Raw genomic sequence first — 144179 nt, 5'->3', positions numbered from 1 at the left:
TCGTGTGCACGTCAAAAATCCAGTGCTTGAGTGGCTCCGATAAGCTAGTGTCGCTAATGTGTACATAATATGTACGACACATGATTACCTGTGACAGTGATTACCAATAATTGTTAACACTTATCAACACATTGAAGAAAGATCGCATCATCATCGCATGCGGACATGCCAGAACGACACCGCAACAATGGCGCAGTCAAATCGTAAGCTCACTTTAAAATGATACCTTTGTCAAATAATTCCAATCTAGATGATATTATATTTCATGTGTGAAATTGGCCCTAAATTATGCCAAAGCCCCGTAGTTTAAATTTCTAGTTGCCAAACACAGAAACTAACACTTACCCAAAACTGATCCAGCCTTTACAAAATAGGTTATAATTATGAAAATAGTTAAGTAAACAGAAAAATAGTATTTGACAAAAAAATGAATAGTTGAATTAGGTTTCCAATATTTCCCATGGCAGCTTCATGCTCGTCGTTCCAACTTATCTCCCTTCTGCAATAGGAAATGAACGGGCAGACCGGACACACCGACAGGCAGACACACTCTCCTAGTGCTGCTGATCCAGAATATATATACTTTATAGGGTCGGAAATGCCTACTTTGCTGTGTTGCAAACTTCAGACTGCAATTATAATACCCTTTGCAAGGGTATAACAAGAAGAATGCTTTAGTAGAGTGCATTGACGTTTAGATACCCATTACTCTGGTACCTATTTTCAAAATAAGTATGACCTCCGGGGTCATAATAATGTTATAATAATATATCGATTTTAAAGATTTTATCGATTTGTGGGCGTTAAAGTGGCAGTGGACACATTTCGAAATAAAGTTTCGCTGTGTAGGCATAACTAGAATCTATATGTTAAGTCCCAAATCTCAAACTTTTATAGTTTCCGAGATCTCTACGTTATTACGTCGTTCAGACGGACATACTGTCATGGGCAGATCCACTCGGCTATTGATCCTGGCTAGCAATATATATATATATTTTAATGGAAACATACTTTTTAACGAATACAATACATCCTTTTACTCTACGAGTATCAAGTTTAAAAAGTATAATTTTTCTCACCTTCAAAACACCAATATACAAAAAAACCGAAACTTTAAAATAAGCGTCTTGAAAATGAACTACAGGCAGTATTAAAAGTATAAGTACTAATAACATAAGGTCTATGCTATGTGGTTTTGTTTCTATAGCGAAGAGTCAAAAATACAAACAATACATTATTAATTGTATACAACATATTATGAGGCCTATACTCTGTAGTTTAAAATCTTCTACTGTAAAACCAGGATAATTCGGAATCAAAACGCGTTACCACAAGCAAAGTTAAAATAGTAAAAAAAATAAAAAAAAAACAAAAAAGGATCAATAAAATTGTGTCCTCGATGGTAATGCACGACATAAATATACTTTTTTGGGAGTGATATCGCGAAATGTAATTGGGGTATGACGCTACATTGTTGGCCTCATTCATTAACGGATTCATTCAAGCTCAGAAAGAGACAACTATAATGTATGGATATTGCTTGAGACTTTTAATAAGTCCACGGACACACTTGCTTTTAAACGTTAAGTTCCAGCTTTAAGCCTAGTACTCAGACTGACGAACAGTTTGGCCAGCGAAAAACTTTGTTCTTTCTAGTGAGACCTAAGTTTTCAGAGTTTACCCCAGATCGTGCGCTTCGGTCGGCGATAAATTTGGTATTGGAATGGTGGCAGATTCGCGTCTTTTTCGAGTTTTTGTCGTTTTTCCCTCCATTTCGCTTGCAAGTTCAGATCCAACAACGCCAAAGATTTAAGTTTTAATTCTTTTCGCCAGAGCTGACAAACATTCATCGAGAGTTCATCCCAGACGTCTGGCAACGCTCTGCACATTTCTAGTATTTTTTCCGTCGATCTGAGTACCGACGTGCAAAAATTTGCCTCTCGCTCTCTCTCAACGGCGGCGAACGGTTGTCGTCGATCTGAGTACTAGGCCTTGTTGTAAAAGTAAGTTATCCCGGTTATTTTAACGTATAAAGGTTTGCTTTTCTTCTAACTTTTATTTGCTAAAAATCATTACACTTTTCGGTTACGAACTCAGCAGTCTTTTTATTTTGAATTTGCAATTTTCCGTCTTTTTATCATATCCGGCAATGATTTTTTTTGAAAGTATTGTATTTTCCAGCTACTACGAACAGGTTTTCATTTATTTACAAAAGAAAAATTAGCGTGACAAATACGCTGCCTAGGCGAACAACTATTTATGTTTTTGCTTTCCTTGGTTCTCTTTTAAAGAGAACTAACAGTTTTGTAATTCTCTCTCCCTCTCTCTCTGTCTCTCATCTGAACAACAGTCGATCAGTGGCTGAGCAGCGGCAGAGGGCGGCAGAGGCGCCATAACTTCTAGGATAACAGATAACAGCTCGATTAAAAAAAATGTTTGTGTCTGCCGATAGATATGGCCGAAACTCGCACTCAGAACCAACCCCTACGTTCTAACATGTCTCAGGAAGACAGTACATACTTTCTCGATTTGTGGGCGTTACAGTGGGCGTGCCTCCGTTTTGAAATAAACTTGCACTGCTCAGGAACTACTAGAATCTGCATGCCAAGTCCCAAATCTCTAGCTTATATAGTTTCCGAGATCTCGACATTCACACAGACGGACAGACGGACATGGCTAGATCGACTCGGCTATTGATCCTGATCAAGAATGTATGTACTTTATAGGGTCGGAAACGCTTCCTTCTACCTGTTACAAACCTTGTAACGAATACAATATACCCATTCACTCTACGAGTAACGGGTATAAAAATTTCGAACAAAACAACGCCCTGTTCTTTTGCTGATAAATCGAAAAGTGGCGAAATTGTCGGTGACCGTTAGTTATTTTATCATTTGAAAACATTAAATTGTACTAAAAATTAACTTTCAGGATATTTAATTGGATTTTATACTATAGTACAACTTATTTTCTCCAATTTTAAAAAGTCAAGGCCACCTTTACCATGTCTTGTATTATAAATTGAAACTGACTTATACTTTAAATTCTTTGATTTTTTAAGTAGAAATTACCCGGCATTACAAATTTATAGTCTTTTGTAGTTTTTAAAATAAATAGCTATAGGAAATCCGTTTAAATATCCATATGAAATACTGTTTAATCCGATATTAAGAAACACAGAAGACTGTAGATTCTAGAGCCCTGCATGATGGAGTCATGGGCCCCATGAAAAAAGGGTTGACTCATATTTTAAAACATAGGTTCTAGTAAATCAAATCAAAAATATTTAAGGTTCGAATGGCTCAGGTCATGTAAAGTTGACATGATCGTTTGTATCTGATCCAAAACGAAAAAGCTCATGGGGCTCATGACTCCCATGGCTCATGACTCCAGTAACTCACAGAACAGATCAGCATTATCAAAATTCAGAGGCACAATGAACACGCTGCTCAAAAAAGTAGTGCCCAAAATGTCCGGTTGCGATTATAGACTTCTCCGTTAAGTCGGAGCACAAACCGCGAATTCTTTGGAGCAGGAGGACCATTTTATTTCGCGCCAACAGAGTTTTCGAGCCCCTTGCCCAAAAACTCTAAAGTTTTTTTGTTCAACAAGTTGATTATAATCATAATTCGTCTGTGCTCTTAATATTATTATGTAAATAGATCATTTTTTTGATCTCTTTGATATAATAGCGGCCATTTTCTCTCAAATCAAATTTCCTGCTTGGGAAAATGTTCTTTCCAATGAGGCGCTGCTTGCTGGTAAGTTTGTTTAATTGGTGTTCCACTACTTGAGGCGATCAAAGTCTTCTGTGTATTGATATATTCGGACAAGAACAGAACTTATATGCTCAAATAATTTTTATATACAAAAATTAAACAAAACAAAGGTTTTTCCTAAATAAAATATTCAAAATATTTTTTCGATTCGTTCGTTTATTGGAGCTCAAAGAAGGGAATGCTGGATCAAAACTCTTTTATTTTGACACGAGTCACTTCACGAGCTACATGAGCTGTACTTATGAATCAAGTAGATCATAGATCATGTTATGAGCTATGACTCATAGGAGTCATGAGCCCCATGAGCTATGACTTAGAAAACATGGGGGATCGAATGGCTCAGGAAAAAAGGGAACTATGACTCCAATCATTCAGGGCTTTAGTAGTTTCCAAGAGAAATTAAAATTGCTTGAAGATATTTTTTTAGACGCACTTTAGGCTTGCTATTCAGGCTATCAAAATTGATCCCAAAACAAAAAACTTCATATAAAACATGAAAGGCAGCAAGCTTCGGCAAGCCGAAGTTTATATACCCTTTCAGCTAACAGAAATTAAGTAATCTTGATTTTCAGCTAAATTATTCGATCGTTTCCATGGAACAGATTTTCCGATTTGAATAAAATGAAATGCGTAAATCTGAACTATAAAAATATAACTATGTCCAAAAGAAATTTAAAAATAAATTCTCAAAAAAAGAAATTACCTTTTTTTTATTATTTTGATGGTTCTAATGGGAGTTACATGATGTAGTCCTTTGATTTAAATGAAATTTAAACTACATCTCGAAGAACTAAAAACCACATCATAGAAAAGGACGGACAGACGGACGGACGGACAGACGCACATGGCTAAATCGCCTCTCCTAGTGATGCTGATCAAGAATATATATACTTTATAGGGTCGGAAATTGCTCATTTACTGCGTTGCAAACTTCTCACTGAAACTTGTATACCCTCTGCAAAGGTATAATAACGACAAAAAAAACCAAAACTATAGTTAAACAAATTTTATTTTGGAACTTGCGATGACAAGGATTTGAACTCTTGGCCTCCAGCTGAAAAAAACTTATAAAAATAGAACAATTTCTTGTTAATATAATTTTCTAAAATAAAATGCGGATTCGCCCTTTATTAATAAAAAAGAAATCGTCATAATTTTAAGAAAACTACCCACTGCCAGGGTGGTGAAATTAAAAAAAAACAAGAAAGAAAGCAAACTTCGGCAAGCCGAAGTTCATATACCCTTGCAGCTATTGCATGAATTAAACATTTTTGAAAACATTTAAATTATGATTTACTTGAGTATATGCTGAAAAACATTGAAACTATGATGATTTGCAGCTCAATTGTTTGATAGTTATTTTATATATTTTTATTATTTCTATGGGAGCTATATGCTATTGACGTCCGATTTTGATAAAATTTAAACCATAATTCTGAAATAAATAAACATTGCTATATGTCGAAGAACTAAACAAAAAATTAAAAAACAGAAAAGTTACATTTTTTTTCAATTATTTTTCCGATTGTTCCTATGGGAGCTATATGCTATAGTCATCCGATCCGGCTCGTTCAGACTTATATACTACCTGCAATAGAAAGACAACTTTTGGGAAAGTTTCATGCAGATAGCTTTAAAACTGAGAGACTAGTTTGCATATAAACGGACGGACAGACGGACAGACGGACAGACGGACAGACGGACGGACAGACGGACATGGCTAGATCGACTCTACTAGTGATGCTGATCAAGAATATATATACTTTATAGGGTCGGAAACGTCTCCTTCACTGCGTTGCAAACTTCTGACTGAAATTATAAACCCTCTGCAAGGGTATAAAAATTGTCTTTAGTCATAGAAAAAACATGCTTCTTCTTCTTTAATATCTCCATTTTGACTTTTAATTCTATTGCGATTTCGAATCATGAGCGATTTTATGAGTGCTTACAAAAAATTCACAATAATTTCATACTAAATAGTATAAGACCTATGTTTAGCAGTTCAATACTATAGTATTGAAGCACATGTGCTTTAAAAATAACATCGTACTACAATTTTGGGCTATTCGGTAAATACATTAATTTAGAAAGTAAACTCCTTATATTATTTACTATTGAACTAATACTTATGCTTTAGTTAAAGTTTATTTAGTTTATTTTTAAAACGTAGGTACTTATTATTTTTAACTTTCGGTTTTTTAGAGTTTGGCGACTTCAAAAATACAAATTTTGATCGAGTCGAGTCGAATTATCTATAACTGCTCAGTTTGATATTACTTTACCGTGTTTTTAAGATTAAGCCTAGCCTAAGTTTTGACTTGCAATCTATAACAATAATATGTGAGCCGCACCTTATCATTTGCCTTCTCATTTTTACACATATATACTGATCGTCGTAGATATTGATTTACTTAAAGCCTGAAGAGTACTCTTGGTATATCATTCAAAACAAACAAAAACTCTTCATCACTTCGAAAGTGGCGTCAAGAGGAGTACTCATTAACATAAATGCCTAAGATCAACATTGAATTGAGCATTGGCCATTCCGTAGACCGCACAGTAAGATGAAAAATCACGAAAAGGGCTTCTTGTGGTGAAAAACCATTTTAAACTGTGGGGATCTGATACATATGTATGTATGTCGGCTATTATATTAACCACTTTCTTACACAACAAGAAAGGAAGCAAATTTCGGCAATCCGAAGTTCATACGCCCTTGCAGCTATTAAATTAAATTAAATTAAATATTCCTGAAAAGATTAAAATCATGATTTACTTGCGTATATGTTTAAAAAAATTTAAGCTATGATGAATGCAGCTCTATTATTCGACTGTTCCTTTGGATAATAAAATTAAAAGCGTAATTTTGAACTGTCAAATAATTAAATAATCAAAAAGAATTAAAAAAGAAAAATTACAACATAGAAAAGTTACATTTAAAAAAAAACTTTTATATTCTTATTGTTTCCATGGGAGCTATATGATATATTCGTCCAATTTTAATGAAATTTAAACCGTAAATCGAAAATATTTAACCATTACTAAATGTCGAAGAACTAAACAAAAAATTAAAAAACAGCAAAGTTATAATATCTTTTATTTATTTTTCCGATTGTTCCTATGGGAGCTATGTGCTATAGTCGTCCGATCCGGCTCGTTCCGATTATGTAATACCTGCAATAGAAACACAACTTTTGGGAAAGTTTTGTGCAGACAGCTAATTTATTAAATGTAGCTAAAAAAAAGTTGTTTCCAGAGACTGGGCTCGAGTTAAAGTTTAAGGTTATTTATTGCGTTGCGCTAATGAAATCGTTTCAACAAGTATCAAAGAATTAACATTTAACATTAGGCTTTAAAAAAATTGTAAACACAATAAAACAAAAAGAAACATACGACTTTCCGAGGGATCGAACCCACGCCTCTCAGCTTCCCAACATTTTTAAGGGCAGCGTATTAGAGCGCTGAGCTACCAATTTTATAGGGCGATTTTTATGGATTCCATAGAATTTTTTATGACTTTTTGTTCTACAATTAGGGAGAGTTCGCCCTTTAATTATTGGAAACAAGAAAGGAAGCAAACTTCGGCAAGCCGAAGTTTATATACCCTTGCAGCTATTGCAAGAATTAAATATTTTTGAAAACATTAAAATTATGATTTACTAAAAAAACATTGAAGCAATGATGATTTGCAGCTCAATTATTAGATAGTTATTTTATATAATTTTATTATTTCTATGGGAGCTATATGATATAGTCGTCCGATTTTGATGAAATTTAAACCGTAATTCTGAAATATTTAACCATTACTATATCTCGAAGAACTAAAAAAAATTAAACAAGAAAGGAAGCAAACTTCGGCAAGCCGAAGCTTATATACCCTTGCAGCTATTGCAAAATTAAATATTTTTGAAAACATTAAAATTATGATTTACTTGCGTATATATCTAAAACCATTGAAGCAATGATGATTTATTAGATAGTTATTTTATATAATTTTATTATTTCTATGGGAGCTATATGATATAGTCGTCCGATTTTGAAATTTAATCCGTTATTCTGAAATATTAAACCATTACTATATGCCGAAGAACTAAAAAAAAAATTAAAAAACAGCAAAGTTATAATTTCTTTTATTTATTTTTCCGGTTGTTCCTATGGGAGCTATATGCTATAGTCGACCGATTTTGATGAAATTTAAACCATAATTCTGAAATAAATAAACATTGCTATATGTCGAAGAACTAAACAAAAAATTAAAAAACAGCAAAGTTATAATTTTTTTTCAATTATTTTTCCGATTGTTCCTATGGGAGCTATATGCTATAGTCGTCCGATCCGGCTCGTTCCGACTTATATACTACCTGCAATAGAAAGACAACTTTTGGGAAAGTTTCATGCAGATAGCTTTAAAACTGAGAGACTAGTTTGACGGACATTGCTAGATCGATTCTCCTAGTGATACTGATCAGGAATATATATACTTTATAGGGTTGGAAATGTCTCCTTCACTGCGTTGCAAACTTCTGACTGAAATTATAATACCCTCTGCAAGGGTATAAAAATGTGGGCATATGCTTGGATGAAATCGCCCCAGATTTAAAAAAAAATTCTTAAAAAAAAAATTCGACCTTAAACTACCGGCGATTTGTTATTTGGGCGATTCTTTAGTATTTAGAAAAATATTTCTATGAGTGCAGCTACAATATTTTAAAACATATACGCATGTAAATCGAAATTTACCTGCTTTAAAGACCAAGTAATGGTTGCACTAGCTGCAAGGGTATATAAACTTCGGCTTGTTTTAATACAAAATTCTGCATTAAAATGTGGTTAACACAGGGGTGTCCAAACTTTATCCATTTCTATATCGGTTGTTATCTGAGATTTTAAATTGACCAATGGAATACATTTCTGATGTCAATTGATAATAATGAAAATGAATTGTTTTTGTCTAACGTGTAAATCTAGTACTTGTTAAAAGAGGAGTTTCACGAATTTATTTTTTATTGTCATATCAACACACAACCTAAGCATTTGATCGTTACTAAGAATGTCTTTTGTTTGCTTTGGACAGGTTCGATTTGGTGATCTTCGCGGATGGAAACAAAAAAACGCTGTAGTCTGGATGTAAGCAAGGCAAATGGCTCACTCTGACTTGGCTGCTTCGCAGGCGACCACATCCGATCGGGATCATGTGAACACGTCGAGCAACGAGAATGTGCCCAAGCAGCCAACGTTGTCTAGTATCTATCCTCTTGGAACGCAGAGAAACTCCCACTCGCAGTCGCATTCGCACTCGCAAGCCACGACAATGGCTTTGGAACAGTACCGCCTGCAGTTGTACAACTACGCTTTGAGCATCGAACGCTTCCGCTGTCCGCAGTATGGCGCAGGAGGAGGTGGAGGAGTTGGAGGAGTTGGAGGAGTTGGAGGAGGTGGAGGAGCGGGTGCCCCGTGGCTGCACCTGAGCCCCTACGGACACCAGGGGTCGGGCAGCATTGCGGGAGCGAACCGCATGGCCGCCCTGTCGACCATTTCGCTGTTCCCGCAGACGCAGCGCATTTTCCAGCCAGAGGAGCCCAAGCCGCAGCACAGCTACATTGGGCTGATAGCCATGGCCATTCTGAGCTCGGCCGAACTGAAGTTGGTCCTCTCAGACATTTACCAGTACATTTTGGATAACTATCCGTATTTTAGAAGCCGCGGCCCGGGCTGGAGGAACTCCATCAGGCACAACCTCTCGCTAAACGACTGCTTTATCAAGTCCGGCCGCAGTGCCAATGGCAAGGGGCACTACTGGGCCATCCACCCGGCCAACATGGATGACTTCCGCAAGGGCGACTTCCGACGCCGCAAGGCCCAGCGCAAGGTGCGCAAGCACATGGGTCTGTCGGTGGACGACGCCAGCACCGACTCGCCCAGCCCGCCCCCCCTGGACCTCACCACCCCGCCTCCGCCCGGCGCGCAGTCCGCCCTTCCACTGTCGACTCTGGGATACCCGTACCCGCACCAGCAGTACATCGGCCAGTTCCTCAACCGGAGCTCGGCACCAGCCATCTCGTCCCACTATCCCGCCGATCCGCCCGTGCTCGTGCCGCGACTCCAGCCCACCCAGCTCGACCAGCTTCAGCTCCAGCTCCAGCAGCCGCATCAGCATCAGCACCAGCACCAGCATCAGCACATCGCCTACATCAACTCCACCACGACGACGACCATTGCGAACATGTTCTCGCAGACTCGCAAGCGGCAGTTCGACGTGGCCTCGCTGCTGGCACCCGACGTCCAGATCGTCGACATTGTGTCCGAGGACCAGGAGTCCGCGGTGAGACCAGCTGCCACCGCGAGGACGACGACCCAGACCCACACGGTCATCACGAAGCAGACCATACACCGCGAGGTTGTCCTGGGACTGGAGCAACCCGTGACCGACGCCGACATCGACATCGACACCGATGTCGATGTGGAGGTCAACGTCGATGTGGTAGACGAAGGCATCAATTCCCACCCCGACCCCGATCCCTATCCAGATGCGGATGCGGATGCGGATGCGGATGCGGATCCGGATGGGCAGGAAAAGAGCGGAGTGAAGCTGTTTGCCTCTGTTGAGGACAACAACTCGTACCTAAGCGATGGCAGACTGTCCGATCCAGATCCAGATCCAGATCCAGATCCTGATCCTGATCCTGATCCGGAAGATCTCGAGCAGCACCCTTACTCCGTGTCCAGCTCGGCGGCGAGGTCCTTGGGCAGCAGCAGCAGCCAGCACGAGGAGTCCAGTTCCCTGGAGGAGTGTCCCCCGCCCGCTGCGAGGCCTTCACCTCTCGGAGTGGCCATTCCCAACGCGTACATCGAACTCAACCAAGTCGATCCGCACATGCTGAGCAGGTACTACGGCACGTACATGGCCGCAGCTGCTCGACGAGCCACTATGGAGGCGTCCAAGACTGGACGGACGTCCTCGATAACGCCACCTCCGAAGACGGAAATAGTCTCACAGAAGCAGTAGATCAGATCAGACCGCCCACATTTCCCACACTGGTTAAATGTGACAGGGTCAATAGATATACTGCATATACTAGTTCATTTGAAGCCGACGACCCACCCTGCAATACAAACACATACATACCTAAATCGATACTTGATAAATAGGGTTCTTCAGTGTAGTTTTATATGTTTTAACGAGCGTAAATAAATGTTAAACTATTGTTAAACCTCGTAGGTTGCTAAATAAGTTAGTGACTTGATAAAACTCTGTACTGTAAATCTATCTCACTCATCCCGATAATCACAATTAATAAAGTCCAATTTTTAGTATGGTCCTAATCCTGGTCATTCCAAGTGTATTTTTGGGACACTCTTAAGTGGTTTGAGATTGTTTATTAACTATTCCAATGTAATGGTAAGACCATTTTAATAAATTAGTTTAAAATGTCCTACGTGGTGACGAAAACACTTGCGCATTTAGAACGCTATTGTCCGCAAATCGGACAACGGTTAGTTGAGACGTAGGGTATTATAATTTCAGTCAGAAGTTTGATCCTTAAAGTCTATATACTCTTGATCAGCATTGTCCATTTGTCCGTCTGTCAGTCTGCGCAAACTAGTCTTTTAGCTTAAAAGCTATTCTGCTAAAACTTTCCCAAAATTTTTCCATTTGTTGCAGGAACGAGCCGCCGGATCGGGCGACTGTAACATCCCATGAAAACCATTGGAATATTAAAAATATATTTTTTTAATATGTTTAGACTAGAAATGGTTTAATAACTCATAGGATGCCATCGAATCGATCGAATAATTGGGGTGGAAGTCATCATAGCTTCAATGGGTTTAAATGGGTATTATTATAATTCGAAATTTAGCTGTTTTATTTTTGCAAGCGTATGCGAACTTCGGCTTTCCGAAGTTTGCTTCCATTCTTGTTGTACCCTTGCAGAGGGTATTATAATTACAGTCAGAAGTTAACAACGCAGTGAAGGAGACCCTATAAAGTATATATATTCTTGATCAGCATCACTAGGAAAGTCGATCCGTCTGTCCGTTTCTGCACAAACTAGTCTCTCAGATTTTGAACTATTTGTACATTGCAAGTAGTAGTAATTCGGAACGAGCCGAATCAGACGACAATAAGATGTAGCTGCCCTAGGAACAATCGGGCAAAAGAACGATTTTTAACTTTTTTTTTAGTTCTTTAAGATTTATTATATTTTTTTATAAGCATTACGGATTAAATTTAGCCTACATTTTCTAACAATCCTGCAGAAGGTTCTGCTGTCAACGCCGAAATAGCAAAGTTTTAAATATTTTTGTTTAACATGTCACAAATCTTAAGTTAAAATTTTTGATTCATTTATTTTTTATAGAATTACGATTGTTCCTATGGGAACTATATGATAAAGTCGTCCGAAGTGAAAACTGTATTTTTGACAGGCTTTTTTTCAAAAAGGCGTTTTGACAAAATTGCGCTGCATAAGAATTACGACACCAAGGAAAAAGATTTTCCTAAAATTGGAATTGGTATTTTATAGCCTAATGGGTAATTAAAAAACAGGTCATATTACCTAAAAACGATGTTTTAGGATTAAATATTTTAGGAACCTGATGCCGTCGTACATTAGAGAATTATCAACCTATGTTTGCGTTTCAACTTTCTAGGTAATTTGTAGGCAACATTTGTAGGCAACTATTTCCTTAAATTTAGTTTATTACAATCGTATATAAACTAAATATAAATATTATTTGGGTAAAGGCTTAAGTAAACTATATATATTTGACCTCAATCATTTAGTTATGAAAATAATTTCAGTTCTCCTTATCTAACAAAATGCCTATTATTTATTGCAGGATATTATGTGAAATAGTAGTATACAGACTAGAAAATCAATTGGAAAATCTATGTCGGCTTAGCCATAATGTATATAGAGTTACCATACCAACAAATAGTCTGGGAAAGACTTACGCTAAGGGAGTAATGCCGTGCAGACCACTAGCTCACAGCCTTGTTTACAAAATATATTTTAATAATTTTAATATTGGAAATCTGCAAACAAAAAACATTCTTAAAAAACAACATGGCAATCAAAAGGCATTGCCTTAGTGAGAGGTTAAGCATACTAATATTGGCATTATTAAAAGTTTATAAATCATCGTTTCTCAGCACGAGCGGAAGCTTAACAACGATATCAGGCATATTTTCGTATTAATAATTAAACAATTTCAGCAGTTGAACCGTTTTATACATGTTCACAAAGACTTTGCGGGAAAATCTTAAAACTGAAACTAGAGATGGGACTTTAAGAACATGGCCGACTACGATTGTTACTTTCAGCTAAAAAAACGATTATTTAGCTTTTAATTGATTGGGTTATTTTTGGGCTTATAACAATTTATAACTGTATTCTTATCCAAGTTTAAGTCCAGTTATCCAAGTTTATATCCAGTAGCACCACCAAAATGGTTCGAAACGAAATAACATTTAAATAAATATAATATATTTTAGTACCAGAATTATGTATAAGAAAAGAATGAAATATCAACATGTGGACAAAAGCTGAATTTTTTAGAACTATTTTTTGTTTTGTTTGCGACTAAAATTCAGGGCAGTTTTAACCGCCTAAGAGAGAGATTTAGGCATTTTATTGCTTAAAACTTTACTATTTACCAGTGGTTTTTAAAGCTACCTAAATTACCAATATATAACGTGTATATAAAATAACTAACACAACTTTGCCCCACATAAAAAAAAACAGGAAAGAAAGAAACCCAGCTAACACATATTCGCCCGCAAAACAATCGGAGTTCAGTTGGCGCCATCTGTCGAACACTACAAGCAACTGGTATCGTGAGTGCAGGCACATTGCGTTTTTATAAAATTTGAGCGAGCAAAGTTAAATTAGTTAGTTGGATGGGTTAATATGCACTTAACGACATATGTAAATATATTATTTTGGGTATATGTATCGTAAAGATTTTGTTCGTATTTACATTTTGCAGATATCATTTCCGAAAATTTGCATAAAAACGGTAATATATGTCTATGTCAGTTTTCTTTATTACGTAAGAATAATATTAATCAATTTGAAAATTTATTTTAATGTATGGAATTTGTAGTAAAGGCATGAGCATACAAAAATATAATAAAGAAAAACTTAAATTCAGAGGATTTTTTATGGGAGCAATTTTTATACTATGGAAATTCGAAACATGGTGTGTAATTTATACTAGGGAGTATGAAATGAAGGCAGGAGTCTCGGTGTAACATACCAAGTGAGTTTAAATTTGTTACCCGTGAGTATTTATTTATTATTAATTTAATACTCATCTTATTCAGAAACTTGTTACACTCAATGAAGTCTGTGTTTGTTAACAACTTAAATTCTTGAATTGCTTAGTATAAGACTTAATGTTAACCGGTTCAAAAATAATGGCGTTCAAGTAGCGCCTTCTGTTGAGGTTATATCCCAACAGATGGCGCTAGTTAGAATTTGTACGTAAAACAATAAATAGGTAGCGCCATCTAGCTATGAGCCTTTTTTACTTTAAATTTAGCCCAATCCTATTACAGTTTTCCAGCACTTAAATTTAGTTAGCCAAGTTAAAAACCATTTAGTTTACATTTTGGTAATGTAAGGTACCTTGCATTGCGCTTTCTACATCGTTAGCTATTAAAGAAATCTTCTGCTGAGATTTGAACAACGGAAATTTAAAATAAAACTGTGAGAAACAATCAAAACATAAGAAACCAATTACTCAGCTAATAAATTTTAAATAAAAATTCCCTTCAGATAAACTAGTTTTATGTGGCGCCGTCTGCCAAACTGCAAAAATGTGTAAATACATTTCAAAGTAAATTATAATAAAAACAAAGTGTAAAATGTAAAAATGATGTAATGTAAGACTTGACGTTGGATAAAAAGTCAAGTGCTGGAAAAACTATTACTGAGTAATGTGATTATCTCAAACAAATCCACTAATAACAAGAAACATTGGCTATTAATTCAATTTTGCAAGGTGTTTTTTTTTTAAGTTATTAATGGCCAAAAACGTGGAGTGACATTAAAAATATTGGGAAATGGGTGGGTTTCCCCTGGGCCTGCAGTTTTCAAATGTCCCGCGATTTTCCTAAAAGTCTCCACATTAGTAACGCTGTTGATCAAACAAATAACAAAATATATAAGCTATTAGACAATTAAATCTATACATTAAAAAGAATGCATCTCAATCGGAAATAGCTGGTTTATTTGAAGATAAGGGAAGGCCGTTATTTTCTCTTTGCAGAATTGGCTTAATGAATCCTAAAACCACATTTTTTGATTTAACAACTTTCCTAATATGGGCTCCATAGTACAGCGGCTTATATTAAACTGTTCTTCGAACCGAGCTCTGCCGGTGCTTTGCCTATGATCTGATTAAATAAAGCCGCTTTTAGCGGGGGGTGGGGAAGCTGTTCGCTCTTAGCTTTAAGCTACCATAGGAACAATCGGGAAAATAAATGAAAAAATTAAAAGTTTGCTGCATTTTATTTTTTTGTTTAGTTCTTCGACATATAGTAATGGTGAAATATTTTAGAATTACGCTTCAAATGTCATCAAAATCGGGCGACTATAACTTATAGCTCCCGTGGGAACAATATATTAAAAAAAAATTGTTTTTAAATGTAACTTTTCTATTTTGTAATTTGTTTTAAGTTATTTTTGCCTTATTAATAATTTGAGATAATAAAGCTGCCATATTAATTATCAAATAATTGAGTGGCAAATCATCATAGCTACAATATTTTAAACGTACACGCAAGCAAACCATAATTTTAGTGTTTTCAAAAATATTTAATTTTTGGAACAGTTGCAATGGTATATGAACTTCGGCTTGCAGAAGTTTGCTTTCTTTCTTGTTTATTTTTTTCTCAGTTTCTCGAGATATAGTAATTTTTGTTGTTGTTGAATATGGTTGAAATTTGATTAAAATCGGACGAACAATCGGACCAATACGATAGAATAATTCTGCAAAACACTCCACTTCCATAAATTTTTAAATGTTTTACGTTTGTTTTAATATCAAAGAATATTTCGTAAACAGTTTTGTTTTCTTGAGTGTTTGCAAGTGTTCGGCTCTTCAAATAAGCAGTAGCTTTAATAATTTCAGGCCAGTAACATCTATTTACCTTAGCTTCTCGCATGAGACATCTACCCATGTCCATGGCCAATCTATTATATCTTTCCGCTACTTCGTTTAATTCAGGTACATGTGGGGGCAAGTTTACATTTCGATTCATTTATCTCGAATAAACTCTTTAATTTCTCGATTTAAATATTCTTTGCCATTGTCGCAGTGCAATTTTTACCTTTTATTAATTGTATGTTCTACAAAGTGAATTTATTCCTTAAAGCAACTTATTTACTTACAGTATAACCTATCACACTTGCTGTAATCATAAATAAACGTTAAAAGGTAGTTTTCATTGCCGTAATCTAAAAATGTGTGCCGTTTAAATCTGAGTGCACCAGTTCTAATATTTCCTTAGTTTTTTTTCTTTTATTCTCAAATTGTATATTTGACATTTTTCTTTGTATACCGTTAGTGCACTTTATTACTGTATTTTACACTTAACTAATTTATTCAGATACTAAAAATGAATATGACCTAATGTCGCATAGGACATTTTTCTTTATCAGTTAGCTTTACTGTGTTTGTGTAGATTTCTCAAATGTTTTTTAATTCAACTACATAGCTTGTCATAAAAAATAACGTATTGACTTTTCTTGCTTCTGCAATTAAATCTCCAAAATTGAAAAATCATAACCGTTAACAGGTTTTTAAAATAGAAATAAAATTGTACTTTTTCAAAGCATTGGGAAGTTTCCAAAAGCACTTTCCACAGACTTACAGCTTACGCTCATGTGTAATTGTGTATAAGCAAAGCCAACCAATTCTCCAAAATAAGTTATAAAACTTTAAATAGTAACAGGCTTTAAAAAGCTGGCCAAGAGTTGAGCCATTCAAATCAAACATTTTTCCCACATGATTTACTTGAACCTATGTTTTAAAACCAGCGCTTTAATGTATATAAATAGATATTCAAGTTGGTCAGAATCACAATTTAAGTCAAGGATGTTGTGCATACTCTAGGAAGTAGAATGGTTATAATTCTCGCGCTGGGCACTTAACGAGAGTGCTTACGATCATGTCAGTTTGCCCTTCAAGTGAGTAGACACAGTGCACTGCGAGAAAAGCCCCCAGTAGTCCGGACTGGGTGCTAAACAAAATGGAAAGGTCTGTGCCCATGACGCCATGACATCAGTGGCTGCAAAACTGTGTGTGCGCGCGAATGCCAAACCTTAGTCGGGGCGTGGGCGGCCCGAAAACTGTGCAGCGATTGGATAACCCGGCACCAAATCATTGGCTGCCGCTTCTGCTTCTCTGCTCTGCTGCTCTGCTGCTCTGGGCGCGGGAGAAGAGAGCAGAGCTCCGGGCGGCGAAGAGAAACCCGTAAGAGCATGGGCTGCTTGCCCTCTCTCTTTGTTCGAAATGCAGTGGAAGTGGACTTGGAAGTGGACTCGGAGTCAGTGACTATTGAACATCGCTACGCAGTGGTGGTGGTGCTTCATCCGCGTCGTTGTGCCGTCTCATTTGCTGGTGGACTTGCGGGTGGTTTGGGTAACATTCCACGTGCGCGTGCCGAACTTAAAGAGTCCTATGCCAACCGAATGCCGCATTGCTTCACACGGCACGGGCTAGAATGAGTTTTTGCCAAGAAGCCGCCAAGTGCCGATTGCGGGGATTGCAATGCACTCCCACAACATGCAACTGACGAAGACGCAATCACATGTGTGCAATGCGCCTTTTACACTATGCTGCGTATATAAGTTTTAGTGTGTTTGAGTTAACCAAAATGATTCGTGTGCCCCTGTCTATTGAGCCTAGTGATGACACCAAGTGGGGCAAGAACCTTTTACATCTTTAAAAGAGCTCTACCATGTTGGTCAATGGTCATCAGTAGGTCTCACAGAGGCTGATATCAGTTTAGGTTAGCAAACGCTTAACAAAATTGGTAAACTCAATACTCAATGCAGTGTAAAAATCACATTTGATTGTGGCTTCGCTCGGCGCGATCAGACGGAAAATTGCATTGTTGCGCACAAAAAAGACACCGGACTTTGCGTGCATCGATGCTCACTCGTAATCCGGCAGCACTTGAAAAAGCGAGCAGTCACAATGGAAATGAAAATGGAAATGGAAATGGAAATGGAAATGGAAATGTCTCGTAAATCCGAACTTTAAATGCAAATTCGTAGTGCCCAGGTCGTCTCGGAGGAACTGTTCCTGTTCCCTGGGAGCCAATTGTAGATGTGACTAAGCTCACATGGATATCCGAACTTTTGTCATGATCAAAACAAACTATTTTGATGTGTCGTGAAGCAGATAAACGGGAAATCCTCGATCCGCACAATGGGACCTAATTAGATGTGACGGGGTGTAATATTGTGAATTTTCGAAAGTGCCATAAGATGATATAAGTGGGTGCGCATACATAATGATTTATATATATTCGTTCTATTACTATATATGTATATAACATGCAATCGGCCTATGAAACAGTCCTTGTTGCACCTAGTCAAAGGAGTACAACTGAGAGATGTGTAATCTCGAGCGGACTCTGTAAGGAAATGTGAGTATACTAGCAACGCAGCGGCAACCCACCGAATGCAATATACAAATTCCCCCAATGATAGTCATAAAATGTTTGCTTTTTGCCACGTCGCCTGGCATTGTTTTTCCCAATGCTCAAGATCTGAGGTCCGTGGCTCGTACTCGGGCTCGGGTTCGGTTCAGGCCAGTTTGCCTGATTCATCGTAGTCTGGAGTGCTGCATACAAGCATTGGTCGCGACAGGTGCACTTGCCACGCGAGAATATCGCTGGTTGGGGGGCTTAGGGGGGCGGTGGTTAGGTGCTGCTGAGGCAGAAATCGGAACTGGACTCGAAATTCAAGCTGGTCGAAGTGGATAGGGGACAAAGCGGAGGCTGGGGGGGGGAGTATCTCATCAGTAGCTGGCTCAAAGGAGCTGAAGATCGTGTATGAGATGGCTCGGACTGGACTGGTTTTTTGAGTACTCATGTGTTTGTATGTCCGTGCATGTATATATGTGGACATTAACGCAGTCGCGACAACGTTGCAGTACTTGCCAAAGTCTTGCACTACGATCGAAATGCGAAATCCTTCGGAGGCTGCTCTACACTTACATTCGAGTTCTTACATTTCTCTCGCATGAAATATAGACTTCAATTTGAGCGCAATTCGCGCAATTCGCGGCTCACGCTTTCTAGTTGCTAGTTCGTTTCGGCCTAATGATATCGGTACAAACTTGTGTCGAGTTATTGTTTTTGTTGCCGTTTTTCGATTCGATTGTCTGTCGGGTTTCTTTACTTGTTCTCCGTGGTGTCACTGTGGAACGCCATAAATTGTGGAGACTGTTAAGACAGGAAAGGTGCCGTGTCGCATCCTCAGCGCTTATAATAGGGGCACGGTTACATCAAAGAGACAATCAAAGGCAAAACAATGCAGCCTTCCTTCCCCATGAAACTAATGGCGCAAGCGAAAAAGGAATTGGCGCACATCTAACAAAAAACAACCATGTCGCTTGCCGAACCATAACCTCCAGTGCCTAGACGCCCAAAGAGTGCAGCCAAAATGGATTAGATACTAGGGCGTGGCATTGATGTGAATCAAGCTTGGTCGTAATTTGCCATATTTTTCGCTGATTGAATTGCTTGATTCTAGTTTGTAATGCATTCCAGCTTTTCTATTAGTTCCTGTTAGTTGCTTTTCCAACAACAACAACAGCTCTACGCCCATAAGTTGTTCTATTAGAGACCTTTTTAGATGGTATAAAAGAAGAGTATTGCATATGCAGAGGTTGCTTAAAAGTGGATATTAATAGATATCTTTAAATTGTATTAGGGATCAAATGCCTCTTTCATTTCCTTTGATTTGAAAAGTTGACTTGTTCATTGTGCGGTTCCTGTCCAGAGTTTGTAGTACCGTACGCGGTGAGCTATATGTTATCAACAGTGCCAGTGTATGCAATAGTCATTTATTCGCAGAAATACAGCATGCACTTTTAAAAGATCCACAGCGCTTACCCATTTGCACGCACGATCATTAAGTTCAACTTGAGGAGTACGAACGGGGGGCCGCATGACAGGTTGTTTATCCAGTTCTGCCTGAGAGATCTGGCAAAACTGGCCCACAGAAAAAATTAGCAGCAACAAACTAAACAAGAAAGAAAGGCTGGCTTTTGGGACCGAAGCTTTGAATACCCTCGCAGAACTATTACAAAATATTTTAGTGTGTAATAACATCTTATTGAGATAGTAAGAAACACCAATATACTAAGATTAATAATTATTTTTGCACAATCGATCTTGAAGAGTTTGTGTGATATAGTTGCCCGAGTTTGACCTAACCAAGAAAGTCACGGAACAAGTTAAAACGGTATCAAATATTGGAAAAGAAAGCTAGATATTTAAATAGTTCTTATTCAGGGTTTCTCACATGTTTAACAACACTAACAACCTTTTCTATGTCCGATATGGCAGAGTGCCATTAAATAAGGTTAAAACATATACTACCATACAAAATGTCGGTATCGAAATACTATATCACATAGTAAATATGAGGGTTATATTGGCTGTGTTGCTGATAAGCAATATATTCCCCTAATATTATTACAACTTATTGGATACAGTGGCAGGAGCCGATAGAACATAATTACAAAAGTAAATTAGTCAAAGCTCTAAACTAATGTCTATCCTTAGGTGCATACCTTTACGCAAGAGCACAACTCTTGCAAGTCTCTGTCTATTAAGAAAATGCAGCGAAAAACATGTTTTGGGTTATATAGATAAAGTCCGAATCCACATAGCCATGCCGCAAATAGCGTCGATCCGCCGGGACGACATAAGACGACAGTCGACGGGAATGCAGCACGGAAAACTAGTTGTATTGTCGACGCTAATGCTGTTGCTTTTTTTGCGTCGATGCAACAAAATAAGCAACAACACACTCGAAATAACAACAGGTGAATGCGAATCCAAGATATCAATAAAAGTAAAACAAGCGAGGTTTGTTAGGCTGCTCAGTAAGACGAAGGAGGTCTGCAACGCAAAAGAAATATTTCCAGTTTTAGTAGTTAGAATTTTATTGTTTCGAAGAAGCCCAACCACAAATCTACCCCCGATATATTTTTTTATTGCATCGGATCCGCAGCGTACCATCTTTCAGGCATCTACTTTCAGGCATCTACTGATATGAATAAATGATTACAATTATTATAACCGTTACTCGCAGAGGATAAAGGTAAATTGTACTATCTCTACTAGGGTCAATAGCCGAGTCGAATTCGGAAAATAAAACAGTTAGAGATTTCGGATTCGACAAAGCAGATTCTAGTAATCCTTACGCAAAGCAAGATAGTTTCAGACCGTGGCCCCAATCTAACGCCCACTCTGAAACAAGTTCAACAGTGTTAGTTATAGTTATGGGACTAAGTGTAGACAATAAATTTATAAATATCGAGCTAATGTTTTAAAAGTTTTTTAATTCATAAGTCCTCAGCCGCTTCTCTACCGCCAAAACATTATCAGTTTTTCGCGGTAATCGCTTTTCTAGATTGACAGAACGAATAAAGAACGGGGAGTGCTGCACGCTTTTAGCTTCCAGTATTGGCAATGTAGTTCGACAGATGGCGCCACCTAGACCACGTTTGTTTTGTGGGGGAATTTGGGGAGTTTGAAATTTGAGTAACGGGTATCTAATGGCTAATGGCACTGGCTTACAACCCTAAACCGATGAAATCCTCCAGAGATCAAACCTTGATTTTCCGGTGGCACTCCAAATTTGTTGTCTGGTAAACCGATTTTATATGGATTTTACTGTCTCCTAAATACGGGTATTTTTGTGTTGTGCTTGTTAACATCTGCAAATAGCACTTAACATGTGCTTTACGGCCACTAACTGCCTAAAAATCACCGTTTTGCAAGATTTGAAAATCTGTATAAAATAAAATAGATTTACAGGCGTATTCTTGAGGTTAATAACTTGTTAGATTCGTGAATGTTCCATCCTCAAGATAAACTGAAAAATTTATTTTCGGTTTTCAGTCTGTCGGAACTTTAGTTTTAGCAATTTGTTCAAACTTTGTCTATCAACTTTATAAGAAAGCCTTTCCCAATAATATATATGGGAAAGTTTAAGAATTAATTAATTAATTAATAAGCCATCGATGACCGAAATCGGTTTAGCAGAACTGGAGATAAAAAATATCATGAAAACAAGTGTAAAACGTTATTTACACTTTAAAAAAATGGTACCATACAACAAAATGTAAGTGCAAATTTTTGAATCAGGGAGTCCATCTGCACCGAAAAATCTAGGTTTGAATCTGTAGGATTTCATCGATTTTAATTTGTAAGCCAGTGTAGTCGGGGATCTCGACTATAGCGTTCTTTCTCGTTTACATAAATTATGATTATACACGTTGTTCGTAGAGTGAAAGAGGATATTGTATTCGTTGAAAAGTATGTGACAGGTAGAAGGTAGCGTTTCCGACCATATAAAGTGTATATATTCTTGATCAGGATCAATAGCCGAGTCCGTCTGTATGAACGTCGAGACCTATAAAAGCTATAGATTTGGGACTTGGCATGCAGATTCTAATAGTTCCTAAGCAGTACAAGTTTATTTCAATACAGAGCCATGCCCACTCCAACGCCCACAAATCGTGGAAGTATTTAGTGTCACTGTGAGCCATGGCATAACGTAGGGGTTGGTTCTGTGTGTGCGTTTCGGTCATATCTATCGGTAGACTCAAAAATGTTTAAATTCGAGCTATTATTTTAGAAGTTATGGTGCTCTGCCGCTGCTCAGCCACTGATCGGCCACTGTTCTGCCGCTGCTAGCAGATGAGAGAGAGCTATAGAACTGTTAGCTTCTAGTGTTGGCTGTGCATTTCGACAAATTGATTTTCGATTGTTCTCCTGTTTTATCTTGAAAATATTTTCTTAAAGGAGAACAAAATTAAATTAGGCAAAGAGAATATTTAAAAGAAGCTATTTGATTGGCTAGGGCTTAAATATGCTTTGTTGGGTGTGCAGGTACTGATGTATTCAACTTTATATTTTGTTTTATAATAATATAATAATAATAATAATAATAATAATAATAATAATAATAATAATAATAATAATAATAATAATAATAATAATAATAATAATAATAATAATAATAATAATAATAATAATAATAATAATAATATTAATAATAATAATAATAATAATAATAATAATAATAATAATAATAATAATAAAATAATAATAAATAATAATAATAATAATAATAATAATAATTATAATAATAATAATAATAATTATTATCACTTTGGATGGCAGTACAAGTAGAGACGATGCGCACCAAGAGCGTGTGCATAGGAGACTAGTAAAAACTGAAATATGCTGTGATGATCCGATCGTATTGCGTATTGCGAAGAGAAAGCTAGTTAAGAGGTGTTTTTCTTTATTACTTGAAATTGAAATTGACTATCCCTCGAATATCCATGCGAAATGCAGCACACATGTTGTTTTAACCTATATATACACACATTCTTTCCTGCACTTAGACAATTCGCGAACAATAGTATCAAGCTTAAGACGCTTACGCAATCAATTACTGAATGAAACAAGGTCAATGCTTGCAAAAATGTTGACTGCTGCTTATCTCAGAACAAGTTCTAAGTTACAAAAAGATTTCCGTCGGCAAATTAAGTTATGACAATAAAGGAAGCCAACTTCGGCAAGCCGAAGTTTATATACCCTTGCCAATTTTGTCAAAATTAAATATTCTTCTATCTGTCCTTCTATCCGTCTGTCCGTCCGTCTGTCCGTTCGTCTGTCCGTCCGCCCGTCCGTCCGTTACTACGCATGCTAGTCTCTCAGGACCCATGGGAACAATAACAATATTAAAAGCAATTATTTTTTTTTTAAACGTAACATTTGCGCCTTATTAATAATTTGCCAGTTCAGAATTACGCTTTTAATTTTATTGAAATCAGAAAACGATATCATATAGCTGCCTTAGGAACTATCGAATAATTGAGCTGCAAATCATCATAGCGTCAATGTTCCTAGACATATACGCAAGTAAATAATAATTTTAATGTTTTCGATAATATTTAATTTTTGTAACAGCTGCAAGGGTATATGACCTTCGGTTTGCCGAAGCTTGCTTCCTTTCCTGTTTTGAAAGAAACTTGTCCTGGTGTAGGTATAACTTAAATCGGAATGTTAAATGCCAAAACTCTAGCTTTTGCAGTTTCCGAGATCTTGACGTTCAAAGGGACAAAAGGACGGACAGACGGATAGACAGATGGTCACAGATAAAGGAATCTATACACTTATAGTGTATAGTAATCGGAAACGCTTTATTCTACCTGTTACAAGCTTTTCAACAAATACAATATACCCTTATACTCTACGAACAACGAGTATAATTATTATTTAAACAATTTTAAATAGGTGCTACGTAAGAGAAACATTTGTGTGGTGGTTTATAGCCGTCAATAATGTATAAAATACACTGCTCCAACAATGCCAGTACAATTACTTTAAAAGTTGATATATTGAAACAACAACAAATAGTTCTGTGTGGTGTTTGAACTGTTCCAGATGAAATCAACCGTAAAATCTTTGAGTCAGTAAGAAGAGTAAGACCAACATTAGAATGGAAAACAAAAGCTGTTTTGTTCGTCCCACTGGACGAAATGCAATCCTCCTTCCATTCAGATTTTAATAAACAGACGATGCGTTTGTTTTCGTTTCTCTCGAGTGCAATAACATTGCGGCGGCTATATGACATCGTTTTCCGATTTTAATAAAACAAAACCGTTATTCTAAAATAAACCATTACAATGTTTCGAAGTATATAAAAGGCAAAGTTAAGGCAGGAGCTATATAATAAGTGCTCCGATTTTAATGATACTAAAAACAGGGAAGTTTTATTTTTTTCAGCTATTTTTATATTATATCCCATTGTTTTAATGGGAAGTTATGTGATATAGTCGATTTTCACAGAATATTTACTTCAAGAATATTAAAAAATAATTTAGATTAGCAAAACAGTAAGGTTATAATTTGTATACCCTTGCAGAGGGTTTTGCAACTCAGTGAAGGAGGCACTTGCGACCCTATATGGTATATTTAAATTTGTTCTATTCTTTAATGAGTATCAATCTTCTGACTGAAATTATAATACCAATAGCAAGTTTATAAAAATATCATAGCAAGGTAAGGAAGTCGTGACATTTCCAATATCAAATTTTCTGACGAAATCAACATTTTATATAACCTAAGACTAAGAAAATTGTATAAAATGTTGTGTATACTCTGTTTTTTCCTTGCTCAAAGCAATAAAGGCAAAATAAACAAACTATTAAGATGACTGCGCCTTGCCAACGAGAGATACAAAGAGAACAAAACAAAAGGCAGCTCGATTTCAAGTCAACGACTCTGCGATGTTGCTGATTTCGCGGCTGCCACTGAGTCTTTGCCCAACGCAAAATGATGCATTGCCAGTGTTCCATCGACTCGCAGAATCGGTGGGGACCAAACCACTTTGCGCTGCAGTCCCAGTCTCAGTCTCAGTCTCAGTTGCAGCCTCAATCCTTGACTCAATCTAGTTGCTGGTCGTCACACGCTTCGCTTTCTTTCTTCAGCACACTTGCACTTGTATTCTCGTACAGCAATCAGCAGAAACAACACATTGTACGCAGATTTGCATACCCTTTCGAGAGCCAGTGTCGCTTTGCACAGAAAGCTTGTTCAACGAGAACTCTTCTCCCTTGGAAATGTTTTTGCAAATGCTTAACTCTTTTAATTAAGTTACTAATTTTATATAATTTATTTATAAGCCATAGGATAAATCGAAATATCTTCGCTTATAAATATACGCCTAAAAATCTAATCTAAATGTTATTGAAATCATTAAAATTGTGATTGACTTGCGTATATGTTTAAAAAAATTGAAGCTATGATGATTTGCAGCTCAAATATTTGATAGTTCCTATGGCAGCTACGTACATATATGATATCGTTATCCGATTTTTAAAAAATTAAAAGCGTAATTCTGAACTATCAAATTATTAATTAATCAAAAAGAATTTCTAAAAAACAAATTATAACTTTGCTGTTTTTTAATTGCAAGGGTATAAGAACGTAAGACATTCTTGAAATACATTTTTATACCCTTGAAGAGGGTATTATAATTTCAGTCAGAAGTTTTAATTTTTAATGTTTTATTGTCTCAGAATTAAATTAAAACATTAAAACATAAAATTCTGAATATTGTTGTTTTAAAAAATATTTACTTTTTTGAATAGCTGCAAGGGTATATAAACGTCGGTTTGCCAGAGTTTGCTTCCTTTCATGTTAGTGCTTTAAAAAATTAGTACTGCGATATAGCTAAATAGTATTTTTTTTAAATCATGATTATAATATTTGAGTACCATGCCTATATTTCAAACAAAAACTTCTAATATAACAAAAAAAAAATGTTGTGACACTAAATAAATAAATACTCTTTTTAAAAGTTCTTATTCGGCACGCTGAGATAGAAAATGCCTGTGTAGGCAAAATAGCTGGATGAAGCGGTCCTAATGGAAACATTTAAAATAAATTAACAAAAATTATAATTTGGCTGTTTTTAAGTGTTGTTTAGTTCTTCAAGGTTTTAATTTTATCAAAATCGGACGACTATATCATATAGTCATACAATAAAAAACAAACAAAAATATGTAACTTCTCTCTTTTTAACTTTCTAAAAATCATTCTTTTTGACATAATTTTATTTAATTGAACTTTTAAATATATAGAATAAATCAAAATATAAATTCAAGTATATTTCATTTCTGCAATATCTGCAAGGGTATATGAACTTCGGCTTGCCGAAGGTTGCTTCCTTTTATTTTTTAATACATTATATTTCAATTTAACTGTTTTGTGAGCATTATGCTAACTCCCATCGTAGAAGCTTAAAATGTATGTAACTATAGTTTTACTTCTGTGATCATTTTATTTCGGTGTATATGTGTATAAGCCTGCATATGCAGAGCAGATGTGTCTCAGATGTGGTTTATAAGCAGCATTACCTCATTGTCAATCGTATACAAACTTCTGGTCTTTGTTAAAGAATGAAAATGAGTTCTCGTCTATTTATTTTTATCGCGATTGCTTATATATAAGCCCTTACATATGGTATTTAAATATATATAATTGAAACCCATCAAAAGGTAATCCCAAAAACAAATTAAATTGTGTTTCACTTAAAATTGTTTAATTATTTTTGTATACGCTTGCAGAAATTGCAAACTTCTGACTGAAATTATAATACCCTCTGCAAGGGTATACAAATGTATTTCACTGACTGGCCTCGGGTTAAAGTTGAAGTTTATTATTTGCGTTCAGCTTACAAGCCGTTCCAACATAGAGTAATATAAGTAACACCTAACATTAGGTTAATAGATGAGCTTTTAAAAAAGATTTTAAAAACACTTTAACAAGGGAAAACCATATGACATTCAGAGGGGTCGAACCCATGCCTCTCAATTCCCAACGTTTTAAAGGGCAGCGCACTAGACCGCTGAGCTACAATTTGTTGTTGTTGTTGTGAGCCCAAAAAGCCAAAGAGTTTCATGAAAATCTGTCATTTTAGATTGGCAGACTTTCACTCAGAGCAAAAGAGTAGTTTGAAATTTGTATATAATAGTCGACGAATGCGTTTCTTATTGTTTTACCTTCTCAGTATCATGATCTCATAATAGTTACATTCAAATAAACTTCAACTTCAACTTGCAATACCTATCCTTCCTCATATATTTTTTGTTTTCTAATAATGTCTGAGTATTCCTAAACCACTTTTCCTCTCGATGTAATTTTGTCGAACACACCATATGTCTGAGTATTCCTAAACCACTTTTCCTCTCGATGTAATTTTGTCGAACACACCATATGGTGTGTGTAGAAAAAACAGAACTGGAAGTCCTTTTTTTATTGGTCTTGAATTACAAAAAATGTGACCACTCGGACATTCAATAAATTTGATATGCATGGTTTCATTTCAAAATCTCTTTAGAACAGCAGCGACCAAGAAAGCGCCTTTATGGTCCCAATGCGGCGCCGTTTTTACAAAAAAACGAGGACTGTAGCTAACTTCGGCAATCCGAAGCTCATATACCCTTGCAGCTATTGTAATTATGATTAACTTGCGTATATGTTTAAAGACATTGAAGCTATGATGATTTGCAGCTCAATAATGCGATAGTTCCTATTACACCAATATGATATCGTTTTCCGATTTGGTTTTCGTTTCAGAGACGACCTTAAAAAATGGCTCAGTAGACGATTAGGCTCTTAGAAATATGCCTTCACTATGATTGCGAAGCGATAATAGAATTGGGTAAGTAGATTGAAAAGCCTTCTGTATCAAAAATCACCTCTTAGCGATCGTCACGATTTTTTAGCGAGCTAAGCGACGTTTACAAATTTCGATTTTCGATTTACAACAGTAAGGCAATGATGATTTTCAGATAAATTATTCCATCTTTTCATTGGTAGTTATATGATACCATTGCCCAAAATAATTGAAATTAAAACAGGAGTATCCCATATCCATATATCGACAAGCCAAAGTTTATATACCCTTGCAGCTATATCAAAAATTAGATATTCTTTAAAACACATAAATTTCGAAATATATTCGTATTTGTTTAAAAACCTTGAGGCTATCATGATGTTTAGCTCTATTATTCGATCATTCCTATGGCAGCTTTCATATATTTCGATTTGAATAAAATTAAAAGCGTTATTGTAAACTATTAAACCATTACTATGTGGAAAAAAAACTAAAAAAAAATTTTAAATTAGAGAAGTTACAATTTTGTTTATTCAAGTTTTTAATACTCCAGTTGTTCCCATGGGAGCTATATGATACAGTCGTTCGATTTTAATGAAATTTAAATCGTGATTCTAGAACAATAGGTCATTACTACATATCGAAAAAAACAGCAAAGATATATGTTTTTTAACATTTTTCCCGGTTGTTTCTATGGGAGCTATATGAGTCCGATCCGGCTCGTTCAGACTTAAATACAACGTGACAACTTTAAAACTGAAAGACTAGTTTGCATTGAAACGGACGGACAAACAGACGGACGTGCAGACGGACATGGCTAGATCAATGCTGATCAAGAATATATACACTTTATAGGGTCGGAAATGTCTCCTTCAATGTGATATTGTCGTTCGATGCGAATTGTTCCGACTTATAAATGTATATTTTTTGAAGTGAACATTTTTTTTCTTAACTTAAAAAAAAATTGTTTATAACATTTTCCCAACCAAATTTGTGCTGCATACTTTTTGGAAAAAAAAATCATAACAAGGCAGCCGAACTGAGAAAAGTTTACTTTTTTGTTGATTAATTATTTCGAAAACGACTTTTTAGGTCAATTGCTATACATTAAAAGTTGAGTCCACTTTTAAAAAATTTGCAAAAACACTAAAAATAAAAAAAAAGTTTTCTTTTAATTTCAAAACCTATTCTTAAACTGTTTTAATTGTCTACCTCAACATCAGTTTTTGCAACTATCTGGAAAGATTCTTTAATTATTCCACTCCAAAAAAAGGGATGAAATTCGGATGTTCAACATTATTGAGGTATTTTTAACTGGTCTGCAATTATTACTCTTCATGGTTTTGTTACGCGAAGGTCAACTACCACGAACCTACGTGAATTGACATCCCTTGTAGTTAAAGGACTTTATAACAAAATGCAGGCAGATGTTATGAATACATATTTTAGTAAGTATATATTTGGTCAACGAATTAGGAGTTCTTCTTGACCTAAAACTAAAATTCGACTGTCACATAATGTGTACTGTTAACGATGGTCGAATGAATCAAACGATCCTTCCACAAATAACATATTATTTACTTCCCTTCCCTTCTCCGTCCTAAATTAGAGGGCTAAAAGGCTGTACAAGGTATGGGCGTATTTAAAATTTGTTTTATTTTATTTGATATATGTTTTTGCACGGCTTTAATGTGTATAATGTATTTTAAGATCTGTAAGAGCTACGTTGGCTAAGTGCTGGTGCTAATTAAAGTGTGCTAAGAAATGCAACAAAAAATCCGGTACGCAATTGAAGGCAGAATCTGGCCCCAAACAAATTCGAACTAATTTAGTTGAACAACATTCTTGGGGTCAAGCCGGTGTCGGGTCATGTAGTGGCCATCAAGTCCGTCAGCGATTATTACACTTGTCGCACCCCATTGGGCTTATTGTATTGACTCACCCTGCGGATTACTGGGCTTCGAGAAGCATCAGAGCTCTGGCTCATCATCATCTGCGCTGTACTTATTATTACTTATTTCCTTGGCTTTCACGTAGATGCAATGAAATTTTGTGGCGTATTATTCTGTCTGGTTTCTTACCGCATTCTCACATTGATGACAAGAGCTGCTGAAAGGGGATGAAGTTTTCCTAATACCATACTGATTTGCAGTCATCTAAGCGACATCTCTTACGGATCACAGGCTCGCACGTATTTCGATTGTGTTCCTATACTACACACAGAATAAATTGTATGAAATACCATTCATTTTAATAGAGGGCCATGTAAAGTTTACACTAACAAAAACTAAAAGTTAAGTTTTATTAAATGTGTCTTGACAATAAACTACAGAGAACATTTTTATATTTCATGTAACAATAGTTTAGTTTCTGTGTGTTTTTTTGGGGTGTAGCCGACTGTTGGAATCGGATACTTTCTTCTTTCTTACGCAAATGACTGGCTTGAAAACCGATTTTTAAAGTAAAGACGAGTTAGTTGTCGGAACACACAAACAGAACGACCTAAATCGACTCTCTTGGTATAATAAATTCTTCAGCTTACGTACATGCGCACTTTTGCAAGAATATACTTTACTCTCTTTACTGTGTATTTAAATATTAACAAACAAATTCAACAGGAAAAGAGCAAACCCGGAAAGCCGATGTTTATATACCCTTGCAACTATTGCATAATAAAATATTTTATAAAACGACTATATTTCGATATGTATGAGTATATGTCTAAAAAAAGTGAAACAATATTAATTTTTCGATAAATAGTTTGATCGTTCCTCTGGTAGCTATATGATATCGTTTTCTGGTTTTTGAAACAGTAAACTATTACTATATCGATTTTTCGATGAATATTTTGAACGTTTCTCTGGTAGCTATATGATATCGTTTATTTGTTTTTTATACCCTTGCAGAGGGTATTATAATTTCAGTCAGAAGTTTGCAACGCAGTGAAGGAGACGTTTTCGACCCTATAAAGTATATATATTCTTGATCAGCATCACTAGTAGAGTCGATCTAGCCATGTCCGTCTGTCCGTCCGTCTGTCCGTCCGTCTGTCCGTCCGTCTGTCCGTCTGTCCGTCCGTTTATATGCAAACTAGTCTCTCAGTTTTAAAGCTATCTGCATGAAACTTTCCCAAAAGTTGTCTTTCTATTGCAGGTAGTATATAAGTCGGAACGAGCCGGATCGGACGACTATAGCATATAGCTCCCATAGGAACAATCGGAAAAATAATTGAAAAAAAATTAGAACTTTGCTGTTTTTTAATTTTTTGTTTAGTTCTTCGACATATAGCAATGGTTAAATAATTCAGAATTATGGTTTAAATTTCATTAAAATCGGACGACTATAGCATATAGCTCCCATAGGAACAATCGGAAAAATAATTGAAAAAAAATTATAACTTTGCTGTTTTTTAATTTTTTGTTTAGTTCTTCGACAGATAGCAATGGTTAAATATTTCAGAATTATGGTTTAAATCTCATCAAAATCGGACGACTATATCATATAGCTCCCATACAAATAATAAAAATATATAAAAGAACAATCAAATAATTAAGCTGCAAATCGTCATAGCTTCAATGTTTTTAAACATATACGCAAGTAAATCATAATTTTAATGTTTTCAAAAATATTTAATTCTTGCGATAGCTGCAAAGGTATATGAACTTCGGCTTGCCGAAGTTTGCTTTCTTTCTTGTTTTTAAATAAAATTGTAATTTTTATATATTAAACTACACTGGTTTACGTATTTAAATCAATGAAAGCTCTTAGAGATCAAACCTTGGTTTTCCAGTGCAGACGGACGGTGTTGTGTATGGTACCATTTTTTTTAAAGTTCAAATATCGTTTTAACCTGCTTAGCCGATTTGATAAAATTATTTTCGGTTTATTTTGTTTTATTTTGAACGAATTAATTTATGTTGTCGGAACATCAGATTTTTTTTTAAACTTTAAACTTTTAATTTACACTTAAAAAAAAATGGTTAAATACAAAAAACCAGGGAGCTCAGTGCCCAGTGGTTATTCGTTTAAATGTAATTTTTTTATTTTTTCGGATTGTTCCTATTGGAGCTATATAAAATAGCCTTCCGACTTTACTAAAATTAAAAGCGTATTTCTGAAATAGTAATAAATTACTATGTCTTTATTCAAATAAATTAAAAAAAAACAGAAAAGTAATAATTCGATCATTTTATTTTCAATTGTTTTAATGGGAGTTATATGATTTAGGCGTCCAATCAGGCGGCTTCCGAAAAGTTTTATAATAATTTTCCATTCCTTCCGGCTTCAGCAGTATAATAAAATCATCGGATTTTCATAAAATTAAAAATGTATTTTTGACATGGTGAAACAACTATTTCACTTAATTTATTTATTGTGATATTATGTGATAAAATTACAATACCACTGCAAGGGTCTTAAAATGGATTCTAATCTTGATTTGATTCAATGTTACAAGGTGACAGGAATAAGTTTCATTTTGGGAAAAACAAAATAATAGAAATAATTATTTCTGCTAATATTATATTATATTGTAACGAGTATGGTATTTACTTAATTTTGAATATATTTTACCCAAGTTTTATTTTCCCATTCTAACCTTTTTATTTGTGTGTGTATATAATCCGCTTAGTCTTACGTGCAGACAGGTTTTATTTTATTAAAGTAAGACCGCAGTGTATTTACCCTTGAGTTTGGCAAAAAACAAGAAGGAGAGTATTGAGTATCAAATACTCTAAACAAAAAAACATTTAGCAGAAAGCGCGGTTTGCAACTCTATTAGCGCGGTAGGAATATTTAATATTTTTGTAAAATTTAATTATTTCTTAAATAAATATTTAGTTTGCAAAATTGAGATTCAAAAACTTTTATCCGCCATGTCTAAACAATTTTTTCCAGTAACTCGTAGAGTGAAAGGGTATATTTAGCGGGTACAAGAAAGTGTTTCTTATAGGTATAAAATATGTTCTTGATCAGGATCGATAGTCGAGTCGATTTAACCATGTCCGTCTGTCTGTCGGTCCGTATGAAAGTCAAGATCTTGAAACTATAAAATTTGCCTACGCATCGCAAGTTTATTTAAAAATTTGGTCTCCCATTCCAACGACCACAAATTGCGAAAGTCTGTCATGTCACTTTGCGATCTGATAGAAGCGAGTTGTTTATTTGGTTCATATCTTTCGACTCATTCAGAAATTTGTCAATTCGAACCATATTTAAGCCTAGTTACGGGTATCTCATGTTGACTGTAACATCCCCTCTTATTATAAAGCCAGCTTAATAAAAAATTAAAATTAACATGAAAACAGAAAATTAAAAAAATGAGTTGTTTACCCAATGTTTGACATTCCAATACATTTACCACCCAGGCCATCACTTAAGAATATTTTTGTCTAGAGCTTAGTTGTGTTTCTTTTTTATACTAAACATTTTGTTTGAAAAAATAATTTTTTTCTGTATGCATTTTGAGAATGCATTTTCCTTTATATTAGCAGTGAAGAAGACATTGCCGACCCTATAAAGTATATATACTCTTGATCAGATTGCCATGTCCGTCCAATATATCCACTACATTCTGCATTACAAAATTTTAGGGAAAAGCCCCAATCAGCGGCTGAGTCGCACTGATCAGCATCTAATTTTTCTAGTTGGTGGCAGCTCAAACCAAACGGTAATAGACAGAACTGGATATAGTCAAGTGTATGTGAATGGAAATGTGCGAGCTTTTCTTGGGGTTGGCTGGTGCTAGATAGAAATGCACAAACATAAGCAGGCATAAATAATACATAAGCCTGGCAGCGGATGGAAGTCTGGACGGCCGGATAAACGGAGCAGAAAATGTAGTCCTTTGTGGACTGTGGGCTGTGCGCGGTCCAGTCAGCCTTTTGTTTGCGGCTTTTTGACCAAACAAGTGCACCATCAACAAACAAACAGAACACACACAATGCGCATTCAGTAACAAAACAGTCATCCACACAAAGGCAACCTCTCTTTGAACTGCGATTTGTAAGAGCCCCTTGATCCGTTCATAGCCCTAGGCAGACAGAAAGGATCTGAAAGCTCTGCCTTACTTTCGAGCCAAATACGTAACATATATTCAAATTTAAATTTGGCCTTACGACAATTAATAATAATAACAACAAGCAAGCTTCGGCAAGCAGAAGTTCATATACCCTTGCAGCTATATATATATTCTTGAAATCTTGTGAGTCTAAAAACTTTGAGGCTATGAAGATTTGCAGCTCAATTGTTCGATAGTTCGTATGGCAGCTATATGATATCGTTTTCCGATTTAAATAAAATTAAAAGCGTAATTCTGAATTATTTAATCATTACTATATGTCGTCCGATCCGGCTCGTTCTTCTTTATTTAAATATTTTTTTTAATTCTGTTGGATATAGTAATGGTTTAAGAATCTGCGAATCTGCTGAAGATCAATCATAGCTTTAATGATTTTGAGCATGTACTCATGTATAGTAAATCAAAGTTTCGAAGTATTAAGGAATATTAATTTTTGCAATAGCTGCAGTGTTAGCCTGCTTCTTATCTTGTTGTGATGATTATTATGGAAATATACCATATATATTGATGCGGACTCAACAGATCCTTGCAAGCATTAAAGCTTCTAGCGAATTAGACTAGAAGCCCCAAAAAGAATCCTTAGCGGGATCCAAATAGCTTTCTTTGCATTAATGAATGAAGAGGTTCAATTCAAAATAAAACAAGGAAGTGTAGCTTGTCACGATGAAATCTGCATAATGTATCCATAATTTATATTTAGTATCTTACGCACGGAAGACCCGCACAAGTTCTGTCCCATGCACTAGATTCCGAATTGCCATGCCCTTCACTCCAAGTACAAATGATTGTTTTCCCGATTCGCTTTGAACTGAACATTTTATTTATAATGATGACTTCCGCTCTCTGCGACTCCATCCGCACGGGGTATAGTGCTTTTTCTCCGTATCTCCGTATCCCTTCATACATAGAGGCACATAGAGGCACATAGAGGCTTACAAATAAACCCGTCTATGTGGATGTTCTCACACAGTTGTAGACGCAAATATTGACTTGTACACTTACAAATAGCTTCCGCAAATTCACTTCAATACACTTCTCCTTTGGCTCTTTCCCTCTCCTATATTAAAATACCAATATTTATAGCCTCCTATACACCGTAAACGAGTGTAACTTAAAAAAATTACATCCTGTATGGTTAAGGTAAGTTCTTGTTTCCGAAATCGAAATACTTGTAGTCAAGCGACTGAGAGGGTCGGCGAGTGAAACCCAAAATACAAAACAAATAAATATCAAATTAGTTACGGAAAGTGCGTAAGTATACAAACAAAGAGGACAAAAGGAGTTATTGGAAAATGTACGCTCATATATCAATATGTAAAAACCTAGCGACTATGTGGCAATATACACTTTTCAGAAAAACTTAAATTGGAAACCTCTTAAAATTAAAGATTATTTTAGGGAAGGGTAATTCGTACCTATGACTTAATTTACTTATTTAAATCTTATTTATAATAAAGTAAAGTATAATATTAACGGATTAGCTTACGACCCCATCATTAGTTATGTATTATGTGGTTGGTCCGATCATTCTGGTATTCCATATGTTAGAACACACACCTATATCTGCAAAATGTTCATTGCTAAAATTTTAAGTAAATCGATTTTGTATTTTTTTGCTGTTACTCATCCCTTTGGCGAGTGTGTCCGATTTCACTAAGTAGGCACGTGGTTGATTGGCGTGTTTTTCGTAAGGTGCATACAATAAATATTGTTTCCCCCCCTTTGAAGCGCCACAAAAAACACCCAAAACACATAAAAAACGTCCTGGTGCAATAATGAATTTTCAATTGAGGTCCTAGCCTTCCCTTGACATGTGGTCTCTTCTATTGATTGTGGCCAGGCCAGCATTGTTTACGAGCAGTGGTAGTAGCCCTAATGCGGTGGCTCAAACACGTGCTGCCATTAAAAATGAATACGGACCAAAGGGAGCAGTCCACGAAGAGGCCTTTGCTGGCATCCTGCAGACTTTTGAAAAACAGCTTTCCACTTTGTAAATTGAACCACCACGCGAAATAAGATCGTATCACTTTGCTCTTCAGAATATCGGCCATGAACTAAGGTAATTTTGATTCCATTTTCGTGTATATATATGATATCGTCCGTGTAATACCCTTGCAGAAAGTATTATAATTTCTTGATTAGCATCACTAGGAGAGTCGTCTGTCCGTCTGTCCGATTGTCTTTCTGTCCGTCCGTTTCTATGCATCTATCTGCATGAAACTTTCCCTAAAGTTGTCTTTCTATTGCAGGTAGTACATAAGTCGGAACGGGTCGGATCGGATGACTATAGCATATAGCTCCCATAGGAACAATCGGGAAATTAAATAAAAAAATTATAACTTTGGTGTTTTTAAATTTTTTTTGTAGTTCTTCGACATGTAGAAATGATTAAGAATTAAGGTTTAATTTTCATTAAAATAAGACTACTATATCATATAGCTCCAATAAAAACAATAAAAATATTAAAAACAATTTTTTTTTAATGCAACTTTTCTATTTTGTAATTTTTTTTTAAATTCTTTTCGACTTACTAATAATTTGACAGTTCAGATTTACGCTTTTAATTCTATTAAAATCTTAAAATATAAGAACTATCGAACTATCATAGCTCAATGCTTTCAAACATATAAGCAAGTAAATCATAATTTTTATGTTTTCAAGAATATTTAATTTTTGGAAAAGCTTCAAGGGTATATGAACTTCGGCTTGCCGCAGTTTGCTTTCTTTCTTGTTTGACATTAGTTTCAATTCATTAATCTGCTCCAACAGCGAGGTATGGTTTTTAAGCTTGCTTAAAAAATTATGATTTAAATTTGAATGTATGTATACTGCTCCGTCAGTAAATGACAAGTGGAGGATAAGAATAAATTGCCTTAGCAACCAGCACCAAGCTGTTCTGAACTACATTTCTGTTGTTTCGGTGTGCAGGTCTAATATAATTAGGTTGCCAATTTTCCAAAAAAGGAAGTTTTCCCAAATTGGCAATCTTTACCGGAAAACTTTCAGCATTGTGGATTGCCACACAACAGGAAGGTCTAAATTAGAAATGCAATTTCGATTTAGACCCGCCTCCGTCGAAATGTATCGGAAGCTGTTAGTTGACAATTATCTTCGCTCTTCACCGTTCACTATCAAAATGTAAACTTTATATAAAGCTTGCTTTATACAATTAGAGTATTCTTTGATGTTAATGTGTTTGCTTTCGTAATAACGATATATAATAATAATATAATTAATAATAATTATAATAATTAATCGACATAAACAACATTTTTGGGTATACTTGTACATATATACAAACGTACATATCATACAATTTAGATTTGGATTAAATGCAGTGGTCGGCACACATACTAACATGCTCGCACTTCTTTGTGTGAGTAATTTGCACGGCGAAACTTGTCAGTGTGTGCGAATTTATACTGTTTGTGTCGGCCTCCGCCGCCGTGCTGCTGCTGCTCTGCCGTGTTGGCCCTAGCCTAAATAGGTCTTTCCGACCACTGATACAATGAAACGTTTAAAAAAACACCACACAGTTTTTACTATTTAATTCCAAAAAACTTAAAATTGTCCTTACAGGGACCGCCGAAATGCCGATATGCCGCCTCCTGAAGAAGATCAAACGAATGAGAAGGAACACTCTGACTTGGAGATGATTAAACAACTTCAACTAATAAGAAATAGATTACTTAGTCAGGTGAGTCCCTTAGCCTACACTTTAATGAGTTGAGAATAAAGAAAACCAAAAAATGTTTTCTTTTCAAAAGGATAATTTTTTTTGATATTTTCCAAAATTGTATATATTATATACCGCGCCATATTTACTTTTGTTTCAAATCTTCGAATGAAAAGGGACGATAAAGGAGCGGACGGAAAAATACCAAATACATACGAAACAAAATACTACATACTATAATAATAGATAGATGATGTGATAGAGTTTATTATAGTCACTACATAGTACTCTAAAAGGTTCATGCATATCATAGTTTGATCGACAATGGTAATAAGAGGAATATAGTTCCTCGTAGTTCTGTTAGGCACAGAGAAATGTAGGCGACTCAGTAACTCGGGACTCTCCACTTCTTCGTGAATAAGTTTACACATAAAAGTAATACCAGGCATCGTTATACGATAAGCTAATTGAATATATCCTCAGCTTTAGTATTTTTTCCTAAAATGAGTACAAATATTCATATGTGAGTTCTTGGGCAAAATCTGTACTCGAAATGAGTATATCCTCAATTTAAGAATACAATTTCTCAATTTCTGAACGTTGGAATTTTCTCTGGGTATAAATTTGGTTTGTAGGATCTCATTCTTTTTGGGTCCGGTCGGACCTGATGCGCACAAACTAATGTTAAACGTACGTAAGAGGACGTAAGAGCCTTTGCCAAAGCGATTTTCTAAAATACGAGTGAAAAGTAGCAGGACCATGGTTATGGATTCAGCTTTGTGGGGAGGCCGTCGTGAGGGAGGGCCAAGGGAAGTCAAGAAAGAAAGTACAAGCCAGCGGAAAGAAAAGCGTATTGTTTGGGCCCTGAATGGAGAGAACAATACAAAGGCTATTCAAACCTGCGCAAATGATGAAAGAAGCACTAAATAGGACTTTCACACAAAGCGGCACAGTGGAGTATAAAAGAATAATAATAAAAGCTTATACCACCGGCTTTGGGGAAATTCAAATAAAAGGAAATGTAATGTAAAAACATTACAAACATAACATGTATTGTAATAGATAGAATGTTCGTTAGGTACACATTATAAAAATATATATTATAAAAACAAAAAATTTGTACAAAAGTTCGATTGTATTCAAGAAAATTCTGAATGCTTCATTGAAAACGTTGAATTCTTTCCGAACTACGTGACTACTTACTTCAATTTGGACATGGTAATTCTTCAAAAGGTACCTTAGATGTATTACGTGACCTTCTTGCTGTTCCTGGCAGTGCTGCCCATAATCTCTAGTTTTGGAAAAAAAGGCTAAAAATGGCTAAAAAATATGTAATTCAGGGAATGGAAGCAAACGGCCAGGCGAAGTTTATATACCCTTGCAGCTATTCCAAATACTTAAAATTCTTTAATACAGCCGTATTCCGAATTTAATGATTTATGTTTAACAAAAGTAAAGCTATGATGATTTATTCGATAGTTCCTATGGCAGCTATACATCATCATAGTCCGATTTCAACGTTCATGCGGAGAGATGGACTTGGCTAGATCGTCTTGTCTATTGATCCTGATCAAGAATATATATATAATGTGTATAGGAAAAAACTTTATTTTGCCTCTTACATAGTTTTCAACGATTACAATATTGCTATTTATTCTATGAGTAAAGTATAAAAATATAAGTCCGCTTTCCGCCCCTTTCAACATACAAAATGAACAAGCATCCGACTAAATAAATATGTTTTATGTTTTTAAAGGCTCTTTATCAATTAGTGACCATTTTTATTCCATTATCTCTTAAGAGTTTAATTATAACATTTTCTTCGCTAACTTTGTGATACATGCTTTAGAGACATGTGCTACATATCAAAAGTAAAGACTATATATACAAAAGTTCAAAAGAAACCGTATAATAAAATAACATAATATATAACTTTTTCTTATAGTTTTAAAACTATTGTTTTAAGACCATTTATATTAAGGTAGCATTCGCCTCCGTCTCTTTGTGGTCGTTGATGCACTATGGTCAGTACAAACAAGTGGCCCTTACGACACCAGGCAATGCTTGTTACGCCCCGAGGGGCATTCAAAACGAGATCGCGAGGGGTAAAGTGATCTATGACAGCCCCAGAAAAGGGACGCCGTGACCTTTCCAACCCCTTGAGCATCCCTTGCCGCTCCGGAGCACCCCTGCCGGCTTTAGTCCCTTGCCGAGGACCCATTTTGCTCCTAAGATGCCGGTCGGAGAAAACTCTATGTAACTGCAACCTTTGGATGATCGAAGAAGCTTCCGTTCTCGATATAGATTTCAAAATCACAGCCTTATACATACTTTAATTTAATGGTAAAAGCTAACTTAAATGTGTTGTTTATTCCCTAACAATATACAACAATTACAAAACAATCAGTTTGCGAAAAAATTAAAGAACTAACTTATTTTCCAAGCGATGAATTATATTACATTTTTCAATAGAGCGTTCAATGCTATTGTATGTGTTTTTGTTTGCTCTGCTATAAGGGCTTTTTCTGTGTTTTGACCACCAAATATATTCGGGCCTATTTTGCTTATGATTTTTACCACCACCCAGTTTGAGTGTACTTATTACTCACCGGGGAATTATTCAAAGCACGGAGTAACGGTGAGGTAGCAGATTTTTGGCCGTAGCTGTCAATGAATAAGCAACTTCGGCGGAGTTCAGATTCAGACTCCGGCTTAACTAGGCTAATCGGCTTGGAATCACACTAATGTGATGTTTATCTGTCCAATACTTTGCCTAAAAGAAGGGGATGATTGACGATGATGATGGGCTGATTGTTGTTGTCAATGCGCAAAAGATCTAATGAAATCTGAATTTTCCGGTTTGAGTTTGCTTCCTAGGGTAGTTGTCAACAGTGTATGCTTAAAAAAAGACAATCACATCGCCGCCGCAATATATAGTCCCATCGAAAGATACCATCTCTTGGCTTGGAAGTTCAAAAGGTTCTCATTAAAAGCATATTTTCACACATAGGATTAAGCCTTGAAACTGTTGAGTACGCATATTATGCTAATTACCTGCTCTGAAGCACTTAAAAGTACATTAAAAGCTGTCCGAATGAAAAAAATTGTTTCTAAACGGACGTTTATTAAAATCATAGAAAGATGGGTTCAATTAATTGAAAACGAAGTTGTGTAGTCACGCCAAACTCGATGGTCTGTTTTGTTGGAACAGATGGGATTTTAGGACTAACAAGTATGTACATCTACAAAGATATCCAAAAATAATAATACTCCATTTCAAGTTCATAAATATGGCCAAAAGTTTGACACTATTTGCAGTTCTATTGCCATGGAAAACACATGTCACACATGATAGAGGTCAGTAATTAGGCTGTATTTGTTTATTCGGTCAATATCTATCGGCTCGTATAAAAATGATGTAAATCCGACCATTATTTTAGCTATAAGCGTTATTGTAAATTTTGCCTCATCGTTCGCCACCTAAAACCCGGTTATTTTCAATAGGCATATTTGTTATTTCAAAATTTGTTTGCTGAGTAAATGTTGTTTAATGGTGGGGCCCTCGACTGTAGCTTTCCATTCTGTTTTGATTCAGTGGTGCTCAAACTGCAGCAAAACAATTAAAAAACACTCCCACACAAGAAACCAAGTCAGTGTAGCGTCAAGGAAAAAACAAAAACAATTTCGCGATGCAAAACAAATGGCCCAATAAAATTGTTGTTGCCCTGGCTCGGTCTTATCAGTAGCGAATGGGACCGCAAGGAAGAAACGAAAAGTTGTTAGTGTATAGCAAGCAAACCTATTGTGCCGCCCCTCACATCTCCCTCTCCCTAAGCAGTGTGAACTTACAAAAACAATTGTGTCCACTATGCATAGGCTTGAGCACCCCTGCTTTATTTAGTGACATTACATACATACATAACTTTGTGAATGTATTAGCTGTGATTCAGTTTTGGATTTTCCGGAGATGGAGATGCATTTTAGCTACGGCCCTGTTCACACTGGCTTAACAGAAACCAAATATTTAACTGTCGACGTGTATATTTGACTATTCAAATCAATAAAAACTGATGCTTAGGGCTGCCGTTGTTATTTATTTAAAGATCGATTAAATATTGTCTCTGCTGCGAAAGATTTATTGCGCTTTTGACTTGTTAAATTCATTTTTGAGTCTGGCGGTTTCATATCGATAACAGTCGATAGCTCAATAAACTATTTCTTGAGGAGTATTTTTAATGTTTTGTCTTTGGTAGCCTGAGTACCGCTGTCCAAAGACGAAAACAAAAATTTGCCACCAAAATTTGTGTGCTATTACGTTTTATATTTTGGGAGCAATTTTAGTAGCCTGAACACCAAGCCTTAAGCAAAAAATGTAATTAAATGAACAAGTGCCATTTAATAATATAATATATTGACTTTAATTTGACCTGAGGGGCGCAAAAAGAAAACCACTCATATACATACAGTGGGAAAAGTAAGTTAAAGAACACTTTGCACAGAAACTTATATAAAATGTTCGTAAATTTTTTTTTGCCCACAGTACATCTATGGGGAAATCCAGCATAAAAATTAGTGGAACGGGTGGTCCCCATAGGCCAACATCAGTGGATTAAGATTATTTATATATTATATAGGGTCGAAATTGTCTCCTTCGCTGCGTTGCAAACTTCTGACTGAATTTATGATACCCTCTGCAAGGGTATAAAAATATCGGCCTTGAAATGAAACTAGGTGCATTTGTATCGGACGAAGAGATCTTCCTTTTGGTTTTCGTCAACTTTTCACTGAAATTTTAATACCTTCCGCAAGCGTATAAAAAGAAACATGGGCTCTAAAGCTAAACTATTCATTTCGCTTTTTGCCAGGGAATTGGGCAGGCCTTCAATAAAATAACAGAAGCCCACACAAGCATTTTAAGATATAGGCTGACCTAAATCACTTCAGCAAATACAATGAACATTTTACAGCGATATTTATGAATTTTATGACATTTATGGATGAGTTCAGCATTTTGGTGTTGTCATGTATATAAAATATGAACTGGCTGATCAATTTATATGTGAGATGTTCTGCTTTCCTTCGCCCACACAATGAATCGGTTCATAGATTGAACAGCAATAGGGATGGGAAATGGAAATGGAAATGGAAATGGATTGCCATCCATACGGCGAGCGCCATTCACGGTTTGTATATGTATAAATAAGTCTTGTATGTGTTTGAAAGTGCAATGATGTACGTATATAAAGCATTGGGACAGTTTATTGTTCATCTTTTTGTGAGTTTTTCTATATTTATACATATGTGTTGATTTACTGCATGTGCTGGTGCAGATGGCACGCACACTTAGAAATCGTTTATTTGCTTTCCAAAGTGAAAATAATCCGTTAGCGCTTAAAAACCCTACCCTAGTAATTTCATTATTAGTTTATTACTTTAAAACTTTCCAGATTACATTTTCTAACTCTTACAGTTTTAAGATCTCCGGAGTATTTAGCATGACACAAGCAAAGAATAAAGTTCGAGGGAGATGTGCTATATCTGATGATACATACTGAATTATGATTTTCTGTTTCTGTTTCTGTTTCTGTTGCTGTTTCTGTTTTCATTCATAAATTTCGATCTTAAAAATAGAACTCTGTCTTTCCTTCCTATTTCTGTCCCCCCGTAATACCACTCCCTAGCTCTGCGCCTGCATTTGGAACACATACTCGTACTCCTCCTTCCTTTCCTTTCCTTTCCTTTCCTTTCCATTCGGTTGTCATGCTCACGCAGCGATGAGGTTGTCATGCAGTGGCTTTGCAAGGTTAGCGCAATTTGATTAATGCTAGAATATTTTCGGAAAATTTTGCAAACGTATTTCCGGTGTGAATTGGAATCCCAACATACATATATTTACAGATACTGACAAAGTGCACCACTGAACTTATACGTTATTATATAACTTTGCATTGTAATAGGTGTTGGGTATCATCTATCTAAGTGACAGATTTTGATGGCTCATCACCTAAATTTTAGTTCCTTATGGTTTTACTAGAACAATGCTTTCATATAGTCAGTTTATAGCACAGTCTTATAAAACTTGTCACTCAAAGCTAAATTAATAGTATCCATTGGGGTAATTGGCCAAACTTAAATTTAAGTTACTGCAATTATATTGATTAAGAGATGTCTTACCTTGTTAATTATACCCTTGATTAAAGTATTATAATTTCAGTCGGTCAGCTGGTACTGTATACATAATTCGGATCGAGCTGGAACGGCTTTAAGCTCCCATAGAATAAATCGGACAAAATAATAAAACTAAAATTGAAAACCGCAGTTATTTTTTCATACTTTCATATTTTAGCTATATTATATAGACGTCCGATCTGGCTGTAATACAAGTAGGAAGACAACTTTTGAAAAGGTTTCATGCAGATAGCTTTAGAACTGAGCGAATAGTTTGTGTAGAAACGGGCGTACGGACAGATGGACGAACATGATCAAATTCACATTTTATTGGGTCGGAAATGCCAACTTCAATGTGTTATAACTCCACTGTTTTTCAAATGATTCAAATATTCTTCGATATATAGTACCAGCAAAGGTTATTTTTCAGAATAATGGTTTTAATTTTATTATCGTATATCGTATATCGTATATCGTATACCTGCCTTAGACACCATGCTGCTTTTTGACATAGACGTATAAAAATCGGAATATAGTCGATTTAAAAAATTAATACATTTGGTAAGGGCTGCAAGTGTATATTAACTATAGAATAGGGTCTCCAACTATTTGCCCATATATTTACTTTTGAATTTTAGGTATAATGACAGGGTGTACAAAATACGGCTTGTCGAAGTAAGCTTCCGTTCCCGTTCTATCGTGATACTTTTCTCACTTCATTACGGCTGCTTATAAATATCGAGGTCTGCACACTGGGTGCTGGGGAAGGGCAGGGGAAGGGGAAGGGGAAGGGGAAGGGTCGCAGAGGCAATTGGGGTACGCGTGCGGCAGGCGCGTGGTTTGGTGTGGGTCGTGTGCTGTTTCGAGATGATGGGTGAATTCAGATTCTTAGGGGCATGGCTGGAAAATGTGTTTTCCTATAATATGTTGACATTCTCGTGAGCATCATGCGGGGCAAGTGCACTTTTGGCACGTATGTATGTACACAATAAAAAACTCCTGAAAGTGTGGCCCTTAATAATTTTAGAGTTGCAGTTAGAGATTGGCAAACTAAATACAATTTTAGGAACTGCAACCGACTTAAAGAATTTTATAAAATGGATCAGATGGACGAAGTCCGTTCGGCAGACGCTTTGTTGTAATTGTAATTTTCAATTCATAATATTAGATTGTTAAATATTTCAAAAATAGTTATATTTATGTAGTAGTTGCAAGCTGGCGAGAAACAATTTAAAACATTTTCTGCCGTAGTACACCCAGTTGCGATGAACTCTCAACACTTCGGTCACATCGGGAAGTCCACGCTTAGCACGGCGGCTACATTCCATAAAAGAACAATGCCTAAAATATAAATATAAACGGCAGTACATGTTGTGACGATGGATATTCAGCAATTCAGAGATTCAGACGTTTCGGGAATGCCCTGACTATTTATTATACCCTTGCAGAGGGTAATTTAGTGGTGTTTTACCTTCTTGATTCCAGTAATCGAATTAGTGGTTAAAAATATGGTCACTTTAACTTTTTTGTGTCGATTGGAGAGGCATGCGTAAGCCTTAAGCTTTTATAACTATTAATATAGCGTGATTGGGCTGCAATAATAAGCAAATGTTTTTTTGTTTTCCAAGATAAATAAGTAAAGTTTTAATGGCAAGATTATGACGAGATTGGGAGTATTAAAAGCCAAGTGCGTGGATTCAAATCCTCCAATCAACAATTATAATTTACCGCCCCATGTCACTCCCTCAAAGGTATGGTACATCCAACACCAGTTAGCAGTCTATGTTTCTTGTAACGTGGTCAGAGGGGACTTTGGATAGGGTTGACGTCCATTCCCATTGCGCAGCTAATGACTCCTGAAATAGCAAATAAATCTGTGGTGAAGTGCGTGTATGTGCTACGCAATTAGTTTGAACAAGGCTTCCAGGGGTTGTTCGTTTGTGTGCGAAGCTCAGGAACTCTGGTAGGAAACTAAGATGTAGGAGTAGTCACTATAACACGAAGAGATGTTGTACTGCTTAGTTTGTAGAGTGGCTTTAACAATGCTTCCTTTCCATGCCTGTAAAATAAGTTTGTATCTCCCATTCAACGCGATTATCTAAGTACAAACTTGCTGCGTTGGGATGTTAATTCAAATAAAACTAAATGAAATTATATTTCCAGTCAGAACTCAGGGAAGGAGACATGTTCGACCTTGTTAAATCTCTATATATTCGTGATCAACACAACAAGGAGAGTCGATCCTTAATTGAATCAGCCAATTGCTTGGCGGAAAGTTGCCGTGAGTTTTTTCGGAATTTAACAGAGAAGTGAAAACTGGAATAGGTCTGAGAATTTCGAATCCGTTTGAATATTTCGGAAGTGAAAACTGGAGCAGGGCGAATGAATAAGCAAATAATAATAACAAACATGCCCCCAAAAAACAAACGGGCTTAAGCAAGTGCCGACTGCCAACCTACTTGCTTAGAGCAAGCATTTTCAAATATAAAAAAGTAACACATCGTCAAATAGCTTTTAAAATAATTGTTCGATTCGTGTTTCGAGAGATTTGACCGAACATAAGATACACCGGACCATTAACTCGCCTCTACTAGACCGACTTGGCTATTGATCCTGATCAAAACTATATACCTGTTTCCTTTTTTAAACAAGTAAAATATACCATTTTACTCTGAGAGTGACGGGTGTAAAACAATAACACTTTTAGAAAGTTAACAAACTCTGCGGTGAAGGATGTGACAAGTGCGTGAAATTGTTCCTCCCGATGTTACTCTACAATACAGTGTCGCGTATTTGCTAGCAGATTTAGTATCGTCTGAAAAAAAAACCAATTAATATGTATTTCTGTTGATATTTTAGTAAAAGGGAGGAGTTGTAACGTCCTAACTAGCTGTCAAAGTCTGATGAAAAGAAAACTCTGTTGAGATTGGCCTGGCATTGGTCTTGCGGCGGCAGTAGAGCTACTGCTATTAAAATTCATTGGCACGCTCCGTGTGTCGTCTGGCAACAAAGCTTAATCTGATAAAAATTGAAGCAACCGCAGTACCGCAACCACCAGCTGAGACATTCAACCGCGTAGTTGTCGAATCCGAATTCCCAAGCGACAGTTCTTGTCGCCGAAAGCTGTAACAAAAACCGTTAATATTCCAATAACCCAAGGTACTCACAAGTCAGACGGAGCAGCGGAAGAGTGCCGGTGGCATGGAGGCCTGGATGCTGCAAATTACACAGATGACACGCTGTGTCATCGCTACATTGACTGACTCCTTAGACCTCGAAGATGACTGGGGAAAAAGTTTGCTGTGCGTTGGGCCTTTTGCTTATTGAATAATTTCGCATTGTCGTTTATATCTGGCCGCTTTGTTGCTGGTTTTACAAGTGCTCTTGCAAAGGGCTCGCCTAACGATTTTGTTTTCGTATGGCGCTAACAGAAAATCAATACCGTTTTCTTTCAAAAAAAAAAAGAAAACAGCCATCTGAGATCCGACGATGAGATAAGATGAAAACAAATATTTAAAATTAAGCCCAATGGGAAAACAAATAATACGCAACGGGTGGTGGGCGGTCCTTCTTCTTCTCTTAAAGGTTTAAACTTTTTGCAAAATTAATTAGAATTGTTAGCCCAGCATCCGAGTTCGCGAGTTCAAGCATCGAATGAACTGCAGTACAAGCGCAATAAAATATTAAAATGTAATGCAAAAGGGATTATTCTGATTCCCATTATAATTTTTTCCTTCAAAACCAAAATGCCGTAAAATTCAAATGAAATTCAACTCAATTATAATAATAAACTGCTCCTTTTATGTCGCTGCCATTAATCTGCGTTGGCGTTGTTGCTGCTTTTGACAGCGCTGCGGACAGTATGTCCTGACTATGAGCTACCCCATCCTACGAAATATTTGCAATTTACAAGCTGTCAGTGCTAATATTTAATTATATTTGATTCGCTAAGTATTGTCAATTTCCGAACAAATAGTGGGACATGCACAACGCGTCTCTTTATGTTTGGTCCAACAAATTACATTGAGCTTAGCTTTGTCGTCGCATTCATCAATTTTATTCCTCTTGTTCTTTGAGGACAAAAGGAAATTACGAGGAGAAAGGGCCATTTTACAAATTCAACCATTTCGTCTATAAACACATTGACACACGATAGTTAACACTTATCGTTTTCTCGTGATAAGTTCTCTTCGCCAAAATAAAGCTCCATTTATTATTCTTCCTTTTTTCCGGTTGCGGAACAGTCACCGAAAACGTATTCGAAATAGTTACATTGGTTGTAACCGTAACCGTAACAGTAACCGAAACCGATATTTGATTCGGTTTCAATTCCTGGACTTATCATATGATTCGACGTTTGATAATAAGCAATTGACATCCCACTTGGCCCTGTATTGGTTCTGATAACGATCTCGTCAACATTTACGTGTTCAAGGATGTTCGGCAATAAACATGAAAAAGTTATGTATGTAATCAAAACTAGTGTTCCGAAACGAACCTCCTCCCTGCTCTTAACTTATTTTAGGTAGTCAATTTATAATTTAGAGGAAGTGGTAACATGACAACAATACCTTACAGCCAATGCTTTTTTCATTTTACCACTAGGGTATACCTATAAACCGCCGAGGTTACACCTGTGCTTTTCGCCGAGTTTTAACAAAGGATCCAACGAAAAAAATGGCAAGCGAATAAAACTCGAACGCTTGTCCTGATGGCTCTTGGAATGGCACATGGAAGGGAGTGTACTCCAAGCAGGGTGATGCAACTGCACGTGCAGGTCATTGAGTGGTTGGGCAATACAAATAATGAATTGTACTTTCTGGGGAGGAACGTCTGTGGAAGTGCGGCTGCTGGAAAGACCGCCACTCAACTCCTGGCTTTATTCTAATTACGAGTACAAGCCGCTAAGCCGCTAAGCCGCTAAGCCGCTACAAAAACAACCCTTGGCCCACCCGCGCGCCCAATGTCAAGTGCAAATGTCTTGGTCAGAGCAAAGGTCGCGTCATGTGGGAGACGAGATTGGGGGTCTGGGTCTGCATTCGCTCTTCAATAGCTGCGTATTTCATCTTGGACCGCCCATCGTTTGCTGGGTAATTGTTTTTTCTTTCTTTGCACGACAATTTGTAACTTTGTTCCGCCTCGACGTCCCTGCCCCTTCAACAGCATCCTGAGTCGGCGTCAATTCAATTACGAATTATTTAACGTTCGCACTGCAAACGGGACACGCACGAAGCCTTCACATGTCGTCCGCACCTTGTCAGACTGTTTCGCTCGGCCAGGAAATTTGGAAATAGATTGGGGAAATTGAAATTTGAATTGAAAACTGGATTTGTAGCAAATTATTATATCTGCTGTTCGAGTGGAACCAGCCGACAGCCAGTCGTTAGCAAGTTAGCAAAGCTTATGGAGCTTTTGGTTAGCTACTTTTGTTCATCCAATCCAATCCAATCCAATCCAATCCAATCCAACTGCAATGGATAATATTTCAGTTTGAAAAATAGTATGTATTGTGGCATTCGCATATGTAGTTAGCAGTCCCAATCTTCTGACCACCCACCATCCACAATGAGAATAAAGCGCTCATTTAAGCCCGAAAACAATGGGTGCTCTAATGATGGGAAAATGCCAGGCAGCTACAGTCCCGCCTAGAAGGAGATGATTAAATCTCTGACAACAAAAGACAAAATAGCATTCAAATTAGAAGCTCATTGTCGATGTTTTGTTGCCAAAGTAGCGCCACAGTCAATGCGTTGGGACATCCAGCGCCATTGTTCCTGCCACACAATGGGGTCACAAATGAAGAGCTGGGACTATTCGCATAGGCTGAAGCCTACGGAAGTGCCGTAGATCGAAAGCCTGGACGGAGGCTTTGACTACGGACGTGGCCATATTAGAAGCAGAGCGATACGGTCTGTCATCACGTTGAACCAAACCCAGCACAGCAGCCACCCCGCCAATAACACGGATAATAACGATCATCAATCGACGTCATCAATCTTCATCCATTAAACATTGGACATGGTCGAAACACAAACCCAACTGGCAAATTCGGGACTCCCATCTCCCACTTTATTGCCTCTTACTTTAAAACTTATCGATGCCTGGAAAAAAGAGCTAGAGGTAATTTTCCCAAAAGACGAAAATTTTATTGGGCTTGCAAAAAAAGCTGCAAATTCACATGATATTAGACTAGTTTACGTAGAAACGGACGAACGGGCGGAAGGACAGATGGACAGTCGGACATGACTAGATCAACTCTCCTAGTGATTCTGATCCAGAACATATATAGGGTCGGAAATGGCTCCTTCACTTAATTATAACATCTTCTGCAATTTTGCTTTAAATGCTATACAAATATCCAACTAAATATAGTTATAAATACTGTTTAAGCCAAATTAAAAACACACAAATAAAAATTGATATTATTGTTGAAATTGTGTTAAAATCAGAGATTTCAACTTTGGAAACTCCAATTATATGGGCTACATAATTAAAACGGAACCCTTAGATAATGCTCCAATTATGATTGAAAACCAAATTATGATGGAAAGGTACAAAAGGTTCGTAGATTTTTTTTGGCTGTGTACCTGTGTTATTCGCGAAGTGTAAAAATAGATATTTTCTTGCAGATCGGAGGTTTATATCCTATAACTTTAATTTCTAGAGGATTTAATGTTAAACCAGTTTTATGGCACCCTGATATACTTTACCTTTTGTACCCTTAAGCATTTTGTCTACGTACACTCAGAAAACTAAATAGCTTTAATTTAAGGACAAAATTGCTTTGAAATTTAAGACTTCCATATAAAATTTAGGACAACATGTCCTAAAACGAAGTTTAAAGGAATAATTTTCTTTGGGGGTTCCTAAATTTGTATGAAATGCTCAAAATTTAGGGCAATTATTCCTTATGTTAAGGCAATTAATCCTAAAACCAAGGAACTTAGTTTTCTGAGTGTATTTTTTTGTGTTCAACTGTGCTAAGTGGTTGGTTTTGCTAGTGTAACTGTAAAGTGAATTTGGATATGGTCGGTTGAATAATTTACCATTAACCATAACTAAGTCTAATATATATCAGTTTAAAAAATAAAATCTAGTATTATAAGACGTGAAATTCTTATAATTTATACTTTTGCTTTTACCAAAATATGTTATGAAAGTCAATGAGTATTGGTTGTATTAGATTGGTGATATGTTAGGAATACTTGTTCCTTTAACGTGGCAATACCATATTGCACTTGCCGACATAAAGTTTCTGAGTACCTAGTCAACTGGCGCACTGGAGTTTTTAAGACCCAAGGCGCGTCAGGCAATCCTTTTGCGTTTTTATTATTACGGACGTCTGCCTTGCCCCAAATGATGAATAAATAACGAAAATAAAAGAAACAGACACCATCCCCGGCATCTTGAAGAAGGGGCAGCCTCAACTTTGAGATATAAAGTGTAGTGGCCGATTACTCTGAATGATGTAAGCATAACAAAGCACAAACATGCATATATATAACGTTAAGAATAGGATAGGTTGCAAGGGTATGAAAATACATACGTAAGCAACGAAGAGGAATTTGCGCCTCTATAAAGAAGGGGAGACTATATGTATTCTAGGCCACGGGGAATTCAGGACCAGGACTATACTTTTTTAAGACTTTAGAAATACAAGCCTAATGCCTTGAAATTTGTTTTACCTAATCCGGCTGCAACGATACAATATAGCGGGAACTAGGGTGGGTAAAACAATCGATCAAACTATCGATAATATCGATTGTATATTGCGTGTCGAGCATATTGCGGTATATTTCTAGGAACTTGCTGAAATTTTCAACTTTCATGTAACACTGCATTTCCATATAGTTCGAGAAGGATAAATTAAGGCTGAGAAGTTCCAAAAAAACATATTGAGACAGAGGGCGAAGCGTTATATGACAATTTCGTTTTTATACCCTTGCAGAGGGTGTTATAATTTCAGTCAGAAGTTTCCGACGCAGTGAAGGAGACATTTGTGACTCTATAAAGTATATATACTCCTGATCAGTATAACTAGGAGAATCGATCTAGCCATATCCGTCATACTAGTCTCTCAGTTTTAAAGCTATCTGCATGAAACTTTCCCAAAAGTTGTCTTTCTATTGCAGGTAGTATATAAGTCGGATTGAGCCGGACGACTACAGCATATAGCTCCCATAGAAACAATAGGAACAAAAAAAAATTTAATTTAATTTTAAAGTATAAGTTTGCTGTTTTTTAATTTTTATTTAGTTCTTCGACACAGAATTACGGTTTAAATTTCATCAAAATCGGGCGGCTATGACAAAAAGCTCCCATGGGAACAATAAAAATATAAAAAAAAATAAAATTTAAATAAATGTACCTTTTTTATTTCGTAATTTTTTTAAAAATTCTGTTTGATTCAGTAATAATTTGACAGTTCAGAACTACGCTTTTAATTTTATCAAAATCGGAAAAGGATATCATATAGCTGCCATAGAAATATCAAATAATCAAATAATTTAGCTGCAAATCAACATAGCTTCAATGTTTTCAAAAACACACGCAAATAAATCATAATTTAAATGTTTTCAAGAATATTTAATTTTTGCAATAGCGGCAAGGGTATGTGAACTTCGGTTTGTCTTGTTTGAGAAAGTTTTGAACGGACCATCGGATCCAATCCAATTGAATGTAATTCGACGCGTATTTTCAACAAAATTTTAACTGTGCAAAAAAAGTGCGGGGCTATAGCTAAAAATAGCTTAACTTACGAGTAATTTTCTGTGAAACCACCAATTCTATGTGACACCACCAACGTAGCAGAGTAAATTTTCGCGGCGTATACACCCTTGACGGATTTGCACTGGGTTCGAGAACCCAAGTATGAGTACATTTGACGGATGTAAAGCAATTGTTTGGCAGCAAACAAAACATTTTAACAACAAAGCCCATCCCTAGCACCCTCTTCTCGTTCCCCATCCGATGAGCTGGGTTGTAAGGGTATACTTGAAAACTTGACATTGTGTCGAGTTCGTTTCGCGGCGTTAATGAGGTGCCGGTGTCAGGGTTTGCGCTTTCTCCTAGGATGGGAGCCAGAGGGCGCATATTGTTGGTGAAAGACAAGAGGTTCGGGGCTTAAAACACTTACTGATTTAATTGAAGCTAAAGCTTTATTTTGAGTTTATAATGCTAGTGCAATAGATAGCCTCGGTTGCGGACGAACGCAGTGCAAAAACCACCACCATCTGCTATTGAAAATGACAATTCGAATATATTCTCTACCAAGAAAAACAAGCACTTACCAATTAGTAAATCGGATTTAAAGCTAGAACAGCTTGCAGGTTCCAGAATTTTTGGGTCCCAGCAGAACTTTACAATACCCTGATAATAATTGAGATGAAACAAAACGGAATATACAAATGAAGTAGAATTTAATAATGAAAATAAACAAATAAATAAATAAGTCTGACCATGGCGGGTGGTTGACAATAAGGGAGGCGGATGCGCCTGGCCGAGGGTTTTCGAAACAGAGTGACGGTGACTGTCAAAGTAAACGAATTGAATAAATAAGCAAAGACAACATACGCCCAAAAATCAACAATAAAACTGTACCAACATATACATATACACAACAACACGAAACGAAACGGAGCGCAAACAAAATAAAATAACGGAATAAAACAATCAGGAAATGGTCCTTTGATCTTTTTCCGCCTCCTCCGCGCTTAACCCACGCCTAAGAATGCGTAATTTTCGACTGGTTCATAGACGCTTTTGAAGCCATAACCAAAGTAACAAGATAAACAAATGAAAAGGCAAATAAAAATTGTGTAAGTCGCATTCGATTATGGTTGGCTCGTTGGAAGCTAAGCACGCCTTTATCCTATATTAGGTTTTTTATTGGAGTATTTATAGATTTAAACTTTTTTGGAATCCTGTTCTTCCAGATTTACAAAGATGAATGGGTTAAGTAACTGCAGTTCTTGAGCAAGTAGAACAATCCAAAAGCAAGCGACAAACACGATATTTCATATACGTAATATTTGGGCTTCTGAGCAGTTTCCTAATAACACTGGCTTACAAATTTAAATCGATGAAATCCTCCAGAGATCAAACCTTGATTTTCCAGAAAATTATTTTCCGGAGGATTTCATCGATTTAAAAAAACCAAGAAAGGAAGCAAACTTCGGCAAGCCGAAGTACATATACCCTTGCCGTTATTGCAAAGAAAAACATTTTTGAAAACATTAAAATTATGATTTACTTGCGTATATGTTTAAAAACGTTGAAGCTATGATGATTTGCAGCTGAATTATTTGATTATCGATATCGATTACCGATTTTAATAAAATTAAAAGCGTAATTCTAAACTTTCAAATTATTAATAAGTCAAAAAGAATTTTAAAAAAAACAAGAAAGGAAGCAAACTTCGGGAAGCCGAAGTTTATATACCCTTGCAGCTATTGCAAGAATTAAACATTTTTGAAAACATTAAAATTATGATTTACTTGCGTGTATGTTTAAAAACATTGAAGCTATAATGATTTGCAGCTTATTTTTCGATAGTTCCTATGGCAGCTATACGATTGTTTCTATGGAAGCTATATGCTATAGTCGTCCGATCCTGCTCGTTCCGACTTATATACTACCTGCAATAGAAAGACAACTTTTGGGAAAGTTTCATGCAGATAGCTTTAAAACTGAGAGACTAGTTTGTATAGAAACGGACGGACAGACTCGCCTAGTGATGCTGATCAAGAATATATATACTTTATAGGGTCGGAGATGTCTCCTTCACTGCGTTGCAAACTTCTGACTGAAATTATAATACCCCCTGCAAGGGTATAATTACGCAATAGAAAAGTTAAAATTAAAAAATAAAATAAATTTTTTTTATATATTTTTATTGTTTTTATGGGAGCTATATGATACAGTGGTCCCTCTGCAGGGGTATGAAAATGGTACCATACGAAAATTTTGAGTGTAATTTTTTTAATCAGGGGGTCCATTTGCACCGGAATATCTCGGTTTGATCTCTGGTGAATTTTATTAATTTAAATTTGTAATCTTGTGTCATTATATATGTCTTTGAATCTAGCAACTTGCGATTCAAAAGAGAATAAGAACTGATTTTACCGTTCTTAGTTTTAAAACATCCCTCACAGTTTTTATTCAATTTACACGATTTATACTTTACATTCTCGGGATATTATTACCATGCTTACTAAAAATAATTTAAATCATTATTCTTAAAATACAAAAGGAGCGGAAAATATTTAATTTTTTTCTATTTATTTACTTTTTTAACAGGTTTGTGTATTTCGGGAAAAAAATTATTTTAATTTCTAAGGCGTTTAATCCTGAACAACTCCCAAACGTGGATTTTGTACAGCAATACTACCACCGGCGCCATCCGCCCAACAGAACCAATATTAAAAAAAAACTTTCATTCACACTTTCACACCCATTTCTTCACAACCAAATGGCTTTCTAAAATAGTTAGTATGAATAAACTGTTATAAAAACGATACATTTTTTTCTTTAAAGTTTAAAATCTCTGATTTTTAGGCATTTAACGACTGTAAAGTATACAGGTGAAAAACTTCACTTACACTTGGAAAGAAAAATGGTAATACAAATAATTTTGATTGTAATTTTCTTAATCAGGAAGACCCCTGGAGGATTTTATCGATTTAAATCTTTTTTTATTTTCTTTAAAATTCTTTAAAATTAAAGCACTAATAAAATAGTTGTTTTAAGCACCACAAATCGGTTTCATCCCTTTTTAGCAAGTCAAAATATATATTTTTTATCTTCGTCGTAAGAAAGTTACAAAGGGGTTGCCTTTTACTGAACCTGGACATTTTTCGTGGGTAATGTTTCCGAAAAATACAAAAGTATTTATTTCGCGCCGCAAGTGCCACTTTTTATATTATTTAAAACGCCCTCTTTATGGTTAAATCAGTAGTTTGCAGTGGGCGACGTAGAGTTCATTTTCATACGCTTGCAAAGGATATTATAATTTCAAAGTTTTCTTCCTGTTGGAGAAGTCGGAACGAGCCGAATCGGACGATTACGCATATAGCCTCCATAGAAACAATTGGGAAAATATGTTGTAAAAATTAAACTTTTCTGTTTTTTATTTTGTTTCATAGTTCTTTCAGATGTATAGTAATGGTTTGTTATTTCTGAAGTTTAGAGGTTATAAAAAATATTCCATTTTTGCAATAACTTCAAGGGTATATAAACTTCGGCTTGCCCGGTTTGGTATAATAATTCACGTAAATTTTGTTGAAAATATGGGTCGAAATTGCTTGTGTCCGATTTTCCGTTCAAAAGTTATTTCAGAAATACTTTTTTAACATGCTCTTTTTGTCATTTTCACTTGTTTTAAAATCCTTAAATAATTTTTCTTGTATTGGGCACGTCGTTAGAAAAAAAAGACTTTCTTCAACTTTTTGAAAACCTAGCTTACTTAGCGGGAAATCGTCTGGAAAAGCAAACTTCTTAGCTCCTAAAGCTAAAAAGAAATTGTCAAAAGCTAATCACGCTGCCCTAACAAATTGATCTTAATAAAATAGTTTTCAAACTATTTTGTTTTCTATTTTATTTTTTATACGGACAGACGGGCGGACAGACGGGCGGAAATACGGACATGGCTAGATCGACTCTCCTAGTGATGCTGATCAAGAATATATATAATTTACAAGTAAAGAACACATTTCTGACCTTATAGAGTATATTTATTCTTGATTAACATCACTAGGACAGTCGATCTATAGATTCTATAGAAGAGATTGAAAAACTTGGCAAAAAATCGACATCGGACTGTTTTTAAACATATACGCATAAAAATCGACAGTCGTTTTAAAAAATATTACATTTATGCAATGCTTGCAATTTTCCAGAATTTTATCTTAGAAAACTTTTAAGACTAAGTATAATCAAAAATATTTATTTAGAAAGAAACTACAACTGATCTCCTGGAGCTCCACTAAAAAAGTACATTTTGCGGTGACCACTTTACCTCTGAACTGGACTTCGAAAGCAAAAAACCCAACAGTTTTGGTTAAAGTTAAGTTAAATGTAGTAACTTATCCAAGGAATAAGCAATATAAAATTTATTGACAAAATAGCGGTTCCTTAAACAACAAAAATGTATTTTGACCAAAATTTCACCTTTAAATTGTTTATAAAAAAAAGAAAGGAAGCAAACTTCATAGTTCATATAGTTCATATACCCTTGCAGAAATGAAATATATTTAAAAACATTTAAATTTTTATTTGTTTGCGTATAAGCTTAAGAACATTGAAGTTGTTTTCAGCTGAATTATTCGTTCGATCCTATGGCACCTATATGATGTCGTTTTCCGATTTGAATAAAATTAAAAGCGTAATTCTGAACTATCAAAATTTTATTATATCAAAAAGAGTTAAAAAAAAATTAAAAATAAAGAAGCTAAATTTTGTGATTATTTTTTTTAATATTTGGGAGCTATGGAGTCGAAACTTCTGACTGAAAGTATAATACCCTCTGTAAGAGTATAAATATTTGTCGTTGGGAAAACACCTTCGATTAATTAGTGAAAAAATATATATTTAAGAAGCTCGGGTTAAAATTGTAACTAATCGGTTTAGCCGTTTGCTAAACATTTTAAGAAAAACGCGCTTAAAGTTTTTGCTTGTACCTTCAAGACCTCTGTAATGCCTTTCAAAATTTGCGTGTATAAATTCTAACTTGAAACCCTCTATAGTAGAGCTTGCGGAATTAAAGATATCAGAAGATACCGATAACGAGGAGAAAGTTCAAATTCGTAAAACATATTGACAACGCTTTAGGCCCAGCCATGTTAAAAAAAAAACTGCGGATCTGGGTCTTTACAGAGTCGAATGTTAAATATTTATGCATGAACACTTATTAAATGATTGTATATAAATGCAAGTACACAATTTTAAAATGCTGTGCCTTCTTCCATGCAATTATGCAAGTGCATGTAGAAGGGTAGACAGTTACTAATACTAATTTCCAAAATCAATTCTTGACAAAGTTAAATAACTTCTCATGTTTCCCACATGCATGTTTAGATAAGCGTTATTTTTAATTTTGTACACGTTTGATGAACCCTATATGTATGTCTTCAATACGAGCATGTGCTTTGTGCAGTAAATTGTCTTACAGAGAGCATTTTGAGCCATTATTAGATGGATCCCTGGCACCGCCCCTGCGTTCATGATCGAACCAGTGGAAACGGTTCGGAAAGACAATATATGTATGTATGTATGTACATATCCACGTGTACATGTTGTAACGAAATGTGCTTTATTTCGATATACTTACGGTACTAGTTTCCGCTATCCGTCCGCCAACCGAATCGCATTGCGGCAATACAATAACAAGTAATTGACGAGACAATTGGCTGAGACAGCGGAGCCGTACCGCCGTACCGCCGTACCCACCACTACTTGCGACGTCGACGCACGAAAAAGGGCGGGGCCTCACTGTACATATGTGCGGCTGAGTTGGACAATGCCCTTTCCTTGGCTTTCTTTCTATCGATTTTGGAGTCGAGCAGAAACAAAAAGGTTTTGTTTCTCGGCATTCTCATATATTCGCTCGGCTGCGAGGCACGTACATACACATAGGGACGCGGACGAGACAGAGACAGGACCAGATCTGGGGCTGGGGCTGGGGCTGAGTGAGAGAGAGATGGGAAAAACTTTGGTCGGAATACAAGGAGCGAGAGAGACAATTCTCGTAATTCGTGCAACAATATGTATGTGCAGAACAATTGAATCCACGCCCACATACATTTACGGCAGTCCCCAACCAACCGCTCGGCGAGCTTGTCTCGTGACCTTAAAGGGTGGGAGTAGCGTGGAAAGAGCACCCGTCGCTTTGGAGAGCGAAGAGCGGCAAAGAGAATAAAAGGTGGAGCTGCCGCCGTGCACAGTGGGAGAAACTGGCAAACGAGTGGAGAAGAATGCTTCGGTTTGGGTTAAATTGTAGATAGCTCCAAACAATTTTACTGCTTGGACTCTTTTTTTATAGAAACCTGTCACTTTCATCGACTATTTTAATTATATTTCGACTCATTTATTGTTATGTGTGACTGCAACTTTGTATTTATTATTGTATTTAAAAGAAAAACTCTACAGCTTTAAATTCTTGTATCAACATGACCAATTAGTTTCTCAATAGGATACAATTATTACCGGGCGATTATTATTCCGCCCACTGTGCGCAGCTGCCGCTTGCTGAGCGTCGAACGGTTCATTGTTCAGCTCTGCCAGCCTCAGAAGTCGTCGGCTGCTCCAGCGCCGGCAGTTTCCCGCGATGGCTCGACAGGAGCAGTAGATGCCAAGGCGGAGGGCGGACGTAAGAGCTCTGAGTACGGCAAGTGGAATCAAAATCGAAATCCCGAGGGCGTTTGGACTTGGATACCCATACCCTGCCCGAATGAATACCCATACCCACTGTGTCCCGAGTGCTGGCTCTGAGAGCAGTGAGCAGTGAGCAGTGAGCATTGAGCAGTGAGCAGTGAGCATTGAGCAGTGGGCACTGAGCATAAGCATAGCCAAGCAACCTGGTCGTAGGCGGTGGAAGAAGAGGGTCGCTTGGCAGTGACGTTTACGGGTGCTGATACCGATACGGACACGCGTCACGCTGCGATTTGCCATTGTGTCGCATTGCCCTGGCCAATCAGGCGCAGACCTTTCGGGCCATCCTCCCTGTTTAAATTGTTGAACTGCTCGACAGGATTGACTTGCTGTAATGGCACAACTGTTGACGATGCGCGAGGTGAGCCACCTGCTATATTTATCAAGATCTGTGGCGAGTGTGGGAGTGCAAGGCGAGAAAGACTTTGCATAAAAACATTTGTGAATATGAGTAAAAGTGAGTGTGCAGTATATGTTTAGTGATTATTTCCGAATCGCAAAAGATAAGAAGATATAACTAAATATTAAAAAAGAAAATTAAAAATCATGCAGTACGAGAGAAAGCTAAAAATAATAATAATAAAAAATGTGTTTCGGTGCCAGTTAAGTTGATCTGATTGTGGCCCATAATAATACGAGTGCTTGATAACTTCTAATTCGAATATAGCTTTTTTTACATGTCGAAAAACAACAATTGAAAAATTTATATTATTTTAGTAGCTTTGCTTTAAGAACATACATATGTATTTTTAAATTGATAATAGTTTTCTTCAAAACTCGAACTTTCGGTTTTCATGAAACCTTTTACTTGTTAAAACTTATTTACATTTTTTAACGTTTTGTTTGGTTTCTACAATTTTTTTTTTCTGTTTTGTTTTTCTCTATTTCATCGTGTTCGGACACGCACGAATCCTTTTTGAGCAACGCATAGTGCCAGTCCCGACCACTACGAACTCGTACGGGAAGCTTTTTTAGCCGTATGTAATGTGTAGCAATCGATATTGTCGATAGTAATGTACATAACACATGGAAACTTATTTTTAACTGAATGATCACTTTAAAAAATATATTGTATTTTAACTAATTCCTTCCACTACATGGTTTAGTCCGTTAGCAGTATGAGATAAAGCTCCATCCTGCTGAAATATGTATTCACCAAGTCATAGCAGTGGTTCTTCCTTAGCCTAAGAGTAAGTTTAGCTATTGAGTATGTAACATACATACATAGTTTATTACTGAAGATACCTTATCACTATGCACGACTATATATGTATAGCACGACTATATATAGCCGTTGAATTGAAAATCTGCTGTGATGGTCGGATCGTAACGAGTAATACACCAATCGAAAGGTGTTGCATACTTTAGGAAAACTAATTGTTTCAGGAGAAAGGCGAAAGTGACATACTAAAAATTTTGTTAAGTGGAGTTATAGAACATGGGTTGGTAACCCATTTCACATATTTGACACAGTTTAAATTTGGTTCAAATTACGCGTCAAATGACACCAAATTTGCTTGCTCCGTTCAAAAGTTATCTAAAAAAAACATTTTTGGTATATTTAAAAAATACAAAAGTTTTCCTTGTCGTTTGTCAGTTTCAAACAATTTTGAGGACTTGTTTTAGAATTCTGGAATAATTATATTTTGTGTTGGGCACGTCGTTACAGAAAAAGTTTGTTCTACGCCTTTTTGAAAAACTAGCTTATTTAGCAAGAAATCACTTAAAATAGCTAAACTTTTCACGGCCTTAACTTCTAAACTAGTAAAGCTACAAATTTATGTCATTAAAGGGTTTTGTCAAATGCTAATCACGAAGCCGTAACACAATTGGCCGATTTTTGTTTAATTTTTTAGTCCTTAAGATTCCTCATAAATATTTTCGAAATCTATTAAGCAACGAAAACGGCTACTTTTCTCAGTTTGGGGAAGTTAACGCTGCTGAAGCAAGAATTTTCACCTTAAAGAATCCACCAAAAAATTTGGCGAGGAAGTTGAACCAATACAATGGTTTCAGGTTTAAGGAAGAAATATTTTCATTAAATAGTTGTAACATATTAATTATTTCTTTTGATTTAAATTTAAAACTTATCTTAATATAAACAAACTTATTTAAAATCAGATACTTTGCAAAAAAATGAGCAAGATGTAAGATGTAAGATGTCAGACAACTTTCTCGTTAATTTTTATATCCTTACAAATGGTATTTTAATAAAACATTCTCGACCCTAACAGCATGATTAGGAGAGTCGAATTAGCCATGTCCGATTGTTTGTCCAGTCGTTTCTACGCAAACAAGTCCATCAGCTTTAAAACTATTAGTAGAAGTTGAAACGAGTCGGATCGAACGACTATATCGTACAGCTCCCAAGGGAACACTCGGGAAAATATATGATACAATTATAATTTGGCTGTTTTTCAATTGACTTGAATATACTTAATGATTTATTTATTTCTAAATTAATTAAAATCAGACCACGATGTCAAATAGCTGCTTGTAAAACATAAAAGCATAAAAATCGAAATATTGTTGTTTAACAACATTTGTATTTTTTTTAATATTTACAAGGGTATATAAGCGTAGACTGACTTCCTTCCTTGTTAGTTAAGCTTTCTTGCCAAACGTAGTTTGTTAAAACAAAATTAGTACTGAAGTATAGTTGAAAGTTTTTTTGTAAATAGCATGGTCAAAATATGCAGGTACTTTGACCAAAGCAAAACTTTTGATATCAAACAAAAACACCTCTTAACATGGTAAAAAAGTCCTGACGATCACACATAACATAATATAACATAAAATATCTGATATCAAATTTTGTGAAGAAAAATGAATAAGCATTCGACTAATTAAAAACACTTTTTGCATGTTCCCATTCGTCACGCTGAAATAAAAAATGCCTGTGTAGGCAAAATACCTGGATGAAGCAGTCCGAATTAAATCATTTAAAAAGGATCTTTGTTTTGCCGAATGCTAATAAATTTTCTTTTTTAAAACGTTAAGAGAAGAACTTATATCCATTTCATTCAACTTCAAGCGCATCCACTTACGCCTAACACTTTTCCTTTGTAATCACTCAGCCTTCACAATTGTCACCATGGCTCTTTTGTCACGAGCTGTTATTGCCGATCTTCGGCCTCTATTTGCGATACTATTTTTATACACTTGCTTCCTTCTACCTGTTACATACTTTTCAACGAATACAATATACCCTTTTACTTTTTGCGGGCCGTCACCCCCTTAACACAATATGTATGTTACACAATTATGCAAAAATCCGTCTGACCGTCTGCCCGTCTGCATGAAACTCGGAAACTTTAAGAGCTAGGGATTTGGAATTTGGCACGCAGATTCTAGTGTTTCCTAAGCAGTGCAAGTTTATTTCAAAATGGAGCCACGCCCACTCTAACGACCACATATCCCCAAACACTTAACGCGTCTGCAACATCGCTCTTAGACATGTTAGACCGTAGGTGTTGAACTTTGTGAGTGTGTTTCGGTCATATCTATCGGTAGACACAAATATTTAAAAAAAATCGAGCTAATGATTTAGAAGTTATGTTGTTTTGAAACCCTCTGCCGCTGCTCTGCCGCTGCTCTGCCGCTGCTTGCCGGTAATCGCTGCAGTAGAGAGACAAAACGAAAGAACTGTAAGCGGGGGTGGGGGTGCTGCACGCACTTAGCTTCTAGTGTTGTCTGTGTAGTTCGACAGACGGCGCCACCTAAACTTCGATTGTTTTGTAGGGGAAATACTTAGTTTGAATTTTGTTGGTTGAGTAACGGGTATCTAATAGTCAAGAAACTCGACTATAGCGTTCTCCCTTGTTTAATGTTTTTTGGAGTTTTTTATGGAACCAGAATCACTAAGAGCTTCATAAACAACTGTTTATACCCTTGCAGCATTACTAGGCTATGTTTCGCGATTTGTGGGCGTTAGAATGGGAGCGGCTCCGTTTTGAAATAAACTTGAGCTACGTAAGATATATAAGTATAGGCATTTGAAATCCCAAATCTCTTAATTTTATGGTTTCCGTGATATCGACGTTCATGCAGACGGACAGACATTAATGGCAACCCACAATAAATTCTAGGGGAATTTTTGTTTTAAAATTAATGCCATTTCTTCCTAAAATCTAATGCAAAAAGCCCTTGAAGCAAGAAAAACTTTTCTACATTTCAGAAAAACGTGTCTCAAATGTAGGCCAGCTTACCATATATTTTAGGGAAAGTTTTTCTAAAAATTAGAAAGACTTATAAAACTAACTATATCTATATGCCACATCACACATATGTATATAATGTATGTATATGTATTGTTTTTGTTTGGAAATGAACAGGCAATTTTAAGCTGGACTACAAGCTTGTTGAGCGAGGAATTTTTATATTTTTAGGGTTAGTTTCATTTCAGGGTCAGGACACGACATTTTAGAAAATGATTTCTAAGTGTGAGTAAACTTTTCTATTTTTTAGGGTTAAATAATTTTTGGGTCGCGCTTGGGAGACCCGTGTTCGATTCCCACCGACGGTCCGCCAGTCAAATAAAAATGAAAGTTTTTTTCAGATAGATACTATATCAGATACTAAAGATTATTATGTTTATTTATTATAGTCCTCCATTTTCATTTCCCAGGGCTTTCCAGTTGAAAATTGCCTTTTCATTTCCAAACAGAAACAAAACAAACGTGTACATACATTATATTGTATATGTGTATGATGTGATGTGGTATATAGACAATATATATAATACAAAATCTATACATTCTGAAATACAAATTCAGCCTGAAAAAGTCGCTTAAATGTATGCTAAGCTGTCCTACATTTGAGACACGTTTTTCTAAGCTCTAGAAAAGTTTGCCTTGCTTCAAGGTCTTTTTGCCATAGAGTTTAGAAAGTAACGCCATTAATTTAAAAAAAATTGCCCTAGAACTTATGGTGGGTTGCCATTGATGACAAAAATATTTCGAATATGCAGTGACGTCAAGACACAACACCTTCTACAATAATAGATGAATTTTGAAAATGTGAAAATACGATCGAAAAACACAGACAACCAATGGGTTCTCGGATAAAATATGCTGTTGTGCTTTAAATTCGATCATTAATAAATCTGATTTTCTGGACAAATTAATTTGACCTATCCATACTCACTGAGAAACCACATATTTTCGTTTCTTCCAGACCCATTACGTTAGCATGACCGACATTGATGCAAGTGCCCAACAGCAACAACACCTCCAGAACGTACAGAGGCTGCAACACGAAAGCTGCCTTCAGGAGTTGCACAACCAGCTGAGCAGCCAGTTTGGGGCAGCCCGATTTACAGCACCGAACCCCCACCACCAGCAGCAGGCAGTCTCCGTGTCCTCCGGAAGCTTGGTTCCTTTCCTTCCGGCCTTCCTGCAGCCCCCAATGCCCGCTCAACAGCTGCTGCAGCTCATTCCCGGCCATGCGAGTCCCCAGGCCGTGGCCCACCACGGTCACAGTCAAAACGAGCCATCCGGCGCCCACAAGATGGCCCTAGCTCCCATGTGGTCCACTGCGGCCGTGGCGGCTGCGCACATACAGGCGGCTCTGGCGGCTGCGGCAGTGGCAGCTGCCAATAACAATAAGAACAGCACCAGTTTCTCCAGCAACAACAATGTACTCGTTTCATCGACCAGTGCCAATGCTAATGAGCCCTCGAGCGTTGACCCCTCCGCCTCGCTCCCGCTAGTGGAGATGGGGGAGATGGGGGAGATGAAAAGGGGCGGGAATGGAGGGGCTTGCTTGTCAAGGCCGGAGTCCCCAGCATACGAGAACCCATCTTATGCAATACTCTCCTATAGCCACAACACACCTCCGGAGTCGCCACACGGTCGAACGGCTGAGTGTCCCAAGAACTTTCCACCTTCCCCGACGGACAACCACAGCATGGCGAGTCTGTCCGAAGCCCAGGACTCCGAGATGGACGCTCCCCTGAATCTAACCAAGCCAAAGGGCTCGCCCAGTTCTTCGCCGAACAGCTCTTGTCAGAGGCACCACAGCGAACCAAGCCTCACGCCCGTGGTGTCCAGTCCCCCCCTCAGCTGGCACCAAGGGCAGCAGCATTACGGCGAGATAGAGTCGCCTCTTTTGAAGAGTCACGTGAGTAAATTCTATTTGCCTGTTGTGTAAAATTGTATCAAATACTTTTCAGTTATTCATTTTTGTACACCATTTGAAACGGGTGATTTTCTCTCTCTGTGATAATGATCCATTTTATTAGACAAGATGTGCGGATAATTCTTCTAAAATAACTAAATCTAGCTAAAATTTATCGAATTTGCATTTGCATCAAATTGATTGATATTTTCAAACTTAATCAGCTTACTGACAATAAAGGAGGATTACGAAAGTTTCAAGTCTCTAGCTTTTAAACTGATCTTGCATACGGTGAGCGGGTTAAGAATACAATTATATTTCTTTACATGGTCGGAAATGTCTCCTTGACTGCTTTAATGATTTATTTTTGATATACTATATATACTACAGTGCTTAGGATGGTATGTGTTTTTTATAAAAGTCCTCACATCAACGATTGGTTTTTTCATAGTTAACTCTCACATTATCTTTCTTCAATGCTTTTCGTACCTTGAAATCGTTTTAAAGTAAAATTTGTATTTATAATAGGTATAGTTAAAGCACCAAAAATAAGAAAGTCAAGCCGAAGTTTATATACCCTTGCAGTTTATAAAAATAAAAAAATCTTTAAATCTTTTAATCTAAATTTCGAATTATATAAGTAACCATTAAAACCCATTGAAGCTATGATGATTTTCACCCCCATTATTCGATTTTATATTAATATTGTTTTCCGATTTGAAAAAAATTAAAAGCGTAATATATCTGTGTCCAAAAGAATCACAAACAAAAGTTGAAAATTAGAGAAATAACAATTTTGTTTCATTTATTTATTTTTAATTTTCTGGTTGTTCCTATGGGAGCTATATGCTACAGTCGTCCGATCCGGCTAGTTCCGACTTATATAATACCTGCAGCAGAAAGACAAATTTTTGGAAAGTTTTATGCAGATAGCTTAAAGTCTGAGAGACTTGTTTTGCGTAGAAACGGACGGACAGACGGACAGACGGACATGGCTAGATCGACTCTCCTAGTGATGCTGATCAAGAATATATATACTTTATAGGGTCGGAAATGTCTCCTTCCGTGCGTTGCAAACTTCTGACTGAAATTATAGTACCCTCTGCAAGGGTATAATTGAAATGTAATTATTACTCTTTTTGTTTTTATGATACTATTAACTTGGAAATAGTGACAAACAACAATAGTAGGTATTGCAACAACAAACTAAAGATTTTAACAATTTTAATAATATTTTTACTCTTAATTTGGCCTGGAGAAACAATAGCAAAATTCATAGGGATTATTAAAGTACTAGTTTTTACTATAAAAGCAACAGCAAAATAGGTAATTTAAAATGTGTTACATAGTAAAGTAACAATTATGCAAGGTTAGTCTTACGATAGACAATTCTTCTTGTGTACCAACTTGTTCAAGAAAGCAAAAACGAAATGCATGAAAAATCGCAAAATAATGAAATAACTATTCTCGTATGTTAATTTTGTGTACTCACAATTTTACTAATGTAAGCATATTTATGTTTTTAATTTTTTTCCAGGGAAGAGTGTGGAATACGGCAGCCGTCGGTTCTGGGGGCTCACGGGCAACGCGCATGAGTCGCGACTCAATAAATAGTTGTGGCACGAACTCTGAACGATCGGCGGCGTTGGACCCGGAAAGTGTCACCACAGATCAACTGGGTCCGATTCCTGCGTCGCCATCATCACATCCCCTCAGGCAAGGCAACGGACATGGACACGGACACGGACATGGACACGGCCATGGCCATGGACACGGACACGGACACGGGCACGGGCACAGCAAGCCGCACATCAAGAGGCCGATGAATGCGTTCATGGTGTGGGCAAAGGATGAGCGCAGGAAGATTTTGAAGGCATGTCCTGACATGCACAACTCGAATATATCGAAAATTCTCGGAGCTCGCTGGAAGGCAATGTCCAATGCCGACAAGCAGCCATACTACGAGGAACAGTCGAGGCTCTCGAAGCTTCACATGGAACAGCACCCGGACTACCGCTACAGACCACGCCCCAAGCGCACCTGCATCGTGGACGGCAAAAAGATGAGGATTTCCGAGTACAAGGTTCTGATGCGAAATCGGCGGGCAGAAATGAGGCAACTCTGGTGCCGCACAGGCGGCGTCACCGCTGGCTCCGGAAGCGCCTGCGCAGAGACCTGCCCCAAGGGACACTCCGGGGGATCCAATGCCCAGGCTGCGGTTGCAGCCGCGGCAGCTGTTTACCACCTGCAGGACATGGCATCTGCGGCAGCCGCTACGGCTCACGGCAATGACTGTGGGCATCCACCCTCCCAGCAATTCTTCTATCCTCCGGAGAGCTTATCGCCCTCGGGCTTTTCTTCCGACGAACTGGAGCTTGCGTCTCAGCGCGAAATGGACGACTAGGGTGACGACTAAGAGCAGCCAAGAACGCGATAGGGGATAGGGGATAGGGGCACACTGCACACTGGAAAGACGTGCCAGCTCTGCCCAGATGAAAGGAATAACACAAACACAATCGGCTTTGTAAATACAAACGGCTAGGATAGTCACTGTTTGATTAGCCATTTAAGTTTCAGTTCAAGTGCCATTACACGTATATATAAAGATAAACATAGTTAATTTGTGAAACCATAGTTCGCCAGACACTCGGTCTTGGGAACATTGCAATTTTTGTGCCATTTACGCACCAATGCTGTAGCAATAGAAATATACCCCAGCTTAGGCGTACACAAATATGTAGGTAGTTAGTATCGTTTAATATTTGTAAAATATACAAACTTAAATAGATCCATAAATGTCAAAATTGTATGCGTCCAAATACTCGAACGTAGTTAAATAGAAGCCACTAAATTACATAAGTACATACATAAGTATATATACCTACATATTCACTTAGTCGTAGATTTTCATGATTATTTTCGATATAGGATGACTTGTGTGCATACTTGGTAAACACATTACTATGTTGTTAAAATAAATTAATAGTATTCCTATACCTGTAGTAAGCCGCTATTTCATATGCCGGTATGTAAATGATGCTGGTAATATATGTAACTTAAATACAAAATTTATAAACAAAAATTCACAAAATGTGTTGTATATGAAAAAAATGTCAAAATGTACAATCAGTCACAACATTATTTCCCGCTAACATAATTAATTTTCAACTTTAACAATGCAATCAAATCAAAATGCGCATACTCTGAAATATAAATTTAAAATTATTTCAATCGAATTGTATTTTTCTGATGGATAATTATCAACAAGTCCGTACTAGTCCAGTGGTCGGCACACTTACTAATAGTATGACAATATACATGCTCGCACTTCTTTGTGTGAGTAATTTGCTCTGCTGCTGCTCTGCCGAGTTGGCCTAAGCCCGAGTGTGCCCAAACTCTGCTAATGGCTGCCCTGCAGAACCGTTCATTACGTTTTTACTGATGATTCTTCATCAAAAAACCATCACTACTGATAAAAAGGTGAGGATTTCGCATGCAAAATAGTAATGATTTTAGTATAGGCATGTCATAGGCATTCATCATTGAGTCAAATCAACACCAATCATCAGCAAAATAGCACCCAAAATCATCGGTAAATCATTAGTATTTTGATTCATTTATTTAAGTAAGTTTTCTACTTTTTTAGCACTACTAATTATAAAAGCGAATGAATGATGGGGGTCGTTAGAACACCACAATATTTGCCGAGATAAATGACGCTGAAGTGAGGTTTTAAAAAAAAAAAAACGGTGAGTCCTGGTTGACATAATTTCAGCTTTTGTAGAGATCGGAAAACAAATAAAACAAATTCTTCATTAGTCAAGATGCCGTTATCGGGTTGAGCACTTAAAAAAACTAAAAATAACAAAACGGTAGTCAATTCTTTCTTAGGCAATTACCTTTTCAAATAATTAAAAAATACTTATTATCCAAATATTTCAGGTCCGAGCCAGACGCGAAAGAAAGTAGTATAAACAAGATATATACCAAATTTTAAGGGAATCGGTTCAGTAGAACATAAAACGACATGTCAACCACCTCAAAGTTTTGAGAAAAACGCGACTAAAGATTAGAAAACAATTATAATAACTCGGACGCCACGCCACAGAATTGGCTGTGTCTCCGATAATATTTCCAATTTTTGAATAATCATTTTAGGATCATATTTTTAAAAGTTCAAACATTCAAAAAATGCAAAAAGAAAATTGTTCAACTTTCTAGACATTCAAAATATGCAAAAAGAAAATTGTTCAACTTTCTAAACCAGAATACCCCTTAAGCGTCCAATTCAGAAGCTGGCTGTGCTCCCAGTAGATTGAAGGAAGGTCCTTTAAGATGGACGGAGTGTTGAAGCGCAGAACGCAAATCCATGAAGTTTAGACTTAAGATACAACTATTACAATAGCTTAAGAGCCCAAAAATTTTATCTTCACCGCTCACATAGAGTGGGGTCACTATCGAGGTTTTTACAGCTCTACTGTCGATATATAAATAAAATTAATTTTCGTTTTGATTTTCTTCGCCGATATCGATAGGAGACGTGCGTAAGTGTAACTAGGCTATTACATCTGTCAAACACATTAATCGTTCTATGGGATTTGTATATTGAGCGGTCAAGGTAGTTAGGTACTACAAAGTTGCTTTCCGATTTGACTGGAATACGATAGATTTTTAATTACATTCGGCGTTCATAAAACCAATTTATACCGTATTTCCACCGAGATCCATCCACCTTCCACCATCCGTTAAAGGGATGGTCCGTAAGGTTTTGCCGTTCCAAAAACTTCCCAGTTAGCCCGCCGTTAAAATTGGACGGACTAATTTATGTGATAGTTTGCCGATGTTTCTGCTGTGCAACGCTCTTTCCACGCAGTCCATCTCTGAGAAACCGTTAGGATTTTTGAAAAAAGTGAAGCTCCGGTTTCACAGAGCACACCCACCTTCCTCCTTCCGATTTCAGCTGATCTGAACAGCTGTGGCTCATCAAAACATAATCAAAGATGGTTCAACTGTTGGCTTTGCTTATGTTTTGACGAGCCCCATCTGTTTAGATCAGCTGTTATTGGAATGAGGATGTGCTCTGTGTAAATCGAAGTTTCACATTCTTCAATAATTCCAACCGTTTCCAACGGATGGACTGTGTAGAAAGAGGGCATAAGGTTATAAGCACAATTTTTTGAAAGGGGTATTTAAACTAAAAAAAAACTGATTTAAAACTACTGCTTATATTTTACTAAAATTCAGCCGGTTACGACAACTATATCATGTAGCTCAATTGAGAACAAAAAAGAAAACTTTATGAAACACATTGTAGCTTCGATGTTTTTAAATTTTTCCAAATGACTTCCGAGATAGTTTACTAATTTAAAATAACGTTTTTAACTAAATAAAAATCTGACTACGATATCACGTAACTCCTCTCAACAAAGTTTTAAAAACACATACGAAATAATAACGTTTAATAGAATTATTTAAATATGTAATAGCTGCAAGGGTGTATGCTCTTCGACTTTGACAAGCTGTTTTTTGTCTTTCTTGTTCTTAAATTTTATTATTTGATTATATCCATACCGGAATTGACGTTCGTTCTTAGTCCTAGGTCAGCCATATTATTTGATTTTGGGCTATTGCTGGCACTATGATGCTCCTGTAAGCGATATACGGTATGGTCAAAGCCAGATGAGGCATAATTGAGGTAAAGCCTGAAAAATGGCTGTAAATAGAATTCCGACCATTTGGATGTATTCAAGCTCTGCGTGTCAGGCTAGTAGACATATCTTATAGCCTGATTCGTCTAATATATATACAGATTAAGTGAAATCGGAAGATGGAGGTGGATGTGCTCTGTGAAAACCGTAGTTCCCCTTTCTTTATAAATCCTAACATTTTTTCAGGAATGGACTGCGTGGAAAAGGGCTGCACCGCAGAAACATCGGTTAACTATCGCATATATAAGTCCGCCAAAGTCCTTAAAATTTTAACGTCGGACTAACTGGGAAGTTTTTGGAATAGCAAAACCTTATGGACCATATACGATATAGGACATTATTTAAGAGTTCCGATAATCATTTAACAATTAGCCTATACTTCTGAATAGTTAATAGTACTTCTGAAATAGTTAAGTAGTGTCAGAAAATTCTGCATTCGTCACTGTGACTTTTTATAGACTGTGATGGTGTTGTTTTGATGGTGTATGGTGGCTCTGTGGGAACACCGTCCATCAAATATCCCAACCGTTTCGCTTGGATGGGCTTTGTGGGACTAGGCTATTACCCGAAATGCAATCGCAGTGTGAGCGTGCCTTAAATATCGGTTGTACAACTTCCCAAACGTGAAAATATATCGATATCTATACATATCGATTTGCTCTCATCCAAGTGCAGCTGTCAATGGTGAAAATGGCGAATTGTGATGGAGTCGGGGAATTGATGATAACTTATTAATTTTCTTAATTTTGTGGCCAATATAAACATTTCCGTATTCAAGGAAGTGCCCCGAGGAAACACAAATTTCATAATTAAGTTGTGTACCTATTATTTGTAAGCATAATGTTTAGCCATGATATGTCGTGCATTTGTGTGCGTGTTTTTCAGACATTCTTTGCGTACAATAATTTCATTATAATTTTTCAATCTTAAACACTTGAAAAGACCGGTTCGTTGTGTCTTTTTCTCGTCAATATAGTTTAGATATTTCCAAAAATTGTAATTCGAAAAACCACACAAAAATACAAAAAAAAAATCTAGCTTTCACAACATATGTACACTTTATTTCATGTTAACAATTTGGTTAGTACTCGCCGTTTCTTGGATCTGGATCAGGGGCTTTGCAATACGGAAGACATAAATGAACCAAAACCAAATCCAACAACTTACCACTCACCTATCTCAGGCACTTGATCAGAACTACGATGTAAGACAATACCATGTCCATGTACACTTAAATTGGTTCATATCTGAACGATGTTTTCAGGTCGTCAATATGGATGCAGTGCTTTCTGTTATATGTGCATTGGAAGGCACAACAATTACCAAGGAGCAGCTGGAGGCCACCAGACTGGCCAAATACATAAATCAACTCAGACGAAGGACCAAGAATGAGCACCTTGCTCGACGTGCAAAATCCTTGCTGAAAAAGTGGCGAGAAATGGTGGGAATTCAGCAACCGGCTACTGAAAATATGCAACATCCCAGTCAAGTCCCTTCCCTGCCCACTCAGCCATCGTCAGATTTTGTGAAGTCCACCGCAACAGAACCAGACAGCCACTTAAGCGAGTCAGTAGGACATTTTCCGTTCTCCCAATCACTGCCATCGCAGCAACATTTTTCTGACGTGCATTCAAATGCCGATCCTTCCGAGCCTCCGCCCTTAGGTGTCCACACCCAGCTTCACAAAAACTTCTCAAATCTTCTGTATAACTGCGAGCGCGATGAAAACAACTCTACGACGTCAGTGCACAATCGTAAGGAGCGGCGACAATCGCAGCCTACTATAGGTAGGCACAAGGGATCTCCTCAGGCGCTCATCGTCGAGCAGTCGTTGAACTCCGTTTTCAACTTGACCGATGTTAGTACTGAGAAGATAAACGAAGCCTCAGTTGTCATTGACATTGTATCGGATTCTGATGAAAATGACAACCACTGTGCGTCGAAAGAAGATAAGTCAAATTTGTCTGTCCCTGTGCCTCTTGCTGTACCAACCACACCAAGTTCTCGACAGAAAAAAATAAAAAGAGAAAAAAAAAATAAGGATAGAGACGTCCAAATCACACAAAACTTAAGATTTGGCACAAAAGGAAGCGACGGTTCGCTACAAACGGCCCTTGCAGCCGATTCAGGTATGATACATTTGAACTTGCATATTCCTGTAAACTCGAAAGAATTTTAACTGTTCTGTGTCGCAGTGACTTCATAATACTTTGCAAAATCGTAAATAAAAGTCATTTTAAAGTTAATTATATGCTAAACAAAATTTTATTTCAGTTTTTCTTTTATAATATTGTAAGGGTGATTATTAACAATTAAAAAAAAATTTCAGCATGAAACATATCGAAAGACAACTAAAGCAAAACAAACAGCAACACTCAGTTTTCAATTAATTATTTGCAAAATGCAAACTTCGGTTGAACTTGTAACGTAAACTTTTTTTTCGGTTAAATTTTTGATTCCAATGCCAACTGCCTACCTCTAATTGCGGATTATCACCAATCTTTTTTAGAGTTGATTGGGTGAATCCGATTCTCTTTTTCTGCACGATTAATGTAATATATTTTCCTAATTTAAAATCAAAAATGTCTGCAAACTACTTTGCCTGATTGCCTTATAATAGTTCTAGTAAACCAATTGTTAAAGTTTTCATAAACTTAGGGGATTGCGATAAATTGAGCACTTGCCCTAACCAAAACCGTAATGAAAATAAGAGATAATAATATATTTTTTGTTAATAAATATTAAACTTAAAAAGTAATTAAAATTACATTTACCATTCTGCAAAGAATAAGTTGACAAATTGTACACAGTACATTGGCTTACAGCTTATAAAAACTGAACATAATATATTTTCAAAATAATTTAAATTTTTTAATGATTAAATTTTTTTTATTCGATAAATTTTTAACAAGAAAGATGCATTCCTCGGCTTGCCGAAGTTAATACACTCTTACATCTATTAAAAAATTTAAATATTCTTTAAAACGTCTAAATTTCGATTAAAACGCGTATATTTAAAAGCATTGAAGCTATGACGATTTTCAGCTCAATTTTTTGATCGTTCATATGACAACTATATTATGATTTTTATAAAATTAAAAGCGTAATTCTGAATTAAAAAAAGCTACATGTCCAAATAAATTTTTTGAAAATATTAAAAATAGAAAAGTTACATTTTTATACCCTTGCAGAGGGTATTATAATTTCAGAAGGAAGTTTACAACGCAGTGAATTAGACATTTTTTATAGGATCACAAGTATATATAATCTTGATTAGCATCACTATGAGAGTCGATCTAGCCATGTCCGTCTGTCCGTTCGTTTCTACTCAAACTAGTCTCTCAGTTTTAATGTTATCTGCATGAAACTTTCCCATAAGTTGTCTTTCTATTGCAGGTAGTATATAAATCGAAACGAGCCGGCTTTATCATATAGCTCCCACAGGAACAATCGGAAAAATAAACGAAAAAAAAATTATAACTCTGTTTTTTTTAATTTTTTTTGGTTACATATTATAGAATTACGATTTAAATTTCATTAAGATCGGCCGACTATAGCATATAGCTCCCACGGAAGCAATAAAAAATAAAAAATAATATGTGAAAAAAATGAAACTTTTCTAATTTTAAATTTGTCTTTAAAATTTTATTTATTTAATTTAAAAATTTGAGTGTTACGCTTTTAATTTTATTAAAATCAGACGACGCTTTCATTTAGTTGAGCTTAAAAGCTTCATAGCTTCAATGTTTTTAATCAAAAACTTCATCAGCTTTAAAATGCATATAAATTTTTTTTCTGACAATCCGGTAACGAGTTCTGATCTTCACTGCAAACCATCTTTTTTTCAAGGCGCCCCGGAAGATTCTCGGTCACCGGCTTATTATACCCTTGCAGTGAAGGAGACATTTCCGACCCTATAAAGTATATATGTATATTCTTGATCAGCATCACTAGGAGAGTCGATATAGTCATATCCGTCTGTCCATTCTCCGTCTATCCGTCCGTTTCTACGCAAACTAGTCTCTCAGTTTTAAAGCTATCTGCATGAAACTTTCCCAAAAGTTGTCTTTCTATTGCAGGTAGTAAGTCGGAACGAGCCGGATCGGACGACTATATCATATAGCTTCCATAGGAACAATCGAAAAAATAAATAAAAAAAATTATAACTTTGCGGTTTTTTAATTTTTTTTTAGTTCTTCGACACATAGTATTGGTTAATTATTTCAGAATTACGGTTTAAATTTCATCAAAATTGGACGACTATATCATATAGCTCCCATAGAATTAATAAAAATATATTAAATAACTATATAATAATTGAGCTGCAAATCATCATACCTTAATGTTTTTAGCTTACGCAAGTAAATCATAATTTTAATGTTTTAAAAAATATTTAATTTTTGCAATTGCTGCAAGGGTATATAAACTTCAGCTTGCCGAAGTTTGCTTTCTTTCTTGTTTAATTTTTTTTAGTTCTTCGACACATAGTAATGGTTAAATATTTCCGATTTACGGTTGAAATTTCATCAAAATCGGACGACTATATCATATAGCTCCCATAGAAATAATAAAAATATATAAAATAACTATATAATAATTGAGCTGCAAATCATCATAGCTTAATGTTTTTAGTTTACGCAAGCAAATCATAATTTTAATGTTTTAAAAAATATTTAATTTTTGCAATAGCTGCAAGGGTATATGAACTTGTATAACAATATATAATTTAATTTAAAAAAACAACATTATAGATGTCGCCGCAAAAAAATCATAGAAATATGTGTTTTTCACTACCCTATAAGAATGTTTTCGTTTAAAATATATTGACTGATATTAAGCATGTTCACCATTTAAGTGGCTTTCTGCTTAATACCTTTTAGTTTAGTTTAATAAACAATTGTTACTAGAATGCTCTGATTTATATATTTCTTTTTTTTTTCGTTTACAGAAATTTTTTCACTTTCGAACAGTTCGATGAGCTCAATTTTATCTGGAGAAGCTACATTAGGTAATTCGCAGCATAAAACTAAATTGAGTTCCAGCGATTTGACATTTACCGGCAGATTCAAATCAGTCAATCAATTAGATTTTTTAAATCAGACTAATTCCGGATTTTTGTCCGGACCCAACAGTGTGTTGCGAAGCAACGATTCTGGGAAACAAAAATTTGATGAATATAATGCTTACGACTCAAGTGCATCATGTAGCCGTCTATCTCCTTCAACTATCGAGGAGGTGAGGAAATCTGAAAATGTAATTGATACGCGGTTGCACAATTTAAGTGCAAGTCAGATGCCTATGACTTCTGTCGGTGTAGGGTATGATCCAAATAGTAGGCCTGAGTATTTGGAAAACTCTTCTCATTCTCAAATTCCAAAGAGACGTGGAAGAAAGAAAGGATCAAAAGGTGTGGACGCTATTATTGCCAAGGAGTCATCTAGCTTGTCTCAACAAATTTTGTTTGGTGGCTCAACTGTTAAAAAGGTAAAGACTACAAAAGAACTCTTTAATGAAATTCAGAGCAGAAAATTAAGTGTTTCCATGCAATCATCAACGAGTAATCTTTCAAATTCGTCTACAAATCGAGAACTGTCTACTCGTGCAACTAGACCAACATCATCTTGTTCAGGTTTGTGTTCAAATATCACTCAATTATTTTTTTAACTAGTAAATATTTTAATGCTTCCAGACACTTCAATACATTCTCCACAAATTTTGGAAACGTTTTCGGGAAATGCTACTTTAACAAACAAAGTAGAAGGTGAGTACAAAAGCCGATATACTTTTACGGTCTCCAATGACTCTCATGTACCCTGAGATATTAATTGTTAGACAATAATACTATGCAGCAAATAATTTGATTGCGAACTTTGGTTTCCTGACGCTATACTTATCGACAACGGGACCATTGAGTTCAAAAAAGAAATTTTTACTTATTTTTGACTGTATCTTTTGGGAGTGCTAAAAAAGAAAAAAATTAATTTTGGAATTACCCCAAAAAAAGTTTATTATTGAAAAACGTTATAATGGTATCCGTTACCCGTTTTTTTCACGGTTTTTTTTGTTGTTCCATTGATCATTGACTTTACCCCACATAGTTTATATTATTCATCTGGTTCAATAGCCGCGTCAATCTAGCCATGTCCGTCAGACTGTCCGTTCGTATGAATGCCGAAATCTCGAAAGCTCTTTAAGGCAGCGATTTGGAAGTAAGGATGCAGATTCTAGTTATGCCAGCGAAGCGCAAGAATATTTCAAAACTCGCCACGCCACTCTAACGCCAACAAATAGCTCTATACATTTATTTTATTTTTATACACTTGAAGATGGTATTAAAACTTCAGCCAAAAGTTCTACAAGCCGAAGTTGATATACCATTGCAGCTATTACAAAAATTAAATATTTTTTAATACATCCAAATTTTGAATTATATGCGTATAAGTTTCAAAACATTGAAGCTAAGATGGTTTTCAACTCAATTATTCGATTCCTCGTATATCGATATCGTTTTCCGATTTGAATACAACTAATGTTCAAAAGAATTTTTAAACGGACATAGCTAGATCGACTCTCCTTGTGAGACTGATCAATAATATAAAAGAAGAGACGTTGTTTGGGATCAACTTTATAAAATGTATTATCCCTAACTCTTTCGGGTCAAGGCTGTATTTAATGGATTACAATTGTTTATAACTATTTGGGCGCAAGTGGTACCTTACAGAGTGTAAATCAGACTAACTTAAACCTTGTCGCGGCAGCAACTCCAGACTTTTCTCGGGCGTCCTTGCATTTTTCCGACAACGATCACTCGTCGCAGGCGTGTTGGAGTTGGGTAGCCCCGGCATTAGCCCCGGGAAGCGGTGTCAGCTAATTTGACCTTGCGGTGGCTCACACACCGCAATTTGGCAGTTTTTTTGCATTTGGGTTGCGCGTCCTAACGCGGCAAAGAAATAGGCTAAGTCGATTCTGGTGAGCCGTAATGTTTACCAAAGTCATTGATGAGATTGCGGGTTTTTTTTTCTTGAGCTTTCCAGTTGGTTAACGTACCAGGTTCCTTTGATTGATAGGCTATTAGAGTGGGTTTCGTACCTTGTCGTCGATCTATTGCGGTAACCGGACCGAAATGACCAGGTAGGGTGCAGCATTGCGCAGTGACCCCAGCACCCATTTGCTGTGCGCTCGTGTCGCCTTGTAGTTTTTTGCAGAAGGTAACGCCTACTGTGGCCATACAGCTTCCGATGGTATATGTTAGTGATTGTTCGTTATGTATGCTTGCTGCAACAGTATCTGGGGTATCTTCCAAAGCATTTATATTTTACCGAGTAAATGAGTTAATCTTTAACTCCATATGAATAATTTCGGAGTCTTTTAAGGAACGCAGACAATGGCAAGTAGCTCTCTTTCGTTTGTTGCGAAGCTTTTTTGATTATCGCGTAACGTGCGATGATCAATGGGGCGTCCCGCCTGCGATAGTAGGGGGTCGGAAATGTTTCCCTTTACTGCGTTCCAAGCTTCTGACTGAAATGAGTTTACAAATTGAAATACAATAGTATTAATATAAGTGGTGGGCTGTGGATACACATAGCAAAAGTTAACTGTTAACCTTATACAGTTTTAGATTTCTTTAAATATGACTATTATTATTATTGTTATTATTATTAATATTATTAATATTATTATTATTATTATTATTATTATTATTATTATTATTATTATTATTATTATTATTATTTTTATTTTTATTATTTTTATTAAATAATAAAAATAAGTTCTTCATACAAATAGTTAGGCTCCTTAATATTTTTAATTTTATGAAGAAGCGATAATGACCTAAGTTTAATCCAGTCGGACAGGCGGATATCAAATATATTATTATTATATTATTTCTTACAAATATCTAGCAACAATATTAAATACAACATAAAGCTTTTTTTTATTTGGAGCACCACTATTACCAAATATTTCAATACCATAAAACGAAACCTTTGCAATTAAAAGCCGGCATTTTTCTGGTTTGCAGGACTGGGTATAACTAAGAGCTCTAATCCAGCCATATATTTTACCTACAGCCTGAGTGATATAGTCATTCCATTTTAAACTTTAATTAAAAGTTATACCTAATTATTTACCTTTTCCACAAATTTAATGGTTTCATTTCCTACTTTAAGTGATTGATTTTACTTATAAATAAAACTAATTATAAAATAATAAGAAAATTTGTATTCGGCATGCAAATAAATAAGGTTGTGAAATAAATTAACTATCTGAAAAACTGAAAACTAAACTCAGCCCTAAAACCAGTTTGTTTAAAATCAAATTATTTCAATGTTTATTTCTTAAGTTTTATTACTTACTGCTGTGGTCCCGCGACGCTTAAATTTAACATTCCCCTTACTTTTTGCCCACAGCAGTATATTACGTGAACTATTTATGTCCAACCAGTTGAGATAAATATACGTTTTAATACCCAAAAACCAGCACATTTTAAACTATTAAAAGAAAAACAAAGGTTTTTCCGAACATTTATCAGCTGGCAAGGATTGAGCCTGCAGAGCAACTAGCCACTTAGAATAGGCTCAAAGCAGTTTCCATTGAATCGGTTTGGTATCCAGATAAAGAGGATTTGAACTTTTATTTAGCTAAAAAAAAAAATACTCAGAAAATATTTATTTATCATGCTGAAAATTAAACTAAAGGTATTGGTTGGATTGGCTTAGATTTTAAATAGAAAAAGTCTGCAGCCATACTTGTCAAATAACAAACGACAATTTCATATAGCTGTTTTTTAATTATCGAACACTTTTTACTTTACAGATCCTGCGAATACGGATAGTGATACTGTCACGTCAGAACCATCTCACGATAGTAATAAATCACACGAAATTAAGGAATGTACTTCTGTGGATAGCAATAGCAATTCTATTCAGACCTTACCTTTAGAAAAAAATTCGGATAACTTGATGCCGAAAAATTTAAATGATATTACTACTCAACTTATGCACCTGATTCACAGCTTAAGCAGCCCAATGAGTGAAAGTGAAATTGAGAAAATATACCAATCTCAAATAGTACCGTGTACTTGCATAGTTATCGAAGAAGTTCAAAGTACTTTAGGAGAGTCAATTGTAGCATCAGATATTGATACGAACGATCTAAAAGGTAGTTTTGATCATAAAGATAATATTTGCAGTCACAAGAATGTAGAAAAATTGCTACCGGAAGAACGTTTGGACAACGATGAAGTTGGTGACACTCAACCAAAACCAGTAAAGTCCATATTTGATCTAGATTTCGATGATAACGACGATCCTTTGTATTCTATTATGGATGAAATTCGAAAACCAATGATAAAGATTGAGGAAACAAAAAAAAGGAACTCTGATAGCAAAAATTTATTGGTTGTTGTCTCTACAAATAATGTTTCGCTAAATTTGGTAAATGCTAGCGCCGATGCTCAACCGGATAATTCTAATCAAGAAATTGAGAGCAGTGGACCCCACAATGTTAGTATTCCTGTTTTTACAGTTCGCGAAGATCCCGATTGCGTAGCAAAAGAAAGATTTTATGTTCAAACCAACAAAGTGACAAATTTTCACATAAATGCGTTGCATAATTTCTATATACCAAACATAAACGGAAATTGGGATAGTGTTGACTCATCTCAATTTGAAAATAACTTTCTCCATATCTTGGAGTCATACACAGTGACTAACGGAGCTGATGTTGTTCCAAAATATGGACTTCTTACATCAGATCGAATAAAAAAAGATTTAAGTTCTTTAAAATTTATTAAACCCTTTAAAGCGAAACCTTTTAAATCTTTTATATCACCATTTCTTGGCGTTGCAAAGTGTTTACCAACATGTCGACGTGCCAGACACTCGGCTAAAGAGGGGCCTAACTCATCGTCTACTGCTGATGCTACTACGAAAAGAGTTATGAGTCCCGAAAATATCATAGAATATAAATTTAATAGTTCCAGCCCGCTTAAGGTAAACATTGATGATCCGATTTCTGGTATGAACAGCCATAATGAAAACCACGTGCCAATGCAAGTCAATTCTAACATCAAAAAATCACCATTATCAAAATCATTATTTGATTCGAGCTCTGTTAATGCTTTCAGCTATGATTTATTAAAACTGGCTAATGAAGAAAACCAGGTTGGAGATGCTGAAGCAAGCGATAAAAACAGTGATCAGGAATATAAGGAAGACAGCCCCTATAGTGCTAGTACTTCTAGCAGTTGTAGCTATTCCAGTTTAAAGGAAACCCAAGACTCCATAAATGAAAAGCTGCGAAATCAGGCAATCGACAGAAAACTAGAAACAACTCAAAGAATCGGAAAAACATATGTAGGGGATGTTACGAAAAAGAAGAAACGAGTACGCAATGAATTTAATGGATCAGTTAAACGGATTAGGATTGCTTTGAATGGAACCTTTTCAAATCTGAGTAGTAACAATAACAGTAGTGATAGTGACAACGGGGTAGATAATGATGATGAGAACGAATTCGCAAACAGCAATAACGAAGAGTACGCAGTTGTTCAACGCTCAATAGCTGATGGTGGAGCTTGCAGCAATCATATTGTATTGACAATAAAAAAAACTCCAAGTAAAATTAACTCTCCAGCAAACTCAATGACTGCAGTTTCACCAAAAACAGCATTAGAAAGGGGGAACGTAAAAAACTCGATTCCCAACTCTAATCTGGAAGATGCGTTTAAATCACAAAGTACAACTGAAATTCCACTGAAAAATGGCAATTTAATATCGAAAACAAGAAAGTTTACACCTCGACTCAGGCATAACCGCTATCGCCGTACAAGTCGAAAACACGATAAAACTCAAATTAAAGCTTTTGATTTAGAACTTAAAAATTGTTTCCATTTAAAACCAAAGGCAACCGATCCCTCTTCGGATACAAAGCTTCATCATAAACTGTTCTTTCCCCATGAATTGTGCAGGGAAAACGCTGCGGGTAGGAAAGAAAGGATATTTAATTATAGCAGTAGCAGCAGTTCTAGTTATGACGATGATAGCGAAGTGGAAAATACCTCCTTGGAGGGGGAAGTGGAAGCGACAAAACTTTCAACACTTGATATATATAATTTAAAAATTGAGACTGAAACGAGTGCCGAAGCATCGATTTCGGAAGTGAAATTTGAAAGCGATGAAGATTCATGTTTAACTTTGTTAACCGATGGCGATTCCGATGACCAAGAAGTAATTCAAGAAATTTCCGATTCTGTCGATGACCTAAACGATTTTCAAAACAACAACATGCTGCAATCTTTTAATTCAATATATGATGAGCTTCTGCCAATGAAACCGAAGCCTGCTGACAGTATGGAATCATCCCCGCCCCTAGAATCTCTCGAATCACTAAGAAACAAGAATTCTGATGTTAGTAATAGATGTTGTAACAATAACAATTTAGGTGTAGACTTAACTTATGAATGCAGTAACATTAGTCGGAAACCTATTGATTCTGCAGAGTCAACGACTAAATTGCCATTGCTTGGCGTTGAGTGCCGTACTGGCATTCGAGCATCCTCCGGTGCTGCACCTACCAGAATATCTGATATGAACTTAAACAGGATTCAAACATTTAAGGAATGGCATCAAGTTCTCCAGTTAAAATCCTACAACAATGAGCCCTTAATCGTTCTGCCTTACGTTTTGCTTGAATAAATTCAAAGTTTCGCTCACGCTGTGTGATAGCATTTCCAAAACAAAAAAAAAAAAAAGAAAATGTAAAAGCGTGTGTCAAAGTAAATACCTTTAAAAAATTATTATCAATTTAATTCTAATGTGTTGTGTTGTGCATAATTAGTCAGTTTTGATTAGATCACAGCACTGTTGGTTAATTGTATGTTTGCCAGGATAAAAAATATATTAATATAAGAAGAAATAGTTGCGTTCGCAACATGAATTTTTGTAACATTCTACTGTTAAAACAATTTTATATGTTTTTACTTCAAAAATTTCAGTAAATATTTTAATATAAGTAATGAAAACTAATGTAAAAAATAACTGTAAATAAACTAGATATACATTAAATAAGTTTCTTAATAAATTTATTTTAAAAATTTAATTTTTTATAAATCGCAGATATTTTGTGGATTACCACTTCTTTTAGCTCATAATTCATGGACCATAGCCGATTTGAAATTAAATAAGGGGTGACAAGTTATTTACATGTTTGTAAAATTTTTATTTTCGGAAATTAAATTAAATTGTTACACTTACTCTCTTTATTTCTTTACACTTCGCTTATTTGTTTTTCTCCACACAATACTGAAAAAATTCGTGAAGTCAGTTATTATTTAAACAATACTCCAGCTGAATAAGATATACAAAATAAAGTACATTTTATTCCGAATCGTATCCGGGCCGGGAGGTGGAAACGTGACTTCTGGGAGGAACTTACTGAGATGGACCTGAATTCGTTGGCCAAATGATCATGACCAAACTGGATGCGTATTCGTACACCACACGAATTGGGTCAAACCGAGCTCTTACGGATCCACCATAACTACCAAGAGTATCTACCAGAACACTTACCCTGATATTCCTCCTTGTTGATGTTCCCTCGAAGTTCGTCGGAACGCACGCAAGTCGCTGGTCTGGGGTTGTGTCACCGTTTATATAGGCGCCGTTAGTGTGACCAGTGCGAGCGATGGTGATAATCCCGCCTCGATAGCTTGTTATCGGGTGACGGTTTGGCGATGACTATCGACTATCAAGATCTCCGCTGAATAAGTGTGACCAGTTGTCCATTGTCTTGGAATGTTCTGTTTGGTTTTTATTTCTGTTTTAAGTTTTATATTGTTGTGACGGTGGGTCGTCACACAATTCTAAACTTTGATTCCCTGGACATGCTTGCCAAAGCGCACGCGACGGCAACCGCACTGAGAGGGCCTGGTTATCCTGGACCAATGGGACAGTCTATTAAACTAAGCACTTTTACCAACTTACCCAACACAGCTGATTACGTCACCCCATTCTTACACTTATCTAAACTATACAAGGTTTTCATCCCGTCACGTCCAGATTGGGAAAATCTCCCACACCAAGTGGAGAATGCCATCAACATTTGTACGGACGGTCCAAGCTGAACAACCAAACGGGAGGTGGTGTCGGTGCACTAACAGGACACTGCCTAATAGGCAACCATGCGCGAAGGCTAAGAGTCCAAAACCACGACCACGACAGATAGACGAGGAGGAAACAAGACACAGGTTTGTGCCCAGCGCACAACCACAAAAGATTTTTGTCCACTATGATTTAATTAAAAGGACAGTTGAAATGGGTCACATGTTATCATCGGTATTCTCAAAATCTATTATTTTCCAGTTCCCCATTTGTTCTGTAAATTAATTTGGTTAATAATTTGGTTATTACTTTTATTTAAAAAATATTACATTTATTTTTATGTCAATTACTGCCCGCATGCTTCACATTTGTCTTTATATTTCGTAAGTTATACAGAACTCTGTTTGAGAACTAGAATTTTCAACTACTTGAGTGGCCCATGAGTTTAAGATGTTTTTTTGAGGATGCCAAAGGTCACTCAAGCAGCGGAGGGCTCCTAGTTTTCGATCAGTATCTGTGAGTTCACTTCCATTTTTAAAAATGTGAAGGTAGTCAATTATATTACATTTTTCTTAGACATTATTTGTTTGATAAATAGTATTTCTACATGTAATACGTGAATTATGTGAGTGCATGTGAATCTGAGTTTGCAGGACTATGAACGATATGGTTGAAATGCATAAACTTTACATATATTTATATACATAAACGCTTATGTATATGTAAAGATGTTTGAATGATGAAAGCGACTTTTCATGAGCAGTCTAAATTTTAGCATACTCTTAATACATAGGTGTATAATAGATATGCAGGGTTTATAAATTTGGTTCGATAGAGTTCGGCTTAGCATTCGGCGTTTTGAACGTTAACTGAGAATGCGCATATGCTTTCGCCCTTTTTGGCTACCGCTTTAGCCTGGTATTGTCCAACATCGTCCATGTTACATTTCGCAACTGTAAAAGCGTATCGGCTGCCATCCTTGGTAAATGAGTATCGTGAAAGAGTTTCGTCGATGGGCTTGCCATCCTTCACCCAAACCAAGTTAAGGATCTCCGAATCTAGTTCGCATTCGAATGTGGTACTCTCTCCTTCCAGTACAGAAACTGATATGGGGAACTTTACAAAGGCCGGGTGCTTAGGCTCGTCTCCAGGCACTGTTACATTAATTGTGCAAGTACTGAAGGATTCGCCCACATCATTGAAGGCCTCGCAAGTGTAGGTGCCGCCATCTTCAGGGAAAATCTCGGCGATTTGCAAGCGATATATATTGGCCTCGTTAGTGTACTGGAAGTCCTTGCTCGGCTTTATCTCTTTGTTGTTGTGCAACCAGACTACATCGAAGTGTTCGGCTCCAATAATGCGACAGGCCAAAGTAACTGAGTCGCCATCCTTAACAAATCTCGACTCCAGGTGACTAACTATTTTCGGCGCTTTGTCGCCGGCAATCACTTGTCGTTTGGTAGAGCTCTTATCCAGCGCTAAAATCATATACAAAAATATGAATTATTTTATTTGCTTTATTTGGAAATGTTCAAATTCTAAGCTAAAACTTAACAGTCAGGATAGACAAAAAAAGTATTTTTAGGGAAATCTACTTACGCTTTATTGTTAGCTTGGCCTTCGTTTCCACAGCACAAATGGAATTTGTGGCCGTACAAGTGAACACTCCCTCGTCTTCCGGAAAAACTTCGTTGATGGTTAAAGTTGCAATACCGTTCTTATACTTTAAGTCCATTATATCAGAAGATGAAATAGACTTTCCGTTCTTTGACCAAGTAATTTGGGGCTCTGGATCGCCTTTTACATGGCAGGTAAGTATTAACTGCTCGCCATCACGAATAGCAAGATCGTGAAGGGGCTTTGTAAACTCCGGTTTGCACATTAATGAATCATCGGGGGGAACTAAGTTTATAAAGGATAAGTAGCTTGTTAAGGTTATACATGTATAAACATATTTATATATTTTTATAAAAAAAGGTTCACATTTAAAAATAAAATAAAATATATAATTTCGTGTGTTAGGATTTCGAAAAAATAAAATATTTTTATACCCATGCAGAGGGTAATGTTATTTAAGACATCTGCGATCTTATACAGTATATATAGGATTGTGATTTGTGATTTAAGTATTTTTTATAGGAGCCTTAAGAAATATTTAATTTTTTCAATCGCTGCAAAGGTATTTAAAATTCGGCTTTTTAGGGAATTTTTTGACATTTATATTATTTAGTTGCAAAATCCTGATATACGTGTTTAGTTATTTACCGAAGAGTATATTGAAAAAATAAGGTCTCTTAAAAATGTGACTTTGCATAGATGATCGGTTTGTAAAGGAATGTTCCATATGTATATAAGAAATACGTACGTATAAGTTCTTTTGTTGCACTTCGTGATCTAGATGGGCTTCCAGGGGCCTGTAAACTATTAGATGCATACTTCTTTTTGCCTGAAATGCTATTCTGTGTGCTTGAAGAACTTGAGTTGGACGCAGTGGTTGTGGCGGCCTATAATTGCCCAATCAATATAGAATTAACTTATTTAATTTTAAGTACTTGCCTTAGACTCCGATGTGTTCGGTATTAAAGTTGAGGTGAACTGACGGGATGTAACGATAGGCGGAGGAGCGGGCTTAATTGGCTGCTCTATGTATTTCCTATCTGTTTTAGGAAATATAAACAAAAATGTATTATTGAGGGTCATGCATTGAAGGCATATTATTGTTAATCCGATTTTAGAAAATATATTATGGGTTTCCACGTTAAACAAGACACAAAATATAGGGTAAACTTTCGAAAAAAAAATCGAAATAAGTGAAATAGAACGGTCCCGTATTCACCATCGATTCAAATGTCACCCTTAAAAAAGGCGTAAGATATAAAACATTTATTTTTATTTTTTAAATCGTTAAAGTGCTGTTCATTTAATTTTCAAATATTTATTTTTATTATTATTTAACTTTTATAAATCACTTTAAGCATTGTAAATAATTTATTAAAAACCATTGCCGAACTTAACAACACAATTTTCGACAAAGCAGGTGCAGTCTCTTCCAAATAACTTCTATAAATTAACTTCAAATTAGCTAGGTCCTTAAAGGGTAAAAAAAATGGGTGGTACGTTTTACAAGGAATGAGTGTTAAAAAAGTTACCCTCATGTCTTTAATGATTAATGGTTAGACTTTGTGTACTATTCTATAAATATAAGAAATTTGACAACAGTTTTAAACGACAAATTTTCTTAGTGTCGTATAGTTTTGATGTGTATTTGTCTGTTATTTTCTAAACACAATGCGCTGCGGAAAAAGTTGTATTTATTGGGATTATTGGTACAATAGGAATATAATTATTAAGTTGGATTGAGAAAGCTACGTGTTAGTACTTATATTTCGAATCGAGTGAAGTGTTTTCTAATTATGTGATAAACCAATTGTTACAGTTTAATAATATAAAAATAAGTGTTTAATTATTAGCTGGGAGTGACTTGTATACAGATACTGCCTTTCTTTGCTGCTGTTTTGTTCCATAGTTAATTCCGTCCTGTCGATAATAATGTTTAACTTAGCGCCAAGAAGATGAAATTCCTGTTCTTTTATGATTAGATCTAATAGCCTACCTACTGTACCGTTATAAAATCAGCAAATTAAAGTAAATTAAGCTGCTCGAATTCATACGCTCGCATATAATGCCTACTGAGTAGTTTTTACCGCTATCCGCCTAGATATCAATTCGGACAATTTTTTTAAATGTACCTTGAAGAAATGGTTTCCATGCGCATTATTAGCCAAATCGATTAGGAAAAGTCCGTTCGTTAGTCTTTATAATTAAAACTTTGAGATCAAGAGTAAGGAAGGTTTGTACGTAGGCTTATATGAACCTCACCTAAATCTTCTTGGCTTTTATTAGCATACCATTTATTTATTATATGTTTAAAAAACTGTGGTTAAAACGTATTCTTTTTGTAGAGAGCTATAGTAACCAATTAAGCAAAAAATCAAAATCGGAACGAAAAAGTGTAAGAAAGCCCCATTTTTAATTAAATATTCTAATATGGAACCAAAAGTCTGAAGTCTGAACGTTTTTTCTTGTTTTTTTTTTTATTTAAAAATGTTCAATTTAGGTATTAAAAGCATGCTGAAGGTAAATATGTATTTATATTTTTTTTCACTAGTTGTTATCATTTACCTCCTGAGTAAAGGAAATTGTGGGCAAGTTGAGCCTGCTCAGGCGTAACCCATTCTCCTGGGAAAAGTCGAATTTTTAAATGTAGTATTGCAATAGGTAAGCACGTATTTAAATATAGACCATATTAACACAATATACTTAAATAATGGATTAACCTTCTTAATTGATATGTCTGATTCTTAGCCCTTACATGACCAAAAATTGTTGTCTTAACAAAAACAGTTTTCTTGAATCAAACTTTAGTATTTGTTAAAAGCGATAAAAAATGAATAATTGTTTAATCAATTTTAAATATAATGGAAAAGACGGTCAAATAAAAGGAAAACCGTTAATGAATGTATGAGATAAGCTTCTGAGTTTAAGTCCGAACGATTTATGACATTTATGAGCAAGAATTTAACTCAAATTGGTCCAAAATTTAGAGGAGCAAAATAAGAAAGAGTAATAAGACGAAATAAGAACATTTATACCAATAAAGCAGTGTTAATTGTAGAAACAATATTGGACATAAAGTATGAAAGTATAGAAAAAAGAGAAGTAATTTGATACTTTAATAAATACACTAGTTCATATCAATATCCTGCTATATATCTATACATATTATTACTGTGACAATTGTGACAATTTTTTGAGTTTACCTTCAACAATCACGACACACTCGGTTTCATCTGTTCCGTGACAGTTCGTTGCCTTACAGCTGTATTTTCCTGAGTCGGATGGCTTGCAGTCAATGATTTCCATAGTGACAACTCCGTCAGAGTGGGTCATCGCATACTCGTATTTGCTTAGCTCACGGCCATCCTTGTACCACTTAACAGTTGGCACTGGCTTGCCACTTAAGCAACAAAGCAGTTTGCATGTGTCGCGGGCCTGCATGACGCGTGGCCGCAAAAGGAATGTGAAACTGGGCGCCGTCTCTGACTCTTCCTGCCAGAAGGTGTACGGCAAAGGTTCACGTCTGCGAACCGGAGTTGATTCCGTTCGATACCTGGGCTGTTCTTTTGGTAAAGGCTGAACATTCAGGAAAACGACTTCTTCTCTGGAGCCATAGTGATTCTCAGCACGGATAATATATTCTCCTCGGTCGTCTAACTTTACTCGGTTGATTATGAAGTAATAGTCATCCCCAGTGTATCGTTTCATAAACTTAACACTCTGCCGCAACTCAGTGTTATTATGTGACCAGGTAAGAGTAGGAGTGGCAATTGCAATGCAACGGCAGTAGAACTTCACGCTTTGGCCCTCATAGCAGAATTGCGACGATGGTCGGATCACAAAGCGTGGTGCTGCCTGTCGCCGATCGAAAACGGCATCGTGAATCTTATATTTTTCCATTAACAACTTTCTCAGAGATGAGTATTCCGAAAGCCGTCCGATTGGTAACAGATATCTCTCAAAGTCTTCATACTTCTTTCTCAGTTTTTCACGGTAGGCCAGGTAACGGTTGCGGTTAATTGCTTGTGTCATGCCCCTGTGATCTCCAGTGAGCCAAGGATGCAGAAGACATTCGTGTGCAGTCATTCGCTTCTCTTTGTTTGCAACAAGCAATTTCCTTATAAAATCTTTGCCTTCTTCAGATATGAATTTAAATGATTCGACGTCGAAATCCCAATCGCAGGCCTTAACGTTCTTGAGTGTTTGAACATCATTATCACCAGCGAATGGTGATAAGCCGCTCAACCTAAAACAAAGGAAGATTTAAAGTTTTGACATGGTAAAACATCATCATTTCCGTCCGTGTGTATAAACAAAATTTTAAGTTACTTTTTTTTTTTAAGAAAGTTATTTTTACTTGGAGTTAAGTTATTTTCTTGTAAAACCCTTGCAGAGGGTATTATAATTTTGAACATAAGTTTGCATTGCAGTGAAAGGGAAATTTTGGACTTTTTATACAAATATACTACGTAAACATTCGGACAATGATATCGTACTGCTGCTATAGTAAAGATGTAAAAAACATACAATTCGAAACATTATCTTTTTAAAGAATATTTCACTTTTTTTACTAGTTTTTTCTTGCATAAAATCTTCGAATTACCGAAGTTTGTTTCCTTTATTGTTTTTAACAATAAGGTTTTTAGTTATCGGAAAAAAGTATTGATGTTATTTATGAACTTACAGAACATAAGCCAGTACTCCTGTAGCCCACATATCGGTATAAAAACCCACGGGCTCCCTGTTAACGATTTCCGGTGCAGCAAACTCGGCTGTTCCGGTTGTAATTTTGACAACTTCATTTGGGTCTAGACGTGTCGCCAATCCAAAGTCAATAAGCTTAACATTTGTGCTTGAACGAGTTTGACACATAATATTCTCTGGCTTTATATCCAAGTGAATAATATTCTTTTCGTGCATGTGCCTGATGCCTTCGCAAATTTGCCTCATATAGTTTATAACTTCAGCTTCCGTCATCACGTAGCCCTCGGCAGTAATGCGTTCAAAAAGTTCACCACCAGATAAGCTAAAAGAATTTCGTTTATATTAAAATTATGAAAGAATTGAAAAGATTCACTTACAATTCCAGTATCAGAACCATTTCATCATCGTCCTCGAAAGCATCGTGCAAGTTAATAAGCTTTTGATGATGTAGCTGATTCATTATGTCAATTTCTCGGCGAATCAGGTCTTTCTCGACTGAATGTGATACGGGAATAAATTTAGCAGCGAAAATATTTCCAGTGCTTCTCTCACGACAGCGGTGCACCACTCCAAAGGCACCAGTACCGATTTCTTCAAGGATATCATACTTATCGTACACACTTTGTTGAGATATTTCAACGGGTTGTGGGACAAACTTGGAGTAAATGTCAAACACATAGGAATCGTAGTCTTTAATTGGGCCATCTGCTTTGCCGCGCACCTTTTTGCCAGCTGCATCCACCTCCCATTTACGTTCTGCCGGTTTCTTTTTAATAGACTCTTTAGTCTTGATTAGTGTACTAGTGTCAGAAGGTTCAGAGCGCCCATAGACATTATCAGCAAAAATACGAAAATCGTACTCTTTTCCTGAAGTCAAACCACTCACTGCCATAGACGTAAACCTAGTATTTCCAACCCGTATCCATGAAGATAATGGGTGCTCTCGTCGCTCTACGTAATAATTCGTTATGTCACTGCCGCCGTCCCAGACAGGTGCTTTCCAACTAAGAGACAACGAATCAGTTCCAATACTTTCAATGAGAGGGAATCTTGGCGGATCTGGGCGATCACTAATTTGCACTTGTATTATTGCTGTATCCGAACCCAGTTCATTCTCAGCGGTAATTCTATAAGGTCCAGAGTCCAAACGGGATCCATCACGAATAATAAGAACAGCATGTCTCTCCTTGACCTCCACACTGTAGTGGCCACCGGACTCGATATTCTCACCTTCTCTAACCCAGTGAATACGTGGTTTTGGGAAGCCAGTAAAGGGTATTTTGATAACAACATTTTCACCCTTATCGAAGTAGGCCGTGTCTCTAAATCTTGGTGGAACATTTAACTTTGGAGCAGCTATTAAAAAAAATTTTAAATTCAATAAGGTCACAAAATTGAAAAACAAATTTGATTTGGAAAAGACTTACTCATTATGGCCAAGGCTGCCCGTGTTGATTTTGCTCCAGCTTTGTTCACAGCACGGCAAACGTATTCATCAGCGTCTTCACCAAAAATATCATTAATATTTAGGAAGTGGTCGTCGCCTTCTGAGTACATGTGATATCGTGCTCCATTGCTGATTTCGCGAGCGCCCTTGTACCAGGTTATGGCTGGCTTGGGCACGCCAGTTATTGTGCACGTAAATTGGGCATTGTGATTTTGAATACAATTGGCATCGCGTAGCGGTTTCACAATCAATGGAGGCGAAGCCGCCTTTGGATCTATTATTTTGACCGCTTGAGAAGCGGATGATTCCTTTGAAAGCCCTGCAACATTCTGAGCAAAGATTCGGAACTCGTACTGCCGACCTTCGATCAGATTGATACAGTTTATTTGATTGGCTGCACAGATGGTAGCGTTGACACGCTGCCATGTGTCGCTGCCAAATTCACGTTTGTCGATCCAGTAGCCTTGAATGTGAGCACCGCCATCCGATTCCGGCTTGCTCCATTCCAAATGCACAAAGTCTCCTCCAATCTCAGTTATCTGAGGAACACCTGGTGGCGATGGTGGGTCAATTGGGGCCTTAGCTCGGATAGGATTCAAACCCTCTAGTGGTGGACCCATTCCATTTTCATTTACAGCCATCACACGGAAAATGTATTCTTGGTTTTCGATTAGACCTTGAACGTTAAAGGCAGTATCTCTACAGGTGCTTGAAACCGTTATCCAATGCGGTGATGCCACATCCTTCCGCTCAACCACGTAGTGAGACACTTTAAGACCACCATCATAAGAAGGCGGACGCCAAGCCAATGTGCAGGAGTTTTTGTTGATGTAAGAGATCCCCATCGGTCCTGAAGGCGCTGAAGGTAGGCCAGTAATGTGTACGTAAAATTGTCCGGTGGCATTACCGGAATCATTCGTGAATTCTATTTGATATTGTCCAGCATCACTTTTTACTATATCACGAATACAAATCGCTACATAATCATCAAATACATTCAACTTAATATGTGTATCGTCGTTACTATCGGATATGACCTCGTTATTTAATTTTAATATCACAGTCAATGGCTGGTCGCCGGAGTAGTAGACTTTGATCTTTGTATTGTCTCCTTCTGGTAGGTAGAGTTCGTTGGGACATCTGTTTATAATTGGTGGTGATCCAATTTTAAGATAACCTGAGGTGTGGACAAACCCGAGGGAATTGATTGCCTCACATGTGTAGTCCCCATCGTCTCCAGCTTGCACATTTGATATGTGCAGTCGGAAATGTCCGTCCTTACTATCGCATGTAATTCTGCCGCCACCCATTTGAATTTCTTTTCCATTGCGAAGCCACCTTGCACTTGGAATAGGTTTACCTGAGGCGGTACATTGCAATGTATAATCCTTGCCACAAGGTGCGACTCTGTCTTGAAGCCGTGAAATCCATTCGGGTTTTTCCCCACCAAGAACCTCGCAAACCTTGATTGGCATCGTACATAAGCTGGCTTCCGAGCGGCCAGCGGAATTGACAGCAAATATTCTGAACTCGTAGTCGCCCATTTCGATTAGGTTTATAACGGTGTATTCGGTGTCCAAAACATTATAATCGTTACATTTAACCCATACGGCTCCACCGATGTCCCTTCGTTCAATAACGTAGCCGGTGATGCGGGAACCGCCATCTCTTAAAGGTTTCTCCCATTTCAAGTCGACATAGTTTTTACCGACCCTGGTGACTTGCGGGGTTCCAGGTGGTGAAGGTACACTGAACTTTCCTTTTAGTTTAAATCTTAAAGATGGTGGAGAAGGCTTACTCAAGCCAGCAGCGTTTTTGGCCTTTATACGAAATTCGTATTCACTTCCGTTGGTTAAATTGTAGAGCTGGTATTTGGTGTCTTTTATTAGATAGTCATATGTATTCCAAGAAGAATCGTTCACAATGTCTCTATATTCAATTTGGTACCCTTGAATGCGGGACCCTCCATCACTAGCTGGCCGAGTCCAAATCAGTGTGACGTTTCCAGAGTCCCAGTCGATTACCTTTGGTTGACCAGGCTCATCAGGAACTGTGAATTGATGCTTGGCAACAATGGGTTCAGCAATGTCCAATGGATCTGACAAGCCATACTGATTTTCAGCTCTAACACGGAAGTGGTACTTGTGTTGTGGCTCAAGGCCCATGACATCGTAGTGAGTGTTACGAACAAAACTGCTTACCTTTACCCATGTGCCACTAGAGTCTAGTTTTTCAACGACATAATTTGTAATAGGTGAACCGCCATCATCTAAGGGCGTCTTCCAAGCTAGGGTGCAGGTATCTGGGGTAATGTCATAGGCATTCAACGGACCCTGAGGTGGTCCTGGTTTGTCTACCACAGTGACATGACACGATGCCGTATCTGAACCCTTGGTATTGGTAAGTGTGATCGTGTACGAGCCGGTCTCATTGCGCCTGGCCGATTTGTTGTAATAAACTGAAGCATAGTCGTCACAATCGAATCTAATTCGCTCGTCTGGAGTAACATCAATACCATTCACACTCCATGATGGCGTCGGTCGAGGATTTGCGTGATAAGGTACAGTGATGTGGAATTCATCTCCTGCAATTACCGTTAAATCACGAATTGATAGATCAGAAGTTATCTTGGGTGCATGCGGTGGACGGCGGCAGAAAATGAGGTCGCTGGAACCGCTGTATGGTGATTGTCCTGCTGCATTGACCGCGGCTACTCTAAACTCGTATTCAGCATTTTCAATAAGATTTGGTATTTTACAAGTAAGGTCTGGGCAAAGAGCATGGATTGCCTTTGTCCATTTGTCATCGCTCAGAAGGCGTTTCTCTATAACGTAGCCAGTTATGGGAGAACCACCATCATGCTTGGGTTTCGACCACGCTATTGTTATACTATCTTCTGTCGAGTCAATGCCATGAGGTATACCGGGAGCATTAGGAACATCAAACGGATGTCTTGCGCGTATGGGCTCTGATGTGTTGGCAGGATCGGATTGGCCATATTTATTCTCAGCTATCACCCGGAAGTCATACTCTTTGTTAATCGCAAGGTTACGAACTCTTACAAATGGAACTGTGCAGAAGCTGCTAACTTTAGTCCAAGTGGATGAACGAGCTTCTTTCTTTTCAATTATGTAGTTTTGAACTGGAGAGCCGCCGTCATCTTTTGGTGGATTCCAGTACAATGTTAAAGAATCACCAGCGAATTCGTCAGCACGTAAATTTGTTGGCGGAGCTGGTCTGTCCAAAACCTTAACATTGATGGTTGCCGTATCGAACCCTGATGGATTTTTTAGCTGAAGTCGATATTGACCTGAATCGGAACGCTTCGAGTTCTTTACCACAAACGATGCTGCATCATCAGACAAATGCTGGTGCACACGATTGTCGTCATTCACCACACTGTCGTTGGAATACCAAAAGGCGCTGGGCTTTGGAAAAGCTACGTAGGGTACATGAATGCTAAAGTCGTCACCAGCTCTGCACACTATGTCTCGAACACCTCCCAAATCCATGCAAGGCTTGTTGGGTTGTTCCTCGATTGTAATGGGCTGCGAAGGCTTGGACGGATTTGATCGTCCAACTTCGTTTTCAGCAATAACACGGAATGAATACTCCTCTCCTTCCTTAAGGTTTGGAACGGTGAACACGGTTGAATTAATGGGTAAGTCGTTTACTAGTTTCCAGTCTTTCTCGTTCTTGGGTCGCACCTCGATATAATAGCCTTTAATTCTGGATTTTCCGTCGTTGCGAGGTGGCCGCCAGGACAACGTGACGCTATCCTTGGAAATTCGATCTGGTTTCGGTTGCTCGGGTGGATCTGGACGATAGCGCTGAAGCTCAGCAGTCATAGGGTCGGATGGCTTTGATGGTTGGCCGGGTCCAGCCTCGTTCAATGCGATTATACGGAACTCATAACGAGCTCCTTCACGAAGATCAGGCACTGAATAGGATGTGTTTGGTGTGGGATAATTGTTGCACTTTATCCATTCGCCGCCGCGTTCTCGTCGCTCAACTATGTACCCAGTAATAGGTTTGCCACCACAATAGTCTGGTGGATGCCACTCCAAACTCGCAGAGTTCGGAGAATATGCTGCAATTGTTGGTTGCGACGGTGCGCCGGGAGGATCGAAAGGCGATTTGGCTAATACCGGCTTGCCTTCGAGTGCTTCTGAGGCTCCATAAATATTTTCAGCCCTTACACGGAACACGTATTTCTTTCCTTCTGTAAGTCCCTTTACTGTGTAGTTCGTCTTAGGACAATATCCCGGGACTGGCTTCCAATCATCTACGCCAAACTCAGTGAACTCTATGATGTAACCCGATATGTCGCTGCCACCATCGTCTTTGGGCGGATTCCATTGTAGGGAAATGTGATCAGGGGCTGTCTCCGTGTAGCTTAAAGGTCCTTCAGGTGGTGATGGTTTGTCCACGACAATAACTTCAATATCAGCTGTATCTTTACCAAACTCATTTAGGGCGGTCACTGTGTATTTTCCAGTATCTCGCCTGTTTGAATCGTCAATGCGGAATATGGTACGCTCCGAGTTAGTCTCATAGGACACTCGTTTGCCTTCTTCCAGCTTTAAATCGCCTCGCTTCCATTCAATTGCAGGAGTAGGAGCACCGGAAATTGGAATTGTTATATTGACAGGCTCTCCTGCACGAACTTTAACACGCCTTCCCACTAGACCATCCAAATAAAGTCTTGGCTTTTCGCGAAGTGGTCGAGCATCGAATGTGGCTGATGGATCAGAAGGCTTACCGTTACCGGCAGCGTTAACAGCCGATATTCTATACTGATATTGATGATTCGGGGTTACCCTGTCGTCTTGGTATTCTGTAGTAGGGACTGGTTGTCCGTTTATTTTTATCCATCGGCCTGTGTTGATGTCCCGACGTTCAATGTCGTAGCCGATAATGGGGGATCCTCCGTTGCTTATTGGTTGTTTCCATTTGATTGAAATGTGATCCTTGTCGCTGTCGGTAAGTTCTGGTTTGCCAGGAGCACCCGGAACTGTGTATTGGTTTTTGGCAACCACAGGTTGATCAGATGTTAGAGGATCGGAGCGTCCTTGAAGGTTTTCGGCCATCACTCTAAACTCATATTTCGTTCCTTCCAGTAATCTAGGAACCACGGCGTGGTTGTATTTGGCATTAACGTAGTTAACTGCCGGAACCCACCCACCACCATGCGTTAGATCGCGTTTTTCTATAATGTAAGATGATATTTCAGACCCTCCATTATCTTTTGGTGGTTTCCATGATATAGTCACAGAATTTGCTGTTATTTCTTCATATTCCATTGGACCATCGGGGGGTCCAGGGCGGTCGAGTACTATAAGTTCAAAACTGCCTTCATCAATTCCTGAACTATTACGCAGTAATAAGTGGTAAATTCCGGAGTCCGACCTTTGGCAATTTACAGTGTGTACCACGGTGTGGTGACCGATTGATGTAATTGTTGACCTATCATTCGATTTCAGCGGATTGTTATTAAGCGTCCATGTCGCTTCTGGTGCTGGCTCACCGATGAAATCAATATCTGTGTGGAATATAAGCCCAGATTTGATGCGTATTTCATTGAGCGGAGTTATTATTTTTGGTGGCAGGTATCGAGGTTTTGCCATAATCATATCGGACGGTTCTGAAGGCTCAGACTGACCAGCTTGATTAACAGCAATCACTCTAAATTCATACTCTTGGCCCTCGGTTAGCTCTGGAACTGTAGCTGTGTTCTTATTTGAAGGAACATGCAATACATTGGTCCAGTAAGGGCTTCCTTTTTCCTTTCTCTGTATGATGTACTCCGTAATAGGAGCTCCACCATCATTCTTTGGCACTGCCCATTGCAAATCAACATGGTCACGATCCCAATCAGTAATATTTGGTTTGCCAGGTGCATCAGGCTCATCAAACTCGTTTTTAGCAACTATACTCTTTGCTGCTTCTAACGGATCGGATTCCCCGATTGCATTGACGGCTTTAACGCGGAACAAGTATTCCTTACGATGAACAAGACGAGTTACATCATGCACGGTATGTGTGCTCATACCAGCATCGGACCAGGTGCTCCGAGACAAATCCATTTTCTCGATAATATAATGCAAAATAGGCGAACCACCATCATCCTCTGGAACATTCCAGGCCAGATGGCATCCATCTCTTGTAATCTTTGTTATGTCCAGAGGACCCTTGGGCTGCGATGGTCGATCCAAAACGGTTGCGTGTGCAGATGCATCAAAAGATCCATGCTCATTCTTAAGTATTAACGTATACCGTCCTTCGTCACTTCTAAGTGACGATGGAATTTCAAAAGTTAATTCATTTTGGAAAAGATTTGACTCTCCTCGCGAATTTGGGCCGACTTCCTTTCCGTTGTATAGCCATTTAATAGATGGCTTTGGAGATGCCTCAATCGGTAATGTCCATCCTAAACGCTTTCCAGCATGCACTGTAATGTCATTTAATAGCGACTTGTCAAAGAATGGAGCAAGGAAACGTGGCTTGCAAATAATAGTGCCAGATGGATCAGATGGATCGCTAGGTCCACCACGGTTCACTGCAATTACCCGGAACTCGTATTCCCCGCCATCTGTTAGTTCCGGTATGTGGGCTTTACGCTCTTCACCGGGAACAACAGCAGCGCGTTCCCACTGACCAAACTTTGGTCTCTTTTCAATAATATATGATGAAATGGGTGCTCCGCCATCCCGCTTTGGAGCGGCCCACTCCAAATCCACGAAATCTTTACCCCAGTCTACAGCTTGCGGCTGGCCAGGCTTGTCTGGATGAGAATAAGGATCTTTGGCAGTTATTGGCTGAGACGTTGTGAGTGGTTGTGATTGTCCTTGCTTGTTAACAGCTCGAACCCTAAAGGAGTAGTCATGATTTTCAATGAGATTATCTGCTCGGATTTCGGTATCTGTACAATCACCAACTGGCACCCAGCGCATGGCGTCATTATCCATTTTTTCCACAACATAATGCGTTATCTCTGAGCCACCATCATCTTTGGGCGGCCGCCAACGCAGGACTATAGAGTTTTTGGTTACATCACCGTTGCGTAAGGGACCTTCGGGTACACTGGGGACATCCAGGACGGTAACCTTGACGGTGTGCCTATCTATTCCGTTTATGTTTCGAGCTATTAAGGTGTAATCCCCTGTATCGGAACGTTTGGCGTCAAGTACTCGTATCTTGGTGTGGTCATCATAATTGGAAATTTTCACTCGGTCTGTATTAATGACCATATTGCCTTCGTGAGTCCATTCTTTGCTAGGCAATGGCTCTCCAGTAACTGGTACATCAAATTCAAATACATTACCCGCTTTAATTTTGATATCGGACATGAAGTTTCGATCTATCTTCGGTGGCATGTTTTTGGGTCGAGCCAGATGCGGTTCAGTTGGATCACTGGGAGTACCGGGACCGGCCTTATTTACTGCTCTGACACGGAACTCATACTTGACACCTTCAGTTAGATCGGGAACGTGAGCGTTGGTGACGTCATCATTAACCTCAGCGCACTTTTCCCAGTCTGGGGAATACTTGTCGCGTTTCTCAATTATATACCCGGTGATAGGAGATCCGCCATTACTTTCTGGTCTACTCCACTCCAAATCAACAAAGTCTTTGTCAAAGTCCTTTATTGTTGGAGTACCCGGCTTGGTAGGTTCGTCGTATGGATTTTTAGCCTCGATCGAGTGTGGTGTTGTAAGTGGATCTGAAGTTCCTTGACGATTTTTGGCGCGCACTCGGAATTTGTATTTATGACCAGGGGTAAGGCCCTTTACTTTTAGACTAGTAGTTGGTCCGTCCGTCTCCCCAGCTGGTATCCAACGACCTGTTACTTCGTCTAGTTTCTCAACCAGATAGTTATCGATTGGCTGTCCACCATCATCGTCTGGAGGACTCCAGTGCAAAGTACAAGAAGTTGCATTTATATCATCAACCTTGAGCGGTCCATTTGGCGGTGACGGCTTATCAATGACAGAAACTTTAACTTCGGCACTGTCTTCTCCATTTGCATTTTCTGCATACACCGTATATGTACCAGAATCAGCTCGGGTCGCAGCTGTAACCTTTAGTTTTGTATTATATTCAACGTGAGTTACTTTCACGTTGTCTTTTGTATACACTTCTTTTTTCTTGAGCAGCCACTTCGTCTTCGGCGCTGGTTCCCCAGATACCTTACAGTCGAATGTGAATGCCTGTCCAGCTTTAATACGCACTTCAATTAAATTAGATCTATCAATAACTGGTGGCTTATTGCGGGCCTTTGCAATTATCGGTGGAGTTGCGTCAGATGGCTCTCCAGGCCCAGCAGCGTTGACTGCGGAAACCCGGAACTCATAAGCTTGTCCCTCGACAAGATCCGGAACAGTTGCTTTGCATTGATCAGCTGGAACCTCAAGGGTCTTCTCCCACTTACCGAACTTGTCTTTCTGTTCAACAACATAGCCAGTAATTGGTGATCCACCGTCAGTTAGCGGTGGGGTCCACGCTAAATCTATGTGGTCCTTATCCCAATCCGTTGCTTTAAGATTCTCGGGCTTACCAGGCTCATCGAATGGATTTTTTGCTATTATTGTTTCTTCACCAACCAATGGCTGCGACTCCCCTTCGGCGTTTACAGCTGATACTCGGAACTTGTACTCGTTTCCAGGAGTAAGACCTGTTACATCCACTTGTGGTTCTGTTGAACGACAGCAAGGAATCCAGCATCCAGTTTCGGGATCCAACTTGGAAATTTGAAAATACTCGATTGGAGTTCCACCATCGTCACTGGGTCGCTTCCATTTAAGGTGGCAACCCTCCTTGTGTACATCGGATATTTGAAGGGGTCCGTTGGGAGGGGTGGGCTTGTCTGTGATAACCACATTTACTTGCACGCTGTCTTTTCCGGAACTGTTTGTGGCTGTGACCAAGTATTCTCCAGAGTCACTACGTTGCGTTGGTCGAATAACTAGTTTCGTAAAGTAGTCAGGGCTCTCGATTGTCACATTCTTTCCCGAATGCAAAGGATAGTTCAAAAATTTCCACTCTACTTTTGGAGCTGGCTCGCCCGTGATGATTGCATCTAATTTAAGAGCGGTACCGGACGATAGAGTTATATCACGAAGATTTCTACGGTCTATTTTCGGAGCAAGATATCGCGGCTTGGCTATAAAAGTTTTGCTAGGATCCGAAGGTTCTGATTGGCCACCCTTATTCAAAGCAATTACCCGGAACTGGTATTCATTTCCTTCTATAAGATTTTGAATAGTAGCTATTGGAGTTGGAGAGTCGGTTTCCAAGGCCTTTTCCCAAAGAGGGCTGTACTTGTCTTTCAGCTCGATAATATATCCTGTGATTGGAGATCCACCATCACTTGCAGGTTCTGGCCAAGCAAGCTCCACCTTGCTTGCAGTCCAATCGGTAGGTTCTGGAATACCAGGCTTCGACGGAGCAGCTAAATTGATGTTTTTAAATTTTGTAAATTTAAGCATATAAGGTAAAAGTTTTGTACTCACTAAAAGGATCCTTGGCAATAATTGAACCCAATGTTTCCAGCGGTTCTGATTCACCCTCCTTGTTTACAGCCTTTACCCGGAATTTGTACTCGTGGCCTGGGACTAGGCCATCAACATTATATTCTGGTACGTCAGTTTTTCCGACAGGCAGCCAAACACCTGTATCTGGGTCGAACTTCTCTACTAAGTAGCTCTCTATTGGTTCACCTCCATCATCTTTAGGTTTTTTCCATTTAAGCTTACATCCATCCTTGTGTATATCTGATACTTCTAAAGGACCTTCAGGCTTACCAGGCTTAGCTAAAGAAAATATTACAAATTTAATTAAATTTTTTTCTTAAATAACCAATTTGTTCACTTACTGATAATGTTGATTTGGAACTCCACTTGATCCTGGCCATAAAGGTTATGCGCAGAGATTTTGTAGAGACCTGTATCTTTTCGTTCGGGGTTGTTGTTAACGTATTTGGTGTTATACGGAATATTCTCTATATGACTAACTGAAGTTGCTTGAACCGACTTGTTGTTTTGGTTCCAAGAAACATCAGGTGCAGGTTCTCCGCTGACATTGATGTCCAAGAATATTGGTTCTCCAGCCTTGATGTTGTAAGTTCGAATATTTTTCCGGTCAATCTTGGGTGCCACTTTATAATAATAAATGTAAATAAAGGTTTTGAGTTAAGTAATAACGTCTAATAGTAAATACATTTGATTAATAATTTGCGATTTTTCTGCTGAGATTTTCGTTAGTTCCTATGGCAGCTATAATGATATCGTTGTCAAAATTAAAAAAATACTTAAACGTAATGTTGAAATAATAAAACATTACTTCCTATGTCTCGAAGTAAAGGCGAACAGCGAAGTTTCAAATATTTAAATTTTTTCCGATTGTTTCTGAGGAAGCAATATGGTCTAGTCGTCCGACCAAAATTTATATACTTTATATGGTCGGATAATTCTTATTCACTGCCCTTTAGACTTTAGACTGAAATTATAATAAAACAAGAAGGAAAGCAAACTTCGGCAAGCCGAAGTTCATATACCCTTGCAGCTATCGCAAGAATTAAATATTTTTGAAAACATTAAAATTATGATTTACTTGCGTATATGTTTAAAAACATTGAAGCTATGACGATTTGCAGCTTAATTATTTGATTGTTCTTTTATATATTTTTATTATTTGTATGGGAGCTATATGATATAGTCGTCCGATTTTGATGAAATTTAAACCGTAAATCGAAAATATTTAACCATTACTAAATTTCGAAGAACTAAACAAAAAATTAAAAAACAGAAAAGTTATAATTTTTTTTCATTTATTTTTCCGATTGTTCCTATGGGAGCTATATGCTATAGTCGTCCGATTTTGATGAAATTTTTACCATAATTCTGAAATATTTAACCATTGCTTTATGTCGAAGAACAAAACAAAAAATTAAAAAACAGCAAAGTTATAATTTTTTTTCAAATTTTTTTCCGATTGTTCCTATGGGGGCTATATGCTATAGTCGTCCGATTTTGATGAAATTTAAACCATAATTCTGAAATATATAACCATTGCTATATGTGGAAGAACTAAACAAAAAATTAAAAAACAGAAAAGTTATAATTTTTTTTCATTTATTTCTCCGATTGTTCCTATGGTAGCTATATGCTATAGTCGTCCGATCCGGCTCGTTCCGACTTATATACTACCTGCAATAGAAAGACAACTTTTGGGAAAGTTTCATGCAGATAGCTTTAAAACTGAGAGACTAGTTTGCATATAAACGGACGGACAGACGGACGGACAGACGGACAGACGGACATGGCTAGATCGACTCGCCTAGTGATGCTGATCAAGAATATATATACTTTATAGGGTCGGAGATGTCTCCTTCACTGCGTTGCAAACTTCTGACTGAAATTATAATACCCTCTGCAAGGGTATAATTAATATAAATTATAAGGAAAGGGTTTAAAAAATCTATCTATTCAAAAAACGCAAAAATGCCTAAGAGTTACTTTAATTACGCTGAAAGTAAACTCCAAACTACAAATTATTATGGAATCTTGTAATTTGCAATTATTTATGCTCGAATACTAGAGTGGATAGACTTGAGATCTTCAAAATTGTAGGGCGGATCGAATTCTATAGACAATGCTAAACGACACCCTCTATCGAAAACCTTTTGTAAATAAAAAGGATTAAACAAAATATGTTCAGACTTACACTTTCTTGGCTTGGTAATAACGGGCTTGCTGGCGTCAGATGGTTGCCCAGGCCCTGCTGCGTTAATTGCTTTGACTCGAAATTCGTATTCACAGTTTTCATTTAGGTTTGGCACAGTAGCTTTGCACTCTTCGCCGAAGCCAGGAGCTGTAACTTCAGCTCCCTTTATCCATTTGTCAGTACCTTTCTCGCGTTTTTCAACTACGTAGCCTATAATAGGCGATCCACCATCGTTAATTGGTGGTCTCCACACCAAGTCAACATGATCTTTGTCCCAGTCTACTGCTTCTGGCGTTCCTGGCTTTCCGGGCTCATCGAACGGATTCTTGGCTATTATAGAATGTTCTCCAACCAATGGTTCGGATTCACCTTCGGTGTTTACAGCAAGAACTCGAAACTTGTATTCATGACCAGGCTCCAAATTATTCAATTCAGCAAATGGTTCCTTAAAGCGACCAGATGGAAGCCAACGCCCACTTTCGACGTCCATTTTCTCGACAATGTAGTGCTCTATTGGCAATCCTCCATCGTCTAGAGGAGCATTCCATTTTAGTTTGCATCCTTCCTTGTGCACATCTGTCACCCGTAGTGGACCCTCTGGAGTCCCTGGCTTGTCCAACACAATGATTTCAAACGAAGCCTCATCACGTCCGGATTCGTTCTCGGCCTTAAGCGTATATTTTCCTGAATGGAAACGCTTTGAAAATGGTACTGTTAGCTTTGTGCGATATGACTCCATATCGATATTATAGTCACTATCGTCATTGTCAAGCCGGGCTTTGTTGTGGAGCCAAACTTTGGTTGCCGGAGGTTCTCCAGAAACTTTAATGTCATATCGAATGTTTTGTCCAGCCTTAATGGTGATGTCCTTAATATTTGTTCTATCAATTTTGGGTGGTGCATATCGATCCTTTGCTGTCATCTGGTCTGATGGTTCGGAGGGCTTGCTTTTACCTGCCTTATTAACGGCCTTAACTCTGAACTGATATTTGTTGCCTGCGATTAAGTCATTCACGCTGGCCTTACATTCAGGCGTATTCGTTTCAAGCGCTTTCTGCCACTTTCCTGTATTAGGATCCTTCTTTTCCACAATATAGCCGGTGATGGGAGCTCCGCCATCGTCTTCTGGAGCTCTCCACTTAAGATCACAGTGGCTAGCAGACCAATCAACGATTTGTGGCTTACCTGGAGTATCGGCAGCATCGAATGGATTCTTGGCTGTTGTAGGAACATCAGTCACTAAGGGCTCCGATTCGCCTTCAGAATTGACAGCTTTAACCCTAAAAAGATATTCTTTGCCTTCTGTAAGTCCTGTGACGTCGGCTTCAGGTGTCTTAGTAGTAAGAACAGGAACCCATCGACCTGTTTCCGTATCCATGCGTTCGACTACATACTGTTCAATGGGCTCTCCACCATCGTCTTCTGGCTTTTCCCATTTGAGGTGAACACTTTCGGATTTCACGTCAGAAACAGCCAAAGGACCCTTGGGCTTACTTGGCTTGCACAGCACCTCTAGTTCAATTTCCACAGTGTCCGAACCGGAGTCGTTTTTAGCAGTGACGATGTATGTGCCCCGATCAGCGCGCTTCACCTTTGGCATAATGAATGTTGTTTTATAGTCCTCGTTTTCTATTTTTATGTTGTCCGAAGTCTTGATTTCACTACCATTGTAGGTCCATGTTATTTTAGCTGGCGGTTCCGCTTTCACTGCAGCGTCCATATGAAGCATTTGTCCACTGCGCATTATTTTTTTTTGTAGATTCTTTCGGTCAATGTGTGGCTTAAGGAATCGAGGTTTAGCAACTACCGTCTTAGAAACATCGCTAGGGTCACTGGGTCCGGCCTTGTTAACGGCAACAACACGGAACTCGTACTCATGGCCTTCTTCTACGCTGGTAACGGTACCATTAGTTTTATCGCCAGGAACTGTAGCAGCGTCCACCCAAGCACGCCCAGACTTATCTCGCATTTGAATAATATATTTTTGGATTGGTGCACCGCCATCGTTTTTCGGAGGATCCCAAGCTAAGTCAACGAAATCCTTATCCCAATTCGTGGGCTCTGGTCTGCCAGGCTTATCCGGTTCATCAAATGGATTTTTCGCAATAATTGGTTTTTCTGTTTCTAAGTCCTCAGATTCTCCTTCTTTATTAACAGCTCTTACTCGGAACTTGTATGGCTTGCCTTCATGAAGACCAATAACCTTTGCCTCAGGCTCGGTACTCTTTCCACATGGCAACCACTGACCAGTGTGTGGATCAAGTTTTTCTATTTCGTAATAGTCGATAGGTGTACCGCCATCATCATCTGGTTTCTTCCACTTAAGCTTGCAGCTGTGCTTCGTAATATCATTGACTTCAAGAGGACCTTTCGGTTTTCCTGGCTTTCCCAAAACTGTGACTTCCAATTCTGCTTCGTCTTCACCGACTTCATTTGTTGCTTTAATTATGTATTTTCCGCTTTGTGGTCTCTGAGCGCGCATAACGAAGAATTTCGTGTTGTAATCAACATTATCGATTTTTACATTCTCTTCGCTGCTCACTATGGGCAATGAATTAAAGAACCATTCCACTTTCGGAGCTGGTTCTCCCTTTATGTTAATGTCCAAGCTGATTGATAAACCAGCTTTAACAATCAGAGGTTTCAAATTGGTTCTGTCAATGTGAGGTTTTACTAAACGATTGGAAAAATTTATATTAAAAAATAATAAAACTAAACAAATAACAAGGTAAGTGCAGGCAACTTACGGAAGCGAGGCTTTGCTGTATGCCAATTTGTTTGCTCGGATGGATCAGATGGGCCAGCCTTGTTGACGGCACGTACTCTGAATTTATATTGTTGTCCTTCTTCAAGCTTTTTGACAACGCCTTTGCAAATCGGACTGTCTGTTTCAACGGCCTTCACAAATTCTCCCGAGTCTTTATCCATTATTTCGATTATATAATTGGTAATAGGAGAGCCGCCATCCCGAATTGGTGGTTCCCATTTTAGTTTGACATGATGCTCGTCCCAGTCTTCAAACTCCGGTAGTCCAGGCGGCGCAGACACATCAAATGGATTTTTGGCAGTTATAGCCGATTCAGTTTCCAAAGGTTCTGAGTCACCCTCCTCGTTAACAGCCTTTACTCTAAATTGATAACGATGATTGGGATCCAAGCCCTTTACCTCAATATCGGTTTTTTCTGGATCAACCGATCCGGCGGGTACCCATTTACCAGTGGCTGTATCCATTTTTTCTACTACATAGCCAGTAATAGGTAGACCTCCATCATCCTTCGGCTTCTTCCATTTAAGCTTGCAACCTTCCTTATGAATATCTGAGACTTCTAATGGTCCTTCGGGCTTTGAGGGCTTATCCAAAATAATGACTTCGACAGTAGCTTCGTCTATGCCATTTATATTTTCAGCACGTAGCTTATACTCTCCACTTTGCTTGCGAGTTGTATCTAGCAATGTGAGTTTTGTATTGTATTCTTCGTTTTCTAACCGTACCTGCCCCGTGGGTGTTAGTTCGCTTTCTCTTAGGGACCAAGTTAAAGTAGGCGCCGGTTCACCCTTAACGTCTACATCAAACTTTACTGTTTGGCCAGCACGAACTTTGATGGGCTTCATTTTTTCTCTGTTTATATATGGCTTAACTAAAATTAGAAACGTCAATTGTGTTAAATATTAAGACTTTAAATGAGGTTAAAAGATAAAATGAACTAAGCCGGTGGATATAGTCCTCAATAATATATATTGTTGATATGCTTTTGGCTTAACATTGAAATGAACGCAGTGAAGATTTATAAAAACTACGAGGTAACAAAATTTTCTTTCTCCGCGAAGTTCTTGTGTAAAATAAACTGTCTTACGATTTCTAGGCTTTGCCAAATGAGGCTCTGTAGCATCGCTGGGTTCGCTGGGACCGGCTTTGTTAACTGCTCGCACTCTAAACTGGTATACATTGCCTTCGATGAGACCCTCAACGTTTGCCTCAGGTGCGGATGTCTTGAAGAATACAATTTTTTCAAAATATAATTGCTTGAAAAGTGTCCGCATAAAAAATGCAAATGAAACTATATAAATTACTTACATTGGTGGTGAGTACTTCATCCCAAATAGGAGAGAACTTATCTTTTTTTTCAATTATATAACCAGTGATTGGAGCTCCTCCGTCAGACTTGGGTGCCTCCCACTTCAACTTTACCATATGCTCGTTGTAATCCTCAATTTTGGGTGTACCCGGCTTACTAGCAGCATCATAGGGATTTTTCGCAATGATGCTACCATCGGTTTCCAGAGGTTCGGATTCTCCTTCCTCATTAATTGCCTTGACACGAAACTGATACTCATGGCCTTCTTGAAGACCCTTGACATCAAATTCTGTGTCATTAGCAGAGGTTCGACCGACAGGTACCCATCGTCCTTGTTTTTTATCAAACTTTTCAACCTGATATGCCGTAATAGGTTTTCCACCATCATCTTCAGGTTTTTTCCATTTAAGCTTACAACTGTCTTTTGTAACATCTTTTACTTCCAAGGGCCCCCTTGGTTTTCCTGGTGGAGCTAGAATATTGACCTCAACAGTAGCTTCGTCCTCGCCATGTTCATTCACAGCCTTTATCTTGTAAATGCCCGTATGTTTACGAACTGTATCGAGTATTGAAATCTTTGTGTTGTATGGGATGTTTTTGATTTCGCTATTGCTGGGTAGTTCCTCTGGCTTGAGTTCTGCATCATTTTGATACCATGTTATTGTGGGGGCAGGCTCGCCACGAACATTAACATCGTACTTAATGGGCTTTCCGGCACGAATCAACAATGGCTTTAAGTTTGATCGATCAATACGAGGTTTTACTGCGGATCAAAAATAAAAAAGTATAATAATCAAAGTGAAGGTCTTCATTTCCCTCAAGGCTTCTGAAATTATATCTCATGCCCGGTTTAATACTTACGTTTTTTGTACTTAACAATTTGAGGAACACTAGCATCTGAAGGGGGTGATGGCCCGGCTTTGTTAACTGCTATTACACGGAACTGATATTCTCCATATTCCTGAAGACCTCCGACTGTGGCTTCCAGTTGATCTCCCGGAATCTCCATGGCTTTTTCCCACTCGGGCTTATTTTTATCTTTCCTTTCAATTATGTATTTCTGAATCGGAGCACCTCCGTCATTGTTAGGTGCTGTCCATTTCAAACTCACACTTTGATTATCATAATCAGTAACTTCGGGAGTTCCGGGCTTGTTAGGTTCATCAAACGGATCTTTTGCCACGACGCCTACCAAAGTAGTTAGCGGTTCGGACTCTCCTTCCTCATTGACAGCGGAAACCCGGAACATATACTCCGATCCTGGATTTAAGCCGGTAACTTCAAAGCTTGGTGGCTCCTTCTCGCCAGGAGATCTACCGACTCTAACCCATTTTCCTGTTGCCGTGTCCATTTTCTCAACCACATACTCCTTAATCGGAACTCCACCATCATCTTCAGGTTTCTTCCATTGCAGTTGGCACCCATTTGCAGTAACGTCGCTTACGGCAAGAGGTCCTCTTGGCGAACTGGGTTTTCCTAGAACAACTAATTCCACGGTTTCGCGGTCAATACCATTGCGGTTTTCTGCCTTTAAAGTATAAAACCCGCTGTCTTTACGCAAAGCATTTGTTATGCTAAAGTCTGTGTGATAATCAACATTTTCTATCTTTATTCGGTCTCCGTTGGTTAATGGAATATCATCCCTCCAACTCCAGTGCAGGTCGGGTACTGGTTCTCCGATGACATCAACTGACCATTTATGAGTACGGCCACTCTTTATTGTTACTCGTTTAAAGGTAGAGCGATCGATTTGTGGCTTAACTAAAAGTTTAATAACACGAATTGATTATAAAATGTTTTTAGGCTTCCTTGATATTTGAAGTATGTTAAAAAAGTACATACACGGTAAAAGCGCTGGCAGTTAAGCTGATGTAAGTATTTGCGAAGTTATTTCCTATAAATTATATTTATACATGCATAGCATTATTATATGTTATCATATATACATTTTAATTTGTCACTACAAATGTTTTGAAAAATTGTAATCGTACCATGGAAAATTTCACCATCCGGAACTCAAGTTTTAAATACAATTTACTTAAATATAGATCATCTAGTATTAAAATAAATAAACATGCAAAATAAAACCTATAAGACTCCTTCAGTTCAATTCCACCAAAAACCGACATATTTTTTTTTTACATATATGCTTAAAATTTGAAATGCAGTCGCTTCCCACTTCAAATGCACTTATTTTAAATAAGCTTTTAGTTTTTTTTAATGTGCAGACTGCATTGTTACATCGGCTTATGTTTATTTGCGAACTCTGGTTTATACCCATGCTTTATTTTGAAAGAAAAATAGTTTATAGAGAAATATAGCTTATAAGCACAAAGCTCTTAATTTAAAGTATATCTGAATTTGTTTTGGCAAATAATTAACATCTGAAAGCAATATTAAATTAAAGTATAAACTAAATATATTTTTCTTATTTGAAAATATATATCTGAAAATAATACCTGAAAGCAATATTAAAAAGCAATATGAAAATAATATCTGAAAGCAATATTAAAAGGGTTTGCGACATGTGTTTAAATGTTAAGCCAAAGCAAGTCTAAAGGTAAATTTGAAAAATATTTTTGACTAGACTTACGATTTCTGTGTTTGCAGAGGTGGTTGTCGGTTGGCTGGGAAGGTTCGGAGGGGCCCGCTTTGTTCACTGCCCTAACTCGGAACTGATACACCATTTTTTCCTTAAGGCCGTCCACCGTACACTCGGGATTGGGGTCCTCGGTCTTCGCCACTTCAGTCCAAGTAGGTGAGAATTTGTCTTTCATTTCGACAACATAATGGGTTATTGGTCGTCCGCCATCTGATGGTGGTCGCTTCCATTTCAAAAGAACACTCTTGTTATCATAATCGTCGATGACCGGCTGGCTAGGCGGACTTGGTGGGTCATACGGATTCTTTGCAACGATGGCATCGGAAGTCTCAAGAGGTTCTGATTCGCCTTCTTTGTTAATAGCTTTTACGCGGAACTTGTATTTCTTATTCGGCGTCAGTCCCTTGAAATCAAACGAAGTCTCGTTTGGACCTACTTCGCCAGCAGGTATCCAGCGACCCGTCTCTTCGTCCATGCGCTCTAAAGCATATCCAGTAATTTCACAACCGCCGTCATCCTCTGGACGCTTCCACTTCATTTTAATATGGTTGGCGCGAACTTCTTCAGGTTCGAACGGTCCCCCAGGAGCAAGTGGTCGGTCAAGTACCACAACTTGGGCCTCAGACTCAATTGTGCCTGAGCTGTTTGACAGTACTAATTTGTATTTTCCTGTGTCCTTCCGTACTGATTTTTTAATGGTAATAGATGAGTTCCTTTCCAACTGATCTAAGCAAATGCGCTGGCTGTCGAACTTTAGGTTGTCTGTTCCCTTTACCCAAGTTGCTGTTGGTTCTGGCTCACCATCATATTTAATATCGAATCGTATGGTTTGTCCCTTCTTTACGGTAATGTTTTTAAGGCCGTCTCCAACGAGGAAGGGCTTCACAAAACGGCATTTGGCAATGATGGATTTTGTCTTGTCGCTAGGCTCACCCGGACCTGCTTTATTAACAGCACGGACTCGGAATTCGTACTGTGACCCCTCTTTTAGGCCGTCAACTGTAGCAGTTCTAGCATCGCCGTCAACCTCTTTGCCGGCAACCCAATCATTTGAGAACTTTTCTTTGTATTCGACAATATATGCAGTTATTGGATCCCCGCCATCACTATCGGGGGCTTCCCACTTGAGATCCGCGTGATCCTTATCCCAATCGGTAAGATCCACTGCCTTTGGCTTTCCCGGCTCATCCCATGGATCTTTCGCGAGTATTGTATTCTTGAATGTTGCCGGATCTGAGGGGCCAATCATGTTGACAGCACGAATACGGAATCTGTACTGCTTTTTTGGGACCAAGTCGTCAATTTTTTTCCGACATGGTTCATTAGGTAGAACCTCAGCGACAGGCTCCCAGCCTTGTTTCTTACTCAAGTCCTGCCTTTCGATAACATACTTGGTTAAGGGAGTGCCACCATCGTCAGCTGGTGGCTTGAAGTTAACTACGCAAGAGCTCTGATATACATCTGTAATATCAACGTCCTGGGGGGGCTGTGGAACGTCTTGGCAAATAATTTGAACGTCTTTGGTATCTTCGCCTTGGCCATTGGAAATTTTAATTTGATATGGTCCAGATAAATCCCTTGACGGCTTCTTTATTTTAAACGTAACTTTGTCGTCGGTAACTGCAACCTCCACATCCTTAACAGGCAATGGCTTGCCGTCTTTTAACAATTTGGCCTCTACTGGTGTTTGCTTTGTACCGGAAACTGAATCAAAAATGTTTTTAATTTATTTCTGTACATTATAAACATAGACTAGGAGCAAAATTAGCAATACTTTTTTTTTTGACACCATGAAAACATTTTAAAGCATTTTTCAATAAACGAGTTTTTTTTAGGACCTTAAAAAAATTTTGCTGTCCCTTCATATTTTATTTTATATCCAAGTTGATACCTATCATTTTAGATAATATATATTTTAATTAGCAAATGGTATATGACACTTTAAAATCTTTAGGCTATTAAATTATTTCTCTGTTAAAGATCTGTAAAACGGATTTTTATGTCATAAATTGTCCGACCAAAAATCGAAAGTTTCTTAAAGTTATATATAGAGTTGGAAAATAAATTTATTCAGGATGGTTGAAGCTAGGTATTGTTTTCATGGGCTGTCATTAGTTGATCGCCTCACTAGGTGTATTCTTACCTTTGAATGGTACTACCACAACCACAGGGGCACTAATAGGTCCGGCAAATTCATCAGGGCAGTCAATGTTCGGTCTACTTTCTCCCTTGCGGATAGAAAGTTTGCATTTCGAACTAAGCTGTCCAGACTCGCAAGTTATTTCGCCCTCATTAGACAAATCCAGGCTGTTGAAAATCAGTTGATGCTTGCCGCCACCCAAGTTTTTGATCTCAACACGTTCACTAGGTACAATTGGCTCCCCGTTAAATTTCCAGTCGCATGGCGCTGTTTGATCCTGGAGCTCCACATCGAGAACCAACTTTTCTCGTTCAACCGCATCCGTGTCCTTGAGTTTCTTGTTAAATCGGTTTTGATCTTTAAAATGTACATTATAAAATAAAAACGAGAGAACACAATGTGTTAAAATTAAATTAGGTAAAGCTCTTATAAAACTGGGTTTAAGTATAAATAAATAAAGTAAAAAAAATTAACTTATACGTCCGACTTATTTCCGATTGCAAGCAAGCTTTAGTTTTGTGCTAATAGATCAGATGATAGATCGTTTATATTGGAGATTCCTATTTGACACATTGCAAAATAGCACCTTGAAAAAATGATTAATCAGTTATAGCGTTGTCAAATGAAGACTTACAGTTAATGATTATTTCCGCCTCTGTACTATCAGCATTCGTTGTACATTTAAATTGGCCGGCATCGGTTACCTTGCAGTCCTTGAGGACTAACTTTCGCTTTCGACCGTCTTTCACAATTTGAATGCGTTTGTCGGGTTTGATTTCCTCGCCGTTGCGGAACCACTGCACTTCACCCATAGCATCATCGATTTCACAGGCAAGCGTTACGGTGTCTTTCTCAATGCATTGCTGAGACTTTAGAACCTTAACAAATTTGTACGGGTACTCCGTAACCTTAAGATTACACTCAGTCTTATCCGGCTGCTTATCCAATTGACACCTGTAAAGACCGGCGTCCTCAAGAACAGAATCCTTGATGATCAGCTTTAGGTTTCCGTTTATGTCCTTAGAAATAAGGTAACGGGGATCATCGGACTCCAATTTTGTATTGTCCTTGAACCAATGCACATTGGCCATACTGCTGCTGACAGAACACTCCAGTGTAGTCTCGTGCTGGGTAAATCCCTCCAGTTTCTTCTTGAGGGGTTTTGTAAACGTGTAGGTGGGATCGGCTTCTTCGACATTCAAAAAGGCTGTGCTTGAAACGCCTCCGATTTCAATAGTGTACTTGCCGGTGTCTTCGACTTTTGGTCCCGTAATAATCAGCTGATAAGTTTCATTTTCTTGCTTGAACTTAAATTTACTGCCCGTAAACACCTCCTATAATTAAGTAAGTATTAGTGGGTAAGTCCGGTTGCAAAGCCCTCGATATTGTTCGATGTCGAGCTGGGCCGAATAGCTTTTACTTACGTCCTTTCGAAATAGCCATTTAGGCTTGCAATTGGGCTTGCTGAATCTGGCTTCAAATACAACCTTTTTGTCCTTTCCTTCTTTCGCGAATTGGTCGATGAGTGGGCTGAGGAACGACTCAACCTTCTGTGCTCACGCATTGTTAGTTGATGCGTTGTCAAAAATGGGTAAAGTTATGTAAATTTGATATACGATTACTAAACGGTCTTTGGTTTTTCTTAAATTATTGTGACTTATCAAAATACTTCACACATATACACGCAAGTAATTTTATTTTTATTACAAAATCATATATATGAGAGACATATTTTGATTTGATGGGTTATTTCTTATTATATTCGTATTTATTTATTAATGCGAGGCCAAAAAACAAAGGATGTTTTATCTATATTTGTAATAACTCTGCAGATTAATTTATTGAGACATTAACTTGCTAGTGGTGAAAAGTCATGTATATATTTTCGTTTATTAATAAAGATAGTTTTTGGGTCAAAATAAGTGAAAAAGGACAGAAAATAATAAATAAAAAGTTCAAATTTTTGTAACCTATCAATCGTGATGATAAAACTGAAATTGATGAATATTTTAGTTTTTCAAATAAGGCTATTAACCTTCAACTTGCGCACCAAAAAAAAAAAGTTTTGGTCAGAGCCTATTTAAAGATTAATCGGAAAATCTCACATTTTACCTTCTTCTATTATTTTAATAAAACATAGTTAACTAAATTTCATTAATTACAAATATTTATACACATTAGAACCTTGAAAAAAAGATAAATTACGATAATAATTATCGGTTAAATTTGATGTAAATCTATTTTATGATCTTCACACAGATCAAAATAACCTTCCAACACTTTAAATAAGCTTTAAGTTTCACGCACCTGTTGTAACAATATGCTAGGATCGTTTCGAGAAATTAAGTCAAAATATTTAACGCCCTAACCTCCATCGAGAATTTTGTTGGTTTTTCACAATAAAATCGAAATCTTGCAGAAAGTTGATAGCTTGTACTACTGTACTTTTAAAATTGATATTCGTTATTTTTACACAAATGTGAATTGTTTAAAAGACTTTTCGGTTAGCCATGTTAAAAGCAAGTGCTGATTATTTCAAAATATTTTTTTCTATCGTATATCGAATTTTTAATTAGAAGCATACATATATATTTAGGCTCTTCTTGGTCATAAATCGGACCTGATCAGAATATTTCATTGTAGTTTTTCTTATTTTTGTTAAAATTTGTATTTCCTTCGTTGCACGAAGCAAACAAAAAGGGGATTACAAATTTTCACAATAATAGCTCGGAGCCCCAACCGCGAAAATAACGAAAGACATTTTTTTAGGTAGCTTGGCTTGTATTCGTTATTTTTCGGGTTTTTTTTTATTATGTCAACTACGCGTTTTATTTATGCAGGGCTCTAATTTGTCCAAGCATTTTGAGCACTTCGGCCAAACATAAAGCAATACAGATGCGATGTGTTGTTAAGTGGAAAACTCTTCATGGAATGACACATAGCTTAAGTAACAAACAACAAAATTCAAATTGATCTCTTCTATTCAGATGAAGTGCTAAGTTTTTTTAATACACTTTTGAGAAAAGGTTTTTTTGCGGTTGAAATTGATATCAAGAACAAAAATACGCAATAAAATAAATTGATATCCAAACCGTATTATTCAATTAAAAATCAGCAAAAATCAATAGTCGCTTCCACCACTGAAAAATAATATAAGTAATACAGTCAGAGTATTGACTTGGAAATGAATAGTATACATAAATATAACTAAAGCGCACCTCCTCTCGCCGAAACGGATGTAGTGTCGGCCAATCGGGAATCAGCTCAGCTAAAGATGGTCTACGCGATCCTGGACCCTAAATTTTATTTTCAATAGTCAAACAATAATATGTTCAGTGTAAAATTGTGGAACCTATAATCCGTTAACTCCATTTCCGGTGTACCGGTTTATTAAACAATAGCTTTTGAAACATTTTTGCACATTTCACCTGACTTAACCTCGTTAGCTGAATTTTAATAGTTCTTCAATACTGACGCAAATCGAGTCTTTTGATCCACTGGGAATGACTAAATGAAACTTAAGCTGCAGCAAACTTTCTGTTGCTACATAGATTCAGTTTAATAAGCTTACAAAATGTGGAATGCTAAGTTTTAAATAGAAATGCAGGAGTACTAAACTGAATCGGAGTGCCAATAAATGATAGAGAATTCCACACCTTCATCGGCGAGTCTGTTTAAAGCGTATATTTTGGTTCTTACCCTTTCGACTTTTTTAAGGGCCGGCAACGGTTTTTCCGTTTCTTTAAGGTCACCCCAATTGGGGTCCTGTTCGTCTTTGTCCCATTTTTGATAACGACGTTTTTTTAGCATGGCACGAAAATCCATGCCACTTGAATCAGACACATAGAGCTGCATCTCGGCTGAATCCTCACCATGAATGTTTGCAACCACAATCTTGTACTTGCTCTCATCGTTGGGCTTGCACTTACGCATACACAAGGTAATTGTGTTTGTCTGCCCATCTGTGAGGAACTTAAACCGACCGCCCTCGAGAATCTCACTAACTCCCTTGTAGAACTTGAATGTAGGTGCTGGACTGCCTTCGACACCAACGGTGAGGTACGCAGTCGAGTCTAGAAAACAGTACAAAGCATGCTCACGTTAACAAATACATTTTGGTTAGTACGATTCCTCTGGACAGAGTGTGTGTGTAAGGGTTCGCATAGCCACACTCAAAGTAAAATCGAATGAGACCTTTAAAAATAAAAAAACGATAGCTTCGGCAAGCCGAAGTTTAAATATCATTTCAGTCTTACCGCACCTATAATCTTACCGCACCTCTGCAAACTCAAGGGATCGTTCCGTAATTTTATAGAACCATATTTCATTCAAAGCCAAACAATTTTAGGAAATTTACGCGATCATGGTAGGAATAGCTTGCCGATCAGACTACACATTCTATAGCTGACATATGACATCTGATTTACTTTAGGATAGCCCATGTAAAGAGTTACATTTTCACGATATTGATAGTATCATAGCAAACGCTTTTCTTTGTTTCTGCTCATTAAATTTACAATGGGTGAGGCTTGCGAGCCCTGAATGTTTCGCCGACATCACAAGACTACTGGACAAGCGGATACATACCTTCCACGACGGAGTAAGACTCTTGGACATCGACGATCGAAGGAGGACCTCCATCCCCGACATCGCGTAATGGCGTGGATGGTTTGTTAATGAGATCTTCTAGATCTTGCACGCTTGGACGACGCACATCAATGGAAGGTCTCCTCCGCTATTGACCAAACACATAACATATAGGGTGACGACAGAGAGGGGAAAGATATAAACAAATAAACAAATATAAGGGATACTGATTACAAGAAATTATGGTGATTACAATGCCTGATTAACATTCAATATGAATTTGCCTTTTGAATTTTATAAGGCTTTAAAAATAATCAGGCATGTTCCGATTTCCTTATTAAGTAGATAAACTCCAAAATGTATTTGGATTAGTAAAATCTGGCGAATCGTAAACATCGGAATAGGCCTGAGTAATACACATTCATCTGTTGTTAATATACTTATGACATAATAAAGATAAAATAATTTTTAAACGAAAAATTCAAATGCATTCCGCTGACAGTGTGAGGATAGGTATACCAAACTGTCAAAGTAACGTACAAAAAACTACAAACACATTCTACTTGTGGTGAGGGTTAGACATAATAATGATGTAAAAATGTTAATAAAAATGTTTTACTTATATGTCGCAATCCTAGCAAGATAATATATCTATTTATCCATACATGGTTCCACATAAATTAATATTTTAAATTAAACTGGCCGATGGATTCCATAATTCAAAAAATGATACTACAAATTTTCTTGTTGGTAGCAGTTTTTTTAAAAGTGTAAATCGCGTATTTCACCTCTTTTCAAGTCAACTGGAGATAAAAAAAAGTCATGAAAACAGGTGAAAAACGTTATTTTCACTTTAAAAAAAATTATACATACAAAAAATTTTAAGTGTTATTTTTTGAATCATGGTGTCCAACTGCACAGGAAAATCAAGATTTGATCTCCGGACGATTTCGTTGGCTTAAATTTGTATACCAGTGATATCAATTGCAATGGTTACAATGCAGTGGGAATTTCAAGTGTTAAGTTGTCTGATTTCCTTGAAAGAGGCACTTATCTGCACCGTTCTCGCTACGTTTTTTGTAATGGATAAACATTACAAGTAACGTCAAACATCCATAAAGGGTCCAGAAGATATGCAAATTGTAAACCGACCGAAATACATCCTATCCGTTAGAGGATGTTTTGAACATCGCATTGCACGCTTACTTGGTTTTCCCCTTTTGTTTTCTTGAACATATTTTTTTTTATTATTTTAAGGACTTTAACTATAAATAATTTTGAAAAAGCCATGAAAGAAGTAATTTGAAACAAAGTTTCGTCTTTCGGTAGAGCATTGCTTGTTAAGAACTAACCTTTTTTATAATCACAGATTACTTATGTTATGAAAATCAATACCAACAGTAGTGCATTTATTTAAACTATTCCTTTTTACGCCCCAAAAATGTAGGTGTCGTGCAAGTCAAAACTAAAAATTCGATTGATCAACACACACCTAAAAATATAATTTACACAATCTAAGATATTCGCAAAAAATATTTAAAAAAAGTTTTTATCTAAAACCCAATAAATGAAAGAGCAACATACATTGTTCTCACAATCACACATATTTACTCTTAAAAGGTAACGTAAACAACTATTGCGTTACAATAATTGTCAGCTTGACCTACAAATTTCTTTTTTGATTCGTTATATTTACCAACAAAAACAATTTGTACGAATCGCAAAATCAAATTGAAACCAGTCTGTTCTTTGAGTATACAGATCTTTGGACTTAAATAAATTCAATTTAAATTTAACATAAGACAAGAAAGGAAGAAAACTTCGGCAAGCCGAAGTTCATATACCCTTGCAGCTATTACAAAAATTAAATATTCTTGAAAACATTAAAATTAGAATTTACTTGCGCATATGTTTACAAACATTAAGCTATGATGATTTGCAGCTCAATTGTTCTAATTCTGAACTGTCAAAAAGAATTTACACTAAAATTACAAAATAGAAAAGTTACATTTTATAAACAATTTTTGTTTAATATTTTCTTTGTTTCTTTGGGAGCGTTGGGTTATACTATAAACCATAATTCTAAAATATCTAACCACTACTTTATGTCGAACAGCGAAATTATAATTTTTTTCATTTATTTTTCCGATTCTTCCTATGGGAGCTATATGCTAAAGTCGGTCCGACTTATTTACTACCTGCAATAGAAAGACAACTTTTGGGAAAGTATCAGGCAGATAGCTTTAAAACTGAGAGACTAGTTGCGTAGAAACGAACGGACAGACGGATATGGCTAGATCGACTCTCCTAGTGATGCTGATCAAGAACTTATATACTTTATAGGGTGGGAAATGTCTCCTTCACTGCGTTGGAAATTTCTGCCTGATATTATAATACCCTTTGCAAGGGTATACATAAAATAATATTGCCTAAAAGTTTATTTTAATAAGAAGACTTTTTAAAAGTTTATCTATTTCGCGTAAAAAAATAATTCTGAAAATTATTGATTCAACATATTGTACAAGATTTCTAGTATATGATTGGATTAAAAAAATATGGGTATTTACAAAAATTGTACACCGAATGTTACATACATATGTGAACCCTACTGCTTTAATAATTCATTTACAGAATTAATAAAAGGCAAGCGAACTCATAATATTAAGCAGAAATTGTCGATAAATTCGACCACAATTTTAAGACCTGTTTCGTGTCCCCCATTTCTCCGGGTCGTTGTTGCTTTTGCTGACGTATTTAGGAAAAATAAAAAAAGTTTGAAAAATGGGTAAGTAAGTCATAGCACTTGACTTCGGTTTTAATTTTGTTTTATTTTAAAATAAAAGCGTAGTGTTTAATATAATGTGAGTTCTAATCTTAAGAACATTTTACACTTTTAAGACGATCTTATTTCAAAAAAGGGTTTTCGCAAGTATGAAAAATTGGAATTGAAAAGGATGACTTTCGACGTCCAACTCTTAAAAAATGTAGTGTCACATGCAAACTGAAACGAAAACTGAGCTGACAAATTATGTCGTTGAACTACAATGAGATGTGGGGTCATATTTTTTTTATTTATTTATTGGACTGTTATATATATATGTAATTGTAATGCAAGATTCCTTTCTAATATGTGTACATGCTGGCTTAATACTGCAATATAAAATATAAAATGGGGCCAAGTTCATAAATATAAAGTAAAAATCCAATGTACTTAATTGGGTTCATCAACTACTACATTTAACGAAAAGAAAGCAAACTTCGGCCAGCCGAGGTTTATTTACCCTTGCAGCTTTTAAAACAATTAAATACTCTTTAAACGACAATGTTTTGTTTTCTTTAGTTGAAAGCTTTACAAAAAATTAAGCTATGTTACAATTTTCGAACTTTACTAAGACATATATCGTTAATCTCTAAGTATATTCAAACAAATTGAAAAAAAGCGATGTTATAGTTTATAGATTAAAAATAAATGAAAACCGTAATTCTAAAATATATAAAACTATTTCTATACTTCAACGTATATTAATAAATTAAAAAACAGCGAAGTTTTATTGTTCTCTTTAAATTTTCGTATTATTCATATGGGAGCTAGCTATGGGATATAGTCGTGATCTGGACCGATCCGACTTTGGGAAAATGTTGTCCAGATTGCTTTAAAACTAAGAGACAAGTTTGCGTAGACACAGACATACGGACAATTACTCCTTTGCTAGTTTTTGACTGAAATTATAAAAACATCTGCATGGGCTTTAAAATATTGGATGCAATTAAAAGGAGTTATGACGTTTAATAGTTACTGATTTTAAAACGATTTTTTAATTCGTTTGATTCAAGTTACGGTAGTTAAATAAAAAAGAAATTGTTGCACTTCTACAGGTAAATGTGTAAGGTTCCAGTACAGCAAATGAGTCGTGTATCTTTGAATGAGTTTCGAGTCAAAGGACCATTTTTTGATGTATTTTGTTGTATTTATTTTTGAAGTATGTGCGTTTTGTCTTAAGATTGATAGCAAATCACCAAGTGTTAAAAATAAGTTCTACTAACAAAACTAATTTGAAACAACGATGTGCAGCTAACTCTCACCTGTCCTTCACCGACCTCGCCTGGCCTCAACAACTGTAATATTATTGAATCGTATTATAATGCTGAACATGATATTATAGCACACGTCATTGAATTAATACGAGTTGTAAGTAAGTATTTCGCATATCAATTTGTGTAAAAATTGTGTTTGGATTGGTTTTTTATAAGCTTTTTGGGAGACAATATTCTTGATCAGATGCTGTGTGTGTTGCTGCAACTTTATGTTGTTTTCATAGTTTTCCTTGAATACTTAACGTTACATTCTACCGAACTGAAAGTGTATGTAATCCCAATTCAGTGACTATTAGATAATCAACTAGATGTTGTCTGAACACTGGCAATAATTTATTTGAACAATAAACCCAGCAGCAAAAATGACCGATATGAATCAAAACTAAATATTCTCTATGCTGCACCGTTCAATGAAACAAACTAGTATATAATCCACAAAAAAATATATAAAATATCCACATATACTCTTATAGATTACAGCATACAATTGCATACGTAGGAAGGGCACGATTGAAAAGAATATGAATATGAATATATATGTACCCATGGGCAGGCATAGTGAGGTACCGCTGTGCAATCGACTACATCTGGGGAAAAGAAAGTATTTCTTATGCTCAAACAATGTTTGCTTTGACTTATTTTTAGCTTTCGTTTGTCAACATTTTAGTGTGCTATAAAAATAAAAATGTGCTGTGTATATCTGGGCTCCTATGCCCTATTTTTGAACCACGAACGTTGTTTTTCGTTTTTGTTTGCTGTTTTTTACATATATTAGACCAAAATCGAGGACAAGCACGATGTGCCTAAAATAAAGTGTTGGCATACTATAGACCCATACGGGTCATACGAAGCATCTTAATGTGTACTCCGAATTAGTTCTCTTTTGCTGGATGTTTATACCAACATCAGCATGACCATTTACTTTTATAAGAGAATATGAGCTTGGTAAAATATTGAGATTTCTTACCCGCGTGTCCATTACTTCGCCGGGACGGAGTTTCTTCTGTTTTGTTGTGGTGGTTGTTCATTGGTGAAGGATTTGCGGAGTGGGTGTACGAGTGTTGTTGTTGAATGCAAAGGGTATGCGTTGGAGTTTTTAATGTTTTGTTGTTGAGTTTTAAGAACAGTTTTGTTGGATTGTTATTGAATGAAGTTGTGTTGATAGATTGTTGGTTGGCGGGTTGATTGTTGTTTAGTTTGTAGGACATTTGCATATATGGTAGGTACATAAAAGGGAACATAGTAAATACATATATAAATTAGCTACAGTGGAGTGATTTACTGTTTTCATAAACGCATACACTTAATCAGACATTATCACAGTTAATTCACAAAGCAGTAATTTAATCACAAATGTTTTATACTTTACAAGTAAAACAATAAAAACTACTTTAAAATAATAATCAAGTGTACCCGCGCTATGCCTGAAAGTAGACACTACACTACTACTAAATATGGTACTTTTGAAAGGCTACAATTGATTGTATTTCGTCAAAGTAATGCACTCTTACAACCTAAATGTCGTTCATTTCATATGGAAAGCCTATGGAAAATTCTATGTAAGCGTCATGAAAATAAACATTAAGATTTTAAAATATACTTTTGTGTATATACACGTGTAAAAACATGCATACATATGTGAACGTATAAATTGAAAATAGATAATATTAAATGTCACACTTTTCTAACGATAATTCTTTGAATGTGATTCATAAGTCGTATGCTTTTGTTTCTAACCCGCTTAAGGCCAACATAAAACAAAAATTTGATTTTTTTGACCTGCTTCCGTGGAGCAAATTGTATTCAACATTCTACTGTTTTTCCAGAGAATCCATTTAAGCTCTTTTTACAAGCTTCCGCTTATTGCTCTAATTAAATGAATTCACACTCAAAAAAATGAGTTCCAAAACATGTACAAATTTTAAAAGCCAAATTTAATTTTTCAAAATCTCAGAAAAATTACCAAAAGTAAAGCAAATCCTCCTTTTTTAAAAATAGGAAGATACTTTTATTAACATGTTTGCTTTAATTGTTTCACAGTTCATAGTAAAGATGACCGATCAAAGGCACAAAACCTGTATTTAATATTCCAGCAAAGACAACTCAATAACAAAATATGTTGAAAAAAACGGCAGAGTAAACTGAAATAGATCGTTATGATGGCCTTAAAATCCTCAAATATCACATAGCTCAAAAAAATACTCAATATCCAAACAAGTCCTATAACACGGGAGATGATTTGTTGTTCATTGTTGGAAAAATCATTACTTTTAAAAATTGTTGTTTTTGTATTTAAGGCTGCAAAACTGTTTTAAAAATACTAGATTTTTTTTAGTTTTTAATTTAAACAAACTAACAAAAATATCCTAAGGTGAACTGGGTCGCCTTTAAAATTTATTCTATGGAAATCTCTAGTTCAAAGAGTAGAACACACCAGAAAAAAATTAGTTTATTAAATTTCGCTCAAGAAAAATGTCTGCGAATTTCCTAGTTTTGGTCCATTTTTTTGAGTGGAAGATTTACTATACCCTTATGTTAAAACATCACTCGTCAACTTATACAAAAGGGGACCTGAAAGTATTCTGCACTACTTACCTCATCGTTGATGATAAGCGACGGTCGACGACCAGTGTCGGCCGGCGGTATCAAAGATCCGCGCCGACTTGGCGGCTCCGGGGCCAGAGATGGACGCTTTTCCCGAATCACTTCGATCTTCGGTGGTTCACCTGGGGCAGGCGGCTGCATCCTGGGAACCCTTGGTTTCTCCTCCTAATGAAAATAATATACAATACCTCTTGTAGAAACATAAAGCGCATACAATTATTTCTATTATTTATTTATAAAGCCGTCAGTTGTGGTGCCGTATGTTTATAACGATACATTTAATTGCAAATCGGTTTCTAGTGCAATATTGGGATTGGAAATTTTATATAAAGTCTTCCTACTCACTTTAATCAAAAACCTTACGAAAATTTAAAGAAACAAATTTGTTTTAGCTTAATTGGCGAATTTAATAGAATAGAAGTGAGTTCAAGTGAGTTTGGAAAAAATACAAAACGCAGTTTACGGTATTAAAATCGTTTAAAATGGTTTAATTACGTGCTATATTTGTATACACTTAAATATCAGTATGGATTGACGTGTGGATGGTATATTCACTGGTCGTGAAACAATGAGATGAAGTACCCACCGTTATTGTAAAATTAAAAGCTGACATTCTAATGACAAAACTAAAAGACTGCTTCAGGAATATGTACTATTAAATTAAAATAAATTGAAAATCATATCGGAATTTAACATTGATTGATTTTGTATTAGATCATATGTACATATTAACGCAATATAGACTGAAATTCGAACTAATTTTACAAATTTGGAACCGTTTAGACAGCGCGACAAGAAGAGACAGACATCAAACAGTTTGTGAGGAACGATTGCATATTTTTGACAAAAGATTTTTCAACACATTTAATATAAACATTTATTTATATAAACATTTTTAATATACACATGAATATATCTATATATATATATATATATATATATATATTTGTGTGTATAAATAACGTCTAAAATATGTGGTAACATATACATTCCAATTAAACCGCCTTGTGATATTTATTTTATATTATGTTTGTATTTTTGAAACCATTTATATACAGGAATGTTTTTATGAATATGTTTTTATTCGTAGGCATTGGTTTTTATTAGAGAGCAACTGAAACAAAGCCAAACTAATCTTAGTACTTCCATGCTTACCTTTACTTCTTCTACTGGCAGTTTTACTTCAGGGTGTTTAGTGTCCGGTGTGATAATAGCTGGTGTGGGTTTCTCTGATTTCTTTTTGTCAATGTCTACAGGGGCGTATTTCTCTAACACGGGCCGCTCATAGTCATCCTCAAGGATTGCTAGAGCCTCAGGCTTTTTCAAGTCGGACACGTGCGCCTTGATCGCCTTTGTAGGAGCGAACTGTTCCGTCGCATTGGCCTTGATTGTGTGGGGTTTGTAGAGTGTTAGGGGTTTGAGTAAATACAGTGTGCGCAATAAACATATAGACAACGGCAGATACAAGGATAGATATGAAGAAATAGAGAGAGTGGCAGGGAAAGAGACAGACATAAAGAGTGCGACGCGGCGAACAATACATACGTTCAGTTCAAGTTAGAGTTTTCTGTTTTGAAGTTGGGCGTAGAAGTACCCGAAATGTGAAAGTGCAAAAGATGTCGAAGACGTGAAGAAAGTTTAGTCAATAGAAGAGACATTTACAGAAGTTCATTGCTCGCACATTGCGAACATTGTCGTGTCTGTTACCTTCGTCAATTGTTTAGCTTGCTGAGGCTCAGCTTGCTCTTTAGCATCCTTAATCACTGGCTTTAAAACTACACCAAGGAATGATTCATTTTGAATTGGTTCCTTGGTCATCAGATTTCTGACGGAGGAACGACGGCGCTGCTTTATAATGTCTAGTACAGATGGTTTATCGGCCAGCTAGGGGCAGTTTTTCAAGGGGTGTTTGTCGATTAGTGGATATAGTATTCTATTCTGTGTTCAATCCGGTAGCCCGAAATACGATATGCACTCGCTTTTTGTCTAAGTGTATACCGCCTTTGTACTTCACTTACCTCAGGAATTTTTTTGTTTCCGATCCCAGGTTTTTCATTCTGAAAAGTGTCGTGAAAAACGTTTGGGTTGTAGTTATAGAGGGGAAGAGAATTGTACGATAACAAACATTAATTTGACTTAGTGGTTAAAAACAAATCATTTTTAAGTATAAATCGTTGAAGCATGTTTGTTTTTCTATGCTGTATTTTTTTTCTCTGCGCAGTGTAATTCCTGAAATTCCAATCTAATATTAATTACCTCGGGCTCTATTATGACTGGCTTGAGAACGGCGCCATCGCGACTGTCATCCTCATCAGGAAGTTTACCTTTGCCGATCTTCAAGCCCTTGGGTTCTTCTGCAGGCTTCTCCACCATTTCCGCCTTCTGTATACGTAGACAGTCACCAGACAACACATGTATGTTAGGGCACAATTGACAACCAAATTCGCAAAAACATATAAAAGGGAAAGAAACATACCTTGGGAATTCCATTTTTCTGAGCAGGGGCCTCAGGTTCTTTTTTCGCGCTGTCTAGGATGGGTTTTTCCATCTTGTTGGGAATTTCCAGTTCACGTCCAAAGTCAGAGGGGGTAAACTCGGATTTTTCATACTTTTCAAGCTGTGGACGTTCGTAGTCTGGAATTTCCGGGAGTTCCTCGTACTTGGGCTTTGCCTTCGCTTTAGCCTTCGCCTTTGGCTTCGCCGCCTCGGGCTTTGGCTCCTCTTTTACTTGGGCGATTGATGTTTTACGCAGCTTTGGCAGCTCTTCGGCGGGCTTTTGCTCCTCTATGACCTATACGTAATGACCATAAACCAAGATGGGGTCACACATTTTAGCACACACAATAAATAGACGGACACAACAAAAAAGGCGAATGTTAGAGTAAGACGAATTGAAAAAACCAGCTTCAACAGGTACAAGCTTGCACACCCTAACAGCTGTTTCAAAAACGCTCTAGATTAAAAATTGGTATAGAAAGGTTTTGTTTTATTGGTCAATCAATTGTTAAAAAAAGCCTGTTGTTATATTGGCAGTCATGCATTGCAGAGTTGAGCCATTTCGCCAGGATTTTTTGAGAAACTGATTGATGGCATTTAAAATGTTTGTTTTATTATAATATTTATACTGTGTCTTTGAGAAAGGTGGTGCTGGACTTCTCCTAGTGCCCCAGAAATCGAATTTTTTGACAAAAATCTGGCATTTCTTTCCCTGAACAGCTAGAAAGCTGAAAAAGGAGATTATCTTCTTGAAAGATTGATATTTTCAACCAAATTAAAAAAACAATTTAAAGACTGTCAAAAGATATAGTTAATTCAAACAAAATTTGAAATTTTTTTAAAATATTTCACGTTTTAGTTCTAGAAAAAAAACGTAGAAAATGGATTCAATTCATTTTAATACACACTTAAAATACAACAAGTCAAAAAAAAATTAAAACCACTAAAAATATAAATTGGTTTAAGATTTATCAACTTTTAAAATCGAAATCGGATAGCAGAACTGGAGACAAAAAATAAAATTGGCATGAAAACAGTTGAAAAACGTAATTTACACTTTAAAAAGAGATGATACCCCATATAACATATTTTGAGTATCAGTCCATCATCTGCACCGGAAAATCAAGGTTTGATCTCTGGATGATTATGTCGATTAAAATTTGTAAGCCAGTGTACTATTAATTTTTATAATAATACAAAATATGAACTATATTAAAGTTATTTTGTTGTGCCCTGAGAAAGATTTCCACAGTATTTATTGCTAAACAAGTCTAAAAGGGCGATAAATTTTAAATTAAAGTAGCTTTCCTGACTATTGTAAGTTCATTCCATATGTATTAGTAAAACCATGCGCGGGTTAGTTTTCATTTTCTGTAATTTTAATGCTTTAAGCCCTGCGGTAAAAGCAACTACATTTGGACTAGATCAATATTTGGGACCGGGTTGGAAATTATTTGTATTTATTGGCAATCTTGTTACGAAGTGGTCCATTTTACGCAGGCATGTCATTATAATATGTCAATTTAAATATTTATAATGAGGACTGGTAAAAAATTTCTAAAAAAGACGTCCGATTGTAAAATTGCTTTTAAATAGTAGTATATATTGTGCTTTTTCCTGTAGGAAAGTAATGAGAAAATGAGATTTAATCTGATTTTTGCTTGAATTGTATTGTGCAACACCAGTTAAAATCTGATATCATTTGAGATATTTTATTTTTAGCCATAACCTAAGATGTCAAAATTTTTAAATAGAAATCAGAAAGTAAATAGACCCTTTATATAAAGGATTTAAAACAAGCCAAAGATTACATATATACTTCATATGGTCGGAAATGCCTTAATAATAATAGATTTAAATTTTCTATTTTAAAATTAGTCACACAAAGTAAGAAGAACGAAGAAGTAGAGCAGATAAGCACTTGACTGGTTTTCTTTTAAATCGCTCACCTTTGAAGTTCGTCGTTTTTCAGCAGGTTTTAGCTTGGGAATCTCTTCTTTTAGTGCTTGTGGATTTTTGTTAGCATCAAATTGTTTACTATCAACCTGCTACACGGGAAATAATTTTCTTAAAGGTGCATTTACTGGGATTTAAGCAGTTTAATCTATCTTGCAGCAACTCGGGTTGGAAAGTCTTGGAGTTCGCGACAGCTTTCTATCACTTTTTGAATATTAAACACACGCTTTTATAGTCTACTCACCTCCAATGGTTTCTTGTCAATGACGGATGAGCGTCGAGATTCTGTCTTAGATTCTTCAACCTTTCGGTTAAACACAAAATGGACTCATCTTACAATCAACGAGACAAAAACAAATGTTGTTCAAGCTTACCGCCAGGGACGACCTCCTTGATGATATCTTTAAGTCGTCGACAATTACTTCCTCCTGAGCTTTGATTATGGATTGGCGGCGTACCTCTGACGATTTCTCCTCCTTGACAGACACAATACTTGCCTGAGACACAACAGAAATGGTTACATTAACCCACATATAGCCACATATTCACACAAGTTGACAATAGTCAATCAATTGGGTTAGTAAACCCTACACAATTAGTGAATACAACACAATTTCATTCATTGTAAAAGTATTGAGGGACTTTAAATGGCAGTTCCAAATTTGTACTACCCTACGTTTTGTTATATTTTAAGAATGATTAGTTTATATTCTAGTGACTCATAAGATGTTCAAACTAAATTATTTTTTCGATTTGTTCTCTAGGGCGATACATACACACTATGAAACGGTATGTGATGCTGTGATAAGTGTGAATATAGGATACGTACGTCATTATATATTAATTTTCTTATTTGCAGCTCTCTAAATTATCATATATAAGTAATTTGATTTGAACCACCAAACAAACCACCAAGGCGACTATAGTGGGAAATTTGGTGCGATAGCTTATAATACTTAAATTTATTATTTGTTATTTTTTGTGTTTTAAGCTTAGTTAATGTTACCTTGCGCTCCACTTTTTTTAGTCCTATCTGTTCCGTTGTCTGCTGCTGTAAGTGAAGATAAAATATGATCAATATTATTCAATGCGTTTCTAAGTTTTAAATTCACAAGAACGTAAAACAATCAAATCCGTTAGAACATGCATCTTGTAAAGTGATGTGGAAAAGATGTGGAAATGTGTCTTGGTTGCTGGCAAAAAATTGAAGCAGAATAGTTCACAGCAGAAGCAAGAATTTTACCTCTTCGTGGCTTTGCTTATTGTCTTTGGCGGGAGTTTGATCTGAGGTAGGTTTTTCTTTTTTCGCCTTTGGTTCTGGTTGAGCTATCTTGTCCTTTTTGTCACCGAGTTTCTTCTTTTGTGTTTGCTCAGCTCTCGGTTCAGAACTAATTTCCTTCGACTCGGGAGTCCCTTGAGTTTTGGCTTCTTGCAGCCCAACTGGTGCTTCTTCTTTTACTTCAGGCTTTTTATCATCCTTGTCGGGGCGCTTTTCTTCTCCAATTTGCTTCTTTTTCGGGACCTCCTTATTCTCCTTCTGATCTTCTTTCTTTTGCTTATCAGTTTTAACAAATGGATGGTCCGAAGAACTTTCTTCCTCCACTTCTGCATTTTTATCTTCCTTGTCCGGGCTCTTCTCTGTTTCTGTTTCAGTTTGCTTTTCTTTGGGAACCGCCTTAATCTCCTTCTCATCTTCTTTCTTTTGCTTATCACTTTTTTCTTCCTCCTCAATTTCCTTTATTTTTTGTTTCAGTGTTCAAGTGTAATGAAGTGTATTGTTATTGACCAAAATGGGAATTCGTAAAGTTTACAAAAATATATTAGTAAGAATAAATACAGAGTAAAACAGGTAGGTATATTTAAATATGAAACACACCCTTTTCAAGGCTAGTCGGCTTAGTTAAAATTAAATCAAACTATAGGCAGTTCGTATGAAAGTCATTAAGGATTGCAATAGATTGATCAAGAAAAAATATTGAGACGAAAAATAGAAAAGTGTCCTGAAAGTAAGATAGTTAAGCTGAAGGATTTAAGAGATTTGAAGAATCATTTCTAGAATTATTTCGATTTAACAACTATCAGAATGCCGCTAATATATACTGCAAACCTCATCACTTGGGAGTTGCCCCACTGGCTTTAATGTAACTCCAAATATGTCCTTAGATGCATTTGACTGTGAGATATCCAAGGGGACATTCGAAGCGCGTCGCCTTTTTAATTTTGGTATTTGATATAAAGTCACGCCCGACTGTTTGGTAAAAAGAATGAACTTTTAACGTTTTGCTTGCCTTAGAGAGTCATGTTTTGAATAATTTTTCATTAATTATTAATAGTTTAAAAAAGGTTAATATTAATAATAAATTGGTAATGGTTATGATAATGGTTTTTCATACTAATGTCGGTAACTTTTTGTTAAGATGAAAAACATTTGTTCTCCTTCTTTTTGGTGGAAAAGGAAGTTTTTTATTGAATAACTACTTTTAGTTCACATATTCTGAGGGATATATAGGCATGCGAAATTACTTTCAAATGAATTTCTTAGCCTGATCAATAACAATATGAAAAAATGTACGTTGTACAAATTTAAATTGTACATTAAAGCACACTCTTCGTATGGACCCGAAAGAACTGAAGTAAACTTTTCGGAATTCTATGCCATATTGGCAAATAAATCGCGATTGAAAAATTATTTTTCTGTCCACCCGCAAACCATCGTAAAGTCTGTGAACCAAAAGACTTATAAAACTGTATTTGTTTGTCTCTGGCAGTTATTTAAAAAGTTTAAATAACATTTTGCCAAATGGGTCAAATGTGATTTTTATAGCACCAAAATTAATATACTATATTGTACCTATTAGTAAGTAAGCATGTTTGAACATACGGCATTAAATGCGTTGTACGTTTCGCGTGTAGGACTATGTATATGAATTCATTGACTTTGTTTAAATATAACACTATTTTTGACGATTATAGCTGTAACAATTGCCGTTATCAACCGTCAACATAATTGTTTAAACTTCAGGCGCGTCACTAACCGTTGACTCTAAGGATAAAGTTCCGTGCTCCTTTCTATACTGTGAGAATTCCTCAATAACCTCTGTGCCTACTGATTCATCACTAATGGTGACACTCACAGTGCTCTGCTCAGTGCTCTGCTGTTTCACCTGAACTGTGACCTGGCTTTCAATATTTCGAATTTGTTCTTCTGTAACAGATTCTACGATCTGCTGCGGGTGCTTCACATTTTCTGATACTTTAGTGTTTTCATTTACCTTTTGCTCCTTTTCTTTCTCAGCCTTAGACTTATCCTTTTCTTTAGGCTGGTCTTCTTTCTTCTTGGTTGCTTTTTCCACAGTAATCTTACACGACGACTCGTCCTTGCCGACTTCATTGGTAACAATGACCTTGTAGTTGGAAGTGTGTTCCGACCTCGCGGTGCTAAATGTTAGACGCGCAGTCGTTCCATCAAAGGTGGTGGTTATGTCCTTGGTTTCGCGTATTAAGGTGCTGCCCTTATACCATTCGATTTTGCATTTGCGGTCCGACTGCGCCAGGCTGATCAGCAGCTCAAAGGTCTTCGACTCAGTTACCTTCTGATCGACGAGCTTTCGGGATATTTCCGGCTTGCTGGGCTTGCGTTCCTCCTCGGGAATGTCAACTAGATTGACGACTTGAGACACAGCCTCTCCCTTCTCGTTACTGGCCACCAGCTTGTAAGCACCCTTGTCACTCTCCTCCACATCGTTGATCTCCAGCTTGACGGCAAACTCCCCGTCCTTAGTTTGCTCTACCAGGTACACGTGTCGCTTGCTCTCCTTCACAGTGTTGGTTTCCTTGTACCAGGTACACTTGGGTTCGAACTTGGAGGCTACTGTGCACTCGATGACTACCGTACGTTTTTTGATAATCTTAATAATTTTAGGCTTATCTTTGATAACAGGAACAACTGTAGGGAAACAAGAATTTAAAACGAAATCAATCACTATCGCGGCAAAAGAAGAGTATTCACGCGGACAGCTTGGGAAATGAAGGAAGGTATAAACACCTTTGAGTGTTGGCCACTACAATACTTACTCTCTATATTCAGTGTGAGATTTGCATTAAGCTCGCCCAGCGTGTTCTTAATGTTGCACTTGTAAAGGCCAGAGTCCTCTAGTTGCGGATCCAAGAGTTCCAGCTTGATGTAGTACTGATCCCCACGCTGTTCAATAAAGGTCTTAATTTTGTTGCTTTCCTTGACGACTTCTCCGTTACGGAACCAAATGACATCTGGTTTGGGGTCTGCCTTGACCTTGCACTCCATTATCACCAATTTGCCATTGTTTTCGGATACGATTCGCGGCTTTTCCACGAACGTTGGCCCCTCGCCCTCGGGCTCTGGCTCGGCCTCAATGTTGAGGTTAAGATTGGCGTTTGATTCGCCGTACTCGTTCTTGACGTTGCACCTGTAGGTGCCCCCATCGGTTGCTCCGGGATCCTACGGAAAGTACAATGACTTGTTAGTCGTTTGCTGCGGGGCAACCATGCAGCCAAGTACTTCACCTTAATTTCCAAAGTCAGCTCATACGTGTCCTCTGCAATGACCGTCGTGTTGATTTTGATCTTCTTACTCTTCTCCACCATGTCCTGTCCCCTAAACCAAGTCACTGTGGGCTCTGGTTTCGCCTTGCACTTGCACTTCATTGTGATCAGTGTTCCAGACTCATTCGGTATTATCCTCGGCTTCTCAATAAAAGATGGCGCAAAACCGTTTGCGTCGCTCGCACCTGTTTTGTTAAATAGTTAAGGTTGTATTACACATTTTCGGCAGTAAAAAGCAACAAGAGGAAGAATGATGTGGCTTGTAGTTCTAGTTTTTGGCTTGGGTGCGAACATTAATAGCTGACCAAAACCATTATTGATAAAATTAAAGAAAATCGTTATACTTAAGATGCAAACTCGACTTGGTGTATATCAGACTTGTTTCCAAATTTACTGAAAAATCAATAAAATAATGGTATTTATCTAAGCCTCTGTAGCTGAAATACACGAGTTAAACTGTCACAGGACTAAAGTGACTCGAAAAAAAAAATTTGTAGCTTGTACAACCTGATAAGATTCTGAGAACCGAAGAACTCTCTATAAATTGGGATTATCAAAGCACAGATTGTATATATACAGGCTATCGCTGCCCTAGTCAGGCAGAGTCAATAAAGAAGAAATCAGTTTGGTCCACACAAGTACAATGACATGTTAACTTTCATTTGTGTACGTACACTGTAAACTGTTTACAGTGTCAGGGTCGCGGCAGAGAGCCGGCAGAGTAACTCGTTGACTCCCGAATAAATTAAAAAAACAGGTTAAGCAGAAACCAAAAACATTTTTTCAATATAGGTTGTAAGCTATTGGAATTACTTTGCGAATATGCGTCTTTTGAAGAAACTATTTTAATCGGGGCACACGCTAGTCACTACATTTTATTCAATTTGATTTTGTTTATATAACCAAAGGTATATTTCTTTGTTGGGTATACAAGCAATATTGTATATTTACATAGGGTAGAATAGTTTTGTCCTAATTCAACCGTGATTTTAATTAAAACGAATGATACACTTATTTAGGCTTTATGAAAATGTTTAAAAACTAATCAAGAAATGAAATATATTTATTTCATATATGATATGTTACATTTCTACATGAACAGGTTGGGTATTCTTGACCTGCGCTTATCGGCCTTTTACACTGATTTTATAAGATTTTGATCATCTGAAGATTTCAGTGGCAAAACTTATATACATATTTATACATTACATGCTTGCCAAAAAAAACCTTTTCATGCTGACTTTGATTTATAATTATTATAGTCACGACATAGTAAAATAAAAAGGAGAAGAATACCTTGAAAGTTAAGCGCAATGTTTGCATTACTTTCGCCATACATATTAATCGCGTTACAGCGATAGTTGCCGCCATCCTCTTTAGTGGGATTTTGGATTTCCAGAGTCAGAATGTAGCTGTCTTTAGTTATTGCCTTTCGAGTCATTTTCGTTCTTTGATTGTCAGAGATTTCCGTATCTGAGCAATACCACACAATGTCCGGAACCGGATGCGCTTCCAACACGCATTCCATGATGAGTAAGTCCTCTTCTTGGCGGATCGTTGGTTTTTTCGGAAAGCGTGGCGACTTTCCATCTGGAATTCTGAAGTTGAGTTGGAAGGGGTATGTATAACATTCGGTATTTTTGATTATCTTTAATTGCGTGTTGTGTCTTACTTTTTCGAGCCGCTTTCGAAATTCAGATTAATGGTTGCTACGCCAGAGCCGTGCTTGTTTTTCGCTTGCGCGCGATACTCGCCCTGGTCAGAGGAGACCACACTGCTAATCTCGAGGCACGCCATGTGATAGAGCTTTTGGTCCATTGTCAGTGACATTTTGTAGCGTTTGGACTCATTTAGGACAGTCTCGCCATGGGACCTTTGTGCACATGAAGAAAAGTATTTGAGTGAAACGTGTACAGTGAGTTAAATTTCAGTCGAAGCGGTAATCCGTCGGCCGTGAAATAGGTAAAATCCTATCTATCAAAAAGATATCTCGTGTGGGGGCTCTCATGCTTCCGGTCCGAATGCATTTCGATTTCTTGAGTTAATCTGTTCTTGTAAGTTGGCCTTACTTGTTACTGTAGTTTTCATACGGTGAATTATACATATGCTGATAATGTTTTTTTCGTACCATGTGACTGTTGGCGTGGGATCTCCGACGCATCTACACTCGAACGTTACATTGCCGCCATCTTCACTTTGACGAATCACTGGTCGTTCGGTGAAAGTCGGCTTTATGCCTTCTGCACTTTCCGGCACGGGGGCTTCGTCGCCTATAGAGTTGGATAATCCATGATGTAACACAATTGCAATGGCAAATAAAGTCAGTTCCGAGCACAGGACGGTTCATATACATAAATAGTATGTCAATACTTGCGAAATGTTAACAAACGGTTTAGGTTATGCTTCAATGTACATACAGATTCATAACTTACTCTTTGCAAAATCGAAAATGACAACAAAATGATTTTCTCTCGAATTTGATTTACCGTTGTCTTGTTTTGTGTCTCTCTTTAGCTTGTGTTTGCACTTTTCAAATTGACAGCTGAATATTTGCTATTTTTTTTTTTGTTATCTTTTCCTATGTTTTATGCTGAAATATATAAGTATCACCCTTACAACTCTGTTAACAAAAACTGAAAAAGGATTCCTTTTATTGTCATTTTCCATTTTACAAAGAATTAGTTGACAAACTGTATGTACATAATACGTACATATGTCAATCTTGCATTTACGACTTTTGATTGATCATTAACAGTTTCAAACAACCAATGCAATACTGGTTCCTGCAATTCTTTAACAAATCGCTTGTTTTTTTGCCATTGCTAGTGGCGAGACTGGTTTAACTAATATCTTCTTAAAAATAACCAATATTTAAATATATATATTTGGCTTTCAATCAAACGATGAAAGGTATTAAGACATCCTTTAATGAATGAACTTAAAGTTTGTACCGAATTTAGCGTTACTTTTCATACTTAAATAATTATATATGCTGTTAACGAGCGAAACCAAAGCAAATGTAATACGGATGATTAATGAATATTCAGTGCAAAGATTAATTGGCATGCTCTACTATTAAAACTTACTGTCGAAATTAAGGCTTATTGTTGCATTGCTTTCGCCCAATTCGTTCTTTGCATTCACTTTGTATTTGCCAGCATCCTCAACTGTGACATTTAGTATCTCAAGTGTTGCAAAATATGAATGGACGTCTTTGTCAACCGTAAGCTGAAAATATGTTTAAATATTGTTAAAATCGTTTTTCTCCAAGATAAATATAAACAGACTCAAATTTATTTTAATCGCTTATAATTGAAAATTATCTCTCTAATGTAACCGAAGTTTTGAGAGTACATATGTAGTACATGTAAAATTCTGAAATACAATTTTTTTTTAAATGTGTGCAGCTATATCCTGGGACTCTATGGACAAAAGTGGCATAAAAATGGATAGGAACAATTTGTCGGCAACAGGCTATTATTATTTATTAAGTGAAACAAGAACGGAAGCAAAATTTGACAAGCCAAAGCTGATTCACCCTTGCAGCTGTTGCAAGAACTAGCTTCAATGTTTAAAAACAAACATTTAAATCAAAATTTATATGTTGTAAAGAATTTGTAATCTTTGCAATAGCTGCAAGTTGGCCGAAGCTTGCTTTCTTTCTTGTTTTCAAATCATTTGAATAGATGTTTTATTATATCAGTTTTTAATTGAATTAAATTTTATAATGTGTTTGCTAGAACCTAAGAAGTCAATTCCTTGGTTGACTTGGACCCAGATAGTCAATGATAAATAATTAAATAGTTAAATATACCTTGTGTCGTGCCGACTCCTTTACAGCCGCTCCGTTGTGAAACCAAACAATGGTAGGTATCGGATCGGCGTTAACACGGCATTCAAATAATAATCGTTTTCCATCTTCTTCCTGTCGTATAGCGGGTTTTTTCGCGAATGTCGGCGCGAAACCGTCGATTTGTCTGCAACGAACACACATATCGTGTTAGGATCATTCGTTCTTTAAGACAGTTATATAAAACATATCATTACAACGGGAAGCTGGGTTAAATATTGAACAAAAAAGGATTATTATAACGTCAAATTTTAAGCACAAACAGTTTAAAAGCCATAGGGGACGCCTTCATTTATTTTCAGTAGTAACTAACTTTTCCTCAGATTCACAGTATATACTTGTTAGTGCTTTCAAGCATTACAGTCATACTTCCACAACAGGTTCATTATATTGCATATAAACATTATTTTTTATTTTTTTTAGTTTTTATCAAGTTGTGGAAGGCAGTACTAAAAATCTATTGATAAGTCATAGAAATTGTGGAGTGATAGAGCAATAGGTCAAAAAATTGGCCACATGCCACTTTCACGCCATAAAGTATCAAATTCTGTGGAAATTGTATACCTTACTATAGTAACATACAAGTTTTCTACAGCTTTGCTAAATTATGGTGTTGATTTAGTTTTTAAGTATACTTAAATCAATTCTAGGCCTCCCCTGCTTTTAAAACATTAACGTGGAGTGTTCATATTTCGGATACTATGTATTTTATGTATTAGATATTGACACATTGAACACCAGTATATGTAAATAAGCTTTACTTACCCTTCGTTTTCAAGAAGTGAAAACTTACCATCTGTTTCGAATTTAAAACCCCCATTAGGAAATAGCAGTATAGAAAGAAATTAAAGCGGTTATAAAACTTTAAAGCAGTTACTTTGGCAATCATGCGTTTTTTCTCGAAATGTTAAATTCTTTAAACGCAAAGAGACTGTATAGCGTAAATTGTCGAAAAGATTAATTAAATAAAAAATTGTAAGTGCATTAGGTTCGTGTTCTTGTGCGTATGTGCTTAAATACAACACTGAACCAGATAAAGCTTCAAAGATGGCTTACTTTTCTTTTGGTTCGTCAGCAGCTAAAGAAATTTATACAACGGTAGGATAAAAATAGGTAAATATATTAAAAAAAGATTGTCCGTTAAATGTGTAAAATAAATATTTTTTAAGAAAAAGCTCTGGCTGTAATTGTCTTATGACAAATTGACTAAATCCTTAAATAAGATCAAAATAATATTTTCAAGCTAAACCTCTCTAGTTGTTCAATCCGTTCCTATAAAACTAAAGCTGTTCGTACTCTCGGTCAATTTAACGGGCGGTCGGGCATGTTAATATTAATCGCCCCTTGATCCTAAGGAAGCTTACAATTACCCTGTTTTTTTTATATTTTGAAAATACACATCAACACTAATCGAAACGCATTTAGATTAAATTTTTAAGTCGCTATAACATTCCAATGCGAGCTAAATCGGAAAGACCAGAATTTCTTTTGAGTAATTTGATTTAGTTTTGTTCGAATCAGCAACCTGCAGTTACTTTTCCCCCGTCGCCCCATAAAATTAGCTAATTATTTATTTTGTCTACGGAGTAGATTACTTTCACACACTATACTTACGTGTGAAATTTAAGTTAATAGACGCAGAGACTTCGCCCGACTTGTTCTTGGCTTTGACTTTGTAAAGTCCGGCATCCGTTTCAACTACATCGTCAAGCTCTAAGACTACCGTGTATTTATTGTCTCCAACGGGTTGAATTTTGAATTTGGTTCGGCCATCTTCCACCAGTTTATTGTCACTTCGAAACCATTCAATGTCCGGTTTTGGCGATGACAACAACTGGCACTCAAATATCAATCGATTGCCATCGTCCTCCTGATGCAGTTGTGGCTTTTTAACAAAGCTGGGAGCGAAATCTTCAGCCACCCCCATGCTGAGGGTTTTCCTTAAGCTTCGTCTTCAACGGCTGTGGCTCTATCGCTCTGAAACATTTGTAGTACAAATTAATAATTCTATGCACTAAACCCATAATTCTTCACGCTAAATGATTAAGTAAATACGGACTTAAGCTTATCATTAAGACCCAGCAGACCAGTATTACCCCAAACTTTAAGATTCATTCTATCTTTTTATACATTTGAATAGGGCATTATATTTTATATTTTATATTTTTTTTATAATTTAAGTCAAAAATTGGCATTTCTGACCCTATGAATTACATATATTCTCAATCAGCATCACTAGGAGAGTCGATCTAGTCATGTCCGTCCGTCCGTTTCTCTAGTCACTTATCTGCATAAAAAAATCCCAAAAGTTGTTGTTATACTGCACGTAGTATATAACTCGGAACGGGGCGGATCGAACGACTGTGTTACGTAGCTCCCATATAAAGAATCAGAGAAATAAACGAAAAAACAATTTGAACTTCGTTTTTTTATAACCTTGCAGATTCTTTTTGACTTATCAATAATTTGACAGTTCATAATTACGCTTTTAATAAATAGATAATATATAAATAGATAACATATATATATATATGGCTTAATGTGTCTACCGAAAATATGAGCTTTTAAAAATTAATTTGAAGATCGTTTAGATAACTTGTTCAAATAATTAATTTACAATGATTAAAGTGATGTATAAAGTTAAATATTTATAAAATTAAATATCTAATAATTAAATGAACAACAATTTAAAAACTTAAAAAATAAATATAAATGTTTTATATACAACCACGGCCAAACTTAGCGCCCTAACCGATGGGAGCGGCTATTTCGAATTTTGTCAAAAATGTTTTTAAATAAGCATCATAAAAAAATAAAAAACAAAAAAATCTGTTGGTCCCGAATGGGTTAAGACATAGCCATGGTTAAATATTTCAAAATTACGATTTACATTTTGTAGCATCGCTGTTTTTCTATTTTTTTTAATTCTTTGAGAACAATTTAGCCGAAAATCATCAGCTTCACTGTTGTTAAACATTTTGTTCAACATATTTTTGGAATAGCTGCAAGGGTATATAAACGTTTGAGTACCAAAGCTGCCTTCCTTTTTGGTTCAATTAGAACCCAATCCAATAATTGATATATCGTATTTTGTAAATATAGATCTGACTAATCTCTCGAGTCATGACATGTCTTCAAACAAAAATTGCCCGACGGAGTACCGGGGAGGTTAAAGAAAATGGTTTTCTCGTCCTACGTCTTTATATTTTCAATCTCATATATCCCATAATGTCATTTGGAAATAGATCCACTAGAACAAGTTTCTTATCCAGGGCACTCTTTACATTAACGTTATAACGTTATGACTTTTCATTGTTATTTTGCCTTCTCGAACAGTGTTGCCAACTAGTCGCAAAAAGGGGTCTTTTCAAATTTTTTAAATGATTTTTTGCAACAGTCTGGCAACTGGGGGAACCGGTATTATTTTGACCTTAAAAGCAAAGCAATTATAGGAAGTAAATGAAAAGTCTACTTGATTTTATAGCAGATCCAGGGCTTAAAAAATTCGATATTTAGAGATCCCCGATCAAAACTAAATTTCCTCTTCTTCCTGCAAATTTGTATCAAGAATTCATTTACCAAGTAAGTGTTAATCCACCTTGGTTATATTGAGCTTAGTCGTTGGAAATTTTTTAAAAGTGCTTCCAGACGAGCTGCATTAAACCGCTCGACCCACTTGTTAGTGATGTGCTTTTAATATTCTTACTTATATATATATATATATATATATATATATATATATATATATATATATATATATATATAAGATCTAACTTAATTAAACCCTGTTCGGCTTATTTGCATAACATCCAATGTGTTTTGAAATATATTCAATATTTAAGAGGGTAACTATAAACTTTTAGCGAATCGCAATGACACGAAATGATACAGATGTATTTATGTATTTTAAGTTGCACACGTCCCAACACGTTTTGGAAAACGGAAATTCGATCGCCTTTCTCTCATTCAGCATAAATGTTGTTAATGGAAAACATTTTACTGAATAAACGAAAATTCATGTATTGCAGGTTTATTTTTAGTCGTTCGCAGTCACCGGCTGTGAAATAAACCTGTACATACAAATACAAATACCGAATCTTTGTTTATTCACACATAGATACATGGCTATATATAAATATCCGCATACATATTGAGTACATAATCGAAGATTTAGATTTATGCAAAACGAAAAGGTATGAGGGACACAGGAAGTGATCCGTTTTATGTTGTTGTGTCCTTGTAGCTTGCACATTCATGTGCATTACTTAATAAATACCGTTTTAAAAAAATATATTTTGAACTCAGAGACCAAAACTATATGTAGTATATTTTTTAAAGAACACATTCACAATCAGTTAGCAGAGCTATATACTGATTCTTATTTTTCATCACAGTTTTTGGGATATTTCAGTCTATTTTTATAAACAACAACGTGTTACACAACGCCATGAATAGATCCAAGATTCTGTATAGTATGAAACGCATTCACTTTCTGTACGCATATTGTTTGAGTCATAACGCACTTATGCTACCTTTTTTTAAGTTATGGGATATTCGCGATTTATTAATTTATGTCTGTTTTAGTTTAAGTTGCACTTCACTTGAAAATATAAGTTGAGTGAAAATTTTGAAACAGATAATCCGTATCCGTATCCGTATCCACTTGAATTGCACATGTACATATATGCAAATAAATGAGCAATCGCCCTTAAAATAACTATGAATTTTCCGACGTGAATATAAATAGCTCTATGAAAAAGAAACAAACTTTTACACAATTGTGGACCTAAGGCAAAAATGGATTATACTCTTTTCGCTATATCCACAAATGAGTTGGTTATCTATTTGTTTTACGCATGCCTTATAGATGGACTACCCTAGATCCCTGCTCCAGGTGGGTATTGGTACGTACAACTAGACTACAGGTAACACAGAACGAGCGCAGCACGAAATTGAATTTTCTGCGAAAACGAAGCGAACTCCACGAGCTTTGGTCTATTACTGGCAGGTCCGCCGAAATGGTAGTCGTGATCAGCAATACATATGCGCTGCTACAAAAAAGCCAGCAGGCAGTGGCTCGCTCTGCGCCGCCGCGATATGCTTTCAACAACAAAAATAATATCTATATCTCCGGAGATACATATACCCACTACTAGGGTGCTTGTTCGGGCGTTTTAGTCTTATGATTGATTTCTGTACGGTTGACTCCACGACATGAGTTATCTAAGCAATATATTTCTACGACACATACTTTTTTGTAATCTTATAAATTATAGGTCTGACAATTTATTTAAATTTGTAGGATACGTGTGTTCTTCGCCCGATTTACAGTACAATGGAGACCTATCTAAAAACTTGTAATGAAAATGTATTATTTAACGAAAAAAGCAAGCTACTTATGCCCTGTTTCGAACATTTTAAAATAAGCGCGCAATTAATAGGACCGAGTGGCAGCACTAAGTTTTGAAGGTGCTTATACATTTTTATATGATGCAAAATAAAATAAGCAAAGTTATTCGATCATTCGTTATTCCTATGGCACATATCCGATGTATAAATCCGATTTTAACAAGAAAGGAAGCAAACTTCGGCAAGCCGAAGTTCATATACCCTTGCAGCTATTGCAAAAATTAAATATTTTTTAAAACATTAAAATTATCAATGTCTAAAAACATTGAAGCTATGATGATTTGCAGCTCAATTATTATATAGTTATTTTATATATTTTTATTATTTCTATGGGAGCTATATGATATACTCGTCCGATTTTGATGAAATTTATACCGTAATTCTGAAATATTTAACCATTACTATATGTCGAAGAACTAAAAGAAAAATTTAAAAACAGCTAAGTTATAATTTTTTTTGTATTTGTTTTGCGATTGTTCCTATGGGAGCTATATGATATAGTCGTCCGATTTTGATGAAATTTAAACCGTAATTCTGAAATATTTAACCATTACTATATGTCGAAGAACTAAAAAAAAATTAAAAAACAGCAAAGTTATAATTTTTTTTATTTATTTTTTCGATTGTTCCTATGGGAGCTATATGCTATAGTCGTCCGATCCGGCTCGTTCCGACTTATATACTACCTGCAATAGAAAGACAACTTTTGGGAAAGTTTCATGCAGATAGTTTTAAAACTGAGAGACTAGTTTGCGTAGAAACGGACGGACAGACGGACATGGCTAGATCAACTCGCCTAGTGATGCTGATCAAGAATATATATACTTTATAGGGTCGGAGATGTCTCCTTCACTGCGTTGCAAACTTCTGACTGAAGTTATAATACCCTCTGCAAGGGTATAATTAAATTAAAATAAAATAATAAAAAATAATAATAAAATTAATAAAAATTGCAAGTCTCAAAGAATATTAAAACAATGTTGAAAAACAGCGAAGTTATAATTTTGTATTTATTTTTTCGATTGTTCCTATGTCCGTATATGTCTAAAAACATTAAAGCTATAATGATTTTCCGCTGGATATTGGAACTCCCGGCAATATTTTATGGGGTCGAGATATTTAAAAACAGTGACTCAATAAGTAAAAAAAAACCACATGTAGTGATTAAAACTTGTTTTAACTTAAAAAAATATAACATTTACCACTTCTAGAGGAACAAATAATATTAGATGCATAAGACTAAGAGCTTTTTCTGAAAAACAATTTTATATTTTTGTTGTTCGATATTGAAACGATCTTCTTCTTGGTTTAAAAGCTTTAAAATAAAACAATAAATACTCAGCTAACAAATTTTAAACTTAATATTCCCCCACAAAACAATCTGAGTTTACGTAGCGCCAACTGTCGAATCCGTTCTTTCGTTATGACTCTCTACTAGGGCTGATTAATATCGATAGTGTGCACTATCGCTAGTTTTGGTTATCTATGGTGGCCACTATCGACACTATCGATAGTAACGAAAATGGTTCTGCCTCAAAAAAATAGAACGAAATATCAATAGAAAAATCAATATTAATTTGTTCTTTTCGACACTGATTAAAATGCAATTTATTACAAATTCATATTTACTTTATATATTGAAAACTTTTTATCATAAAAAGCTTTGTGGTGGTGTGCAGGCCAACTGTCTCACTACGTTTTTTTTTGTAACTTCTTATGCCATCTTTCCACACAGTCCATCCGTTGGAAACGGTTGGAATTTTCAACAAATGTGAAATTCCGATTT

At 36.7% G+C, this 144179-nt stretch overlaps 4 protein-coding genes across 19 annotated transcripts in view; 3 read left to right on the top strand and 1 right to left on the bottom strand.

The window, feature by feature from the left end:
• The window catches only part of LOC108145274, an 11936-nt gene extending 836 nt beyond the window's left edge, over nucleotides 1-11100 (top strand). The window contains exons 1-3 of one of the 2 annotated variants that reach the window (XM_017270567.2): nucleotides 1-203; nucleotides 8854-9422; nucleotides 9477-11100. The exon at nucleotides 1-203 is cut by the window's left edge and continues 836 nt beyond it. In XM_017270567.2, the coding sequence (XP_017126056.1) occupies nucleotides 8920-9422; nucleotides 9477-10785 (1812 nt within the window). In that variant the 5' untranslated portion in view covers nucleotides 1-203; nucleotides 8854-8919 and the 3' untranslated portion in view covers nucleotides 10786-11100. Of the gene's footprint in view, nucleotides 204-8853 lie in introns of both variants that reach the window. The other variant, XM_017270566.2, reaches the window with a different exon arrangement.
• Nucleotides 11101-17347: 6247 nt separating this feature from the next.
• On the top strand, nucleotides 17348-68928 carry LOC108145306 (transcription factor SOX-6). Of its 4 annotated transcripts, none has more exons than XM_017270645.2 (6): nucleotides 17348-17429; nucleotides 17846-18441; nucleotides 28192-28276; nucleotides 37890-38007; nucleotides 64756-65700; nucleotides 67235-68928. In XM_017270645.2, the coding sequence occupies exons 4-6, from the start codon at nucleotides 37909-37911 to the stop codon at nucleotides 68099-68101; spliced, it is 1911 nt and encodes a 636-aa protein (XP_017126134.1). In that variant the 5' UTR covers nucleotides 17348-17429; nucleotides 17846-18441; nucleotides 28192-28276; nucleotides 37890-37908; the 3' UTR covers nucleotides 68102-68928. The 4 variants fall into 4 exon arrangements, with proteins under 4 accessions (XP_017126134.1, XP_017126135.1, XP_017126136.1 ...); XM_017270646.2 differs by having other exon boundaries at nucleotides 17356-17429; nucleotides 17964-18441; XM_017270647.2 differs by lacking the exons at nucleotides 17348-17429; nucleotides 17846-18441; nucleotides 28192-28276; nucleotides 37890-38007 and adding an exon at nucleotides 59462-59941.
• Nucleotides 68929-72072: 3144 nt separating this feature from the next.
• On the top strand, nucleotides 72073-83520 carry LOC108145266 (mediator of RNA polymerase II transcription subunit 26). The gene is made up of 6 exons (XM_017270539.2): nucleotides 72073-72236; nucleotides 72491-72609; nucleotides 72670-73534; nucleotides 76354-77034; nucleotides 77095-77166; nucleotides 80220-83520. The coding sequence occupies exons 2-6, from the start codon at nucleotides 72544-72546 to the stop codon at nucleotides 83099-83101; spliced, it is 4566 nt and encodes a 1521-aa protein (XP_017126028.2). The 5' UTR covers nucleotides 72073-72236; nucleotides 72491-72543; the 3' UTR covers nucleotides 83102-83520.
• A 1282-nt stretch (nucleotides 83521-84802) lies between these two features.
• On the bottom strand, nucleotides 84803-142004 carry LOC108145265 (twitchin). 12 transcript variants are annotated; one of them, XM_017270538.2, is made up of 46 exons: nucleotides 141897-142004; nucleotides 138599-138961; nucleotides 138041-138062; nucleotides 136949-137111; nucleotides 136221-136362; nucleotides 135263-135404; nucleotides 134807-135007; nucleotides 134431-134732; nucleotides 133096-133319; nucleotides 132628-133030; nucleotides 131826-132499; nucleotides 129797-130288; nucleotides 129560-129604; nucleotides 128928-129050; nucleotides 128798-128857; nucleotides 128547-128645; nucleotides 126578-126892; nucleotides 126358-126483; nucleotides 126120-126158; nucleotides 125809-125985; nucleotides 125257-125484; nucleotides 124093-124266; nucleotides 122465-122500; nucleotides 121486-121518; nucleotides 117403-117550; nucleotides 116515-116888; nucleotides 114240-114365; nucleotides 113450-114149; nucleotides 112819-113172; nucleotides 110667-112379; nucleotides 108935-109834; nucleotides 108073-108836; nucleotides 107852-107987; nucleotides 106745-107635; nucleotides 103998-106670; nucleotides 102148-102429; nucleotides 101786-102085; nucleotides 92254-101724; nucleotides 91204-92182; nucleotides 90807-91148; nucleotides 89326-90368; nucleotides 88688-88744; nucleotides 87062-87162; nucleotides 86871-87009; nucleotides 86105-86407; nucleotides 84803-85983 (listed from the first exon to the last, which is right to left on the bottom strand). In XM_017270538.2, the coding sequence occupies exons 2-46, from the start codon at nucleotides 138909-138911 to the stop codon at nucleotides 85349-85351; spliced, it is 26964 nt and encodes an 8987-aa protein (XP_017126027.2). In that variant the 5' UTR covers nucleotides 138912-138961; nucleotides 141897-142004; the 3' UTR covers nucleotides 84803-85348. The 12 variants fall into 12 exon arrangements, with proteins under 12 accessions (XP_017126027.2, XP_041564579.1, XP_041564580.1 ...); XM_041708645.1 differs by having other exon boundaries at nucleotides 128547-128642; XM_041708646.1 differs by having other exon boundaries at nucleotides 129560-129601.
• Between the last annotated feature and the right edge of the window lie 2175 nt (nucleotides 142005-144179).

Source organism: Drosophila elegans, unplaced genomic scaffold (assembly GCF_018152505.1).
Source record: "Drosophila elegans isolate 14027-0461.03 unplaced genomic scaffold, ASM1815250v1 contig_349, whole genome shotgun sequence".
Lineage (NCBI taxonomy): Eukaryota > Metazoa > Arthropoda > Insecta > Diptera > Drosophilidae > Drosophila > Drosophila elegans.
Note: the sequence above shows the minus strand (reverse complement) of the source record. Positions and strands in the feature narration are given on the sequence as shown.

Coding starts and splice junctions, on each gene's coding strand:
- LOC108145306 (XM_017270645.2), top strand. CDS start 37,909: ATGCCGCCTCCTGAAGAAGATCAAACGAATGAGAAGGAACACTCTGAC. Junction 38,008..64,755: donor GAAATAGATTACTTAGTCAG/GTGAGTCCCTTA, acceptor CGTTTCTTCCAG/ACCCATTACGTTAGCATGAC. Junction 65,701..67,234: donor CGCCTCTTTTGAAGAGTCAC/GTGAGTAAATTC, acceptor ATTTTTTTCCAG/GGAAGAGTGTGGAATACGGC.
- LOC108145266 (XM_017270539.2), top strand. CDS start 72,544: ATGAACCAAAACCAAATCCAACAACTTACCACTCACCTATCTCAGGCA. Junction 77,035..77,094: donor ACCAACATCATCTTGTTCAG/GTTTGTGTTCAA, acceptor TAATGCTTCCAG/ACACTTCAATACATTCTCCA. Junction 77,167..80,219: donor TTTAACAAACAAAGTAGAAG/GTGAGTACAAAA, acceptor TTTACTTTACAG/ATCCTGCGAATACGGATAGT.
- LOC108145265 (XM_017270538.2), bottom strand. CDS start 138,911: ATGGGGGTGGCTGAAGATTTCGCTCCCAGCTTTGTTAAAAAGCCACAA. Junction 126,893..128,546: donor AAAAACGACGAACTTCAAAG/GTGAGCGATTTA, acceptor CATTACGTATAG/GTCATAGAGGAGCAAAAGCC. Junction 117,551..121,485: donor GCGAGGTCGGTGAAGGACAG/GTGAGAGTTAGC, acceptor TTTGGTCAATAG/CGGAGGAGACCTTCCATTGA.